At 36.8% G+C, this 121,896-nt stretch overlaps 4 protein-coding genes and 1 pseudogene across 11 annotated transcripts; 2 read left to right on the forward strand and 3 right to left on the reverse strand.

Annotated features, from left to right (window-relative positions):
* The first annotated feature begins 12,425 nt into the window (after nucleotides 1-12,425).
* Nucleotides 12,426-84,656, forward strand: LOC149817408 (tetratricopeptide repeat (TPR)-containing protein). 7 transcript variants are annotated; one of them, XM_089987312.1, is made up of 19 exons: nucleotides 12,428-12,989; nucleotides 13,700-13,799; nucleotides 14,096-14,203; nucleotides 32,519-32,700; nucleotides 40,542-40,737; nucleotides 42,398-42,652; nucleotides 43,507-43,653; nucleotides 52,449-52,527; nucleotides 52,807-52,920; nucleotides 52,997-53,166; nucleotides 54,218-54,336; nucleotides 59,492-59,615; nucleotides 59,733-59,801; nucleotides 64,601-64,727; nucleotides 64,930-65,044; nucleotides 65,895-66,085; nucleotides 66,181-66,293; nucleotides 69,296-69,569; nucleotides 84,532-84,656. In XM_089987312.1, the coding sequence occupies exons 1-18, from the start codon at nucleotides 12,571-12,573 to the stop codon at nucleotides 69,560-69,562; spliced, it is 2,895 nt and encodes a 964-aa protein (XP_089843438.1). In that variant the 5' UTR covers nucleotides 12,428-12,570; the 3' UTR covers nucleotides 69,563-69,569; nucleotides 84,532-84,656. The 7 variants fall into 7 exon arrangements, with proteins under 7 accessions (XP_089843443.1, XP_089843438.1, XP_089843439.1 ...); XM_089987313.1 differs by lacking the exon at nucleotides 84,532-84,656 and adding an exon at nucleotides 79,735-79,963; XM_089987314.1 differs by lacking the exon at nucleotides 84,532-84,656 and adding an exon at nucleotides 79,740-79,963.
* Nucleotides 80,769-83,826, reverse strand: LOC149817409 (chlorophyll a-b binding protein CP26, chloroplastic-like). Its single transcript, XM_089987639.1, has 6 exons — nucleotides 83,531-83,826; nucleotides 83,336-83,420; nucleotides 83,215-83,265; nucleotides 82,367-82,487; nucleotides 81,241-81,375; nucleotides 80,769-81,113 (listed from the first exon to the last, which is right to left on the reverse strand). Exons 1-6 carry the CDS (start codon nucleotides 83,742-83,744, stop codon nucleotides 80,859-80,861), a joined length of 861 nt encoding a protein of 286 aa, XP_089843765.1. The 5' UTR covers nucleotides 83,745-83,826; the 3' UTR covers nucleotides 80,769-80,858.
* LOC149817410 (Peroxidase superfamily protein) lies at nucleotides 84,531-92,035 on the forward strand. Of its 2 annotated transcripts, XM_089987321.1 has the most exons (5): nucleotides 84,531-84,646; nucleotides 89,435-89,532; nucleotides 89,672-89,860; nucleotides 91,115-91,277; nucleotides 91,455-92,035. In XM_089987321.1, exons 2-5 carry the CDS (start codon nucleotides 89,506-89,508, stop codon nucleotides 91,847-91,849), a joined length of 774 nt encoding a protein of 257 aa, XP_089843447.1. In that variant the 5' UTR covers nucleotides 84,531-84,646; nucleotides 89,435-89,505; the 3' UTR covers nucleotides 91,850-92,035. The 2 variants fall into 2 exon arrangements, with proteins under 2 accessions (XP_089843447.1, XP_089843446.1); XM_089987320.1 differs by lacking the exon at nucleotides 84,531-84,646 and having other exon boundaries at nucleotides 89,287-89,532.
* Nucleotides 92,036-108,943: 16,908 nt separating this feature from the next.
* LOC149817411 (uncharacterized) lies at nucleotides 108,944-109,471 on the reverse strand. The gene has a single exon (XM_089987072.1). It carries the CDS (start codon nucleotides 109,469-109,471, stop codon nucleotides 108,944-108,946), a length of 528 nt encoding a protein of 175 aa, XP_089843198.1.
* Nucleotides 109,472-117,739: 8,268 nt separating this feature from the next.
* On the reverse strand, nucleotides 117,740-120,337 carry LOC149817412 (pentatricopeptide repeat-containing protein At4g13650 pseudogene; annotated as a pseudogene).
* Nucleotides 120,338-121,896: the final 1,559 nt, after the last annotated feature.

Below are 121,896 nucleotides of genomic sequence, written 5' to 3' on the forward strand. Positions count from 1 at the left end.
CCACAGCACCACTCCAGCCGATCCACTCCATCAAGGTTGCAGCCAACACCATCTTCAACTTGGCCAGTGCCTTCAGCCACTATTGCAATACTTTCATTTCACCAAGTTGCAGCCTCTTCTTCACTACCAATATCAACCATTGTTGCTATTGCTTGAGCATTTAGCAACCACCTTGCCAGCCATCCTAGATAGCAAAGGGGTACCTTCAACCACGGTTTTTATTGCCTTCAACTCCAACATCTTCAAAGTTGCAGCCCATCTGTTGGTATAACAAATCACCTCCAGCCACCATTGTCTTTGGTGCAACAAGTACCGAAGCCCTAGATCACCTTCATCCAGCCATCCTACTGTAGCCTTTCAACTAATCCAAGGTGAGAACCTCTTTGGACTATTGGATCCTCCAATATTAATTTTAGGATCATGCGATTTTCCCTCTCTTACCGCACCTTGACATGAACTTCCCAAACTTCATTATCATGAATGTCAACATATAGCCAAGATCAATCAGATCCAAGGTGGCAAGGAGACCCTTTGTTTTATCTTATGATAAAAAAATATATAAATAAATGAATAGAAAAAATATACAGCTTATGTGTTTGGACCGAAAGAGTGATGAGATCCATTCATTCAATGGATCGGATATCTCACTTTGAGAGCCACATCAAGAGAGAATCATGTCTCCTAATTAATTAATTTATTTTTTTATGTTTTTATCGCATATTTCATGTTCTCAAACGCATCATTGTTAGATTTATAATTTTGTTTTAGGTTTACTTTGAGTATTTAGATTAGATCATTAAGTTCTTATTCATTATTTTGTAAGTTTGATTCATGTATTCAATATAAGTGTTATTTTATGTCAGAATTTTCTTCAATAAATCTCAGAAAATTTACGCTAAAAAGATGCATGTATTCTGGATATTCTGCCAAAAATTTAGGTTAAATTGGGTTTTGGAACTCCATTGAACAAAACGAATTCCAGATTGGGATTTCACCCTTCTGGAAATTTCAGGTTTGGTTTTAGCAGACAAGAACATCCAAGATCTCCCAGATGGACAATCCAATTTTTTTTCAAAAAAAATACAGTGGATCCCTGTTCAAATCTATTGTTTTCAGTATTTTTTTAGATTTTTCTAATAAGGTTTAGCTTCTGCTAAAAATTCAGTTTTCTCGAACCCTATAAAAATCTCAATTTTTCTTTGTCAGGATCAAGACTGACCTTTACCCGTAGTGATGCTTCAATCTGTATGTTGGATGTCAAAACTTCCAACAAATAAGTTGTTCCTCACCATTCCCTTTGTCATTCCCCAAAATTTGATAATTTTAGAAGCATCCTAGATATTTTTCCCGAAATTAAACTCTCTGCCTATCAAATTCTAATGTCTGAGAATTTCAGAGATCTAGGTCTTTGATAATCCTCTGCTTTTTTCCAAAGCGTTCATCTAATCCAAAAACTGTAAAAATAGAAATTTTTACTCTGTTTGTCACGAACATTCTCCCAAAATTTCAGTCATTTTATTCACTGTTTGCTATTTTTCCCATAATGTTTCCCGAAACCTATCAGTCTGCCCTAAGTCCTAGAGTCACCGAATTTCGATCCGACTTGCCGGAGTTGTCAAGCTCCGACCATAGGTCAAAACCAGAATCTTTAAAAGGCAAAAATATTTGCCTGACTGTCCTCTGTCACCCCATAAAATTTGGGAAATTTCTATGGCAGTTTAGTACCCAAAATTTAGTTTTGATTTAGAGTTTTTAGGTAAAATCTTGAGTTTTAGGATTTTTAGTTAATTTCTATATTAAAAAAATATTAAAAAAATATGTTTTCGAGTTCCATTCTGTTTTTAAGGTTATTCTAGGTGTCCATGCCAAATTTAACTAAATTCTAAGTTTATTTACCTTATGTGTTAGTTTACTTTTAAATTCAGAAGCGAAAACCAAGTTAAATTCAATAATTTGTGATATTTTTGCCATTTTAAGGTTTTTATCATGTGAATAAGCATAGCATATCACATTAGGGTCAATTTAAATTGTATTTGTATTTTAATTTCCCATTTTTGCAAAATTTATTTCAGAAAACCCTGGTTTCAAGGCCATAGTCTTGTTATTAGGGGCATTTTGGTTATTTTGACCTCAATTTCGAAATTCCATTTTCTAATTCTCTACATTTTCATGCATATCATCATATTGCATCATATTGTGTTTAATTTTATTTCATTTGATTTTCAAATTTCAAAATTTTACAAAAGTTCTCTTAGAAAACCTTGATTTCAAGGTTATCAGGGGTATTTTGGTCATTTTTACTCTACTTTCGAATTTTATTACTTATTTCTCATGTTTATATCAAAGGGGGTGTGAAATTGAGTTTATATCTGAATAATATCCGATAATTTCCAATATTTTTGAATAAATCCAGATAAACCTACATTTCTGTGCTAACATGTTTTTTAGTTTTGCTGGAATATCCAGGAAGAAGACTTTTATTTTATTTTATTTCAATTTAATGTAATATCATATGTAATAATTTGGAATAAGAGTTACTTTTCAGCTTAGAATAGGACTGCATTGCATATAACTTAATTTCTGCAATTTCCAATATTTGATGTATGGGGCATATGCACATTTTCCAAAATCACTATGGTTGACACAAATGGCACATGCACGAGCTCTTAGGGAGTTCATGAATTTAGTGAGATTCATATTTATGGCCATAGTCAGAATACGAAGAAAATCAAGATTTGTGATCTTCGTATTAGCTATATTCAGCCTACACTCTTAGGCTAACTTCAAAAGTGCACTGCATTTCTCAAAACTTTAAAAGGATTATCTCAATTCCTCAAAGAATTCTCTTTCAAATTCATATTCATTCATTTAATTTGCATCATTTTCAAACTCTTTTCCAAATTCCATTTTAGGGAAATTGATTTTTCCCAAAAAAAATCAAGTTTTTTCTCAAGATTTGATTTTCTCAAAACTCTGACTTTTCAAATGAGATTCCAAATATTTTCCAAGTTCAAATCATGATTTCCCAAGATTTTCACATTCTCAATTTCATTTTAAAATCTCAAAATTGATTTTCTCAAAACCTTTGAATTACTTCTGAAATTGATTTTCCCAGAATTCTCAAATCCTATTCAGAAATCGATTTTCTCAGAAAAATAGTCCAAATCTCAAAATCGATTTTTCAAAGTTACAATTTTCCTAAGAATCCATTTTTTTATTCAAGATTCATTTTCCAATGCAATTCCTGATTTTCAATGAAATTCAATGATTATCTCAAGCATTTTCCAAGCACATTTCAATTTCCAAAGCAAACATCATTTCTCAAAATATGCATCTTTTCAAAATTTCATAGCATATGCTTGATTCTTTGTGCATTCTAGGAAAATAGAACATGATTTAGATATTTGAGTCAAGTTAAAGCGCACAATTGATCCTTGGTTCGATTACCTCTGGCAAAGGCTCCAGGAATGGTCGAACCTCGTACTGACAGGCGGATCTCATTCCATGGAATTTTCTCGCAAATTTTCAAAACGGAGGCGAGTAATTTTCAAAATCAAATTTCCAAACTTTGGTCAAGTTCAACTCGTGAAATCGTTCTTTTCTCTCGCAGAAAGAGAGGGAAAATTTTTTGCGATGATAACAATACTCTGAACAACCACTCAAAGTTTTCCTTGGTCTGATCATACAAAAAATACTGCCTAATATACAACTCTATGAGTGATGGTTCACTCCGACAAACTGCGCAAATGGCCACTGTTCAGTATTAATCTTCACTGTCGTATAAAAAACAAGTACAACATTGAAGCATTCATAATCTACTCTTGACTTTGAATCTGCCCAAAACATATTTACAATATATTCATCTTCATCGAGTTGCATTGCACTAAAGAAACCAGGGTCAATGCTTGATTTCTTCTATAAGTAATCAACCAAAGAACATATTTGTCCATTCTTCATGTTATATGTCCTCTTCCTTCTCAAGTGGTTTCTTAAATCCATAGGTGTGAATGCCACATTCTCGCAACCACTATCTATGTGCGCGCATAAATTGTATGTCTTCCTTGGTGCAATGTCAGCGCTGTAAGCTATTTCAGCAATTGTAGCATGCGCTTCAGTTACTTTACAATGTGACCTTAACATAGGAGTCATAAATGAAGTTGCTAATTCATGGTTATGATCACTGATTAAAGTATGAAGTACACATTTCTCATTCAGAAGTCTTCTTAACACCATTCTTGCTGGACATCCACATCTTGAATCTGGCTTCCTCCTTATTGGATTTCCAATTGACTTCTTCAAACCTTCCTTAGAACAAACATATGTCTTTCTCACCATGACACCCTGCGCATTTTTTGACCAAGAATACCTTCTAACACCGAAGTTAAGTTTTAAGGCATAATCATTATAAAATTTATATGCAGCTTCCTCATTATTATATTGTATTCATTCTACAAGACCATAGTCAAGTGTACTATCATGTACATTCCCAGTGCTTGCACCTTTATCAAGTGTATTGTCATGATCGTCTATTTTATTATCGAATTACATTTTTTCTGCTAGAACATTCAAGTCAAGAGTGAATCCAATGCATGCACCCTTCTTATCATGTGCATCATTAGTGAACATGTTCACTTCTTCAAGTGTATCATTAGTACAAATGTTCACTTCTCCATAACTTTCCAATGATTAAGATAGATCATCTTCATTATAACCAGATAATAAGCTCACCACTGTCATAAGCAAGATATCAATTTGTGTTAGCCAATGCATACATTTACTATGATTTATTCAAGATGCATATAACAATGGATGCCGATAAGGTTAAGCAAGTCAATGAAATGATTGAATGAATCACAATATAAAAGCAACAATGATTTGTTATTTGCTTATACTATGCATCAAGTTGTTATTTACCATGCTAATAAAAGAAACGATTTGTCGTATATGTGTGTTGATGATAGTGATTCACGTGACAGTGATTTAATTATATCTACGACACTGTGAAGCGATTTCAATAAAAATCGCTAAATGAGCAACGATTTGAATACGAAAATTGCGACCGCAAGCACGCAATAATGTGTTTCTGCACGCACATGTTTTAAAATTCTTTATACAAATATCTTACAAATCAATACTAGAAAACGCATAATATCTTATAAATCGATATACATGTCGCATAATATATTACAAATCGATTCGGCAATTCAGCATAATAGCTTACAAATCGACAATATAAAATACATAATATCTTACAAATCAATATACATATCACACAATATATTATAAATTGATACAAAAATTTAGCATAATAGCTTAAAAATTGATATTAACAAACAAAACAATATCTCACAAATCGGTAGTATGTTACTACAACCGCGATTTGCGATACATTGCATATACTGAGTGAATGGACGATACTGGATGAGGTAGAGGCCCTTCCTCGCATCTATAACCAAGCATTCTTGTCAATAGGTCCCAACGTCTTACAAATATCTTTAATTTTTCAACCGTCGAAAAGACAAGATCCACTTGCAATAATAAAACAATGCCTTAATTGCACTCACGAGACATACATTCTTCAACAATAGCATGATGACATGGAAAGGTACTCACGATGCCTTAATGGCACTTGTTGGAATGTTTGTGCATAATTGCTTTTTTCCATATTGCCTAACAAAAACTAAAAAGAAGAGAAGGCTGTAAAAAGGGATGACCGACAAATGGCCATATGACATCCACCAATGATCAAACCAGTCGATCGATTTATAGTTATCTTCATGAGGTAGGAATGAACTCGAGAATGTTTTGTAACATAAGACAGGAATGAGAAGGCAACAATGTGTTGTAACACAAGCTAAAAACCAAAGCGGGAACCTAGACTTGAGACAACGACAAAGGGTGCTCCAGTGGCAGCAGACGACGGTAAAGGATGCATCATCAAAGGAAGATCCTGTTACAAAAGATGGTGCATCGTCAAAGGGTGATCCGCTGACAGCATATGAGTTTACTGCTTAGGGCAAAAATGAAACGTTTGGACTTTTTCAAGAGTTAAGATCATCCTCTCTTTTTTGGATGGAGGACATTTTTGTCCTTTTCTCGAACCATCATTTCATGGCGAGAATGGCGGAAAAGGGTACTTAAGTCTTTACAACCGTACCAGACTCTGATGCTAAGTGATGTCAACACACATGGGGATACACGCCCCACGTGCTTATATATATGGCGCTCATTCGGATCCCCAAACACGCACTGTTTGCTACAGTGTGTCTTCAGAGGAGAACACACAACACCCTCTCTAAAACTCAGATGGCTTACCCCTTGACCCCAAGGAGTCTCCAAGCTTCGACTTATGCAGGGTGGTGAGCAACATTATCGTGAACATCTTGATGGAGTGATCTACAAAATATGCAAGGAACTTGTTAAGAGAAACGTGATAGCATGATAATGGGACTATGAAAGTTGATTTCTATTCATTCTAAGAAAATGAGTTACATATTTAATACAAGTAAAAATAACTACTACATCGATGGAAGGTTCAGTTTACAACAAGATGTGCACTATAAGGTTAGATCGATAGATAGAAAAAATGATAGCCGAATTGTAAAGATAATATCGCCATTCTCATGGTAACCGAGTATATCGAAATTAATGGTGGAGATAATATTGTCATGTGTATGATAACTGTGTGCATCAGATAACACAACAATAGATTGCACGAATGTAGCAACGATCAGCGCACAAATGTAACAATGATCAACAGTTGGATATCTCGATCATCGATAGGATAGCACACAAATGTAGCCAGCTGGATATCGATCAATAATAGGATAGCACAAATGTAGCCAACAGTGATAGCATAAATGTAGCCAGTAACGATGAGGTCATTTAACACTCCCCTTCAAGTTGGCGCTTGAAGATCAATTAATCCCAACTTGCCAAGTAGTGAAGTTGGTCGTGACCAAGTGACTTGGTGAAGATGTCAGCATGTTGATCCTTGCTAGGGACAAATTGAGTAGTAGTAATACTTTGCTGAAGTTTTTCTCTGATAAAATGACAATCAAGTTCGATGTGTTTGGTACATTCATAAAAGACTGAATTTGCCCCAATATGTAAAGCAGACTGATTGTCACAATATAGAATGGCAGGTTCATTGAGCGAAAAACCAAGATCACTTAATAAATATCTCAGCCAAATAATTTCACTAGTGGCCATAGCCATGGATCGGTATTCGGCTTCAGAAGATGAGGGGGACACAATGTTTTGTTTCTTGGTTTTTTAGGAAATGGGATTGTCCCCCAAGAAAGTGCAGTATCCGATGGTGGAACGTCTGGTAATAGGGCAACCAACCCAATCTGAATTTGTATAATAGGAAAGGTGCATAGTGTTGCTAGCACGTAGTATAATTCCTCTTCCTGAGGTTTTTTTCAAATATTTGAGCAGTTTTATGATTGCATCCCAGTGAGGTTGGCGAGGTTCTCGCATGAATTGACTAAGAATATGAACAAAGTGTGTGATGTCAGCCGTGTAATAGTCAAATATATGAGTCTGCCTACAAGTCGCCAGTATGACATTGGGTCTTTAAGAACTTTGCCATTATGAGTCAACTTTAATTGTTGCTCCGTCGAAATCTTATTGGGTTTGGATCCAATATACCCTACATCCTTCAATAGATCCAAAACATATTTTCTTTGGTTCAAGAATATTTCGTGTTGTGAGCGAGCAACCTCAATGCCTAGAAAATACTTCAATTTACCTAGATCTTTAATGTGAAATTGCTTATGAAGTAAGGTTTTTACTTGAGATATGAGGTGATCATCGTTCCCAGTAATGATGATGTCATCCACATAAACAAGAACGAAGATCCGTTTGGTTTTCTTTATCAAGAAAAACAAAGAATAGCCAGTCAAAGATTGCTTGAAACCTGAATGTTTAAGAGCTTGAGAAAAATTGGCAAATTGGCAAACCATTGACGGGACACCTATTTAAGTCCATAAAAAGACTTGCTAAGAAGAAAAACCCGTTTCTCCCCCTGTGTGGTATATCCGGGTGACAGTTTCATATAAATTTCTTCTTCCAGATCTCTATGTAAGAAGGCATTGTTGACATCTAATTAATATAAGGGTCAACTAGAGATGACTGCAACTGATAATAAGCATCTCATTGTGACAAGTTTAGCCATTGGGGCAAAGTTATCATGATAATCTAAACCTTCTTATTGCGTGTACCTCTTTGCCACCAACTACATCTTGTATAAGAATTATACTTAATCTTGAAAAACCCACTTATTTTCAATTACTTTCTTTCTTGAGGGCAAGGTGGTGAGTGCCCAGGTGTTGTTTTCTTCCAACGCCTTGACCTCAGCTCTCATGGCCTCACACTATCTCTTATCTTTCATTGCAGTTTGGTAATCAGTTGGTTCATTATGGGAGGAAATGAAAACCAGGAAAGCTACATGTTCCTTAGAAAATTTAGAGAAAGACAAGTAATGTGAAAATGGAAATGTGGACTTCTTTATATTAGAGTTTGACGTATATGCGTAAAGTGTGGCTTGTGAACATTGATAGTCATTCAGGTATGAAGGTATGGATTTGGTCCTGGTAGATCTCTTGTATTGATCTGGTGGATTCATTGGAAGGGATGTGATTTCAAGGTGTGTATGGTTCATTGGATTGGACGAGATGATGTTTGGGTATTGATCATTTAAAATAAGGAAGGACAGAACATGGTCAATAAGGGTTCTCTCAACATGTGAATATAAATGAAATACTTGTTCATGAAATATGACATCAGGACTCACGAAAACTTCTTGGTTTTTAAGGTAAAAAACTTTGTATCCCTTTTGTCCATGAGGATATCCCACAAAAATGCATTTACGTGCATGAGCATCAAATTTGTGTTTAAAATTGATGTTATGGGCAAAACACAAATAACCAAAGACCTTTACTTGATGATACTTTGGTTTAGATTAGTACAACATCTCATATGACATTTTAAAAAATTCTTTATCTAATCTTGAAGTAGGCAATCTATTTATCTAATAAGCTTCCGTGAGAATGCATTAACCCAAAAATTTGATAGGTAAATTGGCTCTGATACCATGTTAAGAGAAACGTGATGGCATTATAATGGGACTATGAAAGTTGATTTCTATTCATTCCAAGAAAATGAGTTACATATTTAATACAAGTAAAAAACAACTGCTAGGAAAAATTACAACTAATGAAACATTCAGTTTACAACAACATGTGCACGATAAGGTTATCTCGATAGATAGGAAAAATGATAGCCGAAAGTAGTTGTGAAGATAATATCGCCATTCTCATGGTAACCGAGTATATCATAATTGATGGTGGAGATAATAACGTCATGTGTATGATAACCGCGTGCATCTGATAACACGACAATAGGTTGACATAGCAACAATCAGTGCACAAATGTAGCAATGATCAACAACTGGATATCTCGATCAACAGTAGGATAACACACAATTGTAGCTCAATAGTAGGATAGCACAAATGTAGCCAACAATGATAGCGTAAATGTAGCCAATAACGATAAGGTCGTTTAACATAACTTGTTCTATCCTCTCATTTAGACACTCATTCCTACATATGTGCTTTTGCTGATAAATGTGACTTGAAAGGTTTGGATGTTAATGAGTGCCTCTTAAAGTTTGTTCAGATTCTTGAACATATTATCAAGTGTTACACTTCATCTGGCTTCCCGGCATCATGTGGGAGTCCTGGGGTTTCAAAACTTTAGGCTCAGGAGGATTTGAAGGTGAGTCTCCTAAAGTGAATGAAAGTCATAATAAGGGTATGGAGGGAATGTTTGAATACATCCATGAGATGGACACAACTTGTATAGATGAATCTCATGTTGCACCATCAAACAGTTTCATTGGGGCAGACTTGAAAGATCAGTACTTTGAGCCTTCATTTGTTTAATGTACAACTCCAGCTTCTTCCACAAGTACGCCAAGAACTGGTCAATTTGATTTGTTTTGGTTGGGGCGGAATTCCTGATAACCAGAGGATGTGATGCAAGTGAGCTCCTTATGTTGACTCTATCTCTAATCATTATAGTTTGTAATTGGTTTTCATGATGCATCTTATGATTTTCAATGAAGTTACACTGGATCATCATTTAGCACTTTGGTGAATCATTACTTTGACTTGACTATGTTTTGTATGCAGAGCGACTGACGTATTGACATGACAGTGGATTTATAGCTAGTTTTCTACTGAAGAAGAAGACCACCCACGAAAAAGATGGAGATTAAATTGGTTTTGCTGATGCTCGTAACTTTCTCAACGCTTCACTTGGCCATGCAAGGAGAGACCCTTCACTTGGTGTTACTAAGCTGCACCTACAAGAGTCTAGAGGTGAAATAGAGTATCTGATTATCTGGCCTAGTTGCATTAGCTATGTTAGGGTGACCAACATTTCTTGATTCGCTTAAATCTTGACCCACTAAATTATTTGGATTGACTATACAAATATCATAAAAAAAACTAGTCTCGGACTTAGTGACACAATTGGTCTCACCAAAGATGGCTTAAATCTATAACAAATGATGGTATTGTCCTTGTAAAATGGCTCATTCTTTGATGAAATGACCTACAATTTGTCAAAATCTTTCTCGTATCCAAAATTTTGATTAACACAACGTTCACGAATCATTTTTGCAAATACCCCAAAAATGCGCTAACCTCTTTTTTACTAAAAAAATCATGTACCTCCTTTTATTAAAATCACATAAGAGGCATAAGTAGCTTTCCTAAATGTGTGAGGACATTCACATGCGAAAGTCAAAACATTGGCAAATGTGAGAGTTATTAGTTAAAGAAGGTTCACAAATATAGTATGACATTCGCAAATCATGTTTGTAAATGTTTTCAAAATGTGTGAATTACCTCTTTTTACAAAGATCGCATAAAGAGCATAGGCACGAGGACATTAGAAAATATGAGAGGACATTTACAAACCTCCTACAAATGTGAGTTTTAGTTAAAGGAGATCCATAAATATAGTATGACTTTTGCAAATCATGTTTGAGAATGTCCTAAAAATGTGCAAACCTCTTTTTACTAAATACTTTCACATTTGTGAATGTCCTGGCCATCTCATGCAAATGTCTTCAAACATGTTTTTTTAGTAAAAAGAGGTTTGCATATTTTGTAGACATTCATAAAAATGATTTGTGAACATCATGCTATATTTGCGGAAGGACAAAAATGTTATAAAATAAAAAATTTGGATATGAGAAGGCTTTTGGTAGTTTGGGGGCCATTTTGAAAAACACACCATTTTACAATGATAGTACAACCATTTTTGTTAAATCTATGCCCCATTGGAAGCAAAGTACCAATCAGGTCCATTGAAATTGTGCAAAAAATGTGAAGCTCCACTTAATGGGTCAAAATTGGCTTAGATTTTTATCTGAATCCAAATCCATTTGGTCAATTCAAAAAAGCACATGACAAGGGTCAATAGTTGGATTTGGATTCAGTTTGCCACTTTACATGCAATTTGAATTGACAGATAATCCAAATCAAAATAGGTATGGGATTTATTTGACTGGCTTGTGGATCCAATTTGATACTGACCATAGCTGACCATTTGCATCCCTATTTGAATTTTAGTTTGAGACTAGATTAGACCCAGCATATCTTGTCAAATCCATTTGTTACCCTTATATCCTAGTTAGCATACGAGGGCAGAGAAGGTGATCTGCCACCTCACCGTCTACAATATCCACAAAAGTTCATGGTCCTTGTGAGATGAATCAATGGAAATTAAATATGTCAACTCATTTTCCCAAATTACCTTTTTAGCTAGGGATGGGCATCGGCCCATGCCCGTTTAGAGCTCAGCCTAATGGGCTTTAAGTGCGGCTCGACCTGGAGATGGCCGGACGTATTTACTAATAGACCGGGCTTTGGTCCGATTCATAAGGAGCTCGAGTTTGAATAAGAGCCCGTGATCTTGGGCTGGCCCAAATTCAACTAATTAAGTAAATAATACATAATTAATATGTTTGCATGTACCCAACTAATTATTTATCTAGTTTTTATAAAATTAATGAAATTAATTAAGTAAATAATAATAAATATTATGTTATTATGAAATTAATTATTTTTGAAAATTTTATATTATTAAAATAATAAATAGTTCAAACCCATCGGTTCGGCCCAGTAGCCCGCGGGCCAGGCTGACCCGAATCAGCCCACGTTACCGGTAGCTAACTGTCCAAGCCTAAAACCTTGACACAAACTCGGTTCATGACAGTCCCGTTCGGCTTGGCCCATCTGGCAGCCCGGCCGTTGCATGGCCCTAACTGATGAGTAAAAAACTGGGTCAGATCCTTATCGTAAGAAAGGGAGGACCTACTTTCATCGAAGCCAAGGGCTCCACTTGCAAGGGGAGCGGTGGTTTCTCGTCTTCCACTTCCATGTGTGGAGAGAGAGAGAGAGAGAGAGAGAGAGAGAGAGAGAGAGAGAGAGAGCTGCTTTCTTTCGACCTCATTTCTTATTTCCAAAGCTTGAACCCAACCCTTTTGAAATAACAATGATCACGAGGGCCGCCGGAAACGGAACGACAGCGTTGGAATTGCATCGGGGCAACCCCAAATTTGGTTCTTCTTCTTCAGATTTGGTAATGGCGGAAGGAGAGAGAGACGCGTACGGTAAAGAGGTAGGGGAAGAGAAAGGAGAAGAAGAAAATTTGGCTGCGGACGGCAAGAACAAGGGATACGAGCAAGAAGATGGCAACGAAGGCGAGGAAGAAGGTGAGGATGAGGAGGAGGAGGAGGAGGATGAAGAAGACGGGGACGATGACGGATACAGGCTTCGCTTTGACGGCGAGATGGATCCGATGAAGTTCGCGGAGGAAGACGCATCCGGAGCTGAGCCCTATCAGCAATTCGAGAGGCTCAAGCGCGAGGTACTGGCGGAGCGCAAGCGCAAAGCCCTCGATAGTTGCCGCCGGTAGCTTCGATTTCTTTCCTTTTCTTTCTCTCTTCTTCTTCCTGCCTTCACTTGATTGCGAAATTTATCGCAACAGCTCAAGCCATAGAATGCTTTCTTCGGAATTCAGCATAGTATTGGAGTAATCGTTTGCCTTGAGTGTCGAAATTGAGGATATTGTTAGCTTTTTCTTTTGTTTTCTCAATTTATGCGAATGTTTATTTCAAAATTTGTTCACGAAACGAATCCTTTACTGAATTTGTTAATTGAGAAAGCTTGACCTTAATGATTTCGTAATATGCATATTACAAAGAATTAGGTCACCTTTGTGCTCGTTGGACAGTTCAATAATGTTTTGTTTGATTGGGAGTATGGTTTTCTACGATTGTATAAAATGATGATTGGTCTGATCTCATTGACTTTGACATTCCCTTAGCAGTTCCGTTGATATGTACCGGTTTGATGTCTGATCTGCATCCTTGTTGCTTCTGCAGTTTCAGTTATTTTGTTATTCTTTAGATAGTTTCATGTAAATCTTGCTTCTATGTTTATATCATAAATGCTATCATTTAGAATTTTCTTATGAAGTGGCTTTGTGTCTTCTTCATTACCCATTTATGTGAACACTGCACTATGTTTCGAGTATTTAGCGAGAATGAGACATTTATTATTATCATCAGCACCTGATGGGGAAACCTAATAAGTTAAATTGTTTTTTCTCTTCCTTTTAGTGACGAAACTGGAAAAAAACCTAGGCAAGACCTTTTTGGTGCAAGCATTGATGAGATAATGGAAACTGTGGATTTTGGTTCGAGGCGAAAATCTAGGCAGGTATGGATTCTGATGACACCTTGAGCCGTTGTATACAGTGTTTTTTTACTTGAGAAAACTAGAAGGCAGATTCAATCCTTAAAGCATGTTTATTATGTATAGTACCTGAATTTTCCATGTGGCTCCACAGGGTTAGTGTAATGTTTAAAAGATACTATAAGTCTTGGTTTGGAAGTTGAGGCCCAGATAATCTTATTATTACCATGGTGTAGGGCGCATTGCATATGTGGTTAATGAAAGTATTCTGATGTCCTACACCTTGATCCGTTTCTTCTACAATAATTTTGCTGTTTCAGCCTAAGAAAAGGGGACGGAAGAAGGGCTCAAAAACTAAACTCTGCCCTAAAGTGATGGAAAAACTTGGGGAAGCCAATCTTCATTATGCATTTGGCCGGTTTGACGAGGTGATATTTTTCTATGCTGTTTCTTCTGTTTTCAACCATTTCATAATTTATGGGTTTAATCTTACGACAAGCAGGCGCATTTGTTGGATATGCTGATTAATTTGTTTTGCATTCATTATCTTAGCTGGAATAAGACTTGAAGATATAGGTAGACTTTGAATATTGGCATATCTAACCTGGGCTTGACTTTTTGTCCAAAATGATAACTTGAAAAGTAAATAGTCATATACTGTGGCTTTAATAATGTATGACATTCTCCAAACTTAATTCTGACTTATACTGTTTCGGATGTATAATTGCTCAACTTACACCATATTGAGAAACTATGTAACATGGGTAGTTCTGTTGGGGCTTGTTTGATCCCGCATCCCACGCCCGATTTCGGATGGCATAGTCGTTGGGAACGGGGTATCTAACAAACGATCGACACAACGGATATGCGGAACGTCGTCCTTATTTAGTTGATGCAACTGATATGCGCCCTTGTTACACCGAGAATAAGATGGGGTGAACGATTTAAACAAAAAATCGGGCAAAGGGGGGTGGGGTCTAACCCGACCCTCTCATTCTTCTCCCATCTCTCTCACCCTCGTGCAACGGCCGGGCAAGGCCACTGACGACCGACCACAACACCCTGCTCTCTCTCTCTTTATTTTCTTTCTTCCCCTTCTCTCTCACCCCTGTGCAGCGACGTCACTCAGGTCTCTCTCTCTCTTTTTCTTCTTCTTCTTCTCTCGAATTAGGGCTTTGAATCATTTTTTTAATTAGGGCTTTTTATATTTAGTTCGATTAGGTTTTTTTTATCAGGGCTTTGAATCAAATATCCTTAATTTGGGCTTTTGATATATAATTTGATTAAGGATTTTCTTTTATTTGATTAGGTTTTTTTTTATTAAGGCTTTCAATCAAATTTCTTAAATTAGGGTTTTTTATAGTTAATTTGATTATGGTTTTTTCTTTGATTTTCTTTTATTAGAGCTTCAAATCAAATTTCTTTAAATAGGGATTTTATAGTTAATTTGATTAAGGATTTTCTTGTATTTTATTAGTGTTATTTTTCTTTGATTTTTCTCTTATTAGGGTTTGAATTAGAGTTTTTTAATGGTTTATTTATAGTTTCTTTGATTTTATGGCTTATTTATAGTTTATTTTTCTTGTAGTTTAGGGTTTTTTGGTTTATTTATGATTTATTTTCTTGTATTTTAGGGTTTTATAATTTATTTATGGTTTATTTATGATTTTTGCATTTGTATATAAAAAATTATGATTTTTTATTTTTTTTCTTAAATTACCCAAAATTTAAACAAAATTTTTCATACTTGGATCCAGTTTGAAGCATTTATATATCAAAAAATATCAATTCTTATTTGATATTATTCATGTGTGTCCATGTTGTCCACACAACGTAAAACAAATGTTGGACTTTGGAACACAACTTCCGTGTACAATCAAAACAAACGTTGGATGGAGTACAGTTGTTACAGAAGATACAAAACCTATGTTGTCTGTTTTGTTCGTTCGTTCCGTCTAATCTTGGACAAGCCATCAAACATACCCTCAGTTCCTATACTTGTGTTGACATGGGCACTAGTTCCAAGTAGTAACATTTTGTAAAACACCCCTAAGGCATTGGATATCTATCTCTAATTCTTCTTTCATATTGGATAACTGGAGGTTCACCACTAATGTCAATAGACTCACCATACTGGATGTTGGATTGAGGTTCATCATTAACAACATCATTGTTGTTTAATATATCACTATTACTTAAAGTAATTTAAGAAAAGAGTAATCATTATTTTATTTAATAGGCACATCTAAACCAAAGAAACTTTCTTGTTGTATAAAGGTAACATTCCTTGATATATAGTGTTTATCATTTTTAAAGTCATAACATCTAAATCCTTTTTGGGTTTCTCTATAACTAAGAAAAACACAATGAATGACTCTTGGTAAAATTTTGTCATTTTTATTCGTAAGGACAAAACATTTACATCCAAAAGTCCTTAGTCTGAAATAGTCAGGGGTAATTTTATAAAGTTTCTCATAAGGAGAAATATTTTGAAGTTTGGTTGAAGAAAGTCTGGTTATGAGGTAAACCAAAGTGAACGCAACTTCAACCCAAAAGTGTTTTAAAACATTTTTAGATATAAGAAAGGTTCTAGTGGTTTCTACTATACGCCTATGTTTTCTTTCGGCCAAACCATTTTGCTGAGGCGTGTTTATACAAGATCTTTGTGTAATGAAATGGATCAACACCAAAACACGTCATTTAGGGACTTGCAAGAACACCCTTCAATCAAGTATATCACTTGATTGAATAAGCCAAAACACCCATACAAGGGTCAAATATATATGTTATTGAATAGAAAAACTCTCTTGAGAGAGATACATCAATACAAGACCTTGAGGCCTATGTCACACGGACTCGGCTAGGGGGTCGACGCACTCGCGTCGACATGCCCCGACACGGGTGCGGCTTCGGACACGAGGCGAACACGGTCAACTAAGTGTCAGAATCGGTCAACGCACTAGGGCCGAGTCTGTCCATATTTTGGACTCGGTCAACTTTGACCGAGTCTATTTTTGTCCATTTTAGGGCAAAAAACAAAAAAAAAATATCAAATTTTTTATATTTAAAAAAAATATATATATAGCCGTGTCCCCTAATGGGCACAACTTTGACCTAGTCTTATTATTGTTATATATATATATTTTTAAAAATATATATACATATATATAGTCGAGTCCTCGTGTCCAAAAATTTTGAAATTGCGCCGCACCCGTACCTGCACCCGCACACATGTGACATAGCTTGAGGCCTATTTATAACAAATGGAGCCACTTGGGAGCAGCTCCAATATGGTTGTTGGGCTGCTCCCAACAGTCATATTTATGACCGTTGGGAGCAGCTCCAACAACTATATTGGAGCTGTCCTAAAAACACAAAAACCAAAAAAAATAAAGCAAATAAAAAATAAAAAGAATAAAAAGTAAAATGAATAAAAGATTGTCAGCTCCTAATGGGCTGACGCCTATTATAGTAGAAAGACTGAAATACCCTTGCTGGGTATTTCGGTTTACAATATAAGATTATATATATATATATATATATATATATATATATATATATATATATATATATATATATAACTCCCCTTCTCAAACTCATGGTGGAACAACCGAGAGTTTGCCAAGTAGGAAGTGAAATCTGGGAGACGGAAGCGCTTTGGTGAAGAAGTCTGCTAGTTGATACTCAGACGAAACGTAGGGCAATGTGATGGTCTTCCTCTGGAATTCTTCACGAACGTAGTAACAATCCATTTCAATATGTTTTGTCCTCTTATGAAATGTATGATTGCTTGCAATGTACACAGTGCTCTTGTTGTTACAACATAATCTTGAAGGTTTCGCAATATGAACTCCCAAGTCTTCGAGAAGTTGTTTCAACCATACCAACTCAGACGTAGTTGTTTCCATGGCACAATAGTCAGTTGCAGTGGAAGAGAGAGATACCTTTTGTTGCTTTTTGCATCACATGAAATTAAGGAATCACCTACAAAAACACCCCCTCCCCAGTCAGAATCAGAGTATGCAATGACTTCTAATAAGGAAGAGGATGATAGAAATAATTCATAATTAATAAAACTTTTAATATATCTAATAATTTTCATTACAACATTCATATGTACTGAGTGGGAGCATGCTGAAACTGATTAGCAGAATGAATAACATGAGAAATATCAGGTCGAGTAATGGAGAGATAAGAAAAGGTGTCAATCATTTGTCTGTATGGAGTTGGATCCTTCAAAGGTTCTTCATCATCTATCTTCATTTTTGCATTGATGACCTTTGGAGTATCAACTCGTTTGTCATCCGAAAGTCCTGATCGTTGTATGATTTCTGCTGCATACTTAGTCTGTGACAAAAAATAACCACGAGGTGAGTAAGCCACTTCTATTCCAAGAAAGTAACGTAAAAAACCAAGATCTGTCATGTCAAAGTTGTCTTTAAAGACATTTTTGATCTGATTTACTCCTTGTTTGTCACCTCCTGTGATAATCATGTCATCAACATAGAGTAATAATATCACCATTCCTGCATTTGAAGACTTAACAAACAATGAGTGTCAGTATAACAAGATTTAAAATGAAGTTATGTCATCACACTACTGAACTTATCATACCAAACTTTGGGGGCTTGTTTCAAACCATACAATGCTTTGCGTAACCGAAGAATTTTCTCATGTGCTAAACTTAAACTTGGTGGAGGATCCATGTATACCTCCTCATCCAGATTATCATTTAAAAAGGCATTTTTTACATCCATTTGAAAGATTGACCATTTTTAATTGATGCTATAGAAATTAAGGTTCTAACAGTGGTCATTCGGGCGACATGAGCAAAAGTCTCGTCATAATGTATCCCATATTCCTGACTGTAGCCCTTGGCTACTAGTTTAGCTTTAAATCTTTCTAATGTTCTATCCCATTTAGTTTTAACCGTGTAGACTCATCTACATCCTATGGTTTTTCTACCTTCAGGTAATGCTTGAATTTTTCAAGTCTTTGCTTTTTTTAATGGGTGAATATATTAGACAGATACTCTCTCTCTTTTTGGGGTCGCTTGAACCAGAGCAGGGATGCAATCTGAAACCCTCGACTACCGGATACTCTCTCTCTCTCTCTCTTTGGGTCACCAGAACCTGGGTCGCTGGAGGCAGACGAAGCTCGTCGGTGCCTTCCCCCAACCCTCAAACCCGATTAACTTCTCTCTCTCTCTCTCTCTCTCTCTCTCTCTCTCTCTCTCTCTCTCTCTCTCGCGTGCGCGCGCGCGCACGCAGGAAGCTCGTCGGAACCTGGGTCACCGGAGGTAGACGAAGCTCCCACCGCACATCTATCTCCCTCTCTCTCTCAGCGGCAGGGAGGGGGTTTTCATGCTTTGGGAGATCCGACACGGGCGACGGAGGAAGCCCTCCTCGATGAGCGACGATTCAAGGTATTTTTTATGTACTTCTGCCAAATTCTCCTTTTGTTGGCGTTTTCATGTCGTTTCTTTTTAAAAAAAAAACTTGCTTTTAATACATTTTTAGGCCGTGTTTTTTTATCCCGTGCATAACTGTTTAGTTATACACTGTCTGTCCCAAGCCCGGATAACGGAGGAGGGTTGTGGTAGGCCAATGATAGCCAGCGTAAAAACGTAGTCACACCCTATGAATATGAACCAATATGCGAATTTCGTTGGGGCGTTCCCTACTAAGCGACGCTCTGTACTCTATAGGTCCGGAGGCAGTGATAAGTGGGCAAGGGTAGCTAGGACATTGCCCAGAAGCGACGCGTCAAACCGGCGCCCGGGGGTGGGGTCAAATAGGCAAGGGTTCCCGCACTTTGTTGGACGAGTGAGGGTAAAAAAGATAGTTCAAGACCATACAATTAGGTTAGCCACTTGGAACATAGGGTCTTTAACTGGTAAGTTAGTAGAGTTAGTAGATGTTATGTGCAGGAGAAAGATTGATATTTTATGTTTACAAGAGACCAAATGGGTAGGTGAGAAAGCAAAAGTAATACAACCTTGGGGATATAAGATTTGGCATATAGGAATACATAGGAATAGGAATGGAGTTGGGATTGTTATTAGTCGTGAGTTTATAGATAATGTAGTTGAGATCCGTAGGAAGGGGGATAGGATTATACTTATTAGATTAGTAGTAGGTACGGATATTATTAATTTTATTAGTGTTTATGCACCTCAAGTCGGTTTAGACGATTTCATTAAGCGGCAATTTTGGGAAGATTTAGACAGAGTAGTACAAGGGATATCTCATGGAAAAAAGATTTTCATCGGCGGAGACCTTAATGGACATGTAAGCATTAGTAGGGATGGATTTGAGAGTATCCATAGAGGCTATGGTATAGGAGAAAGAATCGAAAGTGGAGAAAGGATTTTAGATTTTGGTTTGTCCTATGATTTGATCTTAGCCAACACTTGGTTTAGGAAGAGAGAGTCTCACCTAGTAACATTTAAAAGTGGGGTTAATACGAGTCAGATATATTTTTTCATACTTAGAAAGAGAGATAGGGGTTGTTGCATCGATTGTAAGGTTATACCGAGAGAAAGTGTAGTTACACAACATAGAGTCTTAATTTTAGATCTTAGAATTAGACAATGCCACAAAAGGGATAGACATAGGATAGATCCTAGAATTAAGTGGTGGGCACTGAAAGGAGCTAAACAAGGAATGTTTGTATAACAGGTAGCTAAGAAAGCTAATATGTATCTCGAGGAGGATGCAGAATCAATGTGGAATAAGATAGCGGGTTGCATGCGAAAGGTGGCGAATGAGGTTTTAGGTGAGTCTAAAGGCGGTGCACCGCTAGGTAAGGATACATCATGGTGGAACGAAGATGTCAAATTAGCTATTAAGGTTAAAATAGAGTGTTATAAAAATCTAAGAGTCAGGATAATGAGAATTTGGAGAAGTATATGGTAGCAAATAAGGAAGCTAAAAAAGTAGTTCGAAACGCGAGGGATAAGGTATATAAGGAGGTCTATGACAAGTTGGATACCAAGGAGGGCGAAAAGGATATTTATAGGCTTGCAAAGATGAGATATATGAAATCGAGGGATCTGGGTATGGTTAGATGTATCAAGGATGAAACGCAAAAGTGTTTTAGTTAAAGATGAGGAGATTAATGAGAGATGAAAATATTATTTTGATAAGCTATTTAATGGAAGTCATGCCCAGGATCTTGGAGACTTTTCCATTCCTTTTCATGAGATGAATCGTGATTTCATGCGCAAGATTCAAAAGAAAGAAATTGCAGAGGTTTTGAAGAAAATGAAATCCAAAAAGGCAGTTGGCCCGGATGGTATACCTATTGAGGCTTGAAAATGCTTGGGTGAGAAAGGTTTAGTATGGTTGGCAAATCTTTTTAACAAGATTTGGCGGACAAATAAGATGCCTAATGAGTGGAGGAAGAGTACTTTGGTGCCTCTCTATAAAAATAAGGGTGATATACAAGATTGCACAAACTATCGTGGTATAAAACTTATGAGTCATACTATGAAACTTTGGGAGAGGGTGATTGAGTATAGGTTGAGGAAGGTTGCCATGATATCTGAGAATCAATTTGGTTTTATGCCTGGAAGATCAACTATGGAAGCTATACATCTTCTTAAACAACTTATTAAGAAATATAGAGAGGGGAACAAAGATTTGCATATGGTTTTTATTGATTTGGAGAAGGCATATGATAGAGTACCTAGGGATGTTTTCTGGTGGACAATGATGAAGAAAGATATTTCTCTCAAGTACATTAGTATAATTAAAGATATGTACGAATGAGTAGTAACCAATGTCCGCACTTGTGGAGGGGTGACAAACAATTTTCCTATAACGGTTGGGTTACATCAAGGATTTGCATTAAGCCCTTTCCTTTTTGCTATAGTGATAGATGAACTTACGAGATCAATTCAAGAAAATGTGTCGTGGTGTATGTTGTTTGCTGATGATATTGTTTTGATTGATGAGTCTAGAGCTGGGGTTAATGCTAAGTTAGAATTATGGAGACAGACTTTGGAAGCAAGAGGTTTTACGTTGAGTAAGAGTAAGGCAAAATATATGGAATGTCGGTTTAGTAAGCAACGAAGTAGTGATGAGAGTGTAGTGAAGCTTGGTGAGCAAGAAATAGTGGTGGATGACTGTTTCAAATATTTGGGATCTATCATTCAAAAGAATGGAGAAATTGATGGAGTATTGTGCGATCGTAGAATGCCATTGCGGTTGAAGGGAAAGTTTTATAGGACGACAATTAGACCCGCTTTACTATATGGTACAGAATGTTGGGCTGCCAAGAGACATCATTTTCAAAAAATGAGTGTAACTGAGATGCGTATGCTTCGATAGATGTGTAGAAATACACTAAAAGCTAAGATTCAGAACGAGGAAATACGTAAGAAGGTAGGCGTTGCATCCATTGAAAATAAGATGAGTGAGAATCGTTTACGATGGTTTGGGCATATTCGGCGAAGGCCTAATGATGCTCCGGTTAGAAGGATGGAGAGATGGGAAAATATATTAGCTAAAAGAGGTCGGGGTAAGCCTAAGAAGTCTTAGATGGAGATGATAAGAAAGGATATGAATGCTTTGAACCTCACCGAGGACATGACATTGGATAGAAATGATTGGAGGAGAAGGATTCATGTGGAGGACCCAGAATGATTTTCTTTTTGGTTCATATCGCCGACCCCAATTGTTTGGGATGAAGGCGTTGTTGTTGTTGTTGTTTGCTTTTTTTAATGCTTCTAATTCATCATTCATTGCCTTAATCCACTCTTGATGGTTTTTAGCTTCATAGTAGGATGTTGGTTCTATATATGAATGTATGACCATAAGACATGATCTATACCTTGGTTCAAAAGAATCCCAGGATACAAATCTAGTAGGAGCTTTTGAAATTCTTATGGATCTTCTAATACTAGAAGAATTCATATCTTGATTTTGTGAATATCTTTCCAATGCACATGGTGGATGATCTTCTGTACGTCGAATATAGGTTTGGATATTATCCTGAGGTATATCTTCATTACTAAGACCTTCATCTATATTTTCATTTGCATTATGAGTATTTTTACTCTCATGCACATAGTGAATACATGTTTCATGTTCACTTATAAGATAAAAAAGAAATGGATAATCACAACTCTCTTGGATTTTTTCTATGTTAAAACCATTTTCATTTTCAAGAAATGTAACATTTCATGAAACATACAATTTGTTTCTTTCAATGTCATTACATCTATATCCTTTTTTGGTTTTTGGCGTAGCCTAAGAAGACACAAGGGATAGCTTTTGGAGAAAGTTTGTCATGTTTATTAGTAAGAATAAAGCATTTACATCCAAAGACTCTTAACCTATTATAGTCAGGTGTTGTTTTAAGTAACCTTTCAATCAGAGAGACATTTTCAATATTTTTGAAGGCATTCTATTTATCAGATAAACTGTCGTAAGGGCGGCTTCGGCCCAAGAACTTTGTCTCAATGTTATGTCTATGCTTTCTTTCGGCTAGTCCATTTTGTTGAGGAGTATATGGACAAATTTTTTTATGAACAATCCCATGTAGGCCAAGGTAATTTTCAAATTCTTTTGACACAAACTCTCCTTCGAAATCAGCTCTAAAAATTTGAATATTGGTTTTAAATTGAGTTTTTGTATAGTGATGAAATTTTTTAAAACAATCAAATACTTTCGATTTTTGTTTAAGAAAAAAGATAGATCCAAAAGTGTCTGCTATAGTCATCCACAAATACAACATAATAAGATACACCCCCTTTGGATACAACTTGAGCCGGTCCCCATATGTCCGAATATACCAACTCAAATGGATTTTTAGATATAAAATATCTTGGTCGAAATGGTAAGGATTTCATTTTTTCAAGAATGCAATTTCACATATAAAATCTTTTCCTTTATAACTTGTAAGAAATAAAAACAATTGTAATTTGGACATGCTAGGATGTCCTAGTCTTTTGTGCCAATTTTCTATGTCTTGTTTTTTCCACAAAATTACAAAAAACTATGTTTTGATAGCTCAAGGTTGTCCATTACATAAAGATCTCCTCTTCTATGACCTCACCAATCAACTTCCCGGACTAGAGATCTTGTATTAAACAATTATTAGATGAAAACAAGACTTTACGTCAATGATTCGTAATTTGAGATACAGATAAAAAATTTAAATTTAATTTTGGTACTAATCGAATAATTTTGGTACTTTTCATAGTCACAAACGGCTTTAGACATTTCTTCTCCTTTGAGAGCAACTTCTTTTCCATTCTCAATCTTGGTGAGAATGAGTTTAGGCTCCTTTTCAGAACCATCCACCAAACCCCATAGGCCTTTTTCCCATATTTTGTGCTTTACTATGGATGCCCATGTCACATAGTTTGTATTATTTAGGTGTACGGGAGTGGAAACTATTACTTCCCTTTCACTTTTCATTTCTTTACAATGAGAAGAAAAGAAGGAGAAGGATAGAAAAGCAAGAGAGAGAGGAAGATGGATAATACACAATTGAAGAGGTAGCACGCTTCCTGATGCAACAATCCTCTTCGTGGTGTTATGACAATCCTCCCTTTGAAGTTATGAAAGAATGCCTCAAGAGCACCAAAGTTCTGATACCATGTAATGAAATGGATAAACACCAAAACACGTCACTTATGGACTTGCAAGAACACACTTCAATCAAGGATATCACTTGATTGAATAAGCCAAAACACCCACACAAGGGTCAAATATATATGTTATTGAATAGAAAAACTTTCTTGAGAGAGATACATCAATACAAGGCCTTGAGGCCTATTTATAACAAATGGAGCCACTAGGGAGCAGCTCCAATATGGCTGTTGGGCTCCCAACAGTCATATTTATGACCGTTGGGAGCAGCTCCAACAACTATATTGGAGCTGCCCCCAAAACACAAAAACCAAAAAAGGTAAAACAAATAAAAAGTAAAAAGAATAAAAAGTAAAATGAATAAAAGATTGTCAGCCCCTAATGGGCTGATGCCTATTACAGTAGAAAGATCGAAATACCCTTGCTGGGTATTTCGGTTTACAATATAAGATATATACTTATCTATCTATCTATCTATATATATATGAGTATATATTTTAACACTTTGATGTAAAATGCCATGATTTTTCAAATAATTTTTAAAATCTTTTGACATATACTCTTCCCCTGAATTTGACCAAAATATACAAATATTAGTTTTAAGAAGATTCTTGACAAGCTTGTGAAATGTTTTGAAAGTTTCAAAAACTTCATATTTGTGTGTAAGAAAGAACATCCAAGTATCATCCACAAATATCACATAATAAGTAAATCCTCCTTTAGAGGCAATAGGAGATCAATCCTAAACATCCAAGTGTATTAATTCAAGCGGTTTGAAGACAACAAAAGTAGGGAATGACTTTCATTTTTCCAAGAATACAGTCAGTACATTGGATTTTTTTATTGCAAATTTTTCTCAAATAAGATACATTGGACAATTTAGAAATGCTAGGATGACTTAGTCTTTAATGCCATAGAAAATATTTATTTTTTGTACATTAAAGCAAAAAGAATCTTTGAGAATGATCAACTGATCCATGTAATAGAGATTTTGTATAAAAGAGTGGTAAGATGTGAAGGGGACCTTACAACCATGGTTGATTATTTGGTGCCTTTATATAAGAATAAGGGTGATATACAAGATTGCACAAACTATCGTGGTATAAAACTCATGAGTCATACTATGAAACTTTGGGAGAGGGTGATTGAGTCTAGGTTGAGGAAGGTTGTCATGATATCGGAGAATCAATTTGGTTTTATGCCTGGAAGATCAACTATGGAAGCTATACATCTTCTTAGACAACTTATTGAAAGATATAGAGAGAGGAACAAAGATTTGCATATGGTTTTTATTGATTTAGAGAAGGCATACGATAGAGTACCTAGGGACGTTCTCTGGTGGACAATGATGAAGAAAGGTGTTTCTCTCAAGTACATTAGTATAATTAAAGATATGTATGAAGGAGTAGTAACCAATGTCCGCACTTGTGGAGGGGTGACAACCAATTTCCCGATAACGGTTGGGTTACATCAAGGATCTGCTTTAAGCCCTTTCCTATTTGCGATAGTGATGGATGAGCTTACTAGATCAATTCAAGAAAATGTACCGTGGTGTATGTTGTTTGCTGATGATATTGTTTTGATTGATGAGTCTAGAGCTGGGGTTAATGCTAAGTTAGAATTATGGAGACAGACATTGGAAGCTAGAGGTTTTAAGTTGAGTAAGAGTAAGACTGAATATATGGAATGTCGGTTTAGTAAGCAATGAAGTAGTGATGGGAGTGTAGTGAAGCTTGGTGAGCAAGATATACCGGTGAATGATTATTTCAAATATTTGGGATCCATCATTCAAAAGTATGGAGAAATTGATGGAGATGTAAATCATAGGATAAAGGTTGGGTGGATGAAATGGAAAAGTGCTACTGGAGTGCTGTGCGATCGTAGAATGCCATTGCGGTTGAAGGGAAAGTTTTATAGGACGACTATTAGACCCGCTTTACTATATGGTACGGAATGTTGGGCTGCCAAGAGACATCATATTCAAAAAATGAGTGTAGCTGAGATGCGGATGCTTAGATGGATGTGTGGAAATACAATAAAAGATAAGATTCGGAACGAAGAGATACGTAAGAAGGTAGGTGTTGCACCCATTGAAAATAAGATGCGAGAGAATCGTTTACGGTGGTTTGGACATATTCGGCGAAGGCCTAATGATGCTCCAGTTAGAAGGTTGGAGAAATGGGAAAATATATTAGTTAAAAGAGGTCGGGGTAGGCCTAGGAAGACTTGGATGGAGATGATAGGAAAGGATATGAATGCTTTGAACCTCACCGAGGACATGGCGTTGGATAGAAATGATTGGAGGAAAAGGATTCATGTGGAAGACCCAAAATGAATTTCTTTTTTGGTTCATATCGCTGACCCCAATTGTTTTGGGATGAAGGCATAGTTGTTGTTGTTGTTGTTGTTGTTGTTGTTTGGAACAATTTTGATTTTTTGAATAGAAAATTTTGAAGAATTTGAAAATTTTTCAATTCCTTTAATTTCAATAGAGGATCCATCCATGGTAAAAACATTAGATGTACTTGAATTAAAAATACAATCAGAGAGCATAGTACTATAAGGGGTCATATGAAATGGGACACCAGAATTTAGGAGCCAAGAAATCTTACTAAGAGGTGAGTAAGAGGAGATTGCGAAACCAGTTAAGGAGGATTAGCCTTTGAGGAGCAGTTGTAGAGCTTTTGCAAGTTGAGACAAGGACATGCCTTGGTAACCGGAGTTAGAGGCTTCCTTGTTTTCTTGAGGAGCTTCTAGGGTAGCTACTCTTTTCTCATCCTTTTTGAATTCAGGGCAAAAAGGTTTGATATGCCCCAGTTATCCACAATTATGACAAGTAATTTTTCTTTTTGTATCATATCTCACATTATTGCTCTTTGACTTCCAAGAATTATTCTTGTAGAAGTGAAGAGGCTTACAGGAATGAGTATTGGCACTGGGTCTAGAAACCGCCAATTCATTGTCTTTGGTCTTCCTATATTCGGTCATGAATTTTAGCCTTGTTTATTCAATACAAACTTGGGATAAAATCTCATGTAAAGGTGGAAACTCTTGATTTTTGTTTCGGTGGATGATAGAAACACAAACATGTTCAAATTCGAGCCTAAGCTCTCTCATGAATTGAAAAAATTGCTCACGAAGGATTTGATTTTTCTGATGACGAGCATCACCAAGGTTATCCCAAATAGGCTCCATTTTAGCCATTTGGTCCAAAAGTCTTTTGAGAGTACCATAGTACTCTCTAGCACTTGTATCACTTTGCTTGCAATTGTGAATCTTATCTTGTAATTCCCATTTGTGGGCACTATCATGTTGGGTATAGGTTTATTTGATATAAACTCATGCTTCATTAGTCCTCTCAAATTCCAATATATTCTCGCAAGGTTTTTCACACATACTCCTCTGCTAAACCCTTAGCATGTCCAACATCCCATGCCTTAATGACCTTTTTGTAATATAAAAGAGTATTTTCTTTCTCTCTCTCCTTGTTCTTAAGAGGTTCCTCTTTTATAACACCATCTTCTCCACAAATAGATTTTGTGAGAATAGGTTGAGGTTCCGATATGGAGCCATCAACATAGTCCCACAAATCTTTGCCCACCAAAATTCTTTTCATAGCAGTGGCCCACATGTTATAGTTTTTCCCATCAAATTTGACAAGAACAATTGTAACTACTTTTTCGGCCATTGTTCCAAGAAAAGAAAGAGTAGGGAAAGCTAATAGATAAAGAGAAAAGAAGGGAAGATTGCAAGAAATATGTTGAAGAAGTTTGATGGTGCGCTTCTCGAAGCAACAAACCAACAAATTAATGCTTCACCATCTCACAAACCTCCTCTTGATCTTCATGTACACGTTACAACTCAAGAAGCCCAATGCTCTGATACCATGTAATGAAATGGGCAAAGTAATACAAGGGTGTGCATCTTATGGGCATACAAGAACACAATAGCAAATGGTACAATGACTTCTTATGGGTCAACAAAAAATTACAATCACATAAGCCACTTATGGACCAAACACAAACATAAAAAATATAGGATTAATGTTGTTAAAACCGCGCCTTAAGGCGCAAAAGGCGTGCCTCAAGGCGCCGGCCTAAGGCGTGCTTCATCAATAAAGCATTTTTTTAGTATTTATTTTAGATTTTCTATTTCTTATTGCTTGTTGCTTCACCAATAAAGCATTTTATTTATTTATTTTTATTTTTAGATAGTTTTTTATAGTTTAATCCTTAGTTTTTTTTCTAAGTTATATAATCAGTTTCATGTTAATCTTTCATATTTTTTAGTATTTATTTTAGATTTTTTAGTATTTTATTTTAGATTTTCTGTTTTTTATTGCTTGTTGCTTCATCAATAAAGCATTTTATTTATTTATTTGTATTTTTAGATATTTTTTTAAGTTTTAAAAAAAAAATTGAGGCTTACGCTTTACAATCAGTTTCTCATTTACTTTTATATGTTAATCTCATATTTTTTAGTATTTATTTTAGATTTTCTATTTCTTATTGCTTGTTTCTTGGTCAATAAAGCATTTTTTTTTATTTATTTGTATTTTTAGATATTTTTTTAAGTTTTCAAAAAAAAATTTGAGGCTTACACTTTATGCCGCGCCTCAGTTTTTGGTGGAGTGCCTCGCTACGCCTCAACGCTTTTCACAACATTGTATAGGATCTTATTAAGAGTGTTGAGTGCGTGAGAACAAGCTTAACATATTTTTATACACAAAAGGAAGCAAAAAAGAGCCATTGGGAAGTGCTCCAATAGATAGGAGCACTTTTCAGCAAAAAAATAAAAAAATAGCAAAAATTTCAAAAAAAATTATATCACATGAAACAGTGATGAATTGCACAAAATACAACCATAAAATCGCATATAAAACATTTATGTCTCTATGAGCTGCATAAGACATCATTAAACATCAACTATCTCACAAGAAGAATGCAAAATATTAAATATCTTGCAATTAATAACATGCCACATGACTCATACTTTCATATTACATAAACAAAAATATTATGACAATAGTTGCACTCGATTTTCAATCGGTTTTCACTCATTACTTGAATGCCCCAATAGTTGCAAAACCCTAAAGTAACGATATGCATCGTACAATACTGCTCCCAACAACTCTATTTCAAGAGTATTATAAGGACTATAATGCCTTTGATAAAAAGAATAAATTAATAAATTAATAAAAACCTAAAGTGCCCCTAATCAACACAACTAATTACATAATGGAAAATAACTAAAATACCCTTACTGATTTTTACTTATTACATCAACAAATATATATATATATATAGAGTAATGGGTCGGTGCTAAACCACATGCTAAATAGGTTTTTCGTGCTTTTTTCATTTTATTTTTAAATTTGGACCGTACAGATGTGATCTATGTACTTGATTTTATAGGGATCAGCTCTTGAAGCATTTGATTCCAACACATGGGTGGGTTTTTATAAAGTTCAAAAAATCAACACCCTAAAATCTTTGTAAATTTTTGAGGCTCCAAACATCAATTTTTTCATCAAAAACATATGATCCAGGTGTGGATTCTTAGTAAATCGACCATGCCCAACATATTTATAGGGATAGAACCGCATAAAAAGCACCAGAGAAGCTGAAAAACTCATTTAGCACGCGGTTTAGCACCAAATGGGTTTAACACGGACCCATTACTCTCTCTATATATATACTTTAACAATTATGACACCTAAGCAGGCCTTTGAAGGGCTTCAAAAATCAACAGTCCATAATTGTCTGGATTTTCAAGACTAAAAAATTTTGCATCTTTCATAAAAGAAAACACACGCCCAAGAGCCAGTTTATAGCAAATAAACCATGTTGAAGACATCTGTGGGGTCTTGCAAAACATGCCTCAAAACCTCGAATACTAGCACCATCCTCAACCTCCTAATGGTAAGATGGACCAATTACCCAACCCGACACACACACATATGTATTTGTATATATGCAAATCTGATCTGTTTGGATGAGCTGCTGGCTGGCACAAGCGGTGGGATTAAAAGAAAATACACGAAAGCAACTTTCAGTGGCAGTTTAATATTTAGTGATGATTTAAACCATTGCTAAAGAATGTTCAAACCTCTCCTAAAAATGCAAAATATTTAGCAGCGGTTTGAACTGAAGCTACAAGTTGTTTTTCCATGAAACCTTGTGCCCGCTATCCAATCTGTTAGATCGGATGGTGCTTGTTGGTTCATGTGCCCACCTACATGAATCTAGTTTGCAGCCACCACTCACCACACACACACACATATATATATATATATATATATGTATGTATATATCTTACATACATACGTATATGTATGTGTATTTGTGTGTGTGCATGTTTCAATGTTATAGGCGAATTTACATGATACTAATCCATAGATGTGTTTATCATTGTTTGGTTACTAGAAGACATTCTTTGATTCAAACCATGGTTGTCAGTCGAGGAAGTGGGAGCGGGAAGCGATACGGGAAGCGGGAGCGGGAAGCGAGGCACTTTCAAAAATTTAGGAAGCGGGAAGCGTGGGACTACTTAGAAGCGAGTCACGAACCGTCTCGGAAGCGACCTAGGAAGCAAAAAAATAAAAAATAAAAAATAAAAAATAAAATGAAAAAAAGAGGGAAGCGTGGGCGAAGCGCGCTTCCCATAAATGGGAAGTGCGTTTCCCATAAAAGGGAAACACGCTTCCCCTTTATGGGAAGTGCGCTTCCCAAAAAAAGGGGACGCTTCCCCACGCGTTTTGGAAGCGCGACGTTTCGCGCTTCCAAAGCGCATATCGTGGAAGCGCGCTTTCCCTACTATAGGGGCGCTTCTGGTAACTCTGATTCAAACTATTTTAATGAGGGCACCTGAATTTTTTATTGTAAAATCTGGATACAATATGAGCCATTGATTTTTAGATTCCTTTGTAAATATGTATAAACATAAAAGCTTTTTAATGTGATACATGGTATCCATTAAATAAAGATCACATTTGTGGAGTCTGCTTTGCAAACCATGCGGTAATACATTGAAAACTAAAACTGTCCATTCCTTGCCCACACTTAGGAGGGATCAATTTCTCTCTCTCTCTCTCTCTCTATATATATATATATACATATATATAGCTGTTCCTTGTACTTGTACCTCTCATACCTATGTCATACCTCGTATCAGTTCCTGTACCTATGTGACACAGTTGAGAAATTGATCATTACTTAATTTTTAGGATCTTCTCAACCCAAATTTATATGTTTAGATGTTACTTGGAACTTGGGAATAGCATATAAATCCATGTATCTTAACATTTAACATTAAATTTTTTTCTTAACACATTTATTTCCCTAATATGTATAACTTTTTTTCATTTTAATTATAAAGCATTATGTTGCTGGCACTTGATAGTGGTGTCTATCTGGTGAATCCTTCTAGATCAAAAATTAAGTCATCCCTGATTGAACTGCAAACAAGTTAGCATTACATGTATTTTCAGTAATTTGAGCATCAAACAATTCGTTATTCAAAAGGAGGTCTTGAAGCATGAACCAATTGAGGGGGATGATCACAATGGTGAAGAGGAGCAGCATTGTGACGAATATGCACAGTTTTTATCTTTTCACTATGGCTTGTGATCTTTTGAAACAAATAGCACTTACAATTTAACCTTTTTTTTCTTTTCCTTTTCTTTTAGTATTGTGTTTTTAACTTCTATGTTGCAGTGTTGTATGTTGTGGCTTGCTGGTTATGATAATCTACTTCTACTTGATTGCTTACATTCTTGTGTTTACTTTTTAAGGAAGTTTTTTGTTTGACATATATTTCTCTTTTTTCTTTAAAACTTTTTGAATTTTATAATTTACACTTATCTGTGATATGACATAAGACAACTTGGATATGATATAAGGCAATTTGTAAAGAATCTTGGTCTTTCTAATGCACGATGTCATACAATTTTTAGTACATGAAGGTTAATGCTTTTGATGAGTATGTCAATAAGATAAAACTGGTAACTTTCAAGCATAAGTAATACATTGATATCTCTATTAATTTGAAATCACTCTGATTGTACTGTTGTTTTTCTTTTAGGGTGATTTATAATTTGATTTTAATCTCCTTTTTTTTTGTATATGTTGCCTTGAACCTCAGGCAATAGGTGTGTTGAAAGAAGTCGTACTGCTTGCACCGAATTTAGCAGATTCATACCACACACTTGGCCTTGTATACAATGCAATTGGAGATCAGAAAAAGGCACTGAACTTTTACATGATTGCTGCTCATTTAACACCCAAAGATGCATTTCTTTGGAAACGACTGGTTAATTGGTCCATGTAAGGTGTTTCAAATTCATGAGCACTTTTTTCTTTTTGTGTAATAGCTTTTGCAATCAATAAAGATTTATTTATATTGGAATCAATATAAGGCATATCTTTGGTGATCAACGAGCTTTTTAGTATGAAGCTAGAATATAATGCAATCTATAACTTATGAAATTGGAATGTTTTGCGTAATGAATATTGTTTATCACATGCTAAAAACAATTTAATTGACCTTGCTACAATTTAGCATGGTTGCTTAAGATATACAGAACACTAATGATAAGTTCAGAAATCGTGCTACTGCTAAAATTTAGTTGCAATTACAACAAATGGTTGATCATGTTAAGTCTTGGATGCTCATGTAGTTAATCCAAATGTTGATGATGAAATTGTTCATAAATGGGGGACGATTTCTGTTTAATTCATGCTACATTTCTTTGGGGAAGCCAATTATTTCAAAATAAGATACTATTGTAATATGCAGCGATACAAAACAAGTGCCTCTAAGGAATTACAAGATTATAAACACAAAGTGCACATGCACAAGTCCACTAAGGGACAATAGGAAGGCCAACAATGGCAACAACAAGAGTGCAAGAATATAAAACATAATATATTTATTGCTAAAATGCTTAAGCACAAGCATAAACAATGAAAGGGGACAAACACCCCTATTTATAATACAAGAGAGGCCATTGTGGAGCTCCCAACAGCCCCCAATGGCCCTATTTTCAAATGACCATAGAACCCATGCTCAAACAAAAAAGGGCACAAATAATAAAAGGTAAAATAAAAAATAAGAAATATAAAAACTATTTCCAATGAACAATGCCTATTACGAGGAAAAAAGACCAAAATGCCTTTGACTCTCAAAAACAAATTACTGACTTATATATTACTATGTATACATGCTATTTCAACACCCCCTCAAACTTAGAGTGTAAACACCGAAAGTTTGTTTAGAAGACACAAAAAAATGAGGAGCAACGAGAGCTTTGGTAAAGAAGTTTGCAAGCTGAAATTCTGATATGACATACAACTCAATAGTTCGTCTCAAGAATTCATCATGGACATAATGATAGTCCATCTCAATGTGTTTGGTGCACTCATGGTAGGTGTGGTTGCTGACAATGTAAATTACACTTTTATTATCGCAACACATCCTCGAAGGTTTGGAGATGACAACCTGAGAATATTTCTTAGCCATACAAGCTCCATAGTTGTCGTTGTCATAGCCCTATACTCAACTTTAGTAGATGATAGCGAGACCTTCTGCTGTTTCTTACATCTCCAAGTGATCAACGAATCTCCTAAGTACACAAAAACCAGTAGTTGAGATTCTATCATTGGGATTTCCTTCTCAATCTGCATCAATATAAACAAATAAATCTAAAGATGAAGATAAGGATAAATAAAACCCTTTAGTTATGATGTTCTTAATATATTTGACAATTCTTAATACAACACTTATGTGTACGGTGGTTGAAGCATGTTGAAATTGACTAGCAGAATGGACTGCATGGGTTATATTTGGACTTGTGATAGACAAGTGAGTGACCAAATTAATTATCTATAAGGTATGAGGTGTTCAAGTAGTGTTCCATCTTCAAGTCTTAACTTATCATTCACCATTTCAGGAGTTTCTACTTATCATTTGAAATACCAGATTTAGCGCAAATATTTGCAACAAACTTCATTTGAGAAAGAATGTACCCTATCAGAGAGTAAGCAAAAATATCTTAAGAAACCCAAATCAAACATCAATTTTTTTTCAAAACATGAGTATCTTTCTTATTTGACTTATCCAAAAATTAATGAAGGAGACATTGGGAAAAGTTAAGATGATCAAAATGATATGATAAGTACATAATCATTTGGTGGTAATCAAGATTGCATTCAATATTCTAGGCTGGGAATTTTAGAAAAACTATGTGCTTTTGAATAATATACTAAAGAACAAGACCAAACATCAACTAGAAAGTCATCTAGAGTGTCAAAAGTTCCTGAAAAGTTTGTCTTATGAGTCATTTTCACCAATTTATCAAGCCTACATTGCCTTAATATACTCCTACGAAGAGCCTTCTAACTATGCTACAGCTAAAGAACAACCCGAATGGGTTAAAGCTATGTTAGTAGAATTAGAAGCCTTAGAAAAGGCAAATACCTGGACTATTCAAGACATTCCATCAAACAAAAAACCTATTGGTTGTCGATGGGTGTACAAAGTTAAAACCAAGAGTAACGACACTCTTGAGAGGTTTAAAGCCTGATTAGTTGCCAAAGACTATTCCCAAGAATATAAAATAGACTATGAAGAGACCTTTGCCTCGGTCGCTAGGATGACTATAGTTAGGATCCTAATAGCTCTTGCTTCTGTAAAGAAATGACATATTTATCAAATGGATGTCGAAAATGCATTTCTTAATGGAAGCCTAGCTGAAGAAGTATACATTAAACTCACCACCTGGTATCAATATTCTTAAAGGAAAAGTTCTTCGTTTAAATAAGGCTTTGTATGGACCTAAGCTAGCCTCAAAAGCCTGATATGATAAGTTTAGTCAGGTTATGCTTGATTTTGATTTTCAATCTTGTCTTACTAACACAACTTTGTTTGTTAAGCATTTTGATGTAGGTATTATCATTCTTCTTCTCTATGTTGGCGACATGATCATCACTGAAAGTGATAAACAAGGAGTTAACAATATTAAAAAGTTTCTCAAAACACACTTTGAAATGAGTGATTTGGGTTTTTTAAAATTCTTTCTTGGCATAGAAGTTACGTACACTTCTAGAGGCTATTTGCTAACTCAATCTAAATTTGCTCTAGATATTGAGCATCTCAGATGAAAGACACGTTGACACTCCCGAAGTTGTAAATGTCAAAATGAAGATTTCATTTTCTTCAAAGCCTCTGCAATTTCTTTCTTTTAAATCTTCCGCATGAAGTCACGATTCATCTCATGAAAATGAATGGACAAGTCTCCAAGATCTTGAGCATGACTTTCATTAAATAGCTTATCAAAATAATCTTTCCATCTCTCCTTAATCTCCTCATCTTTGACTAAAACCCTTTGCGTTTCATCTTTGATACATCTAACCATACCCAGATCCCTCGATTTCCTATCTCTTATCTTTGCATGCCTATAAATATCCTTCTCGCCCTCTTTGGTATCCAACTTGTCATAAACCTCCTTATATACCTTATCCCTCGCATTTCGAACTACTTTTTTAGCTTCCTTCTTTGCTATCATATACTTCTTCAAATTCTCATTATCACGACTCTTACTTAGATTTCTATAACACTCTCTTTTAACCTTAATAGCTTATTTGACATCCTCATTCCATCACGATGTATCCTTACCTAGCGGTGCACCGCCTTTAGACTCACCCAATACCTCCTTAGCCACTTTTCTCATGCCACCCGCTATCTTATTCCACATTGATTCTGAATCCTCCTCAAGACACCAATCAGCTTCCTTAACTACCTGCTCTACAAACATTCCTTGTTTAGCTCCTTTCAGTGCCCACCACTTAATTCTAGGATCTATCCTATGTCTATCCCTTTTGTGGCATTGTCTAATTCTAAGATCTAAAATTAAGACTCTATGTTGTGTAACTACACTTTCTCCTGGTATAACCTTACAATCGATGCAACAACCCCTATCTCTCTTTCTAAGTAGGAAAAAATCTATCTGACTCGTATTAACCCCACTTTTAAATGTTACTAGGTGAGACTCTCTCTTCCTAAACCAAGTGTTTGCTAAGATCATATCATAGGACAAATCAAAATCTAAAATCCTTTCTCCACTTTCGTTTCTTTCTTCTATACCATAGCCTCCATGAATACTCTCAAATCCATCCCTACTAATGCCTACATGCCCATTAAGGTCACCGCCGATGAAAAGCCTTTCTTCATAAGATATCCCTTGTACTACTCCATCTAAATCTTCCCAAAATTGATGCTTAATGGAATCATCTAAACCTACTTGAGGTGCATAAACACTAATAATATTAATAATCTCCGAACCTAATACTAATTTAATAAGTAAAATCCTATCAGCCTTCCTACGGACCTCAACTACATTATCTATAAACTCACGACTCATAACAATCCCTACTCCATTTCTATTCATATTTATTCTTGTATACCAAATCTTATATCCCCAAGGTTCTATCACTTTTGCTTTCTCACCTACCCATTTGGTCTCTTGTAAACATAAAATATCAATCTTTCTCCTACACATAACATCTACTAACTCTACCAACTTACCAGTTAAAGATCCTATGTTTCAAGTGGCTAACCTAATTTTATGGTCTTGGACTAACTTCTTTACCCCCACTCGTCCAACAAAGTGAGGGAACCTTTGCCTATTTGACACCACACCCGGGCACCGGTGTGACGCGTCGCTTCCGGGTGACGACCTAGCAACCCTTGCCCATTTATCACTGCCTCCGGGCCTATAGAGTACAGCGCGTCGCTCAGTAGGGAACGCCCTCAACGAAATTCTCATATTGGTTCATATTCATAGGGTATGGCTAAGTTTTTTATGCTGGCTGTCACAGGCCTACCGCAACCCTCCTCCTTTATCCGGGCTTGGGACCGACAGTGGATAACTAAACAGTTATACGCAGGCCTTAATCCAGTGATAAACTGATAAAAATGTTTAGCATCGAGTTGTTTCTGACGAAGCTCGATGTCTTCGGCACAATGTCACTTTGGTTCTAAAAGGAAAAGTTATTCCCAAAGTTTGGACAACCCATTGTAATATTCACGAATAGTTTTGTCTCCTTGTGTCATCATTCAAACTTTTTCTTGGAGGTTGCACACGTGTGCAATATCTTTAAGGGAATACATATTCTTAAGGTATTCCCAATCAAATTTGGCAAGACTTGAGCATTTTTTAATGTCAACGCTATTGATAAGCCATGACATTATCTTCGCATGAGATATTCTCCATTCTTTCCATTTCTTCTCGTATGAGGCAAGAGCCTTGATTTTCTCTTCTTCCGATAGAGGGACCTCTTTATCTCCCTCTTTTTTAGTAAGAGATAGCTTAGGTTCCGAATCAGAACCATCCACAATCTCCCATAGGCCTTTTCCCCATATATGGTGCTTCATGATTGAAGCCCGTGTTAGATAGTTCGTATCGTTTAGTTTCATAGGTATGATGGTGACTTTATCATTGTCATCCATTGATTACAAAGAGAGAAGGAATAGGGATAGAAGAGAAATGAAAAAGAAAGAAGAAAATACAATACAACAAGATGTGAAATCTTCCCCAATGAAGTGATAAAACACTTCTCTTCAAGTGGCGAACACTTTTGCAAATGGGCATGGAAACCGAGACAGCTTTTTCTCAAGATATAGTACTTCCACGGCTTTGATACCATGACATGAAATAGGGATTTTCGAAACACGAGCTTAGATTCACAAGAGAAAGTGTCATGAATGACACTAAAGCATAACCCTTAAAAAGAGTATAACTGAAAACAAAATAAAAATAAAAAGGTATTCTTTATTGATATGAAAAACCAATTGCTTAAGAAGCATTGGAATAGAATACAAGAGGGGCTGCACCCCTTTATATACACAACTGAAAGATGACTGAATAGAGCTGTCCAACGACTCTAAATAAAGCTGTTGGACTGTGTCCAACAACTCTATTGCTAGTCAAGTCTGAACAGGACTTGACTAGCAACAGTCATTCTAGTTCAAACTGAACTAGATGACATAAAGACAAAAAATAAAAATAAAGGAAAAAAGTTACAAAAAAGAAAGAAATGAAAAATATATTTATATATATAATATATATATATATATATATATATATATATATATATATATATATATGAACAGTTTTACATTTTAACATATCGATGGCCAGAAATAAGGTGTTCTCCCAATCTCCACCCTCACAATCCTCTAAGGCTTGAATACAGCTCTGATACCATATCCAATCTCAAGAGAAGAAGATACAAAGAGATGGAGTCTCAAAACAAGAAGAAAAACTTTATTCAAAACTTAAAATGAGAGTCCCTTATATTTATAAGTATCGACTCTTTCAATGCTACAAAGTAAAAACGAAACAAAGATACATAAGACAAAAATACCCTTTCATAATAAGGTAATGTACAAAAGAATAAGTAAAGGGGGTAGTACAAGACAATGGTAAAACACCTATATTACATAAGTCTCAACACCATGGATAAAGGTGATGTTTACATGATTCCGATTTCCCCCCTTTACAGGTCACAAGTGAATAATGATGATGGACAGATGTGCTGCACAAAAATATCTGCAAAGGGAAATACTAAAGAAAATGGTTGGGAGTTGTAGTTAGGTAAGAGAAGATGAAATAATTTGTTGATAGGAGTGGAAGAAAGAGGACCACATCCCATTTTGGAACTCAACACAATATGGAAGTAATTGATAGGATTAGAACACAATAGTAGAAAAATTGAAGTGAGAGACATAAGCAAGAAAAGGAAGTGAGAATGCAATACTGAAGATTGACAGTCTTTTGATGTCAGTAATGATATAAGTAAAGCAGCACATTAGATAATCACAATACAGTGCCATTTGTTGAATTGCATGCCCTTTTTGGTTTACGACATAGATGTAAGGAAATAGGCGGAAGTGTAACCCAAGAATGCACAAGCATTCACAAAGTCCAATAATGGACAAACACTATGGCATTCAGACAAGAAGTCCACAAAGGAACAATATAAAGGCCTAAAAAGGCTATACACGCATAAAAATAATGAAATATTTATTGGATGAAGCCTTTTGAAATGCATGACTAATACAAGGGGGAATCACCCCTATTTATACAACAAAAGGGAAACAAGGAGAGCCATTTGGGGCTCTTCCAGAGTTACCGGAAGCGCCTAGGTAAAAGGGGAACCGCGCTTCCGAAGCGTGAGGGGAAGCGTCCCCCTTTTTTGGGAAGCGCGCTTCCCATTTATGGGAAGCACGCTTCCCCCTCACTTCTCCATTTTTTTCGCTTCCCCCTCGCTTTTGGTTCGCTTCCGGTTCGCTTCCTGGGTCGCTTCCGAGACTGTTCAGAATTTTCTTCTAAGTGGTCCCATGCTTCCCCGCTTCCTAAATTTTTGAAAGTGCCTCGCTTCCCGCTCCCGCTTCCTCGACTGGTAACTCTGGGCTCCCCATAGAGACATTGGGAGCCCCCAACAGTCACATTTGTGACCGTTGGGGGTCCCAACGACTCTATGTGGGACCCCCAATGCATGTGCAAAAAGGGGATTTAAAAAGGAAAAAAATACAAAAATAAAAAAAGATAAACTAACCTAATTAATAAATAGTTGTTTCTATAAAACAACTATATAAAAAGACAAAAATACCCCTATCGGGTATTACAAAAGAATTACATATTTTTATATATATAGATATGTATATATATATGTACATATATTTTTAACAATAGATTCATGTGATTTTCTTGAGAGATGTTTTTGTCATATATTTGCCATGTATGGACACCATGAACTACCTTTTTGAGGGTTTGCCAATACATTGTTGACTGTTATTTTATGTTCTTGTATAAAATGTTTGTAATATTGCTTGATCCAGTCCATGTTGGAAAGCAATGGACCATGAATTGCATCCTATGAGTATCATTTATTTTTATTGGCCTGTTGAAAGTGGCATTGGCCATAGTTGAGAGATGTTTCTTATGGTTTATATAAATCTTAGTTAAATAATTGAGTCAAATGAACTTTCATTGAAACTTACATGCATAGCCACTTGAGTGGCATCACCATTTAGGATGCATGAGTTCTATGTTATTACAACAAGGATATGTTTTTATTGCTGCATGCTATTTTTACCAATGCAGGGAACTAGGAAATATGGGACAAGTTATTTATTGTCTTTCAAAAGCTATAACAGCGGACCCAGAAGACATGGGCCTTTGGTTTCATCGAGCTTCACTATATATTGAACGAGGTGATTATCAAAAGGCAGCAGAGTCATTTGACCAAATATTAAGATTACGCCCTACAAATGTTGAAGCATGTAAGATGTGTGCCAAGGTAGTCATCATTCTTTCCAAGGGTTATCTTTTTGTTGTTGAATGGTGGCAGGTTGTGGAGTTATTTTATGATTATTGATTCAATGCTCTTTTAAAATGCTAAGTTTCTTTCTTTACTTGCACCACTCTTTTTTGTCATTTTATGTTTTTTCCCTGTTTATGTGGCTCATTCTTTTTTTCTCAATTATTTTGAAATCTTGTTGTTAGCATTCAAGGTAAAAAAAGTACAGCCAAATCTTTTAAGAAGTGGAAGTTTGCCATCACATATTGTAATTGTTGATGGGTCATTTCTGATAAATTAGTTTTCCTTTTTTCTTCTTCTCTTTGACACATCGAGGAAGCTTCTCTAACATGGTTTATGCATTTTATGTGGACCACTAAAATAATATATGGACAATGTTTTCTAAGAAAACAATAAGTTGGAAAATGAATAGTATAAGGGCTTAAGGTTTAGTCTGCTGTCACGGGAATGGTGGCTTATTTAGAAGAAACAGAATGCAAGGATTTTTTTAGGATACTACCTGTATGTGGGAGCAGATCCATATAAGATTACAGCGCTAATAGACTTTGGTACCTTGCTGTTGATTCAGAGAGATGCTGCAGAGAAGAGGAAGAAGAGAATAAGATTCTGGATAGATTTTTCTGTATTCACGCTTCCCTTTTATTTTATATTAACTTTCCCATTTGTAACATTACAACATTACCCCATGATTATAGAAAAAAAACATAACTGATGGGGCTAATAAAGTAAACATGCACAACTAATTAAATACACATGGGTATACAGACATAGGCACGTTGGATCTGGATTTGGGTCTAGATCCATTCACGTTAGAATATCACGTTACAATAAGCACCACATACATATGGATAACTGACTTATGGGGATCCGGAGACTTTTCTTGGATCAGAATAAATAGAATAGGAAACTCCTCCTTTTCTGTTAATGTTTGATGATGAAGCAACTCCTTGTCACTTGTTTCGATTTATCTCGATTACTAGTTTAATGAAAATTTGACTCTTTTTCAAAACAAAAAAAGGGCTTAGCAGAATAATAGAGGAATAGGTATATTAAATCCAAATCTTATGCCTAGTCTTCCGTGGCGGCCAGGTGGTTTTATTAGGAAAAAAGAAGAAAATCCCATGCAGAAGAACAAGGTTTTAATGTTTTATTATAATGATGATGATTATATAGTATATGCCTACTGGCACACTTGTAACTATTTGACATGTAAGGGTGGCAGTTTGACACAATAAAAGTTTGTTGTGATGATTACTGGATTAATATGACACTAAGATGGTTTTGGACCATCTCTCTCTCTCATCCTTCATATATTGAAAAATACATCAGTAATTGATCTTGTTTTTAGTGTTGCAATGAACATAGTTGATATAATTTCTGAAACTGCAGAGTGGTTATTACAGAAGTGTTCTCTCTTTCAGGACAACTTGAAGAAGCAACTCAAATATCTAATTGATGTAGAATTTTGCGATATACTATCATTATTTATTGTTCATTCTGATTATCATGTTTCAAATGATAGGAGATGTTTTTGAACTTATATGAAGTTATTCGAGGAGCAAAGCCAAAGTGTTTCACTTTAATATTACATACATATTCTCCACCATATCAACTCCTGTTTCTGTTTCTGGCTTTGCAGATGTACCATCAGTTTGGCCAAACAGAGAAAGCAATCAGCATAATGGAGAGATTCATTGAAGATCATTCCACTGCAGCTGATTTAAGTTTATTTAACCTTTTAGCTACTTTACACATGCAAAATAAAGCTTACAGGAAAGCACTTGAGCATATTGAGCATGCAAAGTCAATTTACTGCTTGCAGCAGTTACCATTATATTTAAGTGTTAAGGTGGGGATTTGCTATGCACATCTTGAAAGTTTGGGGAAATCTGAGGTTTGTTTCCTGCTATCAGCAACTCTGGTTGTGATACTTGTTTATTGTGTTTTTTACTGCTTGTGAAATCATTGGCCTGTGCTGTCATGCTTTGGTGAGCCACTGCATCCTTGTCATTAATACATCTTACGTACTGCTGCTACAAATGAGCTTGGCGGGCTTGATATGCTGTGCAGTCTGGGGTTACTGTGGGTTAGGTCCAGGCTAACGTACTAGCCTATTTGGCTGGGTTGGATTTCCCGTGGAGAGGTCTACTGTGTGATTGATGTGGTCCATCCATACAATAGGCATGATGCCTTTTAGATACCTGGATAGCCTTAAACTCATTTATGAGAGCTATACTCAATGTTGCAAGATTAGGCTTGCAAAATGCACAGGAAAATTGAGCTGATGAAGCCAATCAGGCTTGTGTATATAATACAAATGAAAATTTATTCCAGAGTGCATCAGGAATACTTGATTCACCAACGCAAGCAGGCTGGCTGGGCCTAGCAATCAAGATCTGATGTTGATCATGTTATTCAGGCATAAGAAAACAAAAAATATTGATTAATCTGTGGACATTATCCAGCTAGAATGGCTCTGATGCTGTTTCAGTTTGCCCCATGGTTGGATTGCATCCCATGCACTCATTCAGTTATAGTCTTGGCATTACCTGTTTTACAAATAAAAGTGTGGCATGTTCGTTTCAACAAGAAAAATGCTGCAAACCCAGTTTGTGCAACATCATGGGTGCAAAAATTGCTTTAATCTCCTGTATAACTGGGACATGCATGAATAGTTCGCATGTTGCTATTGCTTTCTTGTTTTCTTGTTCTTTTGTTCCTTTCCTGTTTGACAAGTCTTTGTTACAGATGTTTTTCAAGGATTTACGAACGGAACATGTTGATGATTGTGCTGACTTACTATGTGAAGTTGCTGATGCTATGATGAGCCTCGGGCACTATGAATATGCCCTGAAATACTTGTTGCCACTAGATGAAGCTGCTGGGCATGGCAGTGTATGCCATCCTTCCAAAACTACTGTTTCTTTTCTATTCTAAGGTTTTATGGAGTACACTTGCATGTATTTACGTGGATTGTTTCCTTTTTGGTATTATGCTTCAAAAGTTTGAATCGATTAGCCTTGTTCCATTTAACTCTTTTGGCTTGGCCTAGTTCACATTTTTTGGTTAAAGTTAGAAGATCTTGTGCACTTATTGGTTTCTCATATACACAAGCATGTATGCATTCATTATTCAGATTGCAACTGCTATTAGTTTATTGTTTGTTTGTGCATTTGTTGACTATTGAATTATTGAATCATAAAATGCAGCAAAATCTTTTTCTGTTATAGAGGATACTGTACTTCAGGTTAGCATACTACTGTTGAATTATAGTATCTTTGTAAATATATATGTTAATATATTAACATATATATACATTAAATGTGTATATATGTGTTAATATATATTAGGTATTTATGTAATTTTTATATTTTCTTTTGTTTTTTATGTTTCTTCTTTTTGTAATAGGTAGTGCTCCTTAGGGGCACTATTGTCATTATGTTCTAGCCATTGGAGCTAGCCCCAACTAGCCATCGGGCTAGTCCAACGGCTAGTTGGGTTCTCTCTCTCTCCCTTGTTCTCATGTATAAATATGTGGAAGTTAACCCACATATTTGATGCTTGGCTTAAGCATTTTTATCAATAAAATTATTTATTTTTTATGTGTGTTCTAGGCTTCTAGCCCTTGAGTGGCTTGTGTTTTTGTTATCCTTAGTGATCTTATATTTTCCCATAAGTGGCTTATTGTATTTGTGCACACATTTGTAATTGTGTAGCCCTTAGTGGCATCTACTTGTGCACACTTGTATTTCATTACTGTAAAGAAACGGCTTTGAATATATTAGGTTCAATAATGAACCAATACACATGCACATGAAGTGCGGATATACCCACTAAAGGGGAAAACACAAGCACATAATGTGCTAACACATAAACCCACAAAAAGGGCAAAAATGCCTATAATGCATAAGTTAATATTATTGAAGAGAAGAAGGGTGTAACACCCATTACAATGGAGCAAAAGCTCCTACGAGGAGTAAAAAATACAAGGGGGGAAAGCTCCTATTTATAAGCCTTTGAGGAGCCACATAGGGGGCTCCCAAAGGAGTCGTTGGGAGCCCCCAACGGTCACATTTGTGACCGTTGGGGGCTAATGTGACCGTTGGGGGCTCCCCAACGACTCTTTGGGGAGTCCTCCAATGTGGCGCAAACCACAAAAAAATAAGTTAAAAAAATAAAAAATAAAAAGAGAAAATACAATCATATTCCAAAATGGAATATGCGTAAAAATAGGTGAAATGACTAAACTACCCCTACGGCTAATAATAGAGAAATATATATTTTATATATATAATTAGGAAGATACATATACATATATACCATATATGTATATGTATCATCCTTTATATATATAAAATATATATATGATTACAATGATTGAATAATACATTTTAACACATTACAACTACGTACTTTTGTGCAGGAAATGCAACTTGTTGATTTGCTTTTGATTCCAACATGCAAATAATCATTACCCTTACCACGTGTAGCTTGGAATCCTTAACTAGTTGAATTTTGTTGCATATGCCTGAACTGATCTGCTTTTTATCTACAACACTCTGTTCCTATATATCTCTTTCTCTTTATGCTTGGGCAATCTCATGGTGAGCCTGAGGGAAGTACTCTGCTCAAGCTGTATATTAGATCCTTGTTCTGCTTGTTCTTCAACTTTCAGTAATGGCATATAGACAATGACTTAGTTAACAAATATGCAACTTGATGTTCACCTTATATAAATCTGGTCTTCAGTTCTTGATTTTTTACCTTTTCATGAACAAAATGTTATATCCAACTTTATATGCTTCGTCTTGTTGTGTTGGACTAGATTGATTGGAATTACAATAATTTATTGTCAAAATACAACTTCATTCAAGTGACAGGCTGTCTCATTGTACCGAGTGTCTTAGCCAGTAGAACCTCTGCAGCAGTGTTGTTAAAAATGCGCCTCAAGGCGCAAAAAGCGCGTCTCGCCTCGAGGCGAGGCCCTTTTCACCTTGAGGCGCACTTAAAAAGCACAACATCGTTAAAGCGTACGCCTCATGCGCCTTGAGGCGAGGCGCGCATTAAAAATCGGATTGCCTGGACCCGAGTTCGACCCGGATCCGGGCCCGTATTCTCGAAAGATCGAGAACCTGTGTCTTTAAAAAAGACACAGGCGCTTCGGGGCGAGGGAAAGCCCTCGCCCCTTCTCTCTCCACTCCATCCCCTCTCGTCCCCCGCCACTGCTATTGCCGGCCACCACTCGCCGCCGGCCACCACCCGTCGCCGATCATCGCCTCTTCCACCTTCTTCTTTCCTCTGCTGAGAAGGCATCGGCGACCCGCCGCGCCAACGACTCACAGCCACCGTCGTGCGACCACTCGCCACCGCCACTACTGTCGCCGGCCACCACTCGCAGCCGGTGACCTCTACGTTTTCCGGTGACAGGTAAAGTTCTCTGTTTTCTGAGACATCGTTATCTGAAGGCTATGTCACAGGGATTCGACTAGCAGGGTGCCGCACCCGCGTCGACGCGACTCGACGCGGGTGCGGTCAACCCGACCCTGGGTGCGTTGACCTCACCCTGGGACCCGCGCCGGGGGGAGCCCCCGGACCCCCTTCCTGCAAGGGCAAAAACAATGAATCAGGCTCCACAACTCATCACTTTCATCTTTAGGGACAACCATATAAGATAAAAAAATGGTAAAAAGTAAGTTGGGCATAAATGTCATGGACCTTAACAACTACCATACATATAGACTATACATGATATATATATATATATATATTATTTATTATTTTAATTTTTTTTACATCTTTGCCCCTGCCGCACCCCCGCACCCAGGTTTTTTGGAAGTGCCGAATCCCCGCATCCGCACCCGCACCCGCACCCATGTGACATAGTCTGAAGGTAACAATTTTCTGGGTTTTCTTCTACCCTTTTCGTTTTTTATTTTGTTTCTCTCTCTTTCTTTCTAGTTGCTTTTCGTGATTTATACATAGATGTGTTTGTTTCTGAACAATATGTTCCTTTGTTTTTATGTTATTTTGCATCTAAATATGAATGAAATGATACCATTTTTATCTTTAAATGTAATTGGTATGTTTTCTTTCCCCTGTTGACTGATTTCGTTCATTAGAATTAGTGGGTTCCTCTTTTTATTAAGTTTCATCATTTTTTTTGGTGTTGATTTGTGTGAACTCATCTGATTCAGATATTTTAAGTTTCATTAAAATATGTATTTTTTATCCCTGTCGAATTGCTGGAATCAAAAGATCTCAGTCCTCTGATTGGGAATTTTCCATATATTCCCCCTTTCTTATGTTTTCTTTCCCCTGTTGACTGATTTCGTTCATTAGAATTAGTGGGTTCCTCTTTTTATTAAGTTTCATCTTTTTTTTTTTTGGTGTTGATTTGTGTGAACTCATCTGATTCAGATATTTTAAGTTTCATTAAAATATGTATTTTTTATCCCTGTCGAATTGCTGGAATCAAAAGATCTCAGTCCTCTGATTACGAATTTTCCATATATTCCCCCTTTCTTATGTTAAGCATCTGAAATATTCGAACATAATGGTGACCTCTGTTTAGCATATTCAATATATGTTTTTTTTTGGCATTTTCACAATTTCTTGGGGTTGATCTCCGGAGAAGTTCTTGATATACCTTCTTGTTGAACTCTAGGGATGGTTATTTTGTTGGTTTAACATGCTCTTCTTTCTTCTAAAAAAAGGAAGACAAATTTCGTTGGTGTTTTATTTGTGTTTTTAAGGATATTTTTTGTCTTTTGTTGGTGCTTTTTTGTGATGGTATTCATTTCAATCGATGCAAAATTTGTTTGGAGTGCCTTGGAGTTGGTTGGTGTTTTCTTTTTGTTTTTGAGAAGAAATCTGGGATCCAAACCACCTCCACTCTATCTCTACTATGTGTGTGTGTGTGGCTATAAGTGTGCATTATTGAATGAACTTTGAGACCTAATTAAAAAACTGACCTAATTATATTTATTATTTTTTTCTCGTCAATTATGTTTTTTTCTAGGATTCGTATATAGCTTATACACCAAGATTGTCTATTTTGCATTTGTTTTCATGTAATGTGGCCAGCAGAATGCATGATGTTAATATATATTTTGTGTTATGTATTTTTGCAGGTAATTTGCAATTACTGTCATAAAGAGACTACATGAGGCATCTATAGGCTAAAACATCACTTAGCTGGCACAAAGCATGGTGTAAGCATGTGCGAAGCGGTTCCACCTGACGTGAAAAGATTTTTTTCAGAATCATCTAAAGGATCAGAGGCTAAAGAAAGAAGAGTTAGAACAAAACAAGTTGGATATCGGGAGAAGTGTTTATTTGGGATCATCAACCGACGATAATGTGAATAAAGAAGCTAGTGGATCAGGTAGTGATGCAAAAACAAGTGCAGCTGGTCCTATGGACCTTTTTATGAACAAAGAAGTACGACAAACCACAATAAACACTGTTTTCAAAAGGGATGAAAGAAAAAATATATGTCGTGCAATTAGTAGATTTTTTTATGCAAATGCCTTATCATTTAATCTTTGCAACAATCCATATTTTGGTGCAATGGTAGAAGCTATTGCAAATTATGGGCGAGGGTTCAAACCACCTTCTTATCATGAGATCAGAACGTGGATTTTGAAAGACGAGGTAGATTGTACTCATGAAATTTTGAAAGAGTTCAAAAAAGAGTGGCCAAAGGTTGGTTGCAGTATTATGGCAGATGGTTGGACAGATGAGAAATGAAAAACTTAATTAATTTTCTTGTGAACAGCTCATCTGGGACAATATTTTTGAAGTCCGTTGACATCAGCGACATGGAAAAAACTGGTGCAAATTTGTGTAAGTTGTTTGAAGAAGTTGGTGAAAGTAATGTGGTGCAATTCATTACAGATAATGCACCAAATTATGTAGCAGCTGGAAATATGTTAACAACAGGAAAAACATGTTTTTGGACACCATGTGCAGCCCACTGCTTGGATCTTATGTTAGAAGATATTGGAAAGATATTAATTTTTAAAGATACAGTGGAAAAGGCAAAAAAAATTGCAAGATACATTTATAGTCATGCATGAGTATTAAATTTAATGAGAAAATTCACAAAGAAGAAAGAACTTCTGCGTCCAGCCGTCACTCGTTTTGCCACAGCATATCTTACACTTCATAGTATTGGATGTTATAAGAAAGAGTTAAAGTCGATGTTCTTATCTTCAAATTTTAGAACATCTAATTACTATAAGAAATCTGATGCTAAGAACATTTCTTATATTGTTCTTAATGATCATAAGTTTTGGGCTGCCATATCATATGCAATTAAAGCTACACTACCTCTCGTGAAAGTGTTGCGACTCGTTGATGCAGACGAACCTGCTATGAAATTTTTGTATGAGGCAATGGATAGAGCGAAGGAGTAAATTGCTTCAAACCTTGACAATGTCCAAAGAAAATATAAACCTATTTGGGATATCATTGATAGACGATGGGACTTGCAACTTCATAAGCCTTTGCATGCAGCTGCTTATTATTTAAATCCATATTTTCATTATGATGACAACTTCAACCCTGATGGAGAAGTTATGGGTGACTTTTATGATTGTGTTGAAAAATTAGTTTCTGATGCAAATATTCGGTTGAAAATTACAACACAAATCGCTGCATTTAAAAAGGCAAAGGGCTTGTTTGGCAGAGAGGCAGCTGTTACAACAAGAAAATTAAAAAGTCCTGGTAAGTTTGCAATTATGTTGTTATTTGTCAATATTTTTTTATGTTTTTGTTAATTATGACATTCTTTATGTTTTTATCAATTTATTATTATTTTATTTGAATGCAACTGATTGGTGGAGTTCATTTGGGCACGAAAATCCTGAGTTGATGAATTTTGCAATTCGAATTTTAAGTTTGACATGCAGTGCATCGGGCTGTGAGAGGAATTGAAGTACTTTCTCATTGGTTTGTGACTTTGTATTTTATTTTTGAAATACATTTTTATATGTTTAATTATCTTATATTTGATTATCAATGATTTGAAATTATAGGTGCATACAAAACGAAGGAATAAACTTGAACAAGAGAAGATGAATGCATTGGTTTTTGTAATGTACAATATGAAATTAAGAAAGAGAAATATGAAGAGGAGGGCTACCAAAGACCCTATATGTCTAGATCATATAGACTCAGACGATGAGTGGATTGTGCAGAAGGAAGATCCAGTGTTGCCAAGTGATCCCAATTTGTTGGAGGATTCATGGTTGGATTCGAACTTCGACATAAATGCCATTGAGCACGTGCCTATTGGAAAAGTCACTTCACCTCATGTTTCACAAAGTGGTTCTAGGCAAGACATGTCTTCAAGTGATCGAGGTAAAGTTATATTCCTTTTACCTAGCTATGAATATAAATGTATTTTTTAAATTACATAACATAAATATTTAATACATGATTTTTTATTGAAGGAAAAAGAAAAGCAAAAGAAGTAATTGATGACGTGGATGAAGAAAGTGTAGATGATGAAGAGTCAGAGAATGAAGATGAAGAACCTATTTATATGGATTCTTCAGATGATGATATTGAAGACTTAAATATTGATGATGACGAGACACAACAAGAGCCTAGGCCCTAATTCATATCATAGAGCTATTGGCTATTTATATGTTTTTTGGGACTTTCAGTTGTAATTGTGAATGTTAACACTCTCATTTTGAAGAATTCTGGACAAATACATTAACATTTGATTGTTAATGTTAACATGCATTTTTTAATTATGACATGATGTTGTTAGTGCTAATATGCATTTTGTTGTTAATGTTAGTTTTTTATTGAATGAATGCTCATATTTATGCAATTAGATACTTATATAGATCAAGTTGTTGTATTAATGTTACTTTTACATGTTAATCTCATATTTTTTTCGTATTTATTTGAGATTTTTTATTTCGTGTTGGTTGGCGCTTCATCAATAAAGCATTTCTTATTTATTTATAATTTTAGATCATTTTTATAGTTTTTTTTAAGTTAAAATTTTTTTTTGAGGCTTACGCTTTGCACCTCGAGGCTTACGCCTCGCCTCAGATTTTGGTGGAGTGCCTCGCTACGCCTCAACGCTTTTCACAACACTGCTCTGCAGTCATGGACACCATAGATCTGTGTTCTGCTTCAGTACGCATTCTTGCAATGGTGCAATGCTTCTTACTACAAGAAACTAGATGAGAGCCTAAGGATATGCAGCATCCTGCTGTAGACCTTCGCGTGGTTGGTTCATCAGCCCAATCTTTATCTGTATAAGCCATGACCATAATGAATCCTTAGGAAAGTGAACTAGGTATTGTGTATATCAATCCATCTTTACAAGTCCCCTTTATGTACTTGAGAGTGTGTTTTACTGCATCTAAATGCGTGCTTCTAAGGGCATGCATAAATTGCGAGGCTTGGTTCACAGCAAAAACAATATCTGGACGTGTGAAGGATAGATGTCATGAAATAGCATGAAATCCAAGGTACAAAAGAAATGTCCATCAAAGATTTTTTTAAAAAAGATGAAGTTTACAAATGAAAGCAAAACACATTATCACAGTACCTTATCCTAAAGACAAAAATATCAAACACTCAATGATCTCACAACACGAAGTAAAAGAATAAATTGTTTATCGATAAAAATATACAAAATTTACAAGATACATCCTCACTACAATGCATCACTTGCACACATGTTTACATCCATCATTCTCTCACTCTAACAATGAGTCTCATTCCTCAAACTAGCCATTGGACAATCCTAACAGCTAGTCCAACGACTTAGTTTGACTAGCCACAAACAATAAATAAAAAATTTAAAATAAGAGTACACCTAAACTAAACACTAAATACACAACAGGCATACCTTGAATACAAGGAGAAATTAAAAAAAATAAGTGCAAAAAATACCTATAAGTATACTTTAGGTATATACGACAAACAAACATACAAGGCATTGTTACATATATCTTAACAAGATAGTGCAATGCTTCTACTATATTTCTGTGGCTCTCTGGAGAGGTTATAAAAGTTCCTTCATAACCAGGTTGTTGATTGAAATTTTTATCCTGCTGCTCATGATTATGCGCTGAATAATCTCTTCCTTGTACACACACTTCAATGGGTCCAGCCCAGTTTTGTGTGACTGATTGTAAACTATTATAACTATCTTGATATGAATCAACTGCACTGCCACAAAGGCTAGATTGAGCAGGATTAAAATGAATATCCACAGTCTTGAGTGGTATTGACAATACTCATTTCATGATATGAGGGACTGGCAAGAGAAAACTCTTGTGTTTTAAAATTTGCAGTTCGCTCTTGCAAACTTCTTGACTACTAAAGTTTGATTCATCAAATGGCACATTGTGAGAGGTCTTCAATTTTCTTGGATTGGGGATTATAACATCGGATTCTTTTATACTGATCATCATATCATTCAAGTCGTGTCTGGTTTGTGTTATCTATATCTGGGCCTGGTATTGAGGTTAACGGCCATACTATTTCAATATTGTCTAGATAGTCTCTAACACACTGAGAGATGCTACTGGTGCATCTTGAATTTATCTATTGATCTATTGTGAATTTAGGCTGTGGTAAACACTACATGTTTGTTTCTTTTTCTTTATAAGCATATTAGATTTAATTAATGTATTATTTGGTTGGATATCTTGCAGGGACCTCTTTACCTAAAAATTGCTCAATGTTACTTGAATCTGAAAGAAAATGAGAAAGCCATTCAATTCTTATATAAAGGTAATGTGTTGGGTGCCCTTCACTTTTTTTAATTTCTACTGATTAGATCTTGTTCATTTGGAAACTAAATCAATAGAATTGTGATTTACTGATTAGATCTTGTTCATTTGGAAGCTAAATCGATAGAATTGTGTTGGGAAGCTATATTGAAGTTTATGAGTTGTTATGTCAGTGTCAGGCATTGTGTTTGTCAACTTTATGCTACCTGTTATGTGTCAAAGGTCATTTTCATTTTTATAGAATAATATTTCATCTTACAAAGCTCTGAGCATCATGCAGCTGTCAATGTCATGGAGGACAATATAGATGCTCGCCTAACTTTAGCATCACTTCTTTGTGAGGAGAATAAAGAAGATGAAGCCATTTCTTTGCTTACTCCTCCAAAAACTCTGGGTAAGTTTGTCTAACAATGCTTCTACATTTTTCATACAGTATCTCTTTTACCTAGTGTTAATGCATCTATTTTCAGGATCAGCTAATGAAAAAAGCTCTACAGATTCTGTAGCTTGGTGGATGAACATGAATGTACGGAAAAAGCTTGCTAAAATTTATCTTGGAAAAGGAATGCTTTCTGAATTTGTTGATATGATCTTCTCACCCATTCAGGAAACATTGTTTATTGAGACCACAAATTTGAAGGTTTGTGCACTATCATCATCATTGTCATCAAGGTGTGCAGTTATCCATTATAGGGTGCAGACCATGCAGCGAATGCGTAACTTTATCATGTCTTTTGAATTATATTATTGTTTATTTCTTATTAAGTATTTATAATAAATATGTTTATCTAATTCATCACTGGGTGTAAAACGGCTAGTGATGACAGTTGAGAAAAGTAATAATGTGCTGTAGTTCAATAATGATAACTAATATACATTAAAGCCATGCTGATTATGACGTGGTAATTTCATTGAATAATTAATGTGTGATTTTCAATATAGTACTTACTCAAAATATAATATTTTCAACAATGATTTCATGCTAAAGGTGTTTCCATTTATGTTGGCAAACTTTTGACATGCTCAATTATTATGTGATGAAAAATATGGTTAGTATACTATATACCAAGTTAAAAGTGATCATAAATGTATTCATGAAAATTAAATTTTCTGATGCATGTGTGGGATGATAAATCAGCTTCAATTTCGTTATTCAACAATATCTTTTCTTGTTTCAATGTAAATTATTATTATGGAGAACTGTTGTAGCTTGGTAGGTAAAGTATTTACCTCTTGATCCAACTTCTATGTCCGATGTCCTTTCCACCCTTCTTCCATCTGATCCATGTGTTGTAGATTGATTTTGAAATTATGAAGAAGTGGGATGCAAATACCTTTTGTTAAAACTTTTAACGAAATCTTCCTTGCAGCTTTGTTGTGTTGCCATATAAGAATTACCTGAGAGGAAAATGTGTTTTGCTGCATGTCCTCTTCTTAGATTTCCTGATGCATCATCTCCTTGAACATGATAAGATATAACACACTCCTTGTTAGATAAGAATAATTTCCTCTGATACTCTTTCATGCTTATGTTTTTTTACTGTATCTTAACATGAATAGATGTTCATATCTATAAGTAATATTGCAAATATACCAGTATTCTGATCCTTATTATACATTGAGAAATGCCAATTTTCTTTCATGTTTTCATTAAAGTTCTTTTTCTTTATGCTTGTCATGTCATGGAACAGGTTAGACTGCGGAAGAAGCTTCCAAGAAGTGTTCTTTCAGAAAGAGTGAAGTTGTTAGATGATGAACAAAGTGATATTATATTTCGTGGATTCAGACCTATTGCATCCTCAACAGACATGTGAGAAAATTAGTCCCTGCTAATTCAAAATGTTTGCCTCATATAACCGCATCTTTGTGAGTTGGGTACTGCTACCAGCCTCCCATACCTGTGTCGTACCTCACTGGTATTTGTGCCCTTCGGGTATGAGTCATTTAAGTTTTGGACTTGACTCTACCCATTTTATGCATTTTATGATCCAGTCAATGTGTCGTCAACCCTTGATCAAAAGCATCCAATGTTAACTATGTACTTTTTATGATCAATTGCTAGCTAATTGTATGTCTTTAACATGGTTTAGACATTTAATTTGATTTGACAGTCTGCAACTTCATAAGTAGAGCATTTTGTAAAATCTATTATAGGTGTGCATTATTCTATGTTTGTGTGTGTGTATAGCCATACCCCTGTATCCTGTCAGAAATATCCACCTGCAAGGGTTAGAGATGAGGTAAAGAGAGAAGAGAGAGAAGAGAGGGGTCGGCGGCAATAGGGTTTCCCTCTTTTACTTATTATTTATAAGTGTTGTACATAATATGACATTACACAAGAAGTAAAACCAAATTACAAACATGCCACCGCCCACGCATCCCAAGATGGATCCTTGGAATGTGGTGCGGGTCGGATCCATGATCCAAAACTAACAGCCTCCCTCAAGTTGAGTATGGTCTTTGATCATGCTCTACTTGCCTTTGAGTGCCCAAAACTGATGAGTGAATAATCCCTTGGTAAAGATGTCAGCAACTTATATAAGCACCCAAACAATAGCTGAATCACTTTTGAATATGAACAATGAATGATCTAGAACACTTTTAGTGAACCCATGATGCTGGATCTCCGTGGAAAAACTCTCAAATCAAGATCGAGAAGCTTGTTTCAAGCCATAAAGAGAGCGTCGAAGTTTACATACCCAATTGGATGAATCATGCATACTATAATCAGGTGGCTGCTTCATGTAAACTTCTTTCTTTAGTTCACCATGCAAAAAGGCATTTTTAACATCAAGTTGACTGAGTGATCATCTATGTTGTAATGCCAATGCAATGATAATCCTGACGGTGCCCAATTTTACTATTGGGCTGAACGTTTCATCGTAGTCCTGCCCATACTGCTGTGTGAAACCTCGTGCGACCAGACGAGCTTTATAGCGCTCAACACTGCCATCCGGTTTGTGCTTGATCTTGTACACCCATTTGGACCCTACAACATTCTTGTTATCTGGCCTTGGTACAATTTCTCATGTATTGCATTCATGCAATGCTTCTATTTCCTCATTCATCGCCTCTACCTAGGCACGAAAATATACAACATCATGAAAGGAGGAAGGTTCTGTTTCTTTGGACACTCTGGTTAAAAATGTTTGAAAATCCAAAGAGAAATTGTTATAACTTACCCAACGATCTATAGGATGTCTAATCCGAGTGGAACGTCGTAGAGGAGTCTCATCATTGACTGGATGAGCTCTACGAGAATAAACAAGACCAGAAAAACGTGAGGATGTTGTTGTAGGAGGAATGTCTTCCATATGCGGTTCCACATCGAAAGTATAAGGCTCATTGTCTGTCAATAAAGATGAATCCTCATAAGGCAACGAGTCATATAAAAGTGAGTCACTGAGCTAAGGATCATAACTTTCCTGTGTATCTGTGGAAGACGAACCCAGAGTGTCAAAATTCTCATCATCAAAAACAACATTTCTAGATACCCGAATTTTGCCTGTATGAGGATCATAACACCTGTATCCCTTATATTCATCTGCATACCCAAGAAACTTGCACTGTACAGCTTTGTCTTGAAACTTATTTCTCAATGAATGATCAATGTGAACATAACATACACAAGCAAAAGGATGTAGTTCTCTATATGATGGATGACAATTATAAAGAACAAAGTATGGAGAATTATCTTCAAGGATGGTCATGGGCAACCTGTTGATAACGTAAACAGCTGTATGGAAAGCCTCGGTCCAAAGAGAGAAGGGAATACCCACAGTGTGCATCATGCTCAAGGTTGTCTCAACAATATGCCTGTGTTTTCTCTCAGCTACTCCATTTTGTTGAGGGGTATGAGGGCAAGAAATGTTACGTGTAATGCCATGCTCCTTCAAATATTCACTAAAATCATGGGATATGTATTCTTCCCCCATCACACTGGAAATATACAACATTGGTATTGAATTGGTTTTGGACTAGTGCATGAAACTGTTTGAACAACTTGAAAACTTCATGTTTGTTTTTCATGAAGTAAATCCAACTAAATTGAGTGTAAGAATCAAGAAAGAGTACATAGTATCGAGATCCAGAAAGAGAGGCAGTGGGCGCAGGACCCCAAACATCTGAGCATATAATCTGAAAAGGCTTTGTTGCTCTTTTATTGATACTATGAAAAGGAAGTACATGACTTTTGCATAAATGACAACTTGGACATTTTGACTCTAAACTGACTGCGGGTATTAGACCTTTAGCAGACAACTTGTCAAGAAAAACTTGACTACAATGACCCAAACGAAGATGCCATAAGTCTGGCTTATTAAGTTTCAAGACTCTAGATGAAGAACTATGATTTGTGGATCGACTCAAAAATGTTGGAAAGGAAGGAGCTGAAGAAGCCACGGCTATGGAAGACGACGTCTTCAAAGGCACATGAGATTCTTCAAAGACGTACATGTTCCCGCGCCGCTCACCTTTAGCGAGCGTCTTCTTGGTGTGAAGATCCTTAAGATAAACAGGAGTAGTAAATTCAACGAAAGAATTTGTTTCATCAACTAATTTAGACACAGATAAAATATTCTTTTGAATAGCAGGTGTGAGTAAGACATTTGACAAGGGTAATTGAGATTCAGGCAAAGAAAGGGAGACATTTCCAGTGTGAGAGATGGGGTGGTGAGATCCATCTCCTATGACTATAATGCCATTTCCAGTGTAAGGAGTCTAGTGAGGAAATTTACCTGCATCAGAAGTAACATGTGTTGCTGCTCCTGAATCAATATACCATACACCATCATCATTTTGACGCAAGTTCATCTGATTGAAAGTAGTCATAAGGATATTTTGTACGTCCTGTGGAAGAACCTGTCCTTGAGGAGTGCGTGCAAACGTCTGAGTTGCCCTCTGCCTTGGCCTCCCTGTTTTGTTCCGGTTCTGAGGATTGTACCAACAATTTGCTTTAACATGTCCCCGCTTGTTGCATAGAAAACAAGTAGGAACATGTCCCCCTCGTGGTACACTGCCTGAGCCAAGGCCTCCTCCAGCTGGTGTAGGTAGTAATCCTCCTTTGTTTATAGTTGTTCCATTTGGACGAGGAGGAGTAAATAAGGCTTCTGTTTGAATAGGCGTATGTGCCATCATCACAGGATGAGTATCATCTGACGTGTGTTCCTGATTTAAACTGACCTCATATTGCAAAAGCTTAGATTGAAGATCATCAAAACATGAAAGAACTGAGACAACCTAGAGTGTTGTGTAAAACATGCGATATTCAGGTCCAAGGCTACCTAATACCTGTTGTACCATATCCTTATCTGATACAGGACTTCCAATGGCAGCTAATTGATCTGTAATAACCCTGACATCCCCCATGAACTCTGTAATAGATTTGTTTCCTTTTCGCATGGATTGGAATTGCCACTTGAGTTGCAAAGCCCGAGATTCAGAAACCTGAGAAAAGGAATGAGCTAGTCCATTCCACAACTCGGCAGTAGATTGATCATCAAAAATAGTTTGTAAAACACGATCAGAAAGTGTGGAAGTTATGTAAGCAACTAATGTCTGATCCCGTTGTACCCATATGTCATAAGCAGGATTGGTGGTTCGAAGTTGACTCACCTTCCCATCTTCACCTGTTATTTCTTGCATGATATGTGTAGGTGGGGCGGGTGATCGCCCATCTAGATGCCCATAAAGACCATGACTGTGAATAAAAGGCACAATCTGACGTTTCCAAAGTAAGTAGTTATCATGAGATAACTTGTGGGTCATGAGGTGAGTAAGAAAACTAGGGTTCAACTTGGAATCCATGGATTATATGAAGAATGAGAAGCCAAAACTGTTCTAACAGTGTATTAAAGAGGAGACAATAATGTTGTGTGCTGAAAATAATATCAGCACACACGTTATTCAGAGAAAGAGGAAAACAGCAATGCTGCTGTGTGCTGAAACTGCTACCAGCACACACGTTACATAGAGAAAAAGGAACAACAATGCTGCTGTGTGCTGAAAATGATATCAGCACACACGTTACACAGAGAAAAGGAAGCATCAATGCTGTTGTGTGCTGAAAAAGATATCAGCACACACGTTACACAGAGAATAGTAACGTGCGAACCAGAAAAAGGGAAAGAATCAGAAATATTTTGAGGAGAAAAACAAAAACTCGGCAGACTGAAACAGGATGTTAAGACGTGCGTACCAGAAATATTGAGAATGAGAAGAACCCAAAAAAAAAACTGGAATGACGTGAAAGAGGGTTAAGAAAAAGGAGGAAAGAAGCAAAAACTGATTAAGGAAGAAGGGACAGAAGTAAACCTACGTCCTTTAGCAGCACGTGTTGGTCTTTAGAGGCCTTCTAGATGATTGATTTCCGCGCCTGTGCTTTGATACCATGTCAGAAATATCCACCTGCAAGGGTTAGAGATGAGGTAAAGAGAGAAGAGAGAGAAAAGAGGGGTCGGCGGCAATAGGGTTTCCCTCTTTTACTTATTATTTATAAGTGTTGTACATAGTATGACATTACACAAGAAGTAAAACCAAATTACAAACATGCCACCACCCACGCATCCCAAGATGGATCCTTGGAATGTGGTGCGGGTCGGATCCATGATCCAAAACTAACATATCCAACCTTTTATAAATTCTTGTGTCATATCCACTGTAGTCTGTACCCATGTTATACCTAGTACTTTCACCCATACCTATGTGACATAGATAAATACAATAGTTGAAGAGTTAAACATATGCAAAACCTTAATGCTCCCAATGCTACCTTTGGTAGTTGAAGAAATTCATATAATGTCTTTTACTCTTAACTATTGCCTTTGGCATGACATTAGAAAGACATTTTCTTTGATCAAGCTCAATCAACCATGAATTTTAAAGTTGGAGAAAGTTCCATTGTTTGTCCTGGATATGTGTACAGGTGTGTGTCTGAGTTAATTGAATTCATCTCCTTTTACCTCTAGGACAAAAGCATCAAGAGCACGGAAGAAACTTCAAAAGATTGCTGCTGAAAAAGAGGAAAAAAAGGCTGCAGCTCTGGCTGCAGGACAGGAATGGCAAAGTGATGATTCAGATGATGAACCTCAGGTAAAACAACTTACAGTTGCTAGTCTATATTAGCCTTTTCATTAACTGATAGAATTTTATTTGATGACATTCTGATGGTGCACGTGTTTATAATGTTTGGTGAGAAACCATGAGCAGCAAGCAATAAGACAACCTCCCCTTCCCAACCTCCTCAAGGATGATGAACAATATCAACTACTTTTAGATGTTAGTATTTCTTTTCCTAGCACTTTGATCAAGTTTGAAGATGTTTTGCATTTCTTATAGTTATTTTCAATTTACATGATAATGATGATGATATAGCCCTATTAACTATTTCATAAATTTGTTTGCTATTATGTTGATTCTTAACATGGAGAATTTTGGCATAAAAAGCTCCAGTTTTTTATGCTGAATATGATTGCATAAGTGGGATGGATCAGATAGACCTAGTTTCGAAAAAGAGGGATGATGAGTCTAAATCCCCTGGAGAACACTCATAAGATTTTGGCTGATGGTTACTAAATTTTGTAACCCATAATTTTTATAACCTCAAAGAAAAGAAATAGATTCATGTTAGTTAACACACACTAAATGTTGTAACCCATGATTTTTGCAACCTCAAAGAAAAGAAAGAGATTCATGTTAGTTATAGTACACTAATTTTTGTAACCCATGATTTTTTCAACCTCGAAGAAAAGAAAGAGATTCATGCTATGTCACATGGGTGCGGGTGCGGGTGCGGGTGCGGGGATGCGGCACTTCCAAAAAACTCGGGTGCGGGGGTGCGGCAGGGGAAAAAATGTATATATATATATATATATATATATATATATTTGAAGTTTTAACAGTTTAACATTTAACAATTAACATTGTCATAATATGATTCATCATGCATGCAGTATATCAACCTAAATATCAAATTATCAATCAAATAAGTAAAGCAATTACATAAATCGACCTAAATATCAATCAAATAAGTAAAGTATAAAAGAACTAAATTACATACCAAAGTATGTCCTGATGAAGTAATGGATGTTAATAATTTTCTTCTTCATCATCAAATGCATCATTAGAAGGAATACTGGGCTCAGCTAAATCCATGTTTGTTATGTTGAAATCATGTTCTCCCTCGAAGTCACACTCTTCTGGGTTTACATCCCAAAATTTGGATGCTCCTTGTCTACGTTACAAACCCAATTTGAAAATGATAAATACAATACAAGTATATTTAAATGAAAACTAAGAAATAATCAAATAACTAAGAGAGCAAATTAGTACCTGTATTCATCATTGCTTCGCGAAAGTAATCGAAGATTTGAATGAACATATACTAAATCCTATGCACGCTTGCTGGTGAGTTTGTTTCTCTTCATGTTGTGGATTTGAGAATATGTGCTCCAATTTCTTTCACAACAAGATGAACTAGCAGACTGCGATAACAATCTTAATGCAAGACGTTGGAAAAGAGGTGTTTCTGATCCAAATGTTGACCACCATGTGATAGGATCTATATTATCTTCTCTCGCGAATAATGTTGGTCCATATAATCTCGAAGATGAAAATTTTCCAAACTCTTGTGTGACTTGATGTAGAAGATATGCTTCTGGAAAAAGTCTTGTCATACACATATTTCTATGTCTTGATAGCTCTGGGTCTAAATTTGGAGGGACACGACCAATACCACCGGCCTGTCACTTATTTGCATAATATTTTGGATTAAGAGAATGTGACATGCAATGCAAAGGAGTGTTGCTCTTATCCCATATTTTGACTAAAATCGAATGAATATGATTAAAAAAATCTGAATCATGCAATGCAGGATTTTTTTTTTCATGCTCGAAAACTATAGCTTGTATTTTTTCAATCAGATTATCCCACATTTCATAAACTCTGTGAAGCATGGGCTCATCCTTATCAACTTCTCTTAACATTTCCCAAATAGGTTGCGTAAATTGAAGGAAGTATACCAATCTGTCCCAAAACTCATCATCAAGAATGAATTTCTTAATTTCTTGAGCCTTGATATCATCATCAGCACGATAGAATGTCCAATTTTCATCAGTCACCATGTTAATCAAAGCATTCTTCACTCTTTTAATCCTCTTCATCATCACAATGATGGACGCAAAACGTGTTTCAGCGACCTTCAATAATTTCAAATCAGAATGCCTATTAAATATAGCATTAGCACGATGGTGGTTAACAACAAAATTCCTAATGCTTTTGACATTTCTTTCTAAATCTTCAATCCATGAACATAAAGCATATGCTTGTCAATTTTCTTCTTCTTTGGGGTTGCATATGCTCTTTAGGGCTAGATTTAAGCTATGTGCTACACAGGGAGTCCAAAAAATATGAGGGTACTCACTCTTCAAACTCAACGCTGCACTTTTACAAACTGGAGCGTTGTCTGTAATGATTTGTACCACTTTTTGATCACCCACTTCTTTTATCACTTCTATAAACAATCCTTTCAAATACTCTGCATTTTTATATTCCCCAGATGCATCAACTGCTTTCAAGAATATTGGGCCACTAAGCGAACAAGCAATGAAATTGATTAATGGACGCCTTTGAATATCTGTCCATCCATCAGACACAATAGAAACTCTATTTTGCTCCCATGAATATTTTTTAATCTCTAGCAACCTCTTCACATTTGCCCTCTCTTCTGCAAGAAGTGTGGTTCGTATTTTTTCTGAACTTGGAGGCACATAACCACTCAAATTACAATTTGCCAAGGATGTTACTAAATCCTTCCAATAAGGATTTCTAGCCGCATTAAATGGGAGTGAACCAGAATAAAAATACCTCCCAACTTTTCTATCCAATTCTTTTCTTCCATATGTATTGAATGTTGCTTGTATCGTTTCTCTACTTCTTATATTGACTTTTCTTTTCTTTTTTCAGCATCTTTTTGGTGGCTTGCAAATGGCACATTGACTGGAAAAGAATCAGCTATTTCCTTTCTCTTCTCATATTCTTCTTGTATTGTCTTCGCATTGCCTCATCAACTTTTCTGCAAGCTGAAATGTCATGTTCTAGTATCTTCAACAAATGAGCCTTCACTCTTGTGTAAGACCCAACAAAATCTCTTTCACAGAGCTTGCATCGAAATCTCTTGTTTCCACCACCTCCTTCTCCAGTTTTTGCAAGTTTATCTATATGTACCCATAGTGGCCCCACATCATCAATCCCACTGCAACTATCAGCAAAACTAGCAACAGAACTCACATGTTGGGATGAGGATGACGCAAGTCCTTTCCCTTTATCCGTCATTTTTATCCTGAAAACACACAAAAAAAATACATTAAAATTTTCAAATCAATTATACTCGACCCCCTCCCCCTGTCGAAAACACAGGGAGAAGGGGGGGCTCAGCCCCTCCCCTGCCAACCCAACAAGAGAGCGAGAGCGAGGGGGGCTCGGCCCCTCCCCTGCCAAAAACAGAGGGAGCAGGGGGGGGCTCAACCCCTACCCTGCCGACCCAACAAGAGAGCGAGAGGGGGGGAGCTCGGCCCCTCCCCTGCCAAAAACAGGGAGGGGCTCAACCCCTTCCCTACTGAAAACAGAGGGAGCAAGGGGGGCTCAGCCCCTCCCCTGCCGACCCAAAAAGAGAGCCAGAGGGGGGGGGGGGGGGGCTCGGCCCCTCCCCTGCTGACCCAACAAGAGAGCAAGAGGGTGCAGGGGGGGCTCGGCCCCTCCTCTGCCGACAGAAGAAGAGAGTGAGAGAGGGTACATACCTGCGAAAGGAGAGGAGGACCGAGTGGAGGAGCTGGGGCGTCGATAGGAGAGAGCTCGAGCTCAGGGGGAGAGGAGAGGAGAGATTAGGGCAAAAATTTTTTTGCCCTAATCCTCCTTTTCATCGGGGATTTTTTTTTAACGTCAAAACAGTGGACAAAAATGACCCTGGGTGCGTTGACCGCACCCGGTGCCGCATCGCGTCGCGTCGACGCAGGTGCGGCACCTGTTTTGCCGAGTCCCTGTGACTTAGGATTCATGTTAGTTAACACCCACACATGCTCTCTCTCTCTCTCTCTCCACACATACACACACATAAAATAAAATCCAGGGGAAGGTTCGAAAGGATCAAGTCTAACTAAACTGAGGATGTGTTGACTGGACGCAACAAGGTCTGCATGAGTTACACTTTGTAGAATTTTGGGGAATTCGTTGACTGTCATGAGAAAGAAAAGTTCTGTTTTTTCTCCAATTTGAGCTGAGCCCTTCCTAAGTAGACTGAAAGTGCAAGTGTGCATTCTTGTCCTCCTTAAAAAGAAAAGTTGGATAAGACTTGTATCAGCCATGATCTGACCTGGTTTTACCCCTATCTATTAACTATGGTGACAAGATCAAGCTTTGAGGTTTAAGGCATAAGCCTTGCAGCTCACTTGAAGTATAGTGAATAACATCTCGAGCTGACACCATTTGCAGGAGTATATAATGTGATTCTACTTTGCACAGGGAGTTTCTGGTTATTTTCATTCCTCCTTGCAGTTCATCTTAAGGCATATGTGTTTCTCTCTTGAAGTGACCATTACCTGGACTCTATCATGTGTTTTAACTTTCCCCTGGCATTGTTGGCTTCAGTTTCTCCTAGGTGAAATAAGTTCACTAAAAGCAATGCATAATTGTACATGCCTATTGCATAGCTCTAACCTGAAAGAATTTGGTAACTGCCAGTCAGGTCATGTGGTTTAGGAGATACCATCAGAACCTGAGTGTTATCCATGAATGAAGTAGCTCTTTTTTGTTATCTTTTCTTATTTTTTCTCATTAAATATGTGTTTATTGTTTCTTTCAATGCTAGCACACTTGCATAAAGAGCGTCAGAGTTGTAGTTTATGAGAAAAGAGATAAAACTTCTGCTCTCTCTTTAGTGTATATCTATAGACATTCTTTTTAGAATATTTTGTTCCTACTGCATCATTCTTGTAAATAGGGTATTATACTGTTATCACTTGTTATTTTGTCAAATTTATCCATTGTTTAAGACTGAAGTTCATCTTTCATGTGTTTTTTAGCTTTGCAAGGCATTATCATCCTTGCACCGTTACTGGGAAGAACTAGAGATCATCAACCATTGTCTTAAAGTAGGTGAACACATTTTGCCTGTTGAGAAAAAAGAGGAACTCAGATCACTCGGTGCTCGTAAGTTTCCTGCAATTTCTACGTTTTTAGCATCATTCTTTTTATTGCTGAATTGGGAGATGAATTAGACTAGGTTATTTGTATCATTTTCCCTGTAGCTGTTCGTCTTTAATCTTTTGTAGGGACTAGTTACATTTCTCTCTCATATGGTTGCATTTGATGTGCTGGAAATTTGTATTTTATCTCCTCTTTTGGTCCACAGATGTGGCATATAAAACTAGGGACCCAACCCGTGGGTATGATTATGCTCGATACATGGTTCAGCAACATCCATACAGCATGGCAGCCTGGAATTGCTACTACAAACTTGTTTCCAGGTATTCTATGTGGTCATTGTGATATGCATCTAGTAGGCAATGCTTTATTTCACTTTTTGTTCTTTTGTGATATGAACAGTATTTTCATGAATGTAAGAGCAAGAAATGCTATGACTGGAATATGAAATTCTTGGTTGTTATTAGACATTATATTATGAAACATGAAATCTTTGGTTAGATTGGTTCAGTAATGATCAACTTGGCTAGCTTGTGCATGCATGTGTATGTTCTTATGAGGCTAATGAGCATCATGTATGCTATAATTTGTACTTTGAGGGCCTGTCCAACTTATAGATTTTATTTTTCATGTTCTGTACAGTGATAGTGAACATGCCATTTAGGTAATTAGGTCTATGCTAATGACAATACTGCGAGATCTTGATGTTCAGCATTCAACTGGCATGTTTCTTGTTTTGTCATCTTTGCCCAAGAAAGAACAGACTTCAACACTTGAAATATAATATAGGTTGAATTTTAGGAAATAAAAAGTTTTGGGTTGTTTTACATATTTGGTGTAATTGACCATCTCCTATCTGCAAAATAAATGGGACACCTTGATTTTTTGTTTTTGTGTAACACAGGTTGTAGGAAGTTCAATCCTTAGCATTTGACACATTTACAATGATTATCTGTTATATTTGTTCATCCAGTCCTGTAACACCCTGTTAATTGTGTGTCATATCAAGATTTTGAATCATATCCTGCATGAATTTATGGATTTTTTCCCCGTGAGTTCACCATTTCACTCTATGTATTTATACAACATATGACACCCACAATCCCATTTTTGTTTCTTAAGTTGAGTAATGGCTTCCTGGTTTTCTGGATAAAATATTTTTGTATTGTGAAGGATGGAGAACCGGTTCTCGAAACATGCTAAGTTCTTGTTATTGATGCGTGGAAAGTACAAAGACTGTGTGCCTCCTATGATGATTTGTGGGCATCAGTTTTCGATGAATAGCCAACATCAGGCAGCTGCGAGGGAATACTTGGAAGCTTATAAATTGCAGCCAGACAATCCGTTGATCAATCTCTGCGTTGGTATTATTTTGTAAATTGGATCACCAATCACTTGTTATTGTTAACTAGCTAGAGTTATTTCTTTTTCTTATTTATTCAATATTTAATTTTTTCAGGCACTGCTCTAATCAATTTGGCCCTTGGTTTAAGAGTTCAGAACAAGAACCTGTGTGTAGCACAGGGTTTTGCATTTCTCTACAATTATCAACGTCTTTGTCAAAATAGCCAGGTTTGTCTATTCTGTATCTATATTGACAGGGGATTACAGTGGTATTTTTTAACATCAACTATTTAGCAAAGTCACAATATTATTATGAAATTTTGAAAAAAAAATCTATTTTATTTTCATAGTTTTGAGTATGATTTTATTCTTCTTTATATATATTTTTTTAAAACTTCCTATCTTCTCTTTACATTCCTGCAAAAGAAAATATTACTAAAACCTATTCCTTTTATTTTTGTGTTGTTTTTTAAATTCATAGATTTTTTGGGGATTTATAACAAGGCCTGTAATATCTTAAGATTTTGCAGTGCTAAATTATAGTCAAGAGCAGTATTCTCCTAACAGGTTACAAAATGCATAGTTTACTTTGCAGAAACATGAATTAGATTAGATACTTTTCATGTTCAGATGTGTTTTCAGGTAGATAAAAGATCGACAAAGATGAATGGCTCGGATTGCACTAAAAATTTGTGGTAAAAATTTCATTTGATTCAAAAAATGTGTTTTAGGAAGTAAAAATTGATAAGTACATCTATAGGTTCAGACTAAGAAAAAAAACCTGCAATTATAAAATTTTGAAGTGGTTAGGATGGCGAGGAGGATAAATTGGTTGGGCCTACCAATTCATATATATACAGACTGGTATAAAAACACATGCAAATGCACGGGATATAAGGTGTTTTAAACAAAAAGGTTTTTAGATATAGTAGTTATGCCTCTATTAGTGGCAGTGCAAATGGATCAGATTCAGGTTGAGCTTCTAATACAAATTTTACAGATTATTGGTGTGTGTGTGTGAAGGCCGAAAAGAAAAAAAGAGAAAAGGACAAGCTGTAGGCATGTAGCCTGTAATCCGCACATTCATTCTACCCAACTTTAGTCAGTATGAATGTTACAAATATGCACTTCTCCTTGCTGCAAACAGACTATGACATTTTGAGGGTCCTGTCCTGCTAAAATCCTAGAAATAACCATGACTTTTCTGCTGTATAGCTGTAGCCTTAGAAACCATACACCTGATATTTGTGATCCATCTGAAATTTCATCTTCCCTGCTCCATTGCCAGATTGTTGTAGGATGATGATTGACTGCTCGGTCATCTCCATTTCTACCAAAATCTTCCTACCTTCATTCAGTTTTTTCATACCTGCCTGGTCCACTCAAATGCTGAAATTAGAAACAGTATCTATAAGGTGAGGTTCTTATGTAACAAACTAGTGATCATAGAAAGTTGGCCGCACCAAAGCCCATTTACAGCAACAAATTCAACTTCATGTTAGCATACTCTGAATTCAACTATTGAAAGGCTTAAAACTCCAGCTTCAGACGCAAGCTGTCAAGCACCAAAACCAGTTTGAACAATGATGTGCTTTCGTGGATGTGTGTGTGTGGAATTCTATAGTTCCAAATGATGGTCTATTTAATAAGGGGAATCATATATCAAGGGCTTCACATGAAGCCAGATAAAGCAAGGCTAGTATATTGGCTTCACACCTGCTGCCTAGTATGTACCTCTGGAATGTGCACATGCTTACATGCGTGTGTACACGTGGAAAATGATTTTTTTTTTGCCAACTGAAAAGTTAGTGTACTTTTTCCAAAAATCACCAGGTTATCTCAATCTATTGCCAATAGTTTAGCAAATTACAAAAAGTAAAACAACAGCAAGTGCTATGAGCTACCATCAGTATAGTTGTAGATCTATGTTTCTTTATCATGGCAGAACCAAGACTTGCATTTAGTGTTGCTGATTCAAAGTTATAATGAACTTTGATGTGGAAGATTGGCAAAGATATAAGAATCATTAAGATTCAAATCCATAATCACTTGGCTGGGAAATACAGGTGCATGAGATGGTTACATTAAAAAAGAGGAACTTATAGAAGCATTAAGAATTAATATGAAATATATAAATGTTTAATGATCTTAAGATTTGCTGGCACGCACTCGTCATATATCCATTTTTCTATAGAGGTAAATTACTAAGTCCAACAACCAGAATTTTAGCAGCATTATGAACAACCATTCATCCAATTTTTTCTTGTCCTGAAGCTTTTCCAATGAAGCATGAGAAGTTTAAAGATCAAGGATATCTCTTATGCAGTTATAACAGTTTTCAGTCGTCATCATTATGAGGCTGCTCTTTACTCTAGTTCAGCATGTGCATCTAACTTGTTGGAGCAAGTTCGTAATATAAGTCCAGTATTTGAACATAAGAGTTGATGTTTGTAAGTGTACCGATCAGCTTAAAGAGAAAGATTTACACACATACACATACAGTGTGCAGTTTGTCAGATATGTTGTGCCAGTCTTTAATTAGTTCTTTTGCTAAAATATGTGATATGCGATCTTGGATACCAATGAATTTGGCTTTACCTTCTTGGTTGACAATCTTCTATTGTACTGTCAAAGTTGGGAATATGCAATTAGCACTGTATTACATGAAAGCAGCTCGATATTCCTGTTGGATATTTGGACCCTTTTTACAAATGCTGAAAAAAATTAGATGATAGAAAAATATCTTGGTACTGCAAAACACAATCATTTATTTGAAAATATCGAATAGCCACATGCTGCAGAATTGGTGTTTGGATTGTAAAGTAGTAACTAAAAAGTCCTCTCTGGCTTGTTTCCTTTTTCTCTTTGTTCTTTTTCTCATTAGGCACATGATCTTATAATTGTTGATTTGATATGGTGATGATTAGCTTTTTGATTTTCATAAATAAAGGGGAAACATAAAGAAAGAAAGAAAAAAAGAATCTGAATTTTGTATAGTCAAGGAAATATCCAGCTTCTTAAGAGTTGGGGTTCTTTCTAATCGTTGCATGAGAGTTTATCTGTTACCTTGTAATATTTCTAAAGGGGTTGCTATTTTCAGACGTGCTAAATGCATTGCTATTTTGCAGTTACACAAATTCGTTTTTGTACATTTTACATACTTCTATTTTCAGACATGCTAAATGCATTGCTATATAATGGTTACAAATTCTTTTTTATACATTTTGCAGGAAGCACTGTATAATATAGCCAGGGCATATCACCATGTTGGATTTGTTACTCTAGCAGCTGCTTACTATGAAAAGGTCCTTGTAGCACGTGAGAAAGATTACCCCATTCCTAAGCTTCCGAATGAGGAGATATGCCTTCCTGAAATTGAACGTGAGGGATACTGTAGCCTTCACAAAGAGGCTGCATATAATTTGCACTTGATCTATAAAAGCAGTGGAGCCTTAGATCTTGCTAGGCAGATCTTGAAAGATTATTCCAATCCTTGATTATATGGTATGTATATAATATTGAATTTTTTATAGTAAGAAACACTTGTGCACATTGAGAAAAATAATTTTCTGGTATGCACACACGCACACAAGCTTTTCGTAATTATATTTGAGAGATGGCTTAAGGTATGCAGAACTTAGCAGTGTTTGCCTATTCAGATATTCCCATTGATTAAATGCTGCAAATATTCACTTTAGTCAAAGTACTAAATAAAAATAGTGTTTAGTAGCAAAACAAGCAATATATGTAAAAAATTCCTATTTTCTGTGAATCGCTACAACTGTTTATTGTTAAACAAAAATAACTTTATGTTGGTATTATGGTATAGAGTAGTAAGCTGTGTTTAGAATCACGCTTTGGATACTTGAAAGTTGAAATAGATAATGGATGCTCTCTGTATCTACAAACTTGATAAGGGCCTTAATCTTGGTTGTGAATTTAGAGCCACATGTTAGCCTTGTAAAATAACCATAAAATTTCTAATGAAATTTCCAGTTATGTAATGTTGTTTTCTTTTTGAGGGATAAAGAATTTCTTTTTTAAATCTATTTGAACGATAACTCTGGAATGTGGTTCACCCTCCATTATGAAGATTTTTCATTTAATATATTTTTTTTTCAATTAGTTGTGTTTTAACATTTACATTGAGCTCTTAGTTTCCAAATAATGATGATGGAGATCTATGGACTCATTTATTGCGAATATTTGCTCTGACTTTGTTTCACTAAATTTGAAATTATTATTATAAAACCTCTGGAAGCTAACTCAAGAAGTAGGAAGAGTTTTAAGACTTTTCAGGCTTGGTCAAATGTCAGTGCCAATGTAGTGGAACCAATGACCAAGAAATATTAGACATCAGCTATATTGTTGCTGTCTATGTAATATTTTCCTCCAAAAGAATAATTACTTTTATGTTTCATGTATTTATTTTATACAACAGAAGGAAATCACCTGCTTATTTGTTATCCAAAATCTGCAAAAGAGATTACCTGCTTCACTGATGCTTGTATTGGAATTCGAAATGTCTTCCCTGTTAATCCTAAGGATGTTTGATACTATAGGTACTGGAGACTCTGGATTCATGTATAGGTTAATAAATGTGGAAACTTATCTGAAGTGCATCAGAATCGAGGCAGAGAGAGAGAGAGAGAGGTCGGCTGAGAGAAGAGAGAACTCCTTAATTCTATTAGGGCTAATCTCCTCATTAAATAGAGAGACGCCACTATATAAAAAATTACTTACACGTCCCTCTTTATTTATTAAATATCAAATAACTTACCTTTTAGAAAACTTACCCTTAAAACCTCAATAGGACAGTTAATCTCAACACTCTCCCTCAAGCTGGAGCATAGATATCAAGCATGCTCAACTTGTCACAACATTTTGAGAAATTTGGTCTAGCAAGAGGCTTTGTAAACATATCTGCAACTTGGTCCTCCGACTTTAGATATTTGGTAGCAATATGACTAGCTTGAACCATATCTCTTACGTAGTGGCAATCAACCTCAATATGTTTTGTCCTCTCATGAAAGACTGAATTGTTCGCTATATATGTGGTTGCCTTGTTATCACACATCATTGTCATAGGAGATGAAACCTTCACCTGAAGATCATTTAGTACAGTTCGAACCCACATTAATTCAATAGTTGTTTGAGCCATAGCCCTATATTCTGATTCTGCACTTGACCTAGCAACCACATTTTGCTTCTTACTTCTCCATGAAATTAGGTTATTTTCCATAAACACACAGAATCTTGTGGTAGATTTTCTATCCACTACAGATCCTGCATAGTCGGCATTAGAGTAAGCCACTATTTCTAGGGTTCCACCTTTCTTGCATAATAACCATTTTCCAGGAGAAGATTTTAAGTACCTGAGAATCATTATTGTTGCATTCCAGTGTACCTCAGTTGGTTTGTCCATAAATTGGCTAACCTTGCTTACTGCTAAAGCAATATCAGTTCTGGTCACAGTCACATATAGTAGCTTTCCTACCAGTGAGCGATAGCTTTTGATATCAACAGGTTTCGACCCTTCTTCAAACAACTAAACTTTATGGTCCATGGGAATATTTGTTGGTTTAACTCCCAACATTCCAGTCTCTTTTAATAAGTCGAGAACATACATCCGTTGAGACAAAACCATTCCTTCACTGCTCTTGGCAACTTCTATACCCAGAAAATATCTAAGTGAGCCAAGGTCTTTTGTAACAAAATGTTTTTGAAGATTAGCCTTTGTAGCTTCAATGTCTTTCATATCATTTCCTGTAAGAATGATGTCATCCACATATACCACCATAACAACTATACCTGAGTTAGTTTTCTTAATAAATAATGTATGGTCTGCCGTCGACCTATTAAAGTCAAACCTTGACATCACTTCAAACAACTTTTGAAACCATGCACGTGGACTTTGTTTCAAACCATATATCGCCTTTCTTAATCTACACACCTTCTGACACTCCCCCTCAACCTCGAAACCAGGAGGTTGTTGCATGTATACTGTCTCAGACAAATCCCTATATAGAAATGCATTTTTCACATCTAATTGACACAAACTCCATCCATGGTGAACAACTACGGAGAGAACAAGACGAATGGTACCCATCCGTGCAACATGAGAAAAAGTTTCAAAGAAATCAATACCATAAGTCTGAGTATACCCTTTTGCTACTAATATGGCCTTGTACCTTTCAATAGAACCATCTGATCTGTACTTTATTGTATATACCCATTTGAATCCAACAATGTCAGCATCCACTGGGGAATCAACTAGATCCCATGTATGTTGAGACAATAAGGCATCCATTTCTTCTTGCATAGCCTGCTTCCACTTGTTATCGAGCTCTGCTTGTTGATAGTTCAAAGGAATAGTTTCAGCCGATAAGGCTGAAATAAATGCTTTCATCTGATTTCCAATTTGGGCATCAGACACAAAATGAGATATGAGATATAAGGTACATTGTCGGGTCCCCTTCCGGAGAGCGATTGGCCTGTTATCATCATCATGAAGGTCACTGTTGTCAGTAGTACTTACCTCAGGAGAAGAAGAAGATGAAGGCCCTGGAGGAGATGGAGTTCTACGTACATATACCAATGAAGGATTATGAAACCGTGAGGAAGATAAAGTTTGGTTAAGTAATGAGGGCACAAATTCCAAAGGAAAAGGAGGTACAGGAAGTGGGAAAAAATCAGCTGGATCAACTTGCATCTGAGTACCGGTACTAGAGTAATATGAAATGGATTCCAAGAAAGATATATCCACACTGACATACTCTCGCCGAGAAATTGGATCATAACATCGATACCCCTTTTGATTTTTAGGATAACCTATAAACATGCATTTTGTAGCTTGAGCAACTAATTTATCACGGTCAGGTCCAAGTTTGTGCACAAAAAAAACGCACCCAAATATTTTAGGTGAGAACGAGAAGAGTGTGGCATTAGGATTTAGGATATGTAGCGGAATTTGATCTCTCACGGAAGATGAAGGCATGTGGTTGATCAGATAACAAGCAGTGATAATCGCATCACCCCAATATATCGCAGGAACATTGGATTGAATCATAAGGGTACGTGCGACATCAAGGAGGTGTCTGTGCTTGCGCTCAGCCACACCATTTTGTTGAGAGGAATATGCACAAGTAGTTTGGAGTTGAATACCATGGTCTTGATAAAATTGCAACAAGGCTTTGGTTTTGAACTCAAGAGCATTATCAGTGCGAACAATCTTGACAACAGATTCAAACTGAGTTTTTATTTCAAGAATTAAGGATTTGATAATACTTGGAACTTCAGATCTTTCTTTTATTAAAAACACCCACGACAACTTAGAAAAATCATCAACAATAACAAGATAATATCGACACTGAGTCCTGGTAGGAATCTTAGTAGGACCCCATACATCTGCATGAAGAAGTTCAAAAACTTTATGACTGGACTGACTCTGACTAGAAGGGAATGAACTCTGATGATGCTTGCCCAACTGACATGCTTCGCACTGAAATGATGTAGTAGACAAAATTTGAGGGAAGACATAACGAAGCTTTGACAATGAAGGATGTCCAAGACGACGATGCCACTGAACAAGACTGGATGAGTGTTCTACTGTAGCATAAACATTGCCCACTGGATGATGTAGGTAGTAGACTCCATTTTCTTCATAGCCTCCACCAATCTTCTTCCCCGTCAGCAAATCCTGAAAATGACAACCCATCGGGTCAAATATTACTCTACAGTTTAGTTCTTTTGTAAGAAAACTAACAAAGAGTAAACTTTGAGGGAATAAATTTTTCAACTACAAGGAAGAGGATATAGAAATATTTCCCTGACCAACAACTGGTGAGGAACTCCCATCTGCTAATGAGACTCCTCGATGAGCAGTAATATCCTTTAGATCTGAAAAAAAAAGTGAATTCCCACACAGATGTCTGGATGCACCAAAGTCAATAATCCACTTACTATCATTCAAATGAAGATGATCCCCCGCTAAGTAGGCCACAACAGCTACAGGAGAAGAGGAGCTTGAAGGACGACGAGCTATCAGCTCATCATATTCTGCTCGACTAAGGGTGATACTGTCACTTGCAGAAGTGTTATCATTTGCATTTGCTACCTCTAGTGTAGTAGCATTCGCTTTTGGAACATTAGGCCTTGATGTAGAAGAGGTTGGCCATCCATGCTTATCCCAGCAACGGTCTTCTAAATGTCCAGAGTTTCCACAGAAAGTACATTGAAGTTTGCCTCTGCCTCCCATACCTCTTCCACGACCTCGTCCTCTAATAGTCTGAAAATTTCCACGTCCATAACTGGATGGGACAACTAGAGCAGATGACTGAGACATAGGTTGAGCTTGTGGAAGAGAAATCACAAGTCTACTCAGACGGTTGTATACATCAGCAAGAGTAGGTACATCGGATTCAGTCAACATTTGGACTTTTGCAACAGAGAATTCTGAAGATAAACCTGTGAGAAACCGAGCAACCATAGTTTGTTCTTGATGATCCTTGTGCTGCGGACAACAAAAAGGCTTGTGGGCATTGAGTCTTTCAAATGCTGCTTTGACAGAGGCATAATACTGAGCCAAGGTCTGATGTCCTTGCTGCAAATTATATATCTCCTGTTTGACTTGCAGGATACGACTCACATTAGTCTCTTGAGAATACGTATCTCGAAGGTTGTCCCACATCTGTTTGGTTGTATTATAGTAAATTAGACCATCTGCAATATGAGGTTCGACACTATTCATGATCCATGACATAACGATGTCATTATCTTTGTCCCAAGTAATATATTTTCCCACATTTTCATTTGGTTCAGTTTCTAACAGAATATGTTTTCTACGATGTCCAGATACCGACATCATAAAAGTTCTGGACCACCTGGCATAGTTAGTTTCATTCAATCTCACAGAAGAACCATATGAGAAGGGATTTGCAAATGCCTTATACTTCCCAATCGCATCATTTTTGGAATCAAGTTTCGAAGCTTCACCCATACTGAGTAGTATTAACAAGATAAGAGATATATTTGATGCTAATACAGCTGCAAAAAAAATAAAAGGTTCACTTTCTTAATCACTCAGATTTTGACTCTGGGATGTTCATCAAGCACACGGTAGTTGACACAGGAACAACGTGTTTGTTGATCACGCGTCAGCCAAATCCACGACAACATAATAGTGTTTCACCATATCAGAAATCAGTTCACGCCAGCAGAGCAAGAAAAATAGTGTGTTTCACGATCATACGACAACCTAATTCACGGCTTCATTAGGTTATTCAACTCACATCAGAAGCAATAAAAATTAGATCAGGAATGTAGTTCTGAGAAAACCAGAACATCGAACACGACCTCCAAGGACAAGATTACTTTGTTCAACTGCATACGACACATACGTCCCACGACTGCTAAAAAAAAAACTCTCACGATCTGATATGAGCAACTGCACATGACACATAAATCACACCAGCTCCCACGAAGCATGATTTACGGTAAGTCAACAAAAGAAAATTTAATTTTCCCGACATCCAGATCCTTGGTCTGATAGAAAACACCCAACTCTGCCGCAACCAGATTCAGTTGACACGCTGTCACCGTGACCCAACTCTGCCGCAACCAGATTCAGTTGACACCACCATCACCATGACATTTAGATCTGGTTACAGATCTGTGTCATGACACGGATCTGTAATCAGATCTATGCAATTAGAAGAAGAACAAGAAATACGCACCTGTTTATTTTATATAATTTTTTTTCTAGCCTTTTTGGTGTAGGTCGATCACGTGCTCACGCTCCCGAGATCCACCGCTCTGATACCATGTGGAAACTTATCTGAGGTGCACCAGAGAGAGAGAGGGAGAGAGAGAGAGAGAGAGAAAAGTCGGCTGAGAGAAGAGAGAACTCGTTAATTCTATTAGGGCTAATCTCCTCATTAAATAGAGCGACACCACTATATAAAAAATTACTTACACGTCCCTCTTTATTTATAAAATATCAAATAACTTACCTTTTAGAAAACTTAGGCTTAAAACCTCAATAGGACAGTTAATCTCAACAATAAATAAAACATGTATTGTTGTGAACACAAATGTAGTTGCATTTTCAGTGGATGCATAATCAATGCCATATTCTCATCTATACTTGGGGGTTTACCGGTTCATAGATGACATGGATGCACAGTGGGAGGGAGTGATCATATTAATATTTCAATAGACACTCTAACATGGTTGCACCACAGAGTTACTGGAAGACACTGTCAGTCATTTTTTCCCCCTTTCGATGCTATTACAAGAATATTGTGTGCTTCAATAAAAACCTTATTTGTCCCATGATCTCATGATCTTCCTATCAGAAGGTGAAGTTTCAGGAAGGTATGTGGCTAAGAATGGTTAATGTATGAGACATGGGCCGTGAATCACAGTAATAGACTGATCTATCTGGTAACGCATTTGGTGTTTCCTATGTGTTCATGATTACTGATTTGATACTTCATATGAACATGTATCATTTTAGTGCATCGCCATCTTTAACAATATATTGGGGTGTTGGTGGTTGAAGGAATCTTGGATATATGCCTCTATCATGCTTGTGCTGTGAAAAAACAATCTTTCGTTTTTCTTTCTTTTGATAGATATTAATGAGAAATATATCTTCTTCATTTTCCCCTATGTCACATGGGTGCGGGTGCGGGTGCGGGTGCGACACGGGTGCGGCGCAATTCCAAAAAATTTGGACACGGGGACTCGGCTATATATATATATATATATATATATATTAAAAAATATATATTATAAATATATATATTTTAAATATTATAATTATATATATAACAATAAATTAACACATAAAGATTGTAAATTTTAAAGCAAAAAAAAACAATTCTTAACAACACAAACTTACCAAAATATAACACATAAAGAAGCTTGTGAGTGTGATAAACAACAAAACTTATCATAAATCTGCCTCATCGTCTGAATTAGAAGGAAGAACAGGATCGAGGTAGTCCATGTTGAGAGTATGTAAATTATGTTCTCCCTCCAAGTCAAAATCTTCTGGATTTACATCCCAATTCTTGGATGGTCCACAACTGCATCAAAAAATCACTATATTAGTATCTAACTTAAAACTTTGAATACAAATATGAAATATTTAAATACAAACTTTGAATACAAAGAAAAAAAAGTACCTATACTCTTCTTTGGTGCGGCGAGAAATTAATCGTAGATTTGAGTGAACATATACCAAATCCTCTGCTCTTTTACTAGTGAGTTTGTTTCTTTTAATGTTGTGAATTTGCCCTAATTCCTTGACCACGAATATGCAAAAGATGTGCTTTCACACGCGTATAAGAACCTGTGAAAACAGTCTTACATAGATTACAATGAAACTGCACATTCCCACCACCACCACTACTAGCTTTTATCCCTTTTGTCACAAGCCTCCAAAGTGGTTGAGAAACATCTAATTCAGGGTTAGAACTTGAACCAAATGTATTGACACTACCGCTAGAACTCGCCATTATATCTGAAAAGTGAAAACTGAAAAGAAAATAATTAAATAAGTAAATAAAATAAAGTTAATAAAACAGGGAATATTGGAGGGGCCGAGCCCCTCTTCTGCGAGCAGAGGGTGCAGGGAGGGGGGCCGAGCCCCTCCTCTGCGAGCAGAGGGTGCAGGGAGGGGCCGAGCCCCTCCCCTGCGAGCAGAGGGTGCAGGGAGGGGGGCCGAGCCCCTCTTCTGCGTGCAAAGGGTGCAGGGAGGGGGGCCGAGCCCCTCCTCTGCGAGCAGATGGTGCAGGGAGGGGCCGAGCCCCTCCCCTGCGAGCAGAGGGTGCAGGGAGGGGCCAAGCCCCTCCCCTGCGAGCAGAGGGTGCAGGGAGGGGCCGAGCCCCTCCCCTGCGAGCAGAGGGTGCAGGAAGGGGGGCCGAGCCCCTCCCCTGCGAGCAGATGGTGCAGGGAGGGGGGCCGAGCCCCTCCTCTGCGAGCAGATGGTGCAGGGAGGGGCCGAGCCCCTCCCCTGCGAGCAGAGGGTGCAGGGAGGGGCCGAGCCCCTCCCCTGCGAGCAGAGGGTGCAGGGAGGGGGGCCGAGCCCCTCCCCTGCGAACCGAGGGTGCAGGGAGGGGGGCCGAGCCCCTCCCCTGCGAGCAGAGGGTGCAGGGAGGGGCCGAGCCCCTCCCCTGCGTGCAAAGGGTGCAGGGAGGGGGGCTGAGCCCCTCTTCTGCGTGCAAAGGGTGCAGGGAGGGGGGCCGAGCCCCTCCTCTGCGAGCAGAGGGTGCAGGGAGGGGCCGAGCCCCTCCCCTGCGAGCAGAGGGTGCAGGGAGGGGCCGAGCCCCTCCCCTGCGAGCAGAGGGTGCAGGAAGGGGGGCCGAGCCCCTCCTCTGCGAGCAGAGGGTGCAGGGAGGGAGGCTACGAGCAGGGTCGACATACCTGACGGAGGGGGAACCGGTGGCTGCCTGTCGCCGGAGTTCGGATCGCCGGCGTGGTTGCAGGAGAAAGCTGCAGGGGCTGAGGGGGAGAGGCAAAATCGAGAGGGTAAGCCCCTCTCCCTGTCGATAAACCCCTTTTAGGGTTCGGCTGCCAAAAAAAATTGGATCTGGGTCGGGTTTGGACCCAACCCGACCCGGATCCAAAACAAAATTTAAAACTCGAACTGGACAATTTTGGACTCGGTCAAAGTTGACCGAGTCCAAAATGTGGTCGGACTCGGCCCGGACTCGTTGACCGAGTCCGACTCGGAGTTGACCGAGTCCGACTCGGAGTTGACCGAGTCCGGGCCGAGTCCAAAGCCGCACCCGAGTCCGCACCCGAGTCCGTGCGTGTCGACGCGGGTGCGGCAACCCTTTAGCCGAGTCCGTGTGACATAGATTTTCCCCTTGTATATGAAGATAATGCTGCCGATATAAAGTAGTAACATCATCTTGAGCTGCCCCTTGGTGAGCAGATAGTAACCAACTGTCCCTGATATGAAATCACGATCCTGAATTGTGCTCGTTAGATTATTGAGATTGTTTATTAAGCCTTTAAGCTAAATCAGATTAAGGTTAAGAAAGAATCGCTTTTATGGAAGTCATGCATTACACATCCTGATGGTTATTCCTCTTATGTTTTTTATTTGTAGTCGTTTAAAGTCTGGAATCTTTAACCTTCATTTGTCAAAGACTCTGCATGCATGCATGCATGCATGCATACCTGCATACATACATACATACATACATACATACATACATACATACATACATACATACATACATACATACATACATACATACATACATACATACATACATACATACATGTGTGTGTGTATACAAACACTTACAAACAAGAAGAATATATGTTGGGGAGAGGGGCAATGGAGGATCAGCTTATCTTGCTCAGTAGTCTGGCCATATCCTGTTTACAAATATATGAAATATGTCTGAGGATGGATAAAATTAACCTAAGCCTAAAGAGCTTGGATCTGACTGGAGACCTGCAAGAGGTCCAGCTCCTCAAAGAGCATAACAGAATCAGTTATGCATCATTATCCGTTGTTTGAGACTTGATGAATCAATACAGTTCGTGATGTGCACTACCTTTGTTTATTTGCAAATCAAATACGTGATTTTAGATTTTGCCCGAAATGCTAAAGATGCTTCCTAAATCTGAACTGCTAACATTGATACAGAGCAGAGGTTTGCTCAATTTCAAATGTAAGAGAATGGCCTAACCAGCCAAAGAGCAATCAACAGCATTCGTCTGCAGTTACTTAAAACTTTAAATGGGGGTTGATTGCAACCATGTCGAACATGCATTGGCCTGTGATTTAAGGAAAAAGAATTCTTCCTATAAAGTATGTGCTTATGAACTTAATTTTGGGCACAATTGATTAATCCTGTAACTTATTTTGAAGGTTTTACTATTGTTTTGGTCTGGAAATTTTGAGTGCGCAGCTTTCCTTTGGGATGTATGTATTTCTCTGGATATAGTGTGGAAATTCTACGCCCGTCTTCCTACTTAGGTTTGTCTTTTGTTGCTAGGTGTCATGTATTTTTTTTACTTTTGTATGGAGCCATTCAGCCACATAGAGATGAATAATATGAGAAGGGCACTGAGATACAGTCAACCATCGTTTTCAAGATTGCTGCTGCTCCATCTTTAGGTGTTGCATAAGACTGTAGTTTGGAGTGGCAAGTTTTTTTTTTTTTTTTGGATAGTCCAAGGGACAACCGCCCCCCCCCCCCCCCCCCCCAACACACACACTCACCGACCTCACATTTGCTGGCCTCCTGTTGGTAAAACCCTTGAGGTCCTTCCTACCCACCGGACAGTACACCCAGCTTCGACCTTGTGTCTAGGGACACCACCTGTGGGTTTCTAACTTGTGATGTCCTGTCAACTTGATGACATTCACAAATCTCCCCATGAAGATGGTGACTCCTTTAATTGTGGTCTCTTTTGTTGCATAAAGTTATATTAATTTTTTTTTCCGTTTTTTTATCTCTACCAGTTTTTGTAATGGAGGCATTCTGTGATTTCCTGGTGGTGTCGCTTTGTGATCTGGAAAGAAAAGGTTTTCTGATGTGTTATTATAGTCTTATGTCATCTAGTGACACAATCCAATTTGTTAGTCATGTGTTTCTCTCTCTCTCTGCCATGCAGCTGCCTTCATCATGGTTATAATTATTAAGATAATAAAGCCACAAAATAAGGAAGATAAAGTGAAAGAAAATGACCTATTTTCTTAAGCAGAGGATGTCATTGGGGCAAGGAAAATGTTCGGATTCAACACTGGAATAAATTTAAAATTCATTACAGAACTGGGGCTCGCTCTCCTGCAATGACAGTGAGGAGGTTGTTTCCAAAAGGATCGCTTAGGTGAGCTGCTAGGTTCTCCACCGGGCCTTGGCCAGTGACATAGGCCTGGATGAAGAAACCTAGCATGGCAAACATGGCTAGCCTTCCATTCTTGATCTCCTTCACCTTCAACAGTGCTGCCTGGTCTGGGTCGTTGGCTAAGCCAAGTGGGTCAAATGGACCACCTGGGTGAAGCTTGTCCTCCAGATTCTACAAGCAAACCAACAAGTCAATGACCATTTTACCGGTCATTATATTGCTTCCTTAGTGATATATGAAAGAAGGCTGAAAAAAAAATGCAGTATTGAGTGGAAAAAGGAGAGAATTGGATACGGACCAACCCGTTGATAATCCTGTAATATTCAGCGCCTCCAACGAGGACAATTTCAGCGATGACTGCAACTACAAGGTTGATGGGGATGTTTTTACCGAAGTAACTGAGGGTGTTCCCATCCAAGAGGAGAGCTCCAGTCTGCAAAAGTTTTACCAATGTATGGTTAATCATGTCTATGGAGGTCCAGTCTAGATTTGAGCTGAGCTCTCTCTGTAATAACTCAAATAAACCACAAAAGAGGTCCATTTTATACTCTGACCGGGTTGATCATGTCAAATCAATCATTTTGGACCCAGACCCGGATAGAGGCCACTACATATGATTCAGACCCATCTCTAACCTATCATTTTCCATTTTCTCTGAGTGAGCCCTTTTGGACACGTTCACGGGATTTTCTGCTGTCAAGGTCCATCCTGGATCTTGTTCAAGAGAACCAGAAGAAATGCACCTGGGTGATCGGTGGAACTGGAAACATGTCCAAAGAACTAGAGATCCTTTTCTTGTCATTCACGTTGTATAAAAAAATGAGAGCCTAACACGTACATGTTAGCTTTTTGTGGAGTGCAGGTTCCCTGCACTTTACAGGACTAAACCCTCAATTCCATGTAATGGGGATTCCAATTCCACAAACCGAACACTGGATTATCAGGTACAGTGAGTTCCTAAAGTTTCCAACCCCTCTACAATAGGAACTCTAAAAACCCTTGAGAAAGATACACGTCCAATTTTGGAAAATTTAATGGGGTCTGAAACCATTCTACACTTTTCTCTGTCTGAATGTGTGAAAATTAGATTTGAGATTATGCATTGAGATCCTAGGGGTAATTATTATTATTATTACTTGTATTTTGAGCTCTAATTTTAACATCATTTTGCAATCTAAGCTGCCCTGTTTCAAGCCAAAGCCCTTGGCTATAAGAATCAAGAAACAGGTTGAGGTGCTGACTTGAATATATGCTTGAATTGCGTAGGTCTAACAAGTCTATCCAAGTAGGCGGTCGACTATATGGCCAATTTTCGTTTGTGGACTCCTATTAATGACTTGGTCCCGGCTGAGTTTAGGTCCTCAATAAAGGGCACACACACACACACACACACACACACACACACACATAGAGCTGGAGCAAACCTTGAACCACACAGCCTCGGGACCACAATAAGCACCGAATTTGTTGAAGGCCTCCGGGATGATGAACCCAGCAGCACCAAGCATAGCCCACCGTGCGTGGATGAGCTCGTAAGCCTGGTACCTGTTGCATTCATCCCCACAAGTTTCCATTATATTATGTAACAAAAAAAAAACTATGGAGGTTGTTGGTTGCATTTCCATCTTTTTCCTTACTGCCACATTCTACACCATTAGCATGTTTGGTTGGGGGAGGGGGAAATCAAAATCCAATTCGGCGAACTTAAGGTCTCTTGATTCCACCGAAAAAAAAGGGGAAAAGGACATCTTTTTCTTACGGTACAAGGATTTTCATCCTCAGATCCAATGGATGGACTCCATTTTCAACAACCAAACAGAAATCATATTTCATGGAATTGGCTTTTAAAATGTTGTCAGTATGGGAATCGGACCTGTATTGTTTGGCCAACGATTCAGGTGTATCGGCCAATACCGATACTCAAGTGTATCATTCTGAATCAGCGAAAAAAAAACTAAAAAATATTATGTGTCAATCAGAACGTGACACATGTTAAAACCATTAAAATAACATTACAAAATTAATTTTAAGCTATTTTTTTACATTTGTTAAAAATAGCTGTTTGAGGTCAGTATCGTATCTATTTTCTGGCGATAAGATATGTATTGGCCGATAGGCACCGAACAACATTGTTTTAAACTACCGAAAACAAATAATCGTTAAGTTCATATCCATGACATTTGCACCCATAAATTAAAAGAATTATATATATATATATATATGTGTGTGTGTGTGAAAGGAAGGAAGAGAAAAGTTAAAGAGGAAAACCTACTTGGCAAAGGCTTCCGGCTTCTTGCTCAACCCAAACGGATCATAACCGTAGCTACAACATAAACAAATTAATAAGACTTCATTTGATTTCCAGGAAAAATGAAAAGTCCAAGGAATCTTACTCTCCGGGAACCTCTCCAGTGAGGTACTCGGGCACGTCCGAGCGGTCCAAGAGGCCCTCAGGCAAGAAAATCCTCCTATCAGGACCTGAAAACAAAAACAGATCACCAAGCGCTCACAGGAGAAGAAGGTGATCAGTTGAACGGACTCAAGGCAGGCTGCTGCTGAAGGCAAGGTTTCTGAGGATGACCGCTTACCATACCACTTGGCGAGCTCGTCGTTTATCGGAGAGACAGCCGCCTTCGACTTCGCCTGGGCAGGCGCCGCCTTCTTCTTGGAGAAGAGTGAGACGACCTTGAAGGTGAAGGAGGAGGAAGAGGTCATCGGAGATGGCCGGGACGCTGAGAAGTTAAGGGGGTTTCCGAGCATCTCCGACATCGCGGAGGCGGTTGCTGCTGTGAGGGAAGCCATGGACGTCCGCCCGGAGTAGTCTCTTTGGAAGACGAAGCAGGGGTGGAGCGGAGCGTGGCCGGGGGAACCTTAAAGACGGAACCCATGGTCGAAACTCGAGAGGATGACAAGTCGGATTGGGGTTGGAGGATTCCCATTGGATGACCTGCTGGATGCTGTAATCTGTTGGAGGGCTGTGATAGGTCCCCAATTGATGACGTGGCAGATCATATGATGACGTGGATTATCCTTTGCCTCTTGGTTCAATTCCCCTTGGATAAAAGGGGCCCACCATTGCTGTTTATTATTACTATTATTGTTGTTGTTTTAAGTCTTTTGATTTTTTTTTATAGGATGAATTTTATATACCAATGAACATGTTTATGTGTGGTATAAATTTCAAGAGGTATGTGGTTAGGTGATGGGGCCGTGCACTTTACAAAGTATTCGGGTCACATAAAAACACAGAAAATCATTAAAGCATGAAGGGATTTTCTGTGTAAAACACAAACACACAGAATTGCTACACCTTCAGCGATTTTCTGTGTTTTGTGTGTTCTGAATACAGGTTCATTTGACCAAATGCACCGGCATTCCCTAACTAAAATTAGGGGTAAAAAATTCCATCTCTCATCAGCTGTCAGTGCACGTCTCCTTGTGGTGGGACGTTGCAGGTTCAAAACCCAGTGGTACGTTGAATAATAACCCAGCTTGCCTTTCAAAAGACAAAAGTATCCTCTTTATTCATTTGTTTGGGATGTGGGTTCTGTATTCGTGTATTTCACAGATTAAATTTTGTTGGCTACAGGAAATGAGCTTATAGTCCCAGGAAACAATCGACCTGAAAGCCTCATTGAATCAGTCCTGTAATCGATCTACACTTGCAGCAGCACAAGTATTTCGTCATGGGCGTTTCATTTCATGTGAGCATTTCTACTTTCATTTGTTTGAGTCACATTACATTGGCACCAATAATCTTAATTTAATTTAGGTGTAATCCATGTACAAATCTTATGTTCTATCTAAATATGAGTTCATAGGCCAATGGGGGCTCCGCATGGTTGGTTGGAGCTGTCAGTGCACGTCTTTTCATGGTGGAAAGTTGCAGGTTCAAACCCCAGTGGTCTGCCTAACCCCAGCTTGCCTTTCAAAAATAAAAAAACTATGCGTTCATAGAGTTGGCGGTGTCATTTGCTCTTATAAAGCGATTGAAGTGTGATACACTTAACCCTTTGACTTGAGAAGAGAAACCTTTGCATCTCCTTTTTCCCCTGTTTTTATTTTACCCGGAAAATATGCTGGTCATGACTGGAGCCACCAATACATGTACAATGAGCAGCCAGAGAAATAAGAAAACTGAAATTACTCGACTACTTTACAGGCAAAAACACAAAGTTGTAGCAACTTTAGCCAAAAAGGAAGTGTGCGAGTGCAAACAAAAGTTCAAGATAATACTCATTCCAATTCAATCATCATTAATGGACATATGCTTGAAGAAAGCAAGCAAGCAGTAGCTGCTATGAAGTTGAACATGCGGTATTTCACTTCCTCCCTTGCTGCAGCCTTTCCGATTTAGTGAACCTGCTCTCAATTAATGCATAAGCCGCTCGAATCGGCCCAATCACTGACTGCCACATTCCACACTTCCCTCCTTCTCGGAAAGAGGGTCCCACACCTTCCCCTCTTTCAAAAGGACCGGGTCCTTGCAAAGTACTCGGGTTCAATCACTAGATCCTCTCTCGAGGCCTCTTGGCAAAATCTTTGGATACCTTCCTCCAATGGGTCATCCAGTAGTCCAGTGTCTACCATCTACGCATAGTATTTCGTTCCATGATTACTATGAATAGATCATGGTCATCCAGTGCGGTCGGCTGTCTCCAGTAATCCAGTGTCTACCATCTAACCTGGAAGATAGCATGACTTGGTGCCTGGATGTATATAGCTTTCTTGGAAGAATTTTGATGAAATCTAGTGCCCCCTAGAGACGACGTTCAATAACCAAGATCACTGGTAGTGTTTACAAAGAAAACCTGCAAATACTGGTGGTCTAATTAAATGATAAAATATGTTCCTGAATGACAACCTTGTGGCTTAGGCACTGCAGCTTTCCTTGATTAAATTATCGCTCAAGAAGTATTTCACTTATTTGGTCGATTCACCGTTTAATCATGACTGTCATATTGTACCACTAGTGTGCGGATGACGCATGAAGGCACAATCCTTCCACTGAGATGAAAAGATGAGAGATGGAGCACTGTTATCAATTTTCATGTCTCCATAATTCTCATTCCTCCCTGTTCATAGGATCGGATCATCATCATCATGTATATATATATATATATATGAGCATCACCACATGGGAGTGATGCAGATGCATGCATGTCACCATGGAGGAATCCGATGGAATAAGGGTTGGAGTCCCACCTTTGAGATGGGCACAGGTACTAAGAGTACGCCGGGAGTAGGTGCGCACTTGCCCGGCCCCACCACTGGCACAGCCGCACAGGAGTGCAGATTTAGTGGCAAACAGCTTCAACATACGCCCCCACTCCTTTTGACTTCTATTGCACAGCTTTTGCTCTTTTAATTTAAATTTTCCTGTAATGGAAAACCAACAGGATATATATATATATATATATATGAAAATGAAAACCTACTCAATAGGAAACCTCTCAAACCTATTCAATAAGAAAACATTTATCAGATTTTTGGTGTTTTTTTTAAATCCTGACCTTATGTGTTCGTTATGATTGATTTACTAGAAATTGGATTATGCAGCCTCAAAATTTTATAAAATTGTAGGCCGTTGAGTTTTGAAACCTTATAAAAACATATTCATGCATGGGAATCAAATGCTTCAAGAACTGATTCCTATAAAAACAAGTGCATAGATCACATAAGAATTTAAAAAAAACACCAAAAATCTGATAAATGTTTCTTATTGGGTAGGTTTGAAAGGTTTTCAACTGGGTAGGTTTTCATTCCATATATATATATATATATATATATATATATATATATATATATAGAGAGAGAGAGAGAGAGAGAGAGATGGGTAGGTACCTGACACTTTTTTGTGCCTACCAAGTTTTGGAAAGTTTGTTTTTATTTTTTCTAAAAACTGTCCGTACAGGTGATCTACATGCTTGATTTCGTGGGAATCCACTTTTGGATTCTCCGATTCCAACATCAAGTCAGTTTTTTATAAGATTAAAAAATCAACGGTCTACAAATTTAAAATATATTCAATGCTTAAAAATAATTTTTTCTCAAAAAAAAAAAAACATGATCCAAGTGATTTTCAAGAAAATCAATCATGCTAGGGTCAAATTTTTTAAAAACAACCTAAAAACCCAAGTTTTTCGGTGTTTTTTCATTTTATTTTTAAATTCTGACCGTACATATGTGATCTATGTACTTGATTTTATAGGGATCAGCTCTTGAAGCGTTCTATTTTGACACATGGGTGGGTTTTTATAAGGTTTAAAAAATCAATGGTCCAAAATCTTTGTAAATTTTTTAGGCTCCAAATATCATTTTTTTCCCATCGAAAACACATGTTCCAGGAGTGGATTCTTCGTAAATTGACCATGCTTATAGGGTTGAAACTACAAAAAAAAACACCGAAAGAGCAGAAAAAACCCATTTAGCACGTATCATTTCGCACCTAACGTGTGAGCAATTACCAATATATATGTATATATACACACACACACATGAGTGATGGGTACGTGCCTGACACTTTTTTGTGCCTACCCCCATGCCTACCGAGCTTTGGAAAGATTGTTTCTATTTTTTCTAAAATCTGACCATAAGATGTAATCTACATGCTTGATTTTGTGAGAATCGACTTTTGGATCATCATATTCTAACACCAAGTTAGATTTTTATAAGATTCAAAAATCAGTGGTCTACAATTTTAAAAAAATATTCAATGCTTAAAAGTTATTTTTTCCTCAAAAAACCATTATCCAAGTGTGATTTTCTAGCAAATCCATCATGCATCAGATTTTTTAAAAACATGAAAACCCCTATCCAAGCTCGGTAGACATCCAATAGGCACAAAAAGTGTCTAGCACTTATATATATATATATATATATATATATATATATATATATATATATATATATATATATATGGTGATAGCTGCTAACCGCCATGCTAATCGGGTTTTTGAAGGCTTTTCCCCATGTATTACTTCAATCTGACGGTATAGATATGTTCTGCACAGTCAATTTACTAAGAAACAACACTTGGATCATGTTTTCTCAATGAAAAACATGATTTTTTAAGCCTTGAATATTTAAGAAAATCTTAAACCATTTATTTTTTAAACTTTATAAAAACCTACTTGTGTATCAAAATCGGATGATCTAAGAGTCGATTTCTAAAAAAAAAGCATGTAGAACGCATTTGTACGGTCGGATTTAAGGAAAACATTAAAAAAACCTTCAAAATCTCGGTTAGCACAGCAGTTAGCATCTCTCTCTCTCTCTCTCTCTCTCTCTATATATATATATATATATATATATATATATATATATATATATTAGTAATGATAAGGTGCTCTCAGGGTACCTACTCCCACCTAATAGAAGCTTTAGATTTTAAATTTTCTTAAACTTTTTTTGTTGATCAAACCCTATAGATATGATCTCTAAGCATTATTTAGTAGAAAACAAGTTTATGATCATGTGATTATAACATACATGTATGTTTTTTAAAACCTTTCAAAATCAACAGCTCACAATGTATCAAAATTCCCTGACTTACAAAATCCTATTTTTAGTCCAAAAAACATGATCCAAAGCACGATTCCTATCAAATAAACAATGTTGAGTACATCCATAAAGTTAAATTGAGAAGATACAACCTACAACCATGATTTCTAATATGTGGATATTTAGTGAAAAAACCGAGGTAGGCCCTTCATATGCTTATGAGAAACCCTCAGTTTATCTATAACAGCTCAGGTAATCATAGCCTTCTTGAGTATGAATCAACTCCAATGCTAGTCACTTGGGCTTGCTGAGCCCTCTAAATCTTGAATATAAGACTTATCATGGAAGAAGCATTGTTCAGCTCTTTGGTCTTGCGGGAACAACGTGAGTGAGCATATCTAATTCTTGTAGGATTGCCAGGTCTCAAGTGATCCAGCCATCTAGTCTCAACCTGAGACTGGTCTGGTTAACTTTGGCATCCATTATGGTGTCTTAAGAGACATTCCATATTCACACTCTTATTATTGGGATGGGTTTAGTCCCTTTTTCTTCTGGGACTACCTGTTTGACATGCATGGATGTGGTGTACAATGACAGGGTACACGTCAACGCGCAAGCATGGATGGAGCACTAACACAACTTTCATGAGGCCAACCACACTTTTTCCACTTTTCCTTCTTTGAATCCCAATATATTCGTTTATGTCACCTTCTCACTCCGACTTGTGGTGGGGAATTTTCCAGAGACGATCTCTCATTTTTGGACTGCAAATGTTGATTGATTTTTCTTCAATCATAAAAGCTGTACACTCTCACTTCCATCTAGCAACCCTTAGCATACACATGCACATTGAGACCCTTCAATTTCATGCATGGCTGCCTCACACACATTTGAGCTTATTTTATTGTTAGGAATGGTGATAAACTATGCCAATTTTGGAGCATTCGCCCTAAGCATGGATTATTATGTCATGAGTTGTCCTTTTGCAGAGTTCGTTGTGAGAAACACAGTGACTAGAGCGTTACAAAGAGACCCAACACTTTCTGCAGGGCTTCTACGGATGCACTTCCATGATTGTTTCGTGGAGGTATTTGTAATCTATATTTGATGTCTTTCATGCAAGCAGTAGTGACTTTATGTCTTATGATCTTCACTTTGATGAATATCGTGTGATGCTATACTAAACTAAGATTTGGATCCGTTTTTTATATTATGTTCATGCATAGGGATGTGATGGATCAGTTTTGATAGACTCTACAAAGGATAACATGGCAGAGAAGGACTCCCCTGCCAACCTCAGCTTGCGTGGTTATGAAATCATTGATGAGGCCAAGGATGAGCTTGAGAGACAATGCCCTGGAGTTGTTTCTTGTGCAGATATTCTTGCCATGGCTTCCAGGGATGCCGTCCTTCTTGTGAGCATACCAGCCAACTCCATCTCGGTTGCCAACTTGCAAATATTTTAATTTTATTGCATCCACTGTTAAAAACATGAAACCTAGACTCAGACCCCAAGCCTGACATCAGTCTAGAGTAAGGGAGAAAACAACTATGATGACTCAGAGAAATCAACTTGATTACCAATTTGAACTAGAATACTAGCAGTAGTATCTGATCAGGTATCCTTGTATGACAATAAATATACATAAATTTTTTTTATATCCCAACATACCTTTTCTTATTTCTGAAGAATATGCCAACAGACAGAACATACAACAATTGATCTTGGAAGCATGGCTGAGTTTAAAAGAAAATCAGGTATTTAAATTATAGCTTGCCAACATGAACCCCAACAGGTTGTGGAAGACAGCCGGTGTTATTAAAAGTGCATAAAGGACAAGCAAATTAATTCATGTAAATGCTCTGTTTCCCTTGGTGCACAGTATATTTTGTCCATTTTCACATGTATGCAACTTGCATCCTGACATTCAACTTCTGCTATGGGCCTATATATGGTTGCTGATATTCACAAAATGAAGCATGTGCCCACGCTCCATAATCAAAATGGTGTGCTTTCACCATTAAATAAAGCTTGAACTTGTACTAGTTTCGTGCTTCTTTGCTAGCTGGCATAATTGCATGAGCTGCATTACTACTATCATGCAACATAATTTAGCTAGAAATGATACTAATATTACAATTACTTGTACTTCTGCATCCTTGTGAGTCGGAGAACAATGATAGTGCACTACAACTGGGCATGTAATCTTTTTGCAGGTATCATAAGTGAATGCTCCTATCTAGTTAAAGATCCATCACCCAAACAGACAACGATAAGAATATTTACCCCAAATAGGACGATCCAGATACTAAGGTCGCATATTTCTCAACTAAGATGGTTAAATTAAACATCTCAGGTCTCAAGTTCAGTTACAGAGCTTTCAGGAACATTAGAGAAATGATGATAAATAAGTAGGAAATGATAGCTCACCAAAAGTCTGTCACAAGACAATATTGTCACTGGCATGAACTCGTATGTAAACCTGACAAGCAAATGAAAGCTCCCTTACGTACTCTGTAGTTGATCATTTCTCATCCCTAGGTTAACCAAAAGCTTCACAATTTTGAACCTTGAATTTCAAGACTTTGTGACAATCTTTATGAAAATATACCATCCTGATTTAGAAAATTAAAGGTAAAACCCTTAAGCTCCAGCTAATTTTTTACAGACAGGTGGACCCCTATATGATATCCCAAAAGGAAGAAAAGATGGAAGAAAATCAAGAATAGAAGACACAATCAACTTGCCTGCTCCCTTCTTCAATTCATCGCAGCTCATCAGCATGTTCTTACAGCATGGCTTTAGTGTTCAAGAAATGGTTGTTCTCTCAGGTAAATATTCTTCTTTTTTCCCATTCTATTAATTCTCGCATAGGCTGCACCCAGATTAATCCAAATTCAATTTGATTCTATACCCATTCTTTAAACTATGCCATAATAAAATATGGCATCCAAACCAAGTTCATATTTAGCAGATTTGGTCATGACTACTGCTGTTTGGTGGAACAGGAGGGCATACATTGGGAGTGGCAAGTTGTTTGTCATTCAAGAATCGGCTCAGAAACTTCGACTCCATGCATGACGTGGATCCTGCACTCGATCCCAGCATGGCAAGGGCTTTGGTTCAAAGATGCAGTGCAGGTGACAATGCACGGGCTGCCTTCGATGCAACTAGCACTACTTTCGACAACGCCTACTTCAGAGCATTGGAGGGAGGATATGGACTACTTAGCTCAGATCAGACCTTGTTTCTCAGTACCAAAACAAGAAGGTACGTGAATAATTATGCCATGAATCAAGCGATGTTCTTCTTTGACTTCTCACAGGCCATGGTCAGAATGGGTCTGCTGGACACCAAAGAAGACGAAGGAGAAGTCAGAAGGAACTGCCGCAGAATAAACTAGCTAGCCAGAGATTAATTAGAAATTGCAGTTATTGGCCTTATGTACTAAGAATTATTGAAGGTTGAAAATTGCTTTCTCTTGATTTGTATCAATAGGACTATCTTTCTCTGGGATTTGTAATGTTATCTGCAAATAAGTGATCCAACAAGCTAAGCTCTGGTTGCGATTTTGTGCCTTGATGTATTCATGCTACTTTGTGCCTTGATGTAGTCATGATTCCAATAAAATAGCCCAATTAAGCAATCAATAAATGTATAGCAAATTTTTTTATTTGAAAACTATTTTTTCCATGATTCTTCTAAAAGCACATACAATTATGTGAGGAAATTCAAGTAATATATCCATTTCATACATTGACTGTTTCACAATGTTGTGATTTTGTCTATAGATCTCCGTTGCAACTTGATTTCGTTAGAAAAATAAAACAAATTGGAATTAGGACCATAGTTCGTAAATCACAAAGATGCATCAGATGAGGTAATTGTAAGTCACCTCCAAGACCCAATAGACTGAATTTTTCTTGCTAAGTTTTGATCAAGTTTAGGTCGCAATGCCATGAAACCCACGACCAACGGGCGATGTTAACTATACAGGTTTGGGTTTAAAACTTTAAATGACCAACTAAAAGAATCGACTTAGTAGGATTTGTAAGGTGTCTTGGAGTTTCACGTGAAGCTTGACGAATTCACAGTGAGTCTCAACAAAACTGGTTCCCAGCCACAAAATCTCACCTCTCCACTTAGAAAATACTACAAAATCATGACCCAACAGATTTACGTGGCTAATCTTACCCGAATTAGTGCACCCACAAAAGTTCTTGATCTTTCTTCACAAGATCGAGCTTATCACGGTTCAAATCACCAATATCGCCACTTTTTGAGCTTTGAGTTGGGTTCTTGCTTCAAGATTGAAGGTCTGAGAGGCCACTCACACTTGATGAAGGTTTTAATTATTGGAATTGGTGTTGAGACGTCAGAATTGTCCTTGGAAGCTGGCGGTTTGCTCGAATGGCTCTAGCGAACCTTAAATCTTAAAATGGCACCTTCTTGCATAGTGACAAAAGTTAAAAACGAAAACTCGGGAGATTTTGAAAATTTTCATAAGTCTCGCATTTTTTTGGCAAAATCTCGGCAATAAAAAATAAATTATAATTATAAAAAAATAATTTTTATAAGAAAATATAAATAAAATACATTTAAAAATAAAAAACTTGTGATAAATATATGCTAAAACCATAAATATTGTGATATTTGTCACTGATTGAAAATCTTGCAAGAAATTGTTGTTTTAAACTTTTAGGTAATTTCTCGCAATATTATGGCGAGATTTTTATAAATCTCGCGATATTTTGTTACAGAGCCTTCTTGGAGTTGAATGAATGGAAGCTAAAGCCCCCTAGAGATATGTAGCTCTTGTAAGGTCGTGTGGCCATAAGTGAATATTGAAAAAAGAGAAGTGTCTCTTGAGGGATGAAGAGATTTCTCTCAGGGGTAGGGGTTGTGTCCCAAAACTTGAACTATTCACATCTATAAATGCAATGAAAAGGGGTATGAAATATACATACCAGCATTCACAAAAAGTAACACTTCTGATTACTAAAAGCATTCAAGTAGAAGGGTTGAGAGTTTGGACTCCCTGGCGATTTTGAGCGTAACTGTGAAGTCTTCATCCTGTTGCAAATCTGGTCTTGTGTAGAAAGATTTCTTACAGTGGTATCAGAGCGCGGGTTCGACAAATTCGTCTGTAAACGTGTGCCTCAGTCAGTATCACGTGCTGAAAAAAATCAAATAGAGAAATAAGAGATTGAGGTTAGTATAATGTTTTCTATTCATTCAATGGGCAATCAATGAATCAAAATATCGATTGCAAAAAACCCAAATCTCTGGTACATAAACAAAAGATAATAATAATAATTTATTTTCGTACTCGTGTCCGGTGATCGGAGACAATCCTCAGAAAAAGGGTGTTGCAGTTCCAGCAGAGTTCATCGAGCCCAATTTACTATAAATAATAAATAAATAAATAAATAAATAAATAACAATACAGTGAAGTCGGTAGAAGGGTCGAACTCAATATAGACCCTCGAATCACTGGAATCCAACATTGGAAAGGTCGTTGAAAAACAACCCCATAAGAGGGGTTATTAGAGGTAAGGACTAGCCTCAAGTCATTACCATCGACACTCTTATCGCCTCCGATAGGTTGAAGGCGGTCAAACCCTTTGACCATCGCTATCAAAACAAAAAAAAACAAAAAAAAGAAGAAAGGGTTTGTGTACCTGAGCATCGCCGAACAGGCTTGAGGAAGACGTCGGAGGTGGATGTCGTGAGCTGCCGCCTGACCTACGCCTTGGTCTGTCTATAGCGGCAGACAAAAATGAAAAAAAAAACAAAAGGTGAAAGGAGGAAAGGGGCAAAGGAAACAAAGGGCTTAAGAGAGGAAGAGACAATAGGGGTGCTCGACTCGCTGTGAAAGGCGATAACCCGCCAAAAGGGGCGTTGGCTCGCTCTGAGGGGTGACACTCTACTGGAGAGGGCTTGATTCATCAAAAATCGCCTGCAGCTCCGTCAGAGCGTGTCATCGCCAGCACTCAGCGCCTTTGCCTGCCAATCTAGGCACCTCCACTCCGGTGGGTCATCGCCAAAAAAACCCTCAACGGTGGAGGCGAGAGGTCAAGGCATCAGGGGTTAGGGTTTTCGATTTTGAGAAAGAAGGATTGTTTTCTTAAAAAAAATAAATTTTATAAAGTATATTTAGTTGCATTTCAGTCCAGTCCAGTTAATTATCAAAAATTACATTTAAGTACCTAAGTTATTTACTGATTCTGTGGTTCGGTTTTTGAAATTTCCAAAAATAATATTCTGACTTTTCTAATAATTACAGAAAAGTAGATAAACTAAGGAAATTTCAGTTTGTTGAATAATTACAGAAAGGCACTAATCTTTTTTGAAATTACATAAAGGGGGTTGTATCTTTCTGTTCAACTCAGAAAATTTTCTTTTTGAGGTTTCTAGTTTTGTTTTTGCTTAAAAGGGTTTTTGTCTTTCTGAAAATTGTAGAAAAGTAGTTTATCTTTTCTGATAAACTCAGAAATTTCAGAAAGTGTTCTGCTTTATTGATTTTTTTGCAAAAAGGGTCTCTAAACTTTTTTTATATGCAGAAAAGTACATGAACCTTCTGATTAACTCAAAAAATTGGAGAAATAGGTTTTTATGATTTTTGTTTACATAGAACCTCTCATATTACTTTCAAAATTTGCAGAAAAGTGTTTCTGGTTTTCTTAAAACCACTTGCTACTTATTTTTGTCAAATAGTGTTAAATTTAGCAATTTTTGTGAATTTCATGCATACTTAAAGACCATAATGCATGCTAAACTAGTTTAGAAAGATCAAAACTAGTTACATTTACAAATATTAGTTGGAATAAGCTTTATTAATTCTAATATTTGTTTATAATTAGGAAAATGGCAAATCGAATAGTCATAGTTGATTTGTATAAAATCGAAAAACTCAATAGGATAAATTTTGAAATGTGGAGAAGAAAAATGAAATATCTAATGATACATGACAGGACCCTATATCTATTGAACAATGTGAAATCTTAACTAACTGATAAATCGACTAAAGAAGAAAAGAAAGCTCATAACAAGTTTATTGAAGACGATCAACTTGCTCGAGCAACTCTTCTAACATTTATGCAAGATGACCTCATCTGAGTGTTTGAAGATTTTGATACTGCAAAGTGAATGATGGTAGAAGTATGACATGACTTCAGAAACCCATATTCAACTTCTTTTGTAGCAATACAACTCTTCCAGGATGAAAGAGTCAGATAATGTGATCAATCATGTGAATCGAATGCTAGTAATGGCTAAAAACTTAGCCATAGCAGAAAATGATATTTTCGAGCGCATGCAAATCTCCACCATATTAAACAACCTTCCTCCAACATGAAAAATGATATTGATTGCCATGAGATTGAACCATAAAAGCCTTACTCTAATAGAGCTCCCTCTGTAATTAGCTCTTGAGCAAAAGCACATGACAAAAGACAAAAATGGAGAAGTTATGAATACCCAAGAATCCTTTCTGACAACCTCTCACAAGTTCAAGCTTAAAGGCACATTCTTCAAAAAATTTAAGAAGAATAAATTCAACAAGAAGCGTCCAGTGCAAACCAAGAACTCTAAAATTGCAATAAGAGGAACATGTTTCTCTTATGAAAAAGTTGGGCATTTCAAGAATAATTGCCCAAACAGAATCAAGAAAAAGAATTCAGGAAAGCAAGTAAATGGAAAATGAGAATTAATATGCATTATATCTGAATCATTGATCGCAAATAGTGATTTCTCAGGGTGGTGGATTGATTAAGAGGCAACACGACATGTGTCTAAGAAAAATGAATGACTAGTGAAAATGAAGGAGTTGAAGCATAGAAATCATAAAGTATATATAAAAAATAACACCTATAGTGATGTGGTCGAGATAGGGACCTATAGACTTTAGGTAGAATTGACCAATCTCCTACTAACAAATGTACTCTATGTACCTTCCATGAAAATGAATCTTTTAGCTGTGAGAGATTTTGCTAAAAAGAGCTTCGAAATCTGCTTCTGGGGTGACAAGGTCACTATTGGAAAAGATAAAAAAGTGAAGCTCAGGAGTCGCTATGATGCTGACCATGGTCTTTTTTGTCTTAATGTAACTCATTTTACAAGTAATGCAATGAATATTTCTGGCTATATTGATTGTGCATTTAATGTTGATGCATATTTATGGCATTTAAGGTTAGGTCATATAAATGTCAATAAAATGAAAAGAATAATTTGCATGGGATTATTATCTTCTCTTAAAAATGTGAATCATGCATATCAGAAAAAATTACTAGAAAACATTTTCCTATGGGAAGTAGGTCATGTGACTTGCTAGTTTTGGTACACACAGATATTTGTGGACCTTTAACAGTAGAAACAAATGAAAGAAAATCATATTTCATTATATTTATAGATGATTACTCTAGGTATGGATACATATACCTAATTTCTAAAAAATCTAAAGCTCTAGAAAAGTTTAAGGCATATAAACATAAAGTTGAAGAATTACTAGAAAGAAAAATCTAGGTTATCAGATCTGATAGAGAAGGTGAATATAACTCTGATGAGTTTAAGACCTTCTGTATTGATAATATTATAACTCATCATACAACTATGCCGTATACACTACAATAGAATTGTGTAGCAGAACGAAGGAATAGAACCTTAATGGATATGACAAAATTCATGTTGGCACATGCAAATCTTTCCAAGAAGTTTTAGGGAGAAGCAATTTGCACTGCCATGTATATCCTGAATAAGGTTTCTTCTAAGGTTGTAGAGCTTACTCCCCATGAATTATAGACTGGTAGGAAGCCAGACTTGAGTCATTTGCGGAAGTGAGGGTCACCTGCTCATGTGTTGATTTCTAGTCAAATGAGAGATAAGTTATATAGCAAAACTATCGAATGCATCTTCATGGGATACCCAAAGGAATCAAAAGGGATATCGACTATATAATCTTGAAAAAGGATTTATAGAGTAGAAAGGTAGAATTCTTGGAAACTTAAGAAAGCAACTTTGATCATAAAGATGATGATGTCTTTGTGGATATCATAAATGATCCTAGGGTACCAAGTCAAGAGTTAGAGCATAACTGTCCAGTTGTGAATAATGAGCAAAATTCACAACCAGTAATTGGACATAAAAGAACAAGAACTCCTTCATCCTATTTGAATGATTATTATACATTCATGAGTGAGGAATTATGTTATTCCATGGATTTGGATGAAACCCTTGAAAATTTGAGTTTTGAAGATGCAAATGCTTCTAATGAGTCTGAACTCTGAAAGGAAGCAATGAATGATGAGTTGGACTCCATAGAAAAGAATGTAATTTGAGAACTAGCTACTTTGCCTAATGGATATAGGGCAATTGGTAGCAAGTGGGTTCTCAAGAAAAAACTCAAGGGAGATGGATCTATTGATAGATTCAAGGCAAGATTAATAGTCAAAGGCTATTCTCAATGAGATTGATTATGAAGAAACTTACTCTTCTGTAGCCAAATTATCATCTATTCATATTATTTTGGCATTGATAACTTATTTTGATCTTGAGTTGTAACAAATGGATGTGAAAATAGCCTTCTTAAATGGTAAATTAAATAAAATTATTTTCATGCAGCAATCAGAAGGTTTTGAAATTAAAGGTCAAGAGGATAAAGTATACAAGTTAAATAAATCCTTGTATGGACTTAAGCAATCACCAAGACAGTAGTATTTGACTTTTCATAATGCTATAACCAAATTGGGTTATGAGGTAAATAGTCTGGATCACTGTGTATATGCCAAGAATAGTGAGAGTAAGTTTATTGTGTTATCTCTTTATTTTGATGATATATTAATTATAGGTAATGACATACACATGATAAATATGGCTAAATCATGGTTAAGTTCTCGATTTGAAATGAAGGATATGGGCGAAGCTTCATATATCTTTAGAATTAAAATCCATAGAGATAGAAAATCGAGATAGCTATGTCTAAGTCAAGAAAAATATCTTGACCACATTCTAAATAAATTTAGAATGAAAAGTACCAAGGCAAAAGGTACTCTTGTAGTAAAAGGCCAAAAGTTAAGTAAGAATGGATGTCTAAAGAATGGAAAAGAAAAGTTGAATGTTCCCTATGCTCAGGCAATTGGAAGCCTGATGTATGGAATGCTTTGTACTAGACTTCACTTAAGTTTTGTTGTAAGTCTAGTAAGTAGATATCAAAGTAATCTTGGGCTCTCTTACTGGGAAGCAGTGAAGAGAATTTTTTGATATCTAAAGAGAACTAAGAAACTTAAGCTATGCTATCAGTCAGATAGTTTAAAGCTTGTAGGTTACTCATATGCTGACTTTGATGGTGCTAGAGATTGATGCAACTTTTTCAAAAAAGTATTTTAAAAATATATTTTCAATAAAAATGTTTTTGCAAATCGTGCATCAAGTAATAAAAATTTGTTCACACTAGTGGTGGAGTCTGGGTCAAACTCAAGAAACGAGAAATACTTTGTATTTAAGCAAACAATTAAATTATGCTTTATTGTCAAAAAGAAAAATCAATTAATTGAGTAAATAAGGAGAGAGTGCAACCCTCTACGAAGAACTTTAAACAAATGAATAAGTGGCCTTATTACAAACCCAATGAATTGAATAAAATAAAATAAAATAAACCCTAATCTAAAAATAAAAGAAAAGGTCTTTAGTGCTTTGAGTCTTTTAATCCCTTTGATCCTTGTGTTTCCCTCTTTGTTCACTTTTGTATGGTTTGATAAATGGCTTTTTGAGGGCTCCGTGATGGCACTTTAAGGGCCTAAAGGGTCTTTTGAGGAGACCTCAGATAGCACTTTGAGGGCTCAAAATGAAGCTCATCACACGTCTAAACGCTCTCTTGCAAAACAAAAATCACAAAACACGAAAACGATAAAGAAAACTACAAAAAAATCAAGGATTAATATGAAGAAAAATCACAAAAACATACATTAACTAACATGAAACAAACTAATAACATGTAATAACAAACTAAAGTGATAAAAGATAAAATAGCAAAACAAACTAACTAACAAGAAACTAATCACTTAACAACTAACTATAACTTATTCAAGAAACTAATTTAACCAAACGATCAAGAAAGAAATTAACTTAATATGACTGCCTAACTCCTACGTTCAAAACAGTTAACATAATAAGCAACATACTAATAATCATGATGAAACAAAAATAACTAAGTCAAACACAATTAAAACAAGCTATTGGAAACTAATACGTAATAATGCTAACTGATAGAAAAGATCTAAAGAAAGGACATTAACCTAATCAACAATACAAAGACTAATAAGTAAATAAAACAAAAGTAAATGAACATAACGTCAAACAGCAAACAAAATCAATAAAACATGATACTAAATGATAAAAGAAAGAGACAAATAAGGCTTAAATGGCTTGACTAATGTCATATGCTAAATAAATTCTATGTAGAGATGCCAATCACGTTGATGCATGATCATCATAAATACACACGCACTGCGTGATTTGATCGTGTGGCTTCACAATTTTTTTCTCTCAACATTCAATATTGTCATTGTGATGTACGCAATGATTTTTATAATAACTTGAACCGTGATTTGGAGTGGCTGAATAAAGAATAAAACGCAGAGCTTAAAAACGACTGAGTAAAAAAATTAAATATGCAGTGATCTAAACCGACTAAAAAATTAAAACGACGTTGCAGTTTGACATCGTGTGTGCTTAACCAAAAAAATACTAAACGACTATGATATCAAATTTAAAACTATTCTACTCTAAATCTAAGATACCGAAAACAAACATCATGAAATTGAACATATCTAACTACGATGCAAAGGCTGAAAACAAATAATCTACGTGGATGCAATGACAGCAAAGAAAAAAATATGTTTTATGCAATGCTCATGCAAAACGTAAAAAATATGCATGCGATGAACCTAAAAATCTACGAAGATAGAGGAGAAGATACAAACCATATGATCCGCATTCGATGGAGGGGTTGAGAAGAAGAAGATGGTTTTTATCTTCGATTGGTGCGTACCTCCATCGAGTAAGGCAAGAAGAACCGGTGACAGAGATATATTAAAAGCAAGACGAATACGAGAGAGAAAAGAAAAGAATGGGGGAGAAACGGTTGGGATTGAGAAAGAGGAGGAAGAGAAGAGAGAGGGGAGAAGAAAGGAATAGAGGTGGATCCAGCTAAGGCAAAAGCGATCATTGATATGCCGCCTCCTACCAATCACAGAGAGCTGAGAAGCCTTCAAGGGCGCATTCAGTTTATTCAACGCTTCATCTCTAATTTGGCCATGAGATGAGAACCCTTCAATCACTTGTTGAGAAAAGAAGTAAAATTTGAATCGGGATCAGAATGTCAGCTTTCATTCGAGCGCATCAAGCAGTATCTCCTCAATCCACCCGTTCTAAAGTCACCAGAACTAGGAAAGTCACTTCTCTTGTATATTTTCGTCAATCAAAATGCTTGTGACGGATTTCTTGAACAGTATGAGGAAGGCAGTCGGATAGAACATGTCATCTACTATGTAAGCAAGATTTTTATCGACTACGAGAAGAGATATTCTCATATAGAAAAAACATGTCTAGCCTTAGTATGGATGTGTCAAAAGTTGAGACATTATCTGTTGGCGGCTGAAATCAAAATTCTGTCAAGGCTCAATCCTCTCAAGTACATCCTTGAGCAGCCTTTCCTTATTGGACGGATTGCGAACTGCCAAGTCCTCCTGATGCAGTACGACTTGGAGTATGTGTCTCAAAAGTCGATCAAAGGACAATCTATCGCAGATCAGTTGACAGATTTCTCGTTGACAGAAGAGATCAAGGCGGAAGACGATTTTCTCGATGATCGTATCTGTAACGTTCAAGAATCTCCAGTTTGAACCCTATTCTTTGATGGAGCTAGGAATATGTCCGGTATAGAGATCGGGATCTTGTTGATCACTCCCGAAAAAGAGATGATCCATTATTCTCTCAAGCTCAACTTTCAATCCTGGGGGAGAACCGGTTGGGATTTTTTCTGAAAATTTAATTTCAAATCAATTTTTCGAAAGCAATGATAAAGATAGATTCTAATGTGATTTTATCATGGATCATGCATAAATAGATATGAATAAGATTCAAATATTATGAATGATCAAATTTCTTCATGGTTATTGTTTGCTAGTCTTCGAGCAAACTTGAGAAAGAGCAAAAATACTAAACTAATCAAAACAAAAGCCTAACTCACTTTCGTAGGAATCACGGTTGTATTTAGTGATAGAAATCATGGATTCCTCCTGTCATACACAAGGCTGAGCACAGGTTGAAGGAAAAACACGTGAGAGATGCATAATCCTCTTTTTTCAGAGGTTGCAGTATTGGCTTCTTATTAGATATAAGATGTTACAATTACTAGGGTACGAAAATGCCCATTACACAACAAGAGGAATTTACAATATGCCATTAATGAACTTAATGAACATGTGCTTAAATGTGTAATTTAAATAAACATGAATTGGGTTTGGATAAGATTCAAACCCAATCGGGAATGGTCACTGCTTTTCATCCTCCCTTTGTACATGGTTTTGAACCATGAACAACTTGTCTTTCAACATCCAAAATTTGTCCTTGACAAGTCAGCAACTTGATCAGCAGTCTGAACAAATTTTGGTTCAATTTTCTTCTCTTCAACTTTATGTCTCACAAAATGTTGATCAATTTCAATATGCTTGGCATGACTGTGGTGGATAGGATTAAATGACATGTTGATGGCACTTTGATTGTCACATAAGAGAATACATTTAGATATCGATTTTGCTACTTCTATCAACAGATGTCTGATCCATGTTACTTCAGTTGTAGCAGCTGTTATTGATCTGTATTCAGCTTATGTGCTCGACCTGGCAATAGCCCTTTGTTTCCTACTGCTTCACGAGACAAGATTTAGGCCAACGAAAACACAATATCCTGAGACTGACCTACGCTCATCTGGATCTCCTACCCAGTCTGCATCTGTGTAAACAAGAAGTTCATGCATGTGACATTCATTCATACTCTTTTTGTACAAAAGACCATCCCTAATAGTTTCCTTCAAATATCGGAGAATACGTTTAATAGCTTCCATATGTTCAATACGTGATTCATGCATGAATTGAGATACCTGATTAACTGAATAGACAATATCAAGGCGAGTAAATGTGAGATATTGAAGCATCCCTACTATCATGTGATATCCTGTAGGATCCTCATACAAATCTTCATCTTGGGAACTGAGTTTCTGATGAAGTATACTGAGTGTGCTTAGAGGCTTGCAATCTTTCATACCTGCCTTGCTTAGAATATCAATAGTATACTTATGTTGGGTAAGTGTCATGCCTTTAAAAGTTCTGTCAACTTCTACTCCAAGGAAATATCGCAGTTTACCAAGGTCCTTCATCTTGAACCTGTGATTCAGGAGTTCTTTGACCTGCTCAATATGTTCATTAGAGTTACCTGTAATGATGATGTCATCTACATATATCAATAACAAGGTAACTCTGTCTTTACATTTGAATATGAAAAGAGAATGATCAAGAAGAGATCAACTAGAACCATATTTCTCTATTTTAAGAGAAAAATTGTCAAACCAAGATCAAGAGGCTTGATTCAAACCATATATATATAGCTCTCTTTAATCTACACACATATTCTTTAGAGTTTCCTTCTGCATACCCAGTGGGTTGCTCCATGTACACTTCCTCCTTTAGAGTTTCATGTAGGAATGCATTTTTTACATCCAGTTGACTGATAATCCACTGATGCTCAACAACCAATGTTAGTATGATTCAAATAGTGCCCATTTTTACAACCGGACTGAAGGTTTCATCATAGTCTTGTCCTTGCTCCGAGGTGAATCCCTTGGCAACTAGTCTAGCCTTGTAGCGCTCAATAGTATCGTCTCGCTTCTACTTTATTTTATACACTCACTTGGACCCAACCACATTTCGATCATGTGGTCCAGGAACAATCTCCCAAGTGCCACATTTATGAAGAGTCTTCATTTCTTCATTCATAGCTTCAATCCATCGCTTAGAATCTGTTGTTTGATAAAACGTGGTGGGTTGATCTTCCTTACCTAAAGAGGTTAAGAAGAGTTGAAAATCCATAGTGAAATTCTCATAACTTACCCATCGATCAATAGGATGTTGAGGTCGAGTGGATCTTCTGGGAACGGATGATGGAGTAAAAACAGAAGAAGAATGCATCTCCTGATTAGAATTGGGGAGAGTCCCCTTCTCACGTCGAGAGTAAACAATGTCTTTATACCTTTCGGGAGGCAAGAGTGGATCTGAAATGACAGTTTCCTGAGTCCTTTGTATAGCATCGGACATGTTGCCCTCAACTCTTTGATTGCATTCTGAAGGACAAACATCACCAACACTAGAAAAGAGATCAGAGTTCAACCAGGGGTGATAAACTTCAATTTCAGGAAGAGTGTTAACATTGTGGCCAAAATTCAATTCATCAAATACAACATTCCTGGATATTTTGATACGCTTGCTCACGGGATCATAGCATTTGTACCATTTATGATCATCAACATACCCAACAAATATGCACTTCAAGGCCTTATCCTAAAACTTGTGTCGCATTGAACTGTCAACATGAACATAACATACACACCCAAATACTCGCAAATCATGTTAATTTGGATGAACACCATATAAAGAAAAGTAGGATGATTTGTTTTTCAGGATATTCATGCGCAATCGATTTATTATATGAACTGTTGAATGAAAAGCCTCTGCCCAAAAGGTAACTGAAAGGTTACTATCATGCATCATGGTCATTGCACTCTCGACAATATGGAGAAGCTTTCGTTCAGCAATCCCATTTTTTTGAAGTGTATGAGGGCAAGACACCTGCCTATATATTCCATTTGTCTAGAGAAAATTAATAAAGTCATTTGAGGAGAATTCACCCCCTCCATCACATTGGAAACAAAGGATATTATCAGAGAATTGATTTTGAACAAAAGAATGAAAAATCTGAAATAACTTAATGTTTCAGATTTACATTTCATAAAGAAAATCCATGTATACTGAGAATATCTATCAACAAAAATGAGATAATATCTAATACCAGACATGGAGGAAACTGGGGTCGGACCCCAAACATCACAACAAATAATTTCAAAAGGTCTTGAAGCTCTTTTATTAATAGAATGAAATGGAAGAACATGACTTTTACATTGAAGATAACTAGAACACTTTTTATCATTGACATTTAAACTTAGACTTGACTTGGGAATAAGGCTGCTTGAAGCAAGCTTTTCAATAAAATGCTACTACAATGACCTAGACGACCATGCCAAAGATTCGACTTATTACACTCAGAAAGACTAAAAACATTCTCAGGAGGGACTGAAGAAAAAGATGATGTGAGCTTTAAGGTGGAAGGATTCTCTTGAAACACGTACATATTCCCTTGTCATTTTCCTTCAGCGAACATTTTCCTCGTATAAAGGTCCTTGACACGAACAGAAAAAAAAGTAAACTCAACTGAAGCATTGATGTCATCTATAAGCTTAGAGACAGAAACTATATTTGTCTTGATATTTGGAGCATAAATGACATTTGAAAGAGCAAAAGAAGAAGTAGACATAGGAATGACAGATTTTCCAATGTGAGAAATACGATGGTGAGACCCATCTTCAGTGACTATACTATTTCTACCAGCACAAGGAATAAGAGTTAGGAGCTTACCAGCATCACCGGTGACATGAGTGGTTGCACCAGAATCAACATACCAAGTGCCTTGATCATTTTGTTTCAAATTCAATTCAGCTAGAGCAAATAATAACAACTCCTTGACTTCACTGCTATTCTTCAATTTATCTAACCCTTTGCTGGTTCCTGGTTGTTTGCCGTTATTTTGATGATTAAACCAGCAATTAGCTTTGATATGCCCCTTTTTATTGCATAGAAAACAGGTGAGTATTGATCTTTGCCTCTGCCCATTGGGTGAAATATTGGGTGTAGGTAGTATGCCACGACTTCCTTGTTTGTTTGTTTCTTGACCCCCTCTTTCTCAAAAAACAAACCTACCACATCCTCGTCCATAGGAAACTCCTGTGGCAAGGACATCGTGTGCTCCAACTTGGGCATGAGTATCTTTAGAAAAACCCTTCAAGGTCATCTCATACTGTAAAAGCTTGGCACGAAGATCTTCAAATGTAGGTAAATCTGGCAGACACAATAAAGAAGTAACCATCATATGATAATCTGATCTCAGTCCACTCAAAGTTTGTTGAACCATATCTTTGTCGCTAACTGTGCATCCCACGATGGTTAACTGGTCTGTAATGGTCTTCATTTTGTTCAAGTACTCCATGATAGTCATGGAGTCCTTCCTCAGCATTTGAAACTCTTTCTTTCAAAATAATACTCTGGCCTGAGAAACTTGAGAATATGTCTGAACCAATCGGTGCCATAATTGCAGTGCAGAGCAGTCATTTGAAATTGCCACACGTACTTCTTGTGACAATGTAGAAGTAATATAGGCGACCAACGCCTGATCTCGCTTCATCCAGGATACATACTCTGGAATTCTAACATAAGTAATAGAAAGATCTCCCTCACCATTCTTTTCTTGTGGTATGAACTCTGGAATAACAGGAACAGAACCATCCAAATGTCCAGAAAGGTCCTGACTTCTTATGAATGATATGATTTGTCGCTTCCAAGTTAGGAAATTAGAATTGGTCAGTTTCTCATACATGAGTTGACTAAGAAAGTTTGAGGAAAGACCAGGCTGAGAGTGAGGAAAGGAGTCCATATTCTATCAAAACCAAAAAGAAATAAGAAGGAATGGGGAATAATAGGGAATAAGAGATGTAAAAAAATTCAGTAACTATTGAATTGTAATAAAATTTAGAACAGAAACTTAATATCAGAGAATTTTGCTCCCACCGTTCTTTTTTTTTTTTTACCCGAGGCAGGAAACCAGAACTATGCAGTGAGAATCCATTCTGAATTAAAACTCAATCAAAGGGGCACGTTACCTTGGAAATAACGTATTTTCTTTAAGAATATAGGCAAGCGGTGCAAAACATATTGCACAGATAGAAAACAAGACAAATCTAGTGCAAAACAGGTTGCACAGATAGAAAACAAGACAGATCTAGGATCACTTCCAGATCTGAGTCGGATGTGCCCTCAAGATGCAAAAGAATATGATGTGATCTTATTGAAGCTTTGAAACCATGCAAAGATCAAATGATTCAAATCTGATCTTGCATGATTTTTTGAAGTTGTTAATATATAAGAACACGTGCAACAGTGAGACAATATGGAAACGTGAACAGGAAATCAGCAAACAGAGAATCTAAGATGAGAGAAGAGAAATACATTGGGTTTTATATGAAGGAGAAACCGTAAAGGAGGAACACATTACTTGAATGATAAAAAGAATAAAAGAGGAAATCGGTAAGAAAAGAGGCAGAAGAAAGAGAGAGTTGTAGAAGAAAGAAGAAGATCTAGGAGATGAAGAAGCTTTATCGTTCATAAGAAGATCATGAACCTTTGGGTTTGGATTTGATGCTCTGATATCACGATAGAAATCATGGATTTCTCCTGTCATACACAAGGCTAAGCATAAATTGAAGGGAAAACACGTGATAGATGTTGAGGGTTGCAGAATTCGCTTTTTTCAGAGGCTACAGTATTGGCTTCTCATTAGATATAGGATGTTACAATTAATAGGGTACGAAAATACCCATTACACAACAAGAGGAATTTATAATATGCCATTAATGAACTTAATGAACATGTGCTTAAATATATAATTTAAATAAATGTGAATTGGGTTTGGATAAGATCCAAACCCAGTCGTGAATGGTGACAACTTTTCATTTAGCATATGTAATACGCCCTTTAAACCCCCGGGTTACCCCAGTGGATGAGTAAGGTCTCGTGAGGGTTTGTAGTGATGTTACCCACAAACATCTCTATCATGTATGCATAAAGATTTCAATTCAAGGATCATTAGACACTTAAGGAGTTTGTTTTCACACATATTTCATGTCATTACATTTTTAAAGCATGATTAGAGTCTTTTACAGGCCACCACAGAGTAAAACCTTTTCTTTCATTTTTCTAAATATCATAATCATTTATGCTTTATTCTCAAAAAATCAAATATATACATGTTATTATTTACTAATCCTCACTTATATGTTTTTTGCACAGGTTTTCTCAATATTTGCTTCTAAATAGTGAACTTTTTCTTTTATGCTCTTTTTTTCTTGATTTTCAAATTTTTTACACTTTTTCTTTCTTTATGTTGAGCATTATTTCAAAATTTTAGTTTTCGTGACACATGTAACGAGCTTTGGATCAGTGACTCTCAGGCCAGATGACCTTAGGGCACCAGATATAAAGTATCCCTTAGACTTAATTGCTCAAGTCACTAGACCTTCAATTTTCATAGTTTTACGTATAGTCTACTTCTTTGTCATGTGCAATGTCAACATCTATTAGGCTCTCTATAAAGTCCATGTAACGGGCTTTCGGACCGATGGCTCCCAAACCAGATGGCTTTAAGGCACCAGGTATAAACACCCCTCAGACTCTACTTGCTCGAACAAAATAGACTACAAATATCAACTTAGACAAAGAAGTGACATCAGTCGTTATCCTTTTCAACATGAGAATCAAACACTTCAACTTGTGTCTGAGCCCAGTTACTAGGGAATACAAAGATACCAAATAACTAAACATATGCTTTTTTTACTTTTTGAGCTCATAAATGCAATGTTGTTCATTTGCTTAGTTCTTCAAAAATAAAATTATGCAAATTCATACTTATGATTCAAAATAAACTCTAACACGCATTTATCATCATTTTTTTGAAATCCACATAGATAACGTTTTTCTATATTAGTGTCAAAAAAAATTTTTGTGGGGCTTAAAAATTCTTTAAAAATATTAAATTATGTAAAGCATTTATACAAGGTCAAACACATTCCTTAAAAACCCAAATTTTATGAGTTGTCATCAAAAGTGCAAGTACAAGGATAGAAGAATTTTGAGTATACAAACTACACATTCACCATGCTTGAATGACATTGTCCTCAGTGGCACGCCCCCATGCTTGCATGAAACTGAGTGAATGCATATGAGAACAAAAAATAATAGGAGGAAAGTAGTAGAAGTCACCCGATCCACGCTGTGAAACCTTACCGGATATAGCATGTGAATGGCTCTGCATAGGTTCTATCTGTCTACCTGTTATGCAACTCATAAAAATATAAAAAAATACAATACATACATGCCCTATCATTCACGCTCACGAATAAAGAAAACTAACTAAAAACAGAAAAACTACTAATAGTACATCACAAATATGGGTTGTCTCACAGAAATCATGCTCAATCAGGAGCTCTAAGAAAAATGGTGTCATATGTGACACTGCGCACTATGTTTCCTCCAACTCTACCCCTATAAATCCTACAATGACTCTAAAATCTGAAATGACAGAGCTTAGTCTCCACGTGGAGACTAGCCTCAAAGGATGGATAGCCATAAACTGAACAACTATTAGGGTACATATCCAACTGTGGATCGGACTGCTTCTCTGTGACGTCTGTCACCTGGAGGCAATCGTCATATTTTATCACTCTCATGGTAATATCAAAGATATGTAATCGTAAATGCTTGCTGTTAAAAGAAACCTCCATTTCCCCACTATGACAATCAATACAAGCATGGGCAGTGACCAGGAATGGTCTGCTCAGAATGTTGGGAATCTGGTGAGCGACATCAGTGCCTTCCATGTCCAAAACAAGAAAATTGATAGGAAAGTAAAAGTTCTCAACCTTGACTAACACATCTTTCAAGAGTCCTTGCGGATGCTTGGTAGACCTGTCAGCCAACTGCAAAATAATCGTCGTCAGCTTTAAATCTCCAATCCTAAAAGTATCATATAGAAACCCTGGTAATATGTTCACGCTTGCCCCAAGATCGAGCAATGCATGCTTGATAGTCATGTTCCCTATAACATACAAGATAATCGATGCCCCAGGATCTTTGAGCTTAAGTGGGGCTTCGTGCCGAAACACAAAACTCACTTGTTCAGTCAAGAAGATCATCTTAAGCAACGACCTCAATTTTCTCTTCTACGTGCAAAGTTCTTTTAGGAACTTTGCATAGGCAGACACCTATTGAATGGCATCAAGCAGGAAAATGTTTATGTGAACTTGCTTGAACATGTCAAGCATCTCGTGCATGCATGCCCCCTGCTTACCAAAATTAGGTGGTTTGGTCAAGGCCTCAGGAGAAGTGGTTCTAGGGATATATGAAGGAGAGGGTACAAGTTATGGGCCCTGCTTGCTTTCCTTGGGCCTGGTGGAAGAGATTGACTGGTCAGTAGGTGTGGCAGTGGGTTCGTCAGTCGACTCTTGAGTAGAATGGAATGTCTTCCCACTTCGAAGGGTTATAATAGAGTTAGCATGCTCTCAGTGAGACTATGTGAGGTGCAGACCGTGATACATGGGCTCCTTACCCTTCGGGTTGACAACAAACTAACTTGGGAGGCTTCTCTCGCTTCGCCTGCTCAAGGCCTTAACCAATTATCACATCTGAGTCTCTAGCTTCGCTATCGATTGTGTGTGAAAACTGAGGTTGGCCTTAACGTTAGAAAATGCCTCAAGCAGCTTCTCCTGAAAAGATGGGCTCGATGTGGTCATGCAAGAAACAAGGGAGTGTGGCACATCATACCCAGAAAGTTAAGTATATTACATATAACATGGTAGTCACATTTGGTGTGTGGATAAATTGTTTCTTAAATGAGTTAAAATTAGATATTCTAAAAGATCTAGTTCAACTATATTGTGACAATAAAGCTGTTATAAGACTAATACAAAGAGGAGTTGATAGCTCTAAAAGTAAGCATATTAAAGTTAAATATCAATATATTCATGATATGCTTATGAACAATGAAATAGCAATGGACAATATTCCTTCAAGTGATATGGTAGCAGACCCGCTAACCAAGGCAGTCACTGAGGATGTTTTCACTAGACATATAAGTCAGATGGGACTCAGGTATGTCTAAGTGGTAAATGAGTAAAGATTACTCAGAAAGTGTGTATGCAAGGTTCCGGTTGAGAACAAGCATATAAACACAATGAGAGTAAAGATTACTCAGGAAGTGTGTATGCAAGGTTTCGGTCAAGAATAAGCATATAAACACAATCAGAGTAAAGATTACTCAGGAAGTGTGTATGCAAGGTTTCAGTTGAGAACAAGCAGAGAAACACAATGAGAGTAAAGATTACTCGAAAAGTATGTATGCAAGGTTCATGTTGAGAACAAGCATATAAACACAGGAAGTCCCTTATGGCCAAGTGGGAGATGTAAGGTTGTGTGGTCGTAAGTGACTGTTGGGGATTTTTCAACAGTCATAATATTGAAATTCAAGAGAAGTGTCTCTTAAGGGATGAAGGAATTTCTCCCAGGGGTTGTGTCCCAAAACTTGAACTCTTCACATATATAAATACAGTGAAAAAAGGTATGAAGGATACATACAAACATTCATAGAAATTACTAAAAACATTCAAGTAGAAGGGTCAAAGTTTAGACTCCCTGGCGATTTCAAGTGTAACTGTGAAGTCTTCATCCCGATACAAATCTGGCCCCGTGCAAAAAGATTTCTTAATACCAATTTGTTAGCTACCCAAGGAAAGATAGGTCTTGAATAGAGGCAATAGAGAAGAAGGTGATAAGGAGAGAAGGGATGCTTAGGAGAGGGAAGGTGGGAGCGGCTTTGGGAGAGAGGAAAGTTGGAGAGGTTGTGGAGGAAGATTAGGAAGAGGGGGTTCTCTTAGAGTCAATTCTCTAGCAAATGTGGCTTAGTGCTTAATTTTAATTGAGAATTCAAAAGAGATTAGACATATGATTACAAGAGAGTCAGGCTTGGGTATCTATAGACTCATAGCTAGCGAAAGTCCTCCTGCCACATCAGCCTAAGTACAATTACCCAATTTCCCTTGTCATTACATAAAATCCCAGCCACTCAACACATGAACCCCCAACTTAGTTCCCTCTTAACCGATCCCCAAGTAAGCTAGCTGGCTAGTGTGCTTGACCTTGACTTGGCCTTGGCTTGTATCAACCTTTGTCACGGAAGTATGGCACCTTTTAACTAAATGGCGACCATCCCCAAGCCTATGGAATCGAAGTAACTACAAAAGGGTTGGTCAATAGTATAGTTATTTCTTTCAGAACCCGAGTCTCTATATGAAGGTTTGTACGAAGGACGAGAGGTCCTCTAAAATATCATGCAAAGCTCTTTAGTTGGATCTTTCGAAGCTTACAAGATGTTTGTGCAAAGGTCATGAAGTATGTGTAAATATCATGCAAATCTTCTTAGTTGGATTTTAGTTTTTTGAAAGTTTGCAATATGTTTGTGGGGAGGTCACAAGGTTCATGCAAATATCATGCAAAAGGTAAAATGTCCCTAAATAAGTTTGAAATCATTGATTTTGGGTATGCCAAGAATTTTAACATTTTTCTTGGTATTTACAAAAATGCACCAAATTTTGAGGATAGTATGATCATTTTTTGTTGCTTAAACAACACAACCATATACATGCATGTCATGTTTGTTTATTGCCGACAAGCTTTCAATAAAATTTTATCAAAATTTTGAATTTATGTTGAAAAATTAGGGCAAAATTTGGACCTTATTCTACAATTATGTTTGGTTGACTTCAAATGTGATTTGGAATCTCATGCAAATGAGAGAATGAATCTCATTTGCATAACTAACCAAACATGTGATTTGGAATCTCATGCAAATGAGAAACATAAAGTGATTTGAAATTATATTGAAAGTGAATCTCATTTGTTTTCAAATCACACGATGGAATATGTGATTTTAAATCATATGACTTCAAATCCCATTTGATTCCATCTCATGTGATTCTAAATCATATCATGCAATCAAACATACCCTAGATTCTTTTAGAAACTTGTCTATGTAACAAAACTCTACATATTTATCCAATAAAAGAGTTATAGAGATCACGTACTTATCATCAAATGCACAACTTCACGGAAGTATTAAAAAACCAAATCAGCTATGATTTTAAAAGCTTTAGTCTTCCATAACTAGGGGAAGGAAACAAACTGCCCATGTTCAACTTGTGTTCAGTTTTTAAAGAGTTCATTCAAGCTATCAAATAGGATCAACAAGCTTAATACAAATGAGTGTTGAGCTCATCTTAGCCCATGTGTACTTGTTAACTATAATAAATATATTATCGAATATTATTTCAAAAAATGATTGTATTGTATGGCAAATATGACACATTTTTTGAAATGCCTCACAATTTTTACTATTCTCCACATGTCCAAAATCGCAAATATCTAATTTTAAAAAAACATTTTTACCCTTCGCACATGCCATTTCCTATGTGACTATTTTTTTGCAAAACAGTCTTTATTTTCAGATTTGTATCTCTCTGATCCAACATCAAAAACTTATGTTTTTACAGTCGTTGGAAAGCTAAGACATAGGCTTTTAACTTTTCTGTTTTGAGTCAGAACCGAAAACTTCTCTAGAGTTCCCATTTTTTGCATTCCAAAATCAGAATATAAGTATGCTCTGCAGATTGAAATAGGCGCAACTACGCCTTTTCTATATGTTCTATGATATTTTTCAACCACATGCGTTGAAAATCAAGAAAAAAAAAAGATAGAGATAGATAAGGACGTTGACTTTCCAATGCCACTAAGATCACATTGATTTGAGGAGCGATCGAAGAGAAACGTCTTGTGGAAGATAAACTATTTGGTTGTTTCATTCTGCAGAGTATGCTTCTATTTCGGTTTTGGAGCTCAAAAACGGAAACTCTAGAGGGGTTTTCAGCACTGACTCAAATCAAGAAAGTTATAGACCTATATCTTAGTTTTCCAACGACTGTAAAAATATAGGATTTCGATGTCATAGCAGAGAGATACAAACCTAAGAACAAAGACTGGTATGTAAAAAATATATGTGATTTTTGCATATATTTTCTTTGATTTCCTCTTAAATATACGTGGAATTCCTCGTATATATGTGATTTCCTCTCATATATGTGATTTTTCTCTTAAACATGTGATTTTCTCTTAAATATATGTAATTGTTCTCCTATATATGCAATTTTCTTTCTAAATATATGTGATTTTTCTCTTTTTATATGATTTTCTCCCAAATATGTGATTTCTCTTATATATGCAAATTTTCTCCTAAATATGCAGCTTTCTCTTAATTATATGCGAATTTTCTCCTTTATATATGATTTTCTCCTAAATATATAAATTTTCTTCTAAATATATATTATTTTTATAAACAAAAAATCGCAAATATAAGAGAAAATCGCATATATAGGAGGAACTCTGCATATATTTAAGAGAAAAATATAAAAAATATATGTGAAATCTCATGTTTAAGAAGAAAATTGCATATATAGGAGAAACTTTGCATATATTTAAGAGAAATTGCAAAAAATATATATGAAAATCGCATATTTGAGAGAAAATTTGCATATATTTAGGGAAAAAATGACATATATTTAGGAGAAAATCGCATGTTTAAAACAAAAATCACATATATAAGAGGAACTCTGCATATATTTAAGAGAAAATCGCAAAAAATATATGCAATTATTTTGCATATATTTTCTGCAGAATAGTCTCTGTTCTCAGGTTTATATCTCTCTGCTCTGACATCGAAAACCTGTGTTTTTACAGTTGTTGTAAAGCTGCGACGTAGGCCTATAACTTTTATATTTTGAGTCAGAGACAAAAACCCTTCTAAGGTTCATATTCTTTATCTCCAAAACATGAATAAAAACATGTTCTAAAGATTGAAACAACTGAACAATCTATCTTCTAGAGAACGTTTCTCCCCAACCACTTATGAGATCAAGGTGATCTTGGTGGTGTTAGAAAGCCAACGTCCTGATATATCTCTATAATTTTTTGTTTTTCTTGATTTTCAGCACATGTAGTTGAAAAATAGCATAGAACCGACAGAAAATGAGTAGCTGCACTTGTTCTTGTTTGCAGAGCATACTTCTATTTCGGTTTTGAAACTCAAAAATGGTAACCCTAGAGGGGTTTTTAGTTCTGACTCAAAACAGAAAAATTACAGGCCTATGTTTCAACTTTCTAACGACTACAAAATTGCAAGTTTTCAATATCGTATTAGAGAGATACAGATATAAGAATAGAGACTATTCTGCAAAAACAATTACATATTTAAGAGAAAATTCACATATATTTAGGAAACCACATATGTAAATGGTAAAAATATCTTTTTAAAACCAGATATTTGTGATTTTGGACATGGGAAGAATAGCGAAAATTATAGGGTATTTTAGAAAATACATCATATTTGTCATACATTACGATCATTTTTCGATATTATTTTATATCATACACTAGCAATAAGTTGGAATATCAAATCATATTGCTCGTTTGAAACACTGTTTTGTTTTGTAAATGAACCCAATTGAGTTCTCTCAGTAGGTTTAGAGTCAAATTTCTATTAATTTTAACTTAAATATTTTTTTGTAAATGACCCAGCTTAAGTGTGGCCTTCCACACGAATGACCCAAGCTTGAACACCTTGTTTACTGATCCTATCCACAACTGCCAAATACAATTAGCTTTAGTAGTCCACATATAAGAGTAGGTTATGTATATAGGGAAGGGGGACCATCCAACCAAAGGAAGGTCCAAAATCTACATCCAATGATATTTCTTCTCTAACGATCAAGTTTTTCACCGATTCGACTTTACATATTGAATTTTTATTATTCATTTAATGAGCGACATGTTTTGGATTATGAATTTTTTAATGTTTAGATGCATCTTTGAAAGTACTAAAAATCAACAACCCACAATACTTTGTATTGGAAAGTTTTAAATGAATTGTGAGCCATTGATTTTTCACCTTTCAAAAAACATGTATATATGTTGTAAAGTCTTCATGTAAAGCATAATTCTTACTAAATAAATTATAAAGAACAAATATATGACGTCCGATCAATGAGATAGCATTGGAGATGGGGAACCGGTTTCAGGGTATTTTCTGTGCATTATATAATGTGTTTGAATTGATAGTGGTTGATTATATGATGTTCAAATTGGAGTGGAATAGGTGATTGTGTTTGTTTATCAGGTTATATGTGGTTTCACCTCAAATTGAAGTGGTTGATTATATGATGTTTCAGTTCTAGCCATGTTGAAGCTTTGTAGGTGTGAGGCTCAGTTTCGCTGGATTGGCCAAGTTGATCAGCCTTTTCCAAGGCAAGGGCTGGCTGAGTTGGGGTAGATGGCATAGTGACAAATCATTGCACTATTTTTTAAAGTATTGCAGAAATTTTGGTTTTTTGTTTTTGTCCATTTTAGCCCAATAAAAACACTCAATAACATGGGCCCATTAGATCCATAATCATAACGTATTTATCTAATTATAGATATAGAGTAAGAATTCTCACATGGATTCTATGGTAAAACAAACAGTAACAAGAGAATTCTCAATGGAATTCTTTGAGCATGCTTGGGTTAGCCAAACAAGAGAATTCTTAAGATTGAGAATTCTCTTTCTTCACATTTCAATGGAATGAGAATTCATTTTCCATGAGAATTCTTCTCAAGTGTATCCAAATGCACCCTAAAATTCTTCTTTTACTAAAACTCTTCCTTTTCTCAAAACTAATAATATTTCTTTTCTTCTTTTCTTTTCACCTCCGTTTTTCAATCACTAATACTCAACTCATACTAGGATAGCACAAGAGAAATAAAAAACCAGATAAAATCAACAAGAAAATAAGGGGTTAATAGGACGATGTCAGCATCAGCATCAGTTGATGTCAACAGGGTTAGTTACTTTAACATAACACCCTTTCAAACATCGCTAGGGAACATGATCTTCTTATTCAATTCAAATCAGTTAAGAAGATGCAGGCTTCATCGGTTTGTATGCTAAAGGTATGTCTTTCTTTATATCAACAAGGGATTTATGTCACCTGGGTACAGGTGGGTGCGGGTACAGGTACGAGTATGGAGGGTACAACACAGCAATTCCACAAAATATGGGTATGGGAATACGCCTATATATATATATATATATATATATATATATATATATATATATATATATATATATATATATATATATATATATATATATATATATATATATATATATATATAAGTTATAAACTGAAAATATAATTATAAATTATAAATTAAATACAAACTTGTATGTATGAAAGGTAAAATTGTGTATCCAGGTGTCGACATGGGTACCGAGGGCAAAATAGAGTGTTTGGGTATCATAGCAAGGGATGCATGACAAAAGGTTGAAATGTAGGAAGCACCAGAATACTATAGCCTACCTGATTCACCTTTGATGTTAAGATCAAAATTGTGTTAGAAACACCTCCAGAAGAGCGCTTTTCAAGAACTATTCGGAGCTACCTGACCGGAAAAAAAAAGTCAATGCCCAATTCTGTCTACATGTGAAATTTAAGAAACTCGGCTGCACAAAATCTCCAATGACAATGATTTAACACTCAACTGACAAGGAAGGCACTTTTTCTTTTGGATAGTTCAAGGGAAACAAACCTCCCCCCACCCAATAAGCAACCGCACATTGGCTGGCCTCTGGTTGGTAAAAACTCTTGAGGTCTCCCCTGCCCACCAAAGAGGGCACCCAACTTCAACCTTGCAGGAAGGGGATGCCACCCGTGGGTTTCGAACTTGTGATGTCCTGTCAACTTGGTGACATTAACAAGTCGCCCCTATCAGATGGGTGGAGCCCTTGTGGGTGACAAGGCAGGCACTTTTAAGATGTCTCTACTCCAAAATATGCCACTAGGTCAAGAACTAACATGATCTCCATTTGCTCTCACTCCCTGAAATAAGGACCATCTACACTCCCTTCAAAGCTACTCCAACAAAGGTATCCACTCTAGAGGAGGCATTGTTTCTCTCAATGAAGGAGAGGGAACAACCTTACTTTCTTGGGTATGCTAGCTGCAGGCAAGAACATGGGTATGCAAGAAAGGCATCCACTCTAGACAAGGCATTGTTTCTCTGAAATGGCCAACAGACTCCATCATTAGAATGATCTTGAAATATGCAAGAATAATCCTCTTCAGAGCATCCGTAACTTTCTTGGGTATGCTAGGCGCAGGCAAGAATATTTGCCTCAAACAAACACAAGAAGCTGTAATCTGGAGGATAGATGGGTGCACTCATTCATCATGCTTAGCGTCCAACCAACTTATTCCAGGCTCTTTACTCATCCCCTTTTCCTTCATTCTCTTCCTTAACTTTTCGACAGAGCCCCATTGCCCAACCTCACCATACAGATTGGACATGGCTATAAACAGAGAACTATCTTGAGGTCCCAACCTCAAGACATGCTTTCTTGCACATTCTGCAAGTTCTAAATGTCCATGAAGCTTGCAAGAACTCAAAAATGTCTTCCATATAAAAGCATCAGCTTCAAATGGCATGCCATCAATTAAACCTTTTGCCCTGTCCAGCATTCCAGCTCTGCCAAACATATCAACCATGCAAGCATAGTGCTCCATGGAGGGCACAACCCCATGCTTACTAGCCATGGACTCGAATAAATCCACACCTTGTTCGATAAGACCAACATGACTGCATGCTGATAATAGGCATACAAATGTAGTACTGTTAAACTTTGTGCCACTTTGATGCATCTTTTCTGATAGCTCCAATGCCTCCTTAGCACAACCATGATGAGCACAGCCAGTAATGATAGAATTCCAAGTGGCAGCATCAGGTTTCAAGATGTTCTTGAACAGTTTATAGCTATCATCTAGGGCTCCACATTTTGCATACATGTCCACAAGAGAGCTATCTATAAAATCTTCTTTTCCAAGCCCATGTTTGATAATATATCCATGAATGTTCTTCCCTTGCTCCAAGGCAGATATACTTGCACAAGCCCGCAAAATACTAGCACAAGTAAAATGGTTTGGATATACTCCTGCAACTTGCATATTCTGAAAGAGTTTAAGTGCTTCCATTCCAAGACCCAATTGTGACAACCCAGTAACCATCGTTGTCCATGAGACCAAATTCTTCTCTGGCATCCCTTTTAACACTGTATATGCATCATCAACTTCTTCTCCCTTAATCAGAACATCCAATAGAGCATTCTGAACCACTACATCCCCCTCATAGCCAAGCTTGATCACCTGACAATAGATTGCTCTTGCATTAGGAAATGCTTCTCCATTACATGAACCTAATGCGGCTACAAGACTTCCTTGATCAAATTCTATACATTGGTGATGCATGGTAGAGAAAATAGCCATTGCCTCCTTAAATTTGCCACCCTGAACATACCCATGAATCATAGAATTAAAAGAGATGGTGTTCTTCCTCTCACCCATTTCATTAAAGACCCTCAAACCCAATTCAGTAGCACCACATTTCATGTACACATCAATCAGTGCAGTATTGGCTATCACATCCGTACAGAACTCCGACTTCTTAATAAGACTATGAAGAATTCTCCCAGTTTTTAGCAATTTCAAAGTGCCACATGCTCGAAGAATACTTCCAAAAGTAGACTGATTAGGAGAGAAACCACCCCACTTCATTTCAATGAAAATTTCTAGTGCAATCTCAGGCAAGTCATTCTCAACGTACCCAACAATCATTGCATTCCATAGAGCAGCATCTTTAGAAACAACTCCCTTGAAAACCATCATGGCAGATTCCATGTCAGCATATCTAGAATACATAACAACCAATGTTGTTCCAACGTAATCGTTGCTATCAAGTCCAGACTTCACTGCACATGTATGAATTTGCTCACCAATTTTTATTCCAACATCTGGAGAGCAGGCTCTAACAATGCTGACAAGGGTGGATTCAGTTGGCACCAAACCCAGAATTTTTGCTTCTTTGAAAAGATGTATAGACTCAATTTTGAGACCACAGCTTAGGAAGCCTGCAATCATTGCATTGTAAAGAACTACATCATGCATCTCAATGTGTTTGAAAATAGACAGAGCGCTCTCTATGTCTCTGCATTTGAAATACATGTTGACGAGGGTCGTTTTCACAAAATTGTCCAAATAGAAACCGGAGATTATTGCCTGCATTACCATGTCCATGCAAGATTAGTTGGATACACTATGGAGTATGGATCATGGCTTTGAGCTTGTGAGCTATGATAACTAAGCTAGAATACTGAGAATTCCTGCATCTTTTGAGTGAGTTACTTGTGCCCCACAGGACTGAACTAAGATTCAAATAACCAGGCCACCATGACCAAGAACTGAGATCAAGGTCAGACTGAGGTGATAGATCCCATTAGACCAGATGGGCTTATACCTAGACTAAGTTGATCCCGAGCCACAGATTTTAGCTCATGGGAGGCATTCTAGTTTGAGGCAACTGAGCAAAAAAATAGCTGAAATAAGAAAACCAATTTTGGACATGGAATTGGTATGGTCGGGCTTGACTTACGTATGTTGACAAGGTGGGGAATTGATGGGTCAGACACGGCTTCAACCTAAGACCACGTGAAATACCAAGTCCACACAATTAAACATTGGAACTTCGGCAATGCCACACAAACCATCAAGTATCAAGCTGATGACAATTACCTGGGCATGGATCTGCTTGCCTTGGGCTACACTCCTGAGGTCTGAGCACGCCTGTGCAAGGCTCGAAATTGCGAACTGGGTCGGTGCAACTCCCGCGATATGCATCTGTTTTGCCAAGTTTAAGGCAGCAGAAGGCTCACTGGATCGAGCATAGCCGGCGATCATAGCTGACCATGAGACGATGTTTCTATCGGGCATTTCGTCAAACAGTTTGCTTCCATCGCCGGTTTGACCAGATTTCACATACATGTTGAGAAGGTGATTTGAAAATGTGCTTTCATGGAGGAGGCCACTCTTTATTATGTGGGCGTGGATGGATTTACCGGTTGAATCGGAGTTCATGTATGCGGCGGTGTCCCTCAAGAGAGAGATAACGGCCCCGCGGCTAGTTTTTGAACCCTGCATAGGCGACTCTTCTCCGCCAAACTTTCCGAATGGTCTATTCTGGTTGCCGCTCGTTGGAAGTTGGAACAAGGAAGCGAAAGCGAAGAAATCGTCTCGGTCAATTTCCGATATTGTTTTGATACGGGAGCCATTCGACCAAGAATCGGTTTTCCTTAAGTTGCTCGTAGTCGATGTCACAAGTCTCCGTCGCCGGAAAGTCTTGGCGAGGGAAAATGTTGAAATATTTTAAAAAATCTGGATTTATCGAGAAAACCACGTATTGGCTACCTCTGTGGGTTTCACACGTCCTAGTTCAAACTCATAGGCGGCGGCCGTTTTTTGACCAAATCTGTCCCAAACACGGGTTCAGCCTGGTCAAAATAGTAGTATTGGATCCTTTTTTTCTTCTTCTTTCCTTTTTTAGGGAAATCAAAATTTATTGAATAGTAGTAAACAGACTCAGCCAATAAAACTTGAAAAGAAGAAGAATCAGCTTCAAACAGAGGTCGCAACCATTTCACTTCCTCAAACCCCCCATTGAAGCCTAACCAAGTGGAAGATGTTTACTAAAAGGTGACAATGAAAACTTCGCTGAAAGTACACCCGTTTCTCTCTTTCCATGTATACCACCATGCAAGTACAAGCCAGCATCGCCAAACAATTTGTGACATAGATCTAAGAATCAGGTCCCTATCAAAGGCTCCTCTCTAACAATCCAAGAGATACAGGTCCAGTTGAAGGATAATAAATGTTGAAAGTAAACACACTTCTAAAACATGTGATAAACCATCTCTTCAGCTGAGTTGCATGTGATACATAAAGCTAGCCATATGAAAGCCTCAATTTTTAAGTGTAAATTGCTTAACTAGTCGATTCAACATAACTAGCCAAGCAAAGGTCTATAACCCAAAACCCCACAAAGACTTGTCTTTAAGGATTGCCTTGCCATACCATGCAGCAATAATAATGAGTGATAGAATGATGATTTGTTTATGGTTGAATATTTGTTATATGGTATGTTGTTGATTTTAAATCCCCACAAAATCTAATGTATATGTCAGGATAACATGATCTAAGGTTTAATTTCTACTGAATATATATATATATATATGTGTGTGTGTTAATATTGTGATAAAAAAATGAATTTTTCAAAATAAGCAATATTTTGTAATTGTCTAGTGCTTTTGGCATTAATATTATTTCGGACTTTGAGAAAATTATGACATTTGCAACGTAGGTTTTAAACTTGGTAGGATACAAATTGGTTGGATATGGATTAATTAGAACATGTCCGAAAAAGATCAACTATGGAAGTTATACATCTTCTTAGACAACTTATTGAGAGAAATAGAGATAGGAACAAAGATTTGTAT

Source organism: Nuphar pumila, chromosome 14 (assembly GCF_984573655.1).
Source record: "Nuphar pumila chromosome 14, dmNupPumi1.hap1.1, whole genome shotgun sequence".
In the NCBI taxonomy this organism is placed as follows: domain Eukaryota; kingdom Viridiplantae; phylum Streptophyta; class Magnoliopsida; order Nymphaeales; family Nymphaeaceae; genus Nuphar; species Nuphar pumila.

Bases quoted from the DNA above. Each gene is read 5' to 3' on its own strand.
- LOC149817408 (XM_089987317.1), top strand. From the start codon at position 12,571: ATGATCACGAGGGCCGCCGGAAACGGAACGACAGCGTTGGAATTGCAT. The intron at 52,528-52,806 runs GTAATGTGTTGG...AGCATCATGCAG, and splicing joins CATTCAATTCTTATATAAAG to CTGTCAATGTCATGGAGGAC. The intron at 59,616-59,732 runs GTAAAACAACTT...AACCATGAGCAG, and splicing joins ATTCAGATGATGAACCTCAG to CAAGCAATAAGACAACCTCC.
- LOC149817409 (XM_089987639.1), bottom strand. From the start codon at position 83,744: ATGGCTTCCCTCACAGCAGCAACCGCCTCCGCGATGTCGGAGATGCTC. The intron at 82,488-83,214 runs GTAGGTTTTCCT...TGAATGCAACAG, and splicing joins AAGCCGGAAGCCTTTGCCAA to GTACCAGGCTTACGAGCTCA. The intron at 81,376-82,366 runs GTTTGCTCCAGC...AAACTTTTGCAG, and splicing joins CCGAGGCTGTGTGGTTCAAG to ACTGGAGCTCTCCTCTTGGA.
- LOC149817410 (XM_089987320.1), top strand. From the start codon at position 89,317: ATGGCTGCCTCACACACATTTGAGCTTATTTTATTGTTAGGAATGGTG. The intron at 89,861-91,114 runs GTGAGCATACCA...AATTTTTTACAG, and splicing joins CCAGGGATGCCGTCCTTCTT to ACAGGTGGACCCCTATATGA. The intron at 91,278-91,454 runs GTAAATATTCTT...TTGGTGGAACAG, and splicing joins AGAAATGGTTGTTCTCTCAG to GAGGGCATACATTGGGAGTG.
- LOC149817411 (XM_089987072.1), bottom strand. From the start codon at position 109,471: ATGACTATCAAGCATGCATTGCTCGATCTTGGGGCAAGCGTGAACATA.